This window comes from Mustelus asterias, chromosome 5 (assembly GCF_964213995.1).
Source record: "Mustelus asterias chromosome 5, sMusAst1.hap1.1, whole genome shotgun sequence".
Lineage (NCBI taxonomy): Eukaryota > Metazoa > Chordata > Chondrichthyes > Carcharhiniformes > Triakidae > Mustelus > Mustelus asterias.
In genome coordinates, this window is record NC_135805.1 from 79,365,318 (window position 1) to 79,509,496 (window position 144,179).

General features: G+C 43.1%; 1 protein-coding gene, 1 non-coding gene and 1 pseudogene across 2 annotated transcripts; all 3 read right to left on the reverse strand.

Moving 5' to 3' along the window:
- Positions 1-20,915: 20,915 nt before the first annotated feature.
- tnfrsf21 (tumor necrosis factor receptor superfamily, member 21) lies at positions 20,916-109,738 on the reverse strand. Its single transcript, XM_078212878.1, has 6 exons — positions 109,237-109,738; positions 90,871-91,516; positions 87,661-88,092; positions 69,998-70,263; positions 24,088-24,295; positions 20,916-22,340 (listed from the first exon to the last, which is right to left on the reverse strand). Exons 1-6 carry the CDS (start codon positions 109,318-109,320, stop codon positions 22,111-22,113), a joined length of 1,866 nt encoding a protein of 621 aa, XP_078069004.1. The 5' UTR covers positions 109,321-109,738; the 3' UTR covers positions 20,916-22,110.
- Positions 53,938-54,143, reverse strand: LOC144494523 (U2 spliceosomal RNA; annotated as a pseudogene).
- Positions 109,739-119,773: 10,035 nt separating the features above from the next.
- Positions 119,774-119,878, reverse strand: LOC144494583 (U6 spliceosomal RNA). Its single transcript, XR_013498112.1, has one exon. It is a non-coding gene; the product is annotated as a U6 spliceosomal RNA (small nuclear RNA).
- Positions 119,879-144,179: the final 24,301 nt, after the last annotated feature.

Sequence of the window (144,179 nt, forward strand, 5' to 3'; positions counted from 1 at the left end):
ATAACAGAGGGTGGGGGCAAGGGTTCTAGAACCAAGAGACACAGTCTCATACTTAGAGGTAGGCCATTAAGGACTGAGGCGAGGGGAAATTCCTTCAGTTAATGGGTGGTGAATCTTTGGATTCTCTACCTCAGAGGGCTTTGGAGGCCTAGAATTGAGTGTGTTCAAATCAGAGGTTGATAGATTTTTATATCCCAATACCAAGGGACACAGAGATAATGCGGGAAAATGGTGTTCAGGTGGAGAATCAGCTGTGATCAAGTTGAATGGTTGAGCAAGCTCAAGAGGCTGAATGGCCTACTCCTATGTTTCTGTGTTCCTAAATTGCAAAGGACCTGGGGTCAGTGGTAGAGTGGTAATGTTCATTGACCCACACGGGACCGGGGAAACTAATTCTAACTAAGTACTTTGATTTGATTTGATTTATTATTGTCACATAAGAACATAAGAAATAGGAGCAGGAGTAGGCCATCTAGCCCCTCGAGCCTGCCCCGCCATTCAATAAGATCATGGCTGATCTGACGTGGATCAGTACCACTTACCCGCCTGATCCCCATAACCCTTAATTCCCTTACCGATCAGGAATCCATCCATCCGCGCTTTAAACATATTCAGCGAGGTAGCCTCCACCACCTCAGTGGGCAGAGAATTCCAGAGATTCACCACCCTCTGGGAGAAGAAGTTCCTCCTCAACTCTGTCTTAAACCGACCCCCCTTTATTTTGAGGCTGTGTCCTCTAGTTTTAACTTCCTTACTAAGTGGAAAGAATCTCTCCGCCTCCACCCTATCCAGCCCCCGCATTATCTTATAAGTCTCCATAAGATCCCCCCTCATTCCTGTATTAACATACAGTGAAAAGTATTGTTTCTTGCGCGCTAAACAGACAAAGCATACCGTTCATAGAGAAGGAAACGAGAGAGTGCAGAATGTAGTTTTACAGTCATGCAGCTAGCATAATTAAGGACCCCACGCACCCTGGACATTCTCTCTTCCACTTTCTTCCGTTGGGGAAAAGATACAAAAGTCTGAGGTCACGAACTTGTTAGTGATTCCAATCTGCATGTGCGTGACTTCTGCTTTTTGCATCTCATAACGATGTTTCCCCATCCTGCCTTACGCAAGCAAATGCTCTTGTAATGCTTCTTTATATCCTGCTGGTGGTGCCCTACGTACAGTGTCAATGCTATTAAAGGCAGCATCGCTGCAGAAGCATCTTACAGCAGCAGCGATACGTTCTGGAATCATTTACACAAACGTGCTGCAACATGTTTTCACAAAAGACATTAAACTGTCTCCAAATCTCTCTGAAAGAGCTGAAGGAGTTCCCCTCTACACCCAGATGTTGTTCAAGTTTATTTTTGTCACAGTTGGTCACATTTTTCTCCAACCGTTACTATTTTAGAAATTTCATGTGTGCGCATGACAACAGCTGGTGATAGTTTTAATTTATAAAATTTTCTTGAGTTGGGGCAAAGTGAGCTGAGGGTTGGTATCTCGTCACAGGAAACAATTGGCTACAAGGAATTAACTCCAACCAACTTTTCTTTAATTCAATTTTCCCACTTGTTTTTCTTCTGAATAATTTTATTTAACTAATGCTGCTGATCTCATCAAGGCGATTCAACTTAACAGAGCTACTGGATTGGCCATTGTGATGAACAAGAGGATACACTCTGAAGAATCCTGCACTAGTCGCTACATGCCCTGATAAATTGGCTGGCAGAGAATTTAACAGCACTATAGCCCATGTGCTGCAGAATCATAAGAACTGGGATAAACTAATGTTCAGCTTATTCTTGGGAAGTAACACAAGAATCTGGGGGTTTGTGGTGAACCATCGTTGGTTACCACTGTGGGGTTATTCTAATGTTGTTGTTGGGCTAGGGTGTTCACACTGTGGGGTTGTTATAATGTTGTTGTTGGGCTAGGGTGTTTACACTGTGGGATTAATATACCTGTGGTGGTTGCTGTTGTGGCACATCCCAGTCGGGCCCCGCCTCCTGGGAGAGGTATAAGACCCTCTGCTCGGGCGGGACCCCTCCAGTCTGGAATGGTGTACTCGTGTTTAAATAGTTCCATTGTTAGACAATAAAAGCCTTCAATTACTGAAGCCTTGTGTCTCGTGCTCGATTGTCGTGCATCAATTTTATTGTCTAACACGAAACTCTCGACAGAAAGGAGAGTATGGAACAAATGCTAAAGCCAGAGCGTCTGACGCTGGATCCACGTGCGGTCGGCGCCTCTAACACCTTCGACCACTGGCTGAAGTGTTTCGAGGACTACCTGGCAGCCTCTGCAGCAGTCACCACGGATAACGACAGACTCCAGGTCCTCCATGCGAGGGTAAGTGACACTGTCTACCTCGCGATTCGTGCGGCCACCACTTACCCGAGGGCCCTCGAGCTTTTGAAAAAGCGATACACGAGACCTCCCAACGAGATCCACGCTCGTTACCTCCTCGCTACACGACGTCGGCAGTCGGGCGAAACCATGGAGGATTACGCCAATGAGCTCTTGCAGCTTGCCAGGGGCTGCGACTGCAAAGCTGTGTCGGCTGAGCAGTACATGTACGACCTCGCCCGAGATGCGTTTGTGGCAGGGGTAGGGTCTTCATACATCCGGCTCAAGCTGTTGGAGAAGGGGAATCTCAACCTGACCCAAGCTATGGAGATGGCTGAAATGCTGGAGGCGGCGTCAAAGAGCTTGGCCCTGTATCCGGAGGACCACGTGGAGACAACGTGGCAGGAGCAGTCACAAATCCCTCCTCGCCCCACGGGCTCGCGCTCCCATATCGACCCGACGACGGCGGCAGCCCCAGGCGGCCCGCGGTGCTATTTCTGCGGAGGAGCCAAGCATCCACGGCAACAGTGTCCTGCTAAAACGGTGGTCTGCAATCAATGCGGTAAAAAGGGGCACTACGCGAAAGTCTGCAGATCGAAGCCCAAGAACAGCAGTGCAGCCTGTGACCCTCCAGAACGGAGATCATCTCCATCGACGTCGCAGTACCCAAGAGGTCCGTCCACGTGCGAGCCCAGGACGACGCCATTGTGGCTGGCGGAGTCGGAGGAGGATGACCACCAGGAGTCGCTACGCTTGGCGCCCTCAACCATGTGCGATTAATGGGGGCGGCCATCTTGGTCGACGACGACCAGGAGCGACCAGCAGGGGTCCTCAGCATCAACCTCGGCTGCCTGCAGTGACGTCCAAGGGCCAACGGTGGCGTCGATCACCCTGGACCAGGCTAAGCACCACAGGCTTGACTGTTCAATGATGAACATTAAGGTAAATGGTCGTACTGTTTATTGTCTGTTTGACAGCGGGAGCACTGAGAGCTTTATTCACCCTGACACTGCAAAGAGGTGTGGACTCCGGGTTCTACCTGCCAAACAGACAATTTCTATGGCATCACGGTCCCGGTCTGTACCGATCCAAGGACGTTGTGTGGTAACTCTGAAAGTGCAGGGCACAATTTACGAGCGATACAGGCTCCTTGTGTTGCCGCATCTTTGCGCGCCAATTCTCCTCGGACTAAACTTTATGGTCCACATGAAGAGTGTGATCCTACAGTACGGTGGGCCACTCCCTTCGCTGACAGTAGGGGATCAGCCGCAGCCTCCAAATTGTCCAAAGCGCCCCGCATGCAATCTTTCCACACTAAAGATCACCACACCCTCTTTATTTAAGAATCTGGTACCAGGCTGCAAGCCCATCGCTACTAAAAGTAGGCGTTACAGTGCTGAAGACCGGATCTTCATCAGATCTGAGGTTCAGCGGCTCCTCAAAGAAGGGATCATACAGTCCAGCGTTAGTCCATGGAGAGCACAGGTCGTGGTGGTTAAGAGCGGGAACAAACCCCGGATGGTCATCGACTACAGTCATACCATTAATCGATATACGCAGCTGGATGCGTATCCTCTCCCGCGCATATCTGATATGGTCAATCAGATTGCGCAGTACCGGGTGTTCTCCACCATAGACCTTAAGTCCGCCTACCACCAACTCCCCATCCGCCCAGAGGACCGACATTACACGGCTTTTGAGGCGGATGGTCGTCTGTATCAGTTTCTTAGGGTTCCATTTGGTGTCACCAATGGGGTCTCGGTCTTCCAGCGTGCTATGGACCGAATGGTGGACCAGAACGGGCTGCGGGCTACCTTCCCGTACCTGGATAATGTCACCATCTGCGGCCATGATCAGCAGGACCATGACACAAATCTCCAGAACTTTTTGCGCATTGCATCTCGCCTGAATCTGACCTACAACAGGGAGAAGTGTGTATTCCGTACGCGCCGGTTAGCTATCCTGGGATACGTGGTGGAAAACGGGGTCATTGGCCCCGATCCCGACCGTATGCGCCCCCTTGCTGAACTTCCTTTGCCCGCTAGCGCAAAAGCACTGAGGAGATGCCTAGGCTTCTTCTCCTATTATGCGCAGTGGGTCCCCAACTACGCGGACAAAGCCCGTCCGCTTATTAAGTCCATGACTTTTCCACTCACGCCAGAGGCCCAATTGGCCTTCAAGGCATTGAAAAGCGACATTGCGAAAGCCACGATGCACGCGGTGGATGAATCCATCCCTTTTCAGGTGGAAAGTGATGCATCTGATTTCGCCCTGGCCGCCACACTAAACCAGGCAGGCAGGCCCGTCGCGTTTTTTTCCCGCACCCTTCAAGGTCCCGAAATTCGGCATTCAGCGGTGGAAAAGGAGGCCCAGGCTATTGTGGAGGCCGTCAGACACTGGCGCCATTACCTGGCGGGGAAGCGGTTCACCCTGATCACGGACCAGCGGTCCGTGGCGTTTATGTTCAATAATACGCAGAGGGGCAAGATCAAGAATGACAAGATCTTGCGGTGGAGAATTGAGCTCTCCACCTATAATTACAATATTATGTATCGTCCAGGGAAACTCAATGAGCCCTCGGATGCCTTCTCGCGCGGAACATGCGCTACTATGCAGGAGGACCGCTTGAACGCCCTCCATAATGACCTGTGCCATCCTGGGGTCACTCGGCTCTACCACTTCATCAAAGCCCGCAACCTGCCCTACTCGGTGGAGGATGTCAGGTCAGTAACACGGAGCTGTCGGATTTGCGCGGAATGCAAACCGCACTTTTACCGACCTGACCGGGCACAATTGGTCAAGGCCACTCGCCCCTTCGAGAGACTGAGTGTGGATTTTAAGGGCCCCCTTCCCTCAACAGACCGGAACGTGTACTTTCTTAACATCATAGACGAGTACTCCCGGTTCCCGTTTGTTGTCCCCTGTGCGGACACGTCGACTGCCACGGTGATCAAGGCATTCCGTGATCTTTTTACCCTGTTCGGGTACCCCTGCTATATACATAGCGACAGGGGCTCGTCGTTCATGAGTAACGACTTGAGGCAATTCCTGCTCTCATACGGGATTGCCTCTAGTAGAACCACGAGTTACAACCCTAGGGGCAACGGACAGGTGGAGAGAGAGCATGCTACAGTCTGGAAGGCTGTCCTATTGGCGCTGAAGTCCAAAGGCCTTCCAGTCTCCCATTGGCAGGAGGTCCTCCCAAATGCGCTTCACTCCATTCGCTCCCTCCTGTGTACGGCAACCAATGCTACTCCCCACGAGAGGATGTTCTCATTCCCTCGGAAGTCGTCCTCGGGGATATCTTTACCAGCCTGGTTGACGTACCCAGGACCCGTCCTTCTGCGGCGACATGTAAGGGCCCGCAAGTCCGACCCCTTGGTCGAACCGGTCCACCTCCTCCACGCCAACCCTCAGTATGCCTATGTGGCATATCCTGACGGGCGAGAGGACACAGTCTCGATCCGAGACCTGGCGCCCGCAGGGGACGTAGCAACTCCTGTCGCTCCCATACCCCCAGTCACGAATCCCCTATCGCTTATTTCTCCCCCGGACGTGGCGCGGTCAGCACCGGGACCAGTGCATAACAGTTATACTCCACTGTACAGCTTGCCTGAGACTCGGAGATCGGCGCCATTGCAGAAGGTACCGGGATCCCCTGTACTACCGCTTCATCAGGGTCAACCGGCCCGTGAGTCCTCGAGGGGACAGCCGGACGCTGTTTTGGAGAGAACGCCACCGCAAGCACCTGCTCCGGTGTCACAGCCGGTATTGAGGAGGTCACAACGACGGTGCGGTCCTCCAGACCGTCAGGACTTGTAGATTTTTTTGTATATATATAGTCTGTTTTCGCACCCCGCCGGCCTTTGTTCTCAAAGGAGGGGTGAATGTGGTGAACCATCGTTGGTTACCACTGTGGGGTTATTCTAATGTTGTTGTTGGGCTAGGGTGTTCACACTGTGGGGTTGTTATAATGTTGTTGTTGGGCTAGGGTGTTTACACTGTGGGATTAATATACCTGTGGTGGTTGCTGTTGTGGCACATCCCGGTCGGGCCCCGCCTCCTGGGAGAGGTATAAGACCCTCTGCTCGGGCGGGACCCCTCCAGTCTGGAATGGTGTACTCGTGTTTAAATAGTTCCATTGTTAGACAATAAAAGCCTTCAATTACTGAAGCCTTGTGTCTCGTGCTCGATTGTCGTGCATCAGGGCTTCTCACCATTTCAGTTACTACAATGATGCCAAGGTCGCAGTCACAGTAATTCATCAGAGATCCACAGTAAGGAAAGAGCAGGAAGTATAACACGGATGTAGCTAAGCTGCTGCTGATGCCTCAGGATGGTCTCATTGGCCTGGCCAAGGGTTTATGGGAGAATCACAAATAGGATATGAGGGTGTTCAGAATATGGAACTGTCAATCACCAACACTTGGTAAAAAGCATGGTCCGTAAATTCTCTTGAAATTGAACTACATTTTGATTGAAAATAGGAATATTATTGACTATGGGAAATGATCATGAGAATAGGATTAGGTTGTTTATGTGATGAAAGTGATGTGGAGATGCCGGCGTTGGACTGGGGTGAGCACAGTAGAGAAGTCTCACAACACCAGGTTAAAGTTCAACAGGTTTATTTGGAATCACAAGCTTTGGACTCCAAGCACTTGATGAAGGAGCAACGCTCCGAAAGTTCGTGATTCCAAATAAACCTGTTGGACTTTAACCTGGTGTTGTGAGACTTCTTACTATGTGTTGAATAACACAAGGGCAGACCTGACGGATATATTAATTCAGTTTGCTCAGGTTCAGTAAGTGTGAAAAACATTGCTGTTAAAACGATGCATGATCCAATCGTAAGGGGTTTCAACAGAATTCATTGAATATGTAAAAATATATACTTTTAAAATAAAAATAAACCATTTGAAGACCAGTACAAAAGACATCAATGCTGTCTTGTAACACTTATATGGACCTAATGATCACAGCCTTGATTCTCAGCCTGTGCTGAGTTAGTTGATTTTCATGATGTGGAGATATCTGTTGGACTTTAACCTGGTGTTGTTAAAACTCTTAGTTGATTTTGACAGGCAACGATTGGCATCTTACAGCTGGTCTCAGAATTCTTGGGTAAGAGGGAGGGGAAAGGACAGAAAGCAAGTTTGCTTTTCATGTTAACCTGGGATCTTTGTTGGAAAGTTTGTGCCAAGTGGATATCAGATGAGAATCTGCCTCTACAGTATTGCACTCAGCAGTTTACACACTATCTAGAATATAATCAAATACAACAATTTGGACAAAGCGCAGAGTTGTCCCTGATGAACTGTAGTCCAGTCGCAGTCCGTGCTTTATGGAAATAGTGGTTTGTGTGGAAGAAGTTTTCTCCAGAAAAGACACTAAAATTAGTGCTGGAATCATATGTGAACTTTCAGAAGTTTTATGCTTGAGGTGAGAGAAACAAAATTGGAAATGGGAACTCTTTTCTGTTCTATAATCACCACTTCCTTGTCTCTATCTTCCTGTCCAGAATATCTTATAACTACAATTCACAAACCTCAGGAACTAGTGGTATCTCACCCAGCGATCAATTTTCATATAAGATTAAAAACTGAATGTCGGCAGACTGTTTTAATCATGGGAGGCATCATAGAAAGTCAAATTCTGTTCTCAGCAGTCAGCAACAATATCTTTTCAGAAGTGATCAGGAACAGAAGTTAGACCAATGGTCTTCTCTAATTCAAATATGCAGTGGCCATTTGTGGTGCGTAACTCCTCTCTGACTACCTTGGTAACCTGTGGGTTCAGTTGTTTGAACCCAGGCACTGTGGTCAGCTGACTGCCAGGAGACTGGGGCAATTCCGGCCCTGTATAGGGATTCCAGTTCAGTGTCCAGTGGGGAGCGAGTACAACTGGGGTGCTGCAGTTATTGTTGTTGGGGAGTATGACACGTGTTGGCAACAGGCAGTAACATTCTCCCGAACCTGGGTTTATCTTTCTGGACCACTATGATAAGGAGCTTGCCTGAGGACAGGCATCTCTCCCGCATCCATGCCAGGTTGAGCTGCAGTGATGCAGCTGGTGTGTTTTTACAGGTTGCTTTAAATTCAGCGGTTAGGTTACCTCACAATTCTGCATTAAGGTGGGCAACTCTGGGGTTTAGCCTTGTTGAATTTTCTCTATTGGTCAGTTAGATTTTAGGGGGGTTCAAAGTAGGCTTCGCCTGGGCCTCTGCAACTCTTCTTTACTATGCCTCGCTTGCCCTTTTGCTTTGGAAATGGGTTTTCCCCTGAGCTGTTCCAAGTCCTTAGAGAAAAACCCTGCAACCACTCCTGTCAATCACTAGCTGTACATTCTCAGCCATCTTATTGATGTGTCCATTTAAAGTATAAAATTTTATAAAACTTTTAAAATATAAAACTCAGGTCTTTTTAAAATCCAATTTTTCTGTGTATAATTCCATGTTTTTTTTTCATTGGATCGTGCGAGAGTCAGAATCAGAAAGTCAGAGTCCAATGTGGAAGGCTTTCATGTCGGCATTTGATGTTCTGCTGGCTGGAGACCACTGTTGTAAGATTCACTTTTTTCAGGTAGCTTTGATGTCGTAAGGTGAATTAGGTTCGCAGAGATTGCATCAGTTCTGTAGGCGATTATATGATATCTTCCAGTAGTGTCAGAGTAAATGGGCAGTGGTCCAACCTGCGCAGAACTTGCTTCTATGTGTCCTTACAGTTAGATATTAAATAACATTGTGACTCAAAAAGGTAATAGCTTTGAGTTATCTGACTGTCTTTCTCCGTAGGGACTTTAACAAAGGATGTTTATCCAGCATTTAGAATTTGGCTTTCTTTTCAGGACTTTACATCAAAAACAGAAAATGCTGGAAAAGCTCAGCAGATCTGACAGCATCTGTGGAGAGAGAATAGAACAAATGCTTTGAGTCTGGACGACCCTTTGTCAGAGCTAAAGAAAATCAGAAAAGATGTCTTGGAGCAGCTGCAGGGCATACTGGAGGGGGAAGGTGAACAGCCAGCTGTGGTGGTGCACATAGGCACCAATGATATAGGTAAAAAATGGGTAAAAATTAAGTCCTACACGTTGAATTTAGGGAGTTGGGAGTTAAACTAAAAAGTAGGATCTCAAAGGTTGTAATCTCAGGATTGCGGCCAGTGCTAGTCAGAATAGGAATGACAGGTTAGCTAAGGTGAATACGTGGCTTGAGAGATGGTGGAAGTGGGCGGGGTTCAAATTCCTGGGACATTAAAACCGATTCTGGGGAAGGTGAGACCAGTACAAATCGGATGGTCTGCACCTGGGCAGGACTGGAACCAATGTCCTAGAGAGAGTGATTGCTAGTGCTGTTGGGGAGGTTTTAAATTAATGTGGCGGGGGGATGGGAACCAATGCAGGAAGTCAGAGGGAAGTAAAATGGGGACAGAAACAAAAGGCAGTAAGGGGAAAACTGGAAGGCAGAGAAACCAAAGACAAAAATCAAAAAGAGCCACGGTACAGAGCACAGAGACTGTAGAGAACTCGATAAATGGGTCCAGTAAGGCTAAGAGAATAAAACGCAGAGTGTACAAAACATGACATGACAGATGGTCTGAAGTGTGTTTAATGCAAGGAGTATGACAGGTAAGGCGGATGAACTTAAAGCTTGGATTATTACAAGGAACTTTGATGTTGTGGCAATACAGAGACTTGGATGAAAGAAGGGCAGGACTGGCATCTTAGCATTCTAGGATTTAGATGTTTCAGGTGAGATACAAAGGGTGACAAAAGAGGTGGGGGTGTTGCTTTACTGATTAGGGAGAATGTCACAGCTATACAGAGGAAGGACACCTTGGTGGGATCCTGCAGTGAGGCCATATGGGTAGAACTCAGGAACAGAAGCGGTGCAATCATACTTTTGGGGTTGTACTACAGACCTCCCAACAGCCAACGTGAAGTGGAGGAACTGATATGTCAGCAGATTATGGGAAGATGTAAAAACAACAGGGTTGTTGTGATGGGCAATTTTAACTTCACCAACATAGGCTGGAATTCCATTAGTGCCAGGGGCTTGGACAAGGCAGAGTTTGTTCAGTGTGTCCAAGAGTGCTTCTTGAGGCAATATGTAGATAGTCCAATTCAGGAAGAGACCTGGTTCTGGGAAATGAGCCTAGATAGATGACTGATGTCTCAGTGGGGGACCATTTTGGGAACAGTGATCACAATTCTATAAGTTTTAAGATACTTGTAGAAAAGGATAGAAGTAGTCCCAGAGTGACTAACTACGACAGTATTAGGCAGAAGCTTGGGAATGCAGACTGGGGGGGCAGCTGTTTGAAGGTAAATCCACATCCAATATGTGGGAGTCTTTTAAAAGTCAGTTGTTAACAATTCAATAAGAAGTCTCAACATCAGGTTAAAGTCCAACAGGTTTATTTGGAATCACGAGCTTTCGAAGTACTGCTCCTTCAACAGGTGAGCGGAGAGGTGGGTTCACAAAGCTGGGATGCCACGCGACAATCACCAGGCAGGAGTGTTCTCTTCCAGTCAGGGAACACTTCAGTAGTCAAGGGCATTCTGCCTCCGATCTTTGGGAAGTGTTCTGCAAGGTGGCTTTCAAGACACACGACAACACAGAGTCGCCGAGCAGAGACTGAGCCAAATTCCGCACATGAGGACGGCCTCAACAGGGATCTTGGGTTCATGTCACACTACGTATAACCCCCACCATTTGACCTGGGCTTGCAAATTCCTACTAACTGTCCTGGCTTGAGACAACTCACACCTCTTTACCTGTGATTATCCCTCTCTTTATTCACACTGTCTGTACCTCTAAAGACTTGATTACCTGTGAAGACTCGGATTCCAACCATTATCTTGGAATTGTGTCTCTGTCTATATATGCCGTGTTTGTGAACCCAATTCTCAACTCACCCGATGAAGGAGCAGCGCTCTGAAAGCTCGTGATTCCAAATAAACCTGTTGGACTGTAACCTGGTGTTGTGAGACATCTTATTGTGCCCACCCGTCCAACGCCAGCATCTCCACATCATGGTTAACAATTCAGGACAAGTATGTCCATGTAAAAATGAAGGATAACTATGGCAAGATTTGGGAACCCTGGATGACAAGAGAGATTGTGAGCTTAGTGAATAAGAAGAAGGAGGCATATATAAATTTCAGGAAATTGAAAACGGATAAGGCTCTTGAGGAATATAAAGTTAGCAGGAAAGAGCTTAAACAGGGACTCGGGAGGGCTAAAAGGGGCCATTGTATATCCTTGACAGGCAGGATTAAGGAAAATCCCAAGGCTTTTTAAGGAGGAAAATGGTAGCTAAGGAAAAGTCCACTCAAGGAATGTGTGTGGGGAGTCGGATGAGTTGGGCGAGGTCCTTAACGAGTAATTGGTATCAGTATTCCCAAAGGAGGAGGATGTGGTTGATGGTGAGTATAGCAAGGAGGATGTTGACATTCTAGGACATGTTGCGATAAAAAGGGAGGTAGTATTGGAGGTTTTGAAAAACATTAAGTTGAACAGGTCCCCAGGGTCAGATGGGGTCTATCCCAGAATACTGAGAGGGGCGTGGAAAGAAATTGCTGAGGCCTTGGCCAAAATCTTTGTATCCTCTTTTGCCATGGGCAAGGTATCAGAGGATTGGACAGTAGTTAACATTGCCTCTTCTGCCCTTCTTAAACAGAGTATAATCTGTGAAACTACAGGCCTGTGAGCCTTACATCAGTGGTGGGGAAATTATTGGAGAAGCTTTTTAGGGACATGATGTATTCACATCTGGAAAAGAATAGGCTTATTAGCGATAGGCAGCATGGTTTTGTGAAGGGGAGGTCATGTCTCACAAACTTGATTGAGTTCTTTGAGGAAGTGAGAAAAATTGACCAGGTCAGGGCAGTGGATGTTGTACACATGGACTTTAGTAAAGCCTTCGATAAGGTTCCTCATGGCAGGCTGATTCAGAATGTGAAGTAATATGGAATCTGAGGTGAGCTGGTAAGATGGATACAAAACTGTCTTGGGCATAGAAAGTAGAGAGTAGCAGTGGAAAGGTACTTTTCTAACCGGAAGTCTGTGACAAACTTTAGGTGACCTGATCAGTAAATTTGCAGATGATACAAAAATTGGGGGAGCAGCAGATAGTGAGGAGGATTGTCAGAGGATACAGCAGGATATAAATCAGCTGGAGACCTGCGTCGAAAGATGGCAGATGGAATTTAACCCAGATAAATGTGAGGTGATGTGATTTGAAGGTCTCCTGCAGAAGGAAAGTATACAGTATATGGTACAGCCCTTAGAAATATTAGCATACAGAGGGATCTAGGTGTGCAGATCCACTGTTCCCTGAAGGTGGCAACTCAGGTGGACAAGCTGGTCAAGAAGGCATATGGCCTGCTGGCCTTCATTGGTCAGGACGTTGAGTATAGGAATTGGAAAATCATGTTGTTGCTGTATAAGACTTAGATTAGGCCGCATTTGGAGTATTGTCTACAATTCTGGTCGCCACACGACTGGAAGGATGTTGATGCATTAGAAAGGGTGCAGAAGAGATTTACCAAGATGTTGCCTGGTTTGGAGGATATGGACTATGAAGAAAGGCTGAACAAACTTGAATTGTTTTCATTGAAGTATCGGAGGATGAGGGGAGACCTGCTAGAGGTTTACAAGATTATGACAGGCTTGGGTAGAATGGATAATCAGAGTCTTTTTCCCAGGGTCGAAGGGTCAATTATCCAGGAGCATAGATTGAAAGTGAGGTGGGGGAGGGGGGGGGGTGGAGTTTAAGAGAGATGCAAGGGGCAAGTTTTTCACACACAGGGTGGTGAATGCCTGGAACATGCTGATGGAGGAAGTGGTGGAAGCAGATTCTATAACAACGTTCAAGAGGCATCTGGATAAATACATGAATAGGCAAGGAATAGAGGGATATGGACCACAGAGGCAAGAAAATATTAGATTGGAGAAGCACCTTTGTCGACACAGACTTGGTGAGCTGAAGGGCCTGTTCTATGCTGTACTGTTCTTTATTCTATTTAGGTATTGCATTTCTGGTGATGGTGTAACCATTCTGACAACTTTCCAGGACGCCTTCCTATAAACGCTTCTGCATCTCAAGCCAGTGGCTGGTCCCTATTCTCAAAGTCAACGTTTATTTCTTAGTCACAAGTAGGCTTACATTAACACTGCAACGAAGTTACTGTGAAAATACCCTAGTCGCCACACTCCAGCGCCTTTCGGATACACAAAGGAAGAATTTAGCATGGCCAATGTGTCTAACCAGCACGTCTTTCGGACTGTGGGAGGAAACTGGAGCACCCGGAGGAAACCCACGCAGGCACGGGGAGAACGTGCAGTCTCCGCACAGACAGTGACCCAAGCCAGGAATCGAATCTGGGTCCCTGGCGCTGAGAGGCAGTAGTGCTAACTCTCAGCAGAGTTGTGCCACCCTCTCATAGTGCACTTGGCCTCAAGCATCTTCCTCAGGGTGAATTCCTTCTTCTTCCATTCTCCCACCATATTTTCACCAACATCAAATTTCCTCACTGCAGCACAGTTATTTGATGAGTTAGCAAATGTTACCATTTTTAGCTCAATACCAGCTTCGTACTTAATTCTTTTGGCCAAAGAATGTATCTCTGTTCACCATTCATCATACGTAGTCTATTTTGTATGGTGTCTTAAACTCCCACACATCACCTTGGTAACAGCCTGCATCGCCTGCTTGATCGCATGCATTAACTAATATTGTGAGTAAAGCATACATTTGAGGTGAAAATTTTGGGTTGTCTCCTAATGCAATTATAAAATTTCTAAGCAGAAAAGAGCTCAACTCATATGTTGAATGTAGTCCTAAACAAAATATTTAGCATGAAAAATACTGGGTCGTCTTACACATCAGGTCAATTTATATGCCACAATCTATGGTGTGCTTTAAGATATTAAGGGAAAAAGGTGTAAGTAGGTTGTGGTCCACATGGGTACCAATGACATAGGTTAGACTAAGAGAGAGATTTCTGCTGAGGGATCAGTAGCCAAGCACTAAATTGAAAACAAGAACCACAAAAGTAATAATCTCTGGATTATGACCTGAACAACAAGAAAATAATAGTGTAGATAAAATCAAAGAGTTGAATGTGTGCCTCCCTGATTGGCGTTGGATAATCATAGAATTCCTAATGTGCAGAAAGAAGCCATTTGGCCCATTGAGTCTGCACCGACAGAAACCCCACCCAGGACCTATCCCCACAACCCCATGTATTAACCCCACTAATCCCCCTGCCGCTATGAGTAAATTTAACATGGCCAATCAACCTCATCTACACATTCTTGGAAGGTGGGAGGAAGCTGGAGCACCTGGAGGAAACCCACGCAGACACAGGCAGAATGTACAAACTCCGCACAGACCGTCACCCAAAGCCGGAATTGAACCTGGGACCCTGGCACTGTGAGGCAGGAGTGTGAACCACTGTTCCACCCTAAATGGTTCCAAATCATGGGGCACTGGTACCAATATTGCAGAAAGAGGCTGGGCTTTCGGGATAGCTTCAGCTGATCTGTACTGGGATCACTGCCCTGGTGAATTGTATAAAGAGGGTTTGATTTGATTCAATTTATTATTGTCACATGTATTAATATACAGTGAAAAGTATTGTTTCTGGTATGCTATACAAAGCATATCGTACATAGAGAAGAAGAGTGCAGAATGTAGTGTTATAGTCATAAGCATAGAACGAGAGTAAAAGATAGAGGATATGCTGGGCTCAACTTGCAAGAAGTTGCCATGCTCTGGCACCATCTTGGATTTCTTGTAGAGGGGGCTTAAATTAAATCGTATGAGTGGGGGTTTACATAAAGGGAGACTTGGGAAGCTAATGTGAAAGGAAAAGGCAATAGTGCATGGTAGCGATACAGGTAATGATAACCAGAGTTGACAGGAAGGGGGCAGAGTGTACCAACATGATAGTGCACCAGCTAATAAGTTTAGAGTAGGGTAAATGGTAAAAAGACAAACTTAAAGGCTCGTTATCAGAATGCACACAGCATTCGAAACACGGTGAACTGTTAGCACAAATAGAAGTAAATTACTTTGTTATGATAGCCATTACAGAGACATGGCAATGTAACAATGGCTAGGATATTGCATTCAATGTTCAAGGGTACTTGACATTTTGGGAGTACAAGAGAGGAAAGTTAATTGGTTACGAAGGATGAGATCAAGACAGTACTGAGAAATGATCCTGGTTCAGAAGATTAAAATGTAGATCAGTCAAGTAGAACTAAGAAATAGCAAAGGAATAACTGGTAGAAATAGTTTATAGGCTCCCTGACTGTAGTAACTACACTGTGGGACAGTATAAATCGAGAAATAATGGGGACTTCGTAGAAAGGTACAGCAAGAGGGGACTAATGGAAGCAGTTCTGAGATGCAAAATTAATCTGAATTTGGAAAAGCAGGGATTAATCAAGAATAGTCAGCATGTTAAGGAGAGGTCATGTTTGACCAAATTCATTGAATTTTTTAAGAGGTGACCAGGTGTGTCAATGAGGGCAATGCATTTGACAAAGTCTACTTGGACTTCAGCAAGGCTTTTGCAGATTTAAAAACTGCCAATGTAACATTACTTTTCAAGGAATGAAAGAGACAAAAAGCTGGAAATTATGGGTGAGTTAGGCTAACATCTGTCATTGGGAAAATATAGGATTCCTTATTAAGAAGGTGCTAACAGGACATTTAGAAAATTATAATACAATCAGACAGAGTGAACATGGTTGCATGAGAGGGAAATTGTATTTAAATTGATTAGCATTCCTTACAGATGTAACAAAGGAGTGGATAAAGGATGCCAGAGATATATTGTAATTGGATTTGCAAATGGCATTCAATAAGGTGCCACATAAAAGGTTACTGCACAGGATACGAGTTTGTGGTATTATCAAAAGAGAACCATTGAAGGCACTACCTCAGCCTTCTACAAAACTATGACATCAAGAGTTTGACAACAAATATCTCTGCACATCAACTGAAGTCTAGAGCAGGTCTCGTCACCACACTCCTGGGCTGCAGCGAGACCTGAATTGTGTATTAGCGACAGGTAAGTGCATTAGAGAGACTAGAAAAATGAATCCCTGTGCCAATAGTAGGGCTGTCAATCAAATGCGAAGTGTCTTACTTGAAGCCAGCTCCACAAGTATTCAAGAAAAACTTCAGAAAAACAATTTTGATGAACTGGACCATTGTGTTTGGATGGCCAAAAACTATCTCCCCCACCAGATCCTATTTAGTCAACACTCAAATGGCCAATATTCCCGAGGAAGACACAGAAAATGCTTCAAAGACACTTTGAAATTCATCTTAAAAAAACGCAGCATTGACCTTAATGATAGAGCAGAGCTTGCTGTCAATCAAAGTGGAGACAACTTGTCCATCAATCTACATCACAATGTGTCACAAAGACTTAATGAGACAGAGCGGTGGTGGAGAATGAAAGAAAAGGAAGCAAATCCTGTGTTCTAGATCCAGCTCCTTCATGGATGTCCTGCCCCACATGTCCAAATGTGTGTGCTGGAATTGGCCTGTTCAGTCACACAGGGATGAAGAGTGGCCAAACACACACGTCCAAAATGTTTTTGTGACAAGAAGTCATATAATTACAGCACTTTATTATCTGTAATGAATGCAAATACTTCTCGGCCACGTCAAATGGGTGAAATTATTAAGATTCCAAATAGGTAGAATCTTCCATTACCATCAAGACTATAGACCACTGCATTTGTATCAACTCACCAAAATGGCCCCAGCATTTCAGTATTCAATTCAGTTTGTGCAGGTAATACAGGATGAAGTTCATACTATCAGAACATGACCTTGCTAGATTACGTATGTGCAAAGTGAAGCAAATGACTTTGGCACTCTTTTTCCAAAGTGAGCCCATTTGAACTCATCACTATCTTCTCAAGAGCAATTGGGGATGGGCAGCAAATGATGGTCTTTCCAGCGATGCTCACATCACATGAAGGAATATGTGAAGAAACTCCTGAAAATTAATAACTGCAGACCCCAGCAAAAACAGCCATAAAGGAGCACAGTAACAGAGTATATATAACTCAAGTTCAAGTGTTATAGATCATAAAAGTATCAAAATCTGTTTTAAAATACTTGTCCAAATATTATTTTACATATTCATGTAGGTTCCAGGCACAGCAAGCATCATTTTAACTCTCCTGGAAAAGCTACTTTAATGCCACTGATTCCCATTGAGATGCTCCTGTTAATAAAATTGGACACAACTTAAATTGGCTTGCATATAATTGGCAGCCTACATGATTTTACCATTTAGGTTTTCTGTAATATAGGGACTGTTGAGATGCTAAACTAAGGGGCAAACTTTAAAATAATAAAAACTGGAAAACATTGCTTGAAATTCTAATCATAGTTTGAAAAATAAAAATAATTGTTGTGATATTATGGATCTTCCTCCTTTAATCCTCTTCTAACGGCACTGGCTCATATAGAGTATTGTTCCACACCACCAGCAATCCTCTAGTTTTTGGGCCAAATGGACATCTATTTTTGCATGTAAGCTTAGACAACAAATCTCAGCAGGTTATTTAGTCACAGGGGTCATCACAGCCTAGGCCGTTATCAGCCTAATTTCATATTAATCGGTCACCAATATTCTCACCTGTGTCTGAAGTGCAACTTGCCCACCTCCAGTGTCCATGTTCAACTCCAAACCACAATGTCTGTGGCCCAATTCCCCACCTCCCAATTTCTTATGTCCCGCCCTTCTTTATTTCTGATGTCCAACCCATTCCCAAATGTCATAGTCCAATTTCCGTAGCCCTTCCAACAATGTCCAACTCCCCTCCAATTTGTTCCCCAGCTGCCTACCTGCCAGCCACTCTTGGCTGAAACTGGGAAATTCACTTGTAAAATATCAAATCCAGCTCTGCTATTAAATTCTGCAGAACCTCCAGGAAGCCCATACTTCTTAAATCGTGCAACCTGCCTCACAGTTATCACCTGTGCCATTGCCCACTCTGCACTAGTTAGCAATCCAAGGTAAAATTAGAATGGCGTGTGCTTTGGGAAGGCAGCCAGATTGACTCTGCCATATCTTACTTGGGAGAAGCAACAAATTTAATTGCTTCTTACCTCTTACTTTCCACAGAGTAGTTTATGAAGCAGAGTGGCACAATGGGGTGGCACAGTGGCACTGTGGTTAGCACTGCTGCCTCACAGCTCCAGGGACCCAGGTTCGATTCCGGGCTTGGGTCACTCTGAATGGAGTTTGCAAGTTCTTCCTGTGTCTGCGTGGGTTTCCTCTGGGTGATCCAGTTTCCTCCCGCAGTCCAAAGATGCGCGGATTAGGTTAATTGTCCGTGATAAATTGCCCCATAGTGTCAGCTAAGGTAAATGGATGAGGTTATGGGGATAGGGCCTGGGTGGGATTGTGGTTGGTGCAGACTCGATGGGCCGAATGGCCTCCTTCTGCACTGTAGAATTCTATATGTTCTATTCTCTAGTTGGGAACAAACAAGTCCTCTCCCTCCACACCTCCCTCAAAATCACTGATTACACCTCTTCCCCCACCCCATCCCTCTATAAAATGCTGCAATTGGCCCACACATTAACACAATACTCACCCCATTCAAGATAACTCACCTGTTGCTTAACACAGAATCACTTGAAGCAAAGGGGGCCAAATAAGTGCCTTCCAGTTCCCCAGCAGAGGCTTGTGCTGTAGCCACAGAATGCAGTGAGGTATAGTCTGGCACAAGGCCGAGTGATAGTTCTCCCGGCCTGCTCCACGCTTATTACTGGTGGAGATTCCCTCCACTTCTTCCATTTTCTGCTTCTCCTTCTTGGAGGATGTCGAATGATTGCTAACAGCACAGCTGAAAGCTTCAATTGTCAGCAAGCAGTCCCATTCCTGACCTTACTTGGGGTAAGGACTGTGCATCACAATGAAAAGATGTACTTCTGTTGTACCTAACCAAACCAGGGAAATCTGTATTTTATTTTAGGAACAGGAGTAGGCTATTAAGCCCCTCAAGCCTGCTCCGCCATTCATCATCATGGCTGATCTTATTCTTACCATTAAGATATTAGGATTTTAAAAATTAATCTATCATGCATGTGGTGGTGTTATCTTTTAAATAAAGCATTGAAAACTTCCCTATTTTTATTATTTATTTTTTCAGAGGATGTGGGTGTCTCTGGCAAGGCCAGAATTTGTTATCCATCCCTAATTGCCCATGAACTGAGTGACTCGCTGGACCATTTCAGAGAGCAGTTAAGAGTTAACCACATTGCTATGTATCTGGAGTCACATGTGGTTCAGACCAAGTAAGGATGGCAGATTTCCTTCCCAGACGGGGAGGTTTTTACAACAATCGATGAGGGTTTCATGGCCACCATTACTGAGACTGGCTTTTCTTTCCAGATTTAATGAATTGAACTTAAAATTTCACCAGCTGCCATGTTGGCATTTGAACCTGTGTCCTCAGAGCACGGTAGCAGAGTGGTTAGCACTGCTGTTTCACAGCTCCAGGGACCTGGGTTCGATTCCCAGCTTGGGTCACTGTCTGTGTGGAGTTTGCACATTCTCCCCGTGTCTGCGTGGGTTTCCTCCGGGTGCTCCGGTTTCCTCCCACAGTCCAAAGATGTGCGGGTTAGGTTGATTGGCCATGCTAAAAAATTGCCCCTTAGTGTCCTGAGATGCGTAGGTTAGAGGGATTAGTGGGTAAATATGTAGGGATATGGGGGTAGGGCCTGGGTGGGATTGTGGTTGGTGCAGACTCGATGGGTTAAATGGCCTCTTTCTGTACTGTAGGGTTTCTATGATTCATTAACTTGGGCCACCAAATTACTAGGCCAGTGACATTATCACTTTACCACCATCTCCCCAATATATGTTTTCTCAGAATCCAAACAACCCTTCATATTAATATCAATGAAGGACTGTTTAACTACCTGTTTTTAACCTCCTGTATTGTCTATCTATTTTAACCACCTATTAAACATATTCTTCAATTTGACAGACACTGCTTCAATCAGAAATGCTGGTTGCACATTTCAAAGGCTCAATGTAAAATACATTTTTATTGCTCCTTGCATTATATTTCTTATATTTAATCTTCTATCTATGTGATCTTAACCTCAGGATCTTGTCTGATTCTTATTGCTCTGCCTCATCCCTTCATCATTCCAAATACTTTAATTAAATTAACCCCAATCTCGTCTGTTCTAACAAAAATACAATCTCATTTTTTTCAGGAAAAAATTTGGTTCCAGTCATCTAAAAGGGTAGGGATTCCACGACAAGGCGGAGAGGAAGCCTCCCAAGCACATCTGTTGTTCACCCACCACTGGGGCAAAAGTACAGAAGAAATAAGATCAATGTGACAGCCACAAGTGCCCATATCTGGAGGAGACAGCCCAAGGAGAAAAACAGCAAGCTCAAGCTTTCGTTTGGATTCTTTTGTACACATCAAGATGGTAACGGAACATTCAGTATAAGATAAACTGAACTAAAATCAGAGCATTAACCTTCAGCCCAAGGACAAATCACACTCCTCATTGTGGAAAAAAAGCAGTTTGAACTTTTATTAGGATGCATCTTGTTAATTGTTTACATTGCTGATATATTGAGTGGAATTAAATGCAGCATGATTTTACCAGATAATAGTAATAAACACTCAATTATTTGTACCCTGAATAAATTAGTATCATCCTAGACCGGTAACAAACTTGTTCCGAGTAGTTTTTAAAAAAATACCAAAACAAGCACATCCTTTCCCACCTATGCTGAGCAGATTGCTAAAAATAGTTTTGTTCTCTTTCACATACAGCAAGTAGTAGGTGACAGTATTAGTACCACTAAAGTTGTCAAAAGATCCGCATTCGAGTACCTGTTTTGCTCGATACGTAACCAGCTATATCATCCCAAGAGGTGAAGCAACTTGTCAACATTTCCTCTTTTGGAAATAGAACCACAAAATAGTTCCTCTCATGAACAGTAATCCACCAGCTTTGACAATTCAATACAATATCCGAGAATCATTTTATAGTATTCTATATAGCAGTTTTAGTCGGTTTCCATTTTACCCCCTTTTTAGACAGCCATTGAAAATACGTGTAAAAGTTAACTAGTACGACAGCTTGCTTCAAGTACTATGTTGATTATTAAAGCTCAGATTTTATGTATCATTTTGTGAATCAGAGCTACTTCTGCAGCCATTTCAACAGCAAAAAGTAAAACAAGTCAGTAAAAGACCTATGTGGAAAAACAAAGTAAAAATGATTTTTTGCATTAAAAAGCGGAAAGTGAACATTTAGCAACCAGACTTCAGCGCACTTGAGAAAAAAAATCGAATCAAAGCAGGCTCCATAGAAGACATCACTATTCCAAATTTACTTCAGGAATTGTTTAAAAGTTAGTGCATGAGTACACAGATTAACCCATATCAGTTAAATACAGTAAATATAAAAAGTGCACACAATTTGCCTCGGAATGATATTTCAGTTAATGAAAAGAAACAATGAAAGGAAGAGCAAATTACTGGCTTCTACATGCCAGATGGATGCCATGCTTCTAATCGTGGAAGCAAAACTTCCAACTCCAGAGTACAAAGTGAATGACCCAAGAATACCACCACTTCCATTGGCTAAATACCACATACAGCCTGAGCACGTTCAAGCTTTAATTACTGGCACTGATCAGCCATAACTGCCATCAATAAGTATGGTCAATTACATACAATGCTGCACAAGATTAAAGGAGGTCAGGCAAGTGGCTATAAACAGAGTCCAGGAGTTTCTGGCTGGCATCCTGACTCTTCCCTCCAGCAATTTCGAAGAGCTTGTCCAGTTTGTCCTCTGCATGTGGAATTTCTTCTATCACCTTGAGCTCCTCTTGGTTAAGAATATGAAACGTGTCGTCAAATATAGGCTGCAGGTCACAAGGATCCAAACGTACCTGTCGTAAAATGGTGTCTTTCTTCTCTGCAGTTTAGAAAAAGTAGATTTTTAAGTTCACTCGAATGTTTTAAACAGTTTCATTCAAATATGTTTGCAAATGGGAATATAAGGGATTTTGGAGTTTCCACTTAAACCACAAATTCTCTCACGTTTGCCCCCATCATTGAAAAAGTATTAACTCCTGCAATTTCACAGATGCTCTCCCACACCTCACTCCACAGGAGCCATACTACATGGAGAAGCAGAATGGGCAAGGCTAAACATGCGAGTACTACTAGGCTGTCCAAACCTGAGGGCTTCACAATTAAACATGAACTGACATGACTGTCCAGAGGAGACACTGGATAGTCAGTGGATTGAGCCAATTCCTTTTGCTGATTTTTTTCTCGAGCCCAGAGTCAATTATAGTTCACCTCCTGACACCTTAGTCACGATCAGTTCATGTACCAGAGATCAGTGGTTATTTCAAACCAAGCAGTTTCTTTACTAAGTAGGCTATCAGGTGACGCTTTTAAGTTTTTAAAACTTATTTCACTTTCCATCTTCAGTCTTTACCCAGGAAATGAAGGCAATTCCAATTTTTATTTTAAACTAAGGATTGCTGATTGAATCAATTATTTTGCTGAACCAAGAACAAAAAGCCCAAGTGGCAAATTCCTAAGCAGTGTAAGAAGATATTGTCACCAGAATCACACCGTGTCTACTGATGGTTTGCCAGAGATATTGAATATCACTGAGGTAATAGTTTTAAAGCTGTTCCGACCATTGGAACAGCTTTAAGCATTTGTGGAGAAAGGTTGCTACTAGCTTCTGTTGGCATTGGAGGGATAGGTGAAATAATCATTGCACAAATATCTTGGAGAAATGGAATAGACTGGGAACTAGGTGGCAACTAATTTTTAAGTCACCATCATTTCTGATGGATTCACTTGCAGTTTTAATTGTGAATTTAAGACCACAAGATGTAAGAGCAGAAGTAGACCATTTAGCCCACCGAGTCTGCTCGGCCATTCAATGAGATCATGACGGATCGGATGTGATAATCCTCAACTCCAATTTTCCATCTTATTCCCATAAACCTTGATTCCCTTACTGAGTAAAAATCTGTATCCCAGCCTTTAAACATATTTAATGACCCAATCTCTGCAGCAAAGAATTCCACAGATTTGCTACCCTCAAGAGAAGCTGTTCCTTCTCTCATGTATGTCTTAAATGGATGACCCCTTATCTGAGATCATGCCCTCTGATCCTCGACTCTCCCATAAGGAGAAACAACCTCTCAGCATCCATCCTGTCAAGCCCTGAGAATCCTATGTGTCTCAATAAGGCTGCTTCTCATTCTTCTAAACTCCAATGAGTGCAGGCCCAGCCTACTCAACCTCTCCTCCCAAGAAAATCCCTCCATACCCGGGATCAACCTGATGAACCTTCTCTGGACTGCCTCCAATGCCAGTATATCTTTCTTTAGATGAGGGGACCAAAATTGTTCACAGTATTCCAGGTGTGGTCCAACTAGTGTCTTGTACAGTTTTAGCAAGGCTTGCCTATATTGTTTTTAATTGGTCATTCCTAAAACTGTCTTTACAAATAAAATGTTATCAAGTGAAATGGACAGCTCTAAATAAAATAGGAAAGCATATTATACAGTAGATACCATTCTCCACTTTAAAATGAGGTTTCAGGACTGTATCCACAAAATTGAAATGCAAGCTACGCAGCTTAAATAATAGATGAACTTTTAGAAACCATTCTAAATAAAATGCAATTTTACCTTTGGAAATGAAAGATCCAGTTCTGCTGAGAACTGAAGATGAAGTACTGGAAGTTGAGTCACAGCGAAGGAGGGGCTCTGATTCATCAACAAAAAACACTTTTGTTTTGTCAGCTGAAGATGGTTCAACAGTTGTGCTGGGAACAGCAGGATTTGGAGGAACGCCATTTTTGCTGCTGAGAACAGGAACAAGCTTCTCAAGATCCAGCTGTAGGGGAGAATAAAAAAATCATTTCAGATTTTAAAATGGTGGCTAAATAAAGTAGTTTAAATCAAAATGAATCTGAGCATGTGCGCGTTGGAGACAAACAGAATTTAACTAGTCAGAACTCTTTCCTCAGCTCAAAAGATTAGAGCAGTTCCTAAACCTGTTTTACATTACTCAAGATTACAAAGTGATTACGAAATGGGGATCTGTTTTTCAAACAAAGACAACAAAAATGGTGACATTTCTGCTTTTTATCAGATTAGCACCCCATTTTTAGGTGGAGCTACAACACAGGGTTACATACATGGGACAGATGGTGGTATTGGTCACTGGACTAGTAATCTAGAAATCCAGGGTACTGCTCTGGGGACCCAGGTTCGGATCCCACCATGGCTGATGGTGAAATTTGAATTCAATAAAAATCTGAAATTAAAAGTCTAATGATGAGCATGAAACCATTTGTCAATTGTTGCAAAAACCCATCTGGTTCACTAATGTTCTTTAGGGGAGGAAATCTGCTGTCCTCACCTGGTCTGGCCTACATGCGACTCCAGAACCACAGTAATGTGGTTGATTCTTAAAATGCCACTCAGTTCATGGGCAAATAGGGATTGGCAACAAATGCTGGTCTTGCCAGTGACGCCCACATCCCCATTAAAGAATAAAAAATAGCTGAATAACAGAAGCAGCATGCTGTAGCTCCGACAAAAGGTCATCCAGACTCGAAACATTGGCTCTATTCTCTCCCCACAGATGCTGTCCGACTGGCTGAGATTTAAGCATTTTCTGTTTGTGTTTCAGATTCCAGCATCTGCAGTATTTTGCTTTTATGCTGTAGAGAGAGCTGAGCAATCCTATAACCAACAGATAAAACAATGTACTTACTGCTACATTCAGTCATGAATGGCAGTGGACAATTAGACAACCAATTGAGGAAGGTTCCAAAAACATTACCATTCTGAATGAAGGTGAAACATGACATGTCGGGCAAAACTGAAGCACTTGCAGTCATTTAATTTTAAGTTTGTTTATTAGTGTCGCAAGCAGGCTTACATCAACAATGCAATGAAGTTAATGTGAAAATCCCCTAATTGCCACACTCTGGTGCCTGTTCAGGTACACAGAGGCAGAATTTAGCATGGCCAATGCACCTAACCAGCATGTCCTTTGGACTGTGGAGGAAGCCAGAGCACCCAGAGGAAACCCACGCAGACACGGGGAGAACGTGCAGACTTCGCACAGATAGTGACCCAAAGTGGGAATCAAACCCAGGTCCCTGTTGCTGTGAGGCAGCAGTGCTAACTGCTGCGCCATTTTAGCCAGAAGTGTCAAACAGACAATCCACTTTGGTCACCTCCTGTGGTCAGCAGCATCATAGATGCCAGTGTTCGACTGGCTAAATTCACTCCATGCAATATCACAAAACAGCTGAACGCACTGGATACAGCAAAGGCGATGGGCCCCCAACAACATCCTGGCTGCAATACTGAACCTGTTGGATAAATAAACCTGTTGGACTTGAACCTGGTGTTGTTAGACTTCTTACTGTGTTTACCCCAGTCCAACGCCGGCATCTCCACATACTGAACAAGAACCAGTCATGTTCCCAGTGATGCTGTTCCAGCAACAACACTGACATCAATCAGACAATGTGGAAAATTGCCCAGGCATATCCTGTCTCACAAAGTTTATGACAAATCCACCCTGATGAATTAGCCACTCTTTTGGTGTATTAACAAACACCAGCAAAGTGACAGTGCTATTAAGCAGCACACAGAAATAACCTGTTCACTGATGCTCAGTTTGGGTTCTGCCAGGGCCACTCAGCTCTAAACCTCACAGCCTTGGTCCAAACATGAGCAAAAGAGATGCGTTTGTGACAAACTCGCATCAGATTATCTGTAGTCTGGAAATTGTAATTTTTAAATAATGAAAGAATGCCTGGTGTGAGGAGCTTATCAGACAGAACCGGGCGATTACAGATCAAGGGGAAAGTCCCATTGTGTTGCTGGAATGGTGGTCTCTCAGGATCTCACTTGTGGAGACAGTTTGTCTAACGGCATCTCAGAAAAAGCTTTGAAGTTACAGAATAAAACAGGAAGATTTAAATTATTCATGTTATTTCCCCAGATCAAAGGAGGTTTGAAAGCACTTGTAAACAAGGGAAGGCTTTAAAGTGTTCAGGTACTTTTCAAAAAGGTTTAAAATTAAACCTAATTAGTTCATATTTCTATCTGGGGAGAGGACGTGTGTGTCAAATTGCCATGGAGATGGGCTGTGAAGGCGAAGGTATTTATTTTGTTCGGTAATGTCTGTGCTGCTTTCACAGTTTGTGAGGCAGTTATTGCGAGGAGATTGTCATCGACTTCGGGAAGTGTAGTGGAGAACATGTGTCTCCCCCCCCCCCCCCCCCATGCCAACACTGTAGTTAGGAAAGCCCACCATCACATCTACTTTCTCAGAAGACTAAGGAAATTTGGCATGTCAGCTACGACTCACGCCAACTTTTACAGATGCACCATAGAGAAAGCATTCTTTCTGGTTGTATCACAGCTTGGTATGGCTCCTGCTCTGCCCAAGACCACAAGAAACTACAAAAGGTTGTGAATGTAGCCCAATCCATGACACAAACCAACCTCCCATCCATTGACTCAGTCTACACTTCCTGCTGCCTCGGCAAAGCAGCCAGCATAATTAAGGACCCCACACATCCTGGACATAATCTCTTCCACCTTCTTCCATCGGGAAAAAGATACAAAATTCTGACATCACGTACCAACCGACACAAGAACAGCTTCTTCCCTGCTGCCTTCAGACTTTTGAATGGATCTACCTCACATTAAGTTGATTTTTCTCCACACCCTAGCTATGACTGTGACACTACATTCTGCACCCTCTCGTTACCTTCTCTATGAATGGTATACTTTGACTGTATAGCACGCAAGAAATAATACTTTTCACTGTATACTTATACATGTGACAATATTAAATCAAATCAAAGTTAAGCCTGGGAGAAAGCAGTATGTGACTGGAAGAAGGCAGGACAAGGAACAAAGGTTATCGAGAACCTGGGATATTCTGGATTTCGAGTTACTGCGCTGGGCATATGCAGCAAGACTGGGACAATATTTAAGCTTGGGTTCAAGTAGCAAGAAGCATTCATGCCACAAGAGGCAACGATCATCTCCAAAAAGAGAGAATCCAATCATCTCCTTTTGACCGTCATTGGTATTACCATCACTGAATATCCCGTCATCAACACCCTGGGACCAAACATTGATCAGAAATAGAACGGGATGATATAAATGCTGTGGCTACAGGTCAGAGACTGGGAATTCTATGGCAGGTAATGTCTCTTAAGCCCCAAAAGTCCTTCCACCACTGGCAAGGCACAAGTCAGGAGTGTTACAGAATACTCTCCATTTGTTTTGATTAGTGCAACTCCAATAGTACTGAAGAGGCTTACTATGAATAAGGCCTAACAAACCACACCCAACACCTTACAACAAACACCATCCAGAACAAAGCAGGCAATTTGATCAGCACCCCACCTATCACTTAAAGCATTCAATTCCTTTACCACCAAATGCAGCGGCAACAGAAGTAGCATCTACAGTTGCAGTGCAGCAACTTGCCACAAGGCTCCTTTGACAGAACCTACCTGACCTCTACTATCTAGAAGCACAAGAACAACAGAAACATAGCAACATCACCACATGCAAGTTCCCCTCCAAGTCAGAAACCATCGTGACTCAGGACTACACCGTTGTTCCTTCCATATCACTAGGTCAAAATCCTGAAACAGCCTCCCCCAACAACTATTTGAGTGTACCTACACCACATGGATTGCAGTGGTTCAAGATAGTTCACCACCACTTTCTCAAGGGAAACTGTGGATAGGCAGTAGATGCTGGCCTTACCATTGGCAGTCACAAACTGTGACCGAATAAATTAAAATCGATAGACTCAGTAAATATGCAAAATACATACACAACATTACAATGGAAGCAGTATGACTGTGAAACAAATGGCATAATAATAATACTCCTCTGATCATTTATTACCACAGCAGTCTGACACAATAAATAAAGACAACCAAATAAACTATTTTCACGTCTCTATCATCTTGTCACTCTGCTCAATTCGAACTATTTTTAATGATATATCCGATTTTAATTATTTTCTTTAACAATTTTAAATACTGTATTTTCTCCAGAATCACACTGTCCACTGTCATTTAATGGTCAAAATTAATTTCTAATCAGTTAAAAATTGCCAAAAGAGATTCAGCCAATTAAACCTTTGGGTTTGTAAAGATGAGCTGGTTGCTTCAAAAGACAGTAAGAAGTTTAACAACACCAGGTTAAAGTCCAACAGGTTTATTTGGTAGCAAAAGCCACACAAGCTTTCGGAGCTGCAAGCCCCTTCTTCAGGTGAGTGGGAATTCTGTTCACAAACAGAGCATATAAAGACACAAACTCAATTTACATGAATAATGGTTGGAATGCGAATACTTACAACTAATCAAGTCTTTAAGAAACAAAACAACATGTTGTTTGTGAACAGAATTCCCACTCACCTGAAGAAGGGGCTTGCAGCTCCGAAAGCTTGTGTGGCTTTTGCTACCAAATAAACCTGTTGGACTTTAACCTGGTGTTGTTAAACTTCTTACTGTGTTTACCCCAGTCCAACGCTGGCATCTCCACATCGTGCTTCAAAAGAACCAGGCAATGGTTTGATTTTTCCCCCAGCTCGACAGCAAGCTTCCAATTGCCCTGAGACGTGATGAAAAGTTTTCAGGGAAGAGAAATTTTTGAATGTGGTCCAGGTATTTAAAACAAACAATGTTGACCAGATACTGAAACCCCAGGGAAAGTCGGTGAATCAGTTTTTTATTCTATTTTTGCTGCTGGTGTTTGCATTTGAGGTGATAAATGAGGAATCTAAAAGGCAATCATAAATTGTTTGCCCTGAGGATGATGTGCCTCTGACAAACTAGGGATTTTCATTTAGTGACAAATCAGCCAAGTATTCACTTCCTGTCAGAAATGTGATTCCCTAGCTCTCTGAAGCAGCATTTATCCAGAAGGAAGCTGGAATGATTCAACTTTACTCAAGGATTATGATGTAACTTTTCCCAAAACTAGGCTGAGCGCTCCTTCATCTTGGGTATTCAAAAAATACATGCAAATATGGTCATTAAGAATCTAATTTCAACTTATAAAAAACAGTCGGACTATATCAGGCAAACATTAACCTTGTGTCCTTGCACTATCCAATATCAGTTCATTTATTTTAAATATAGACTTCTAAACAGTTGGACTAAGCAACTAATTGATTGAATGCTTAACTACATCACTGTTGTTGCTCAGAAATTTAGATTTTCCAGCTTTTTCAAGGGCACAACGTTTCTTTCTGATACGTGATGCCAATTTTTCCTAGATACTGGTTTCAACTGGCACATTATCAGAGTACTCAGTAGTTTCACTATACAACAGAGCCAGCACACAATGTATTATAATGGATCCAGCATTATACCTGGTGCACAAAGGATGTTTATCAGAGGTAGTGTTGGAAGTTACATACAGTTCATTCACATGTGAAATATATTACTTTTGAAACAAGGCCAAAGCTGTGTTCCAACAAGCTACATTATTGACGGGGCAGAAAAGGATTACATCCTTTACCTTGAACAACAACACTTTAAAATAAATTAAATCATGAATATGATTGAATTCATATGGATCATGGATATTAAGTTGAATTTTGAGAAACAGCATACACCTAAACTTCATCTCGAGGTGGAGGCGGGTGTGCCTGTAATTCCTCGTTACCAGATGGCATGCTGCTCTGTCTACATCTTCCTGCTGCTCTGGTCTGTTTCCAGGGGGGATTTGGGTGGGAGGGAAGAAGCAGGCAGGAGATTGGAGTTAGGGTCACAATCAGATCAGTCATGATTTTGTTTAATGGTGGAGCAGGCTCAAGAGACCAGATGGCCTATTCCTGCTTCTATAGCTTATGTGCAGGTATGGAGAGATGTAGAGATCTTGGAGAGTTGTGAAACTGCTGGGTATTAAAGATGGACAAGGCTACGAGAATTTTAAAACGAGGGGTGTATAGAAGATCTGGAGACACGTTAATCAGCAAAAACAGAAGTCAGATAGTAAGGTTTGGAGGTGCTGAAGGTTTGAAGGTGAGATTTGGAAGCATTGAAGCAGTTCAGTCTGACCATGAGAGAAGACAATTGAATGGAGGCTTTGGGAGCAGTTCAAAGGAGGCAGACAACATTACACGTATGGGATCCGAAGCTTAGCTTGGAATCAGGTAGGTTACCAATAGTCAACTTCAATCCAAGACAACTGCCAAGTGGCAGTTGAGATGGATGGAAAGTTGGAGTTTGTGGTAGGGGCCAAAGATTGGAACTCAAGACTTGGGAACAGCAGCAGGAGGTTTTTCAGCCCTTCACGTCTGCTCTGTCATTTGATAGGATCATGGCTGATCTGGTTGCAGGTTCAACTCCTTTCTGCCCCACATAACCCTTGAATCTATCCAACTCAGCCTTGAATAAATTCAATGATCCAGCCTCCACTGCTCTCTGGGGAAGAGAATTCCACAAACTAATGATTCTCGGAGAAGGAAATTCTCCCCATCTCCATCTTTAAAAGGAAATCTCTTATTCTTAAACTGTGTCCCCTGGTTCTAGTCTCCTCAACAGGAGGAAGCACCTATGCAGTACCTACTCTGTCAAGTCCGCTAAAGATCTTATATGATTCAGTAAGATCACATCTCATTCTCCTAAATGCTAATGGGTTTAGGCTCAGACTGTTCAACTTTTCTTAACAAGGTAAGCCCTTCACCCCAAGAATGAGTATAGTAAACCTTCTAATAGAAGTCTCTCGTTTCCAAATAAGAAAACTAAAACTGTACACAAGTATTCCAGATATGGTCATATTAAAGCCCTGCACAGCTGCAGTAAAACTTTGCCACTTTTATATTCCAGTCCACTTGTAATAAACACCAACATTCCATGGACACAACACATTCCACTCAACTTCCTAAGCACATTTCCCCAAATTTTAACTTGGCTGGATATTAGACAAAGTGTGTAGACAAGATTTCAACTCAGTCAAAAACTGACTCACTTGTGTGAGGAAGGGAAAATTTTAAATGTCCAATCGCTATTGCAAATTTTCATTAGCAAGCGTACTGACAGAAGGGAAGTTTAGCTTATTTATTAGTGTCACAAGTAGGCTTACATTAACACTGCAATGAAGCCATTGTGAAAACCACCTAGTCGCCACACTCTGGCGCCTGTTTCAGTACACTGAGGGAGAATTTAGCATGACCAACGTACCTAACCAGCACATCATTCAGACTGTTGGAGGAAACTGGAGCATCTGGAAGCCCACAGAGACACGGGGAGAATGTGTAAACTCCACACAGACAGTGCCTCAAACCGGGAATCAAATCCGGGTCCCTGGCGCTGAGACAGCAGTGCTAACCACTGTGCCACCGTGCCATCTGGAATGCGATAGCCTAGATTTTGCAGTTAGAAATGAAGGAACTGCACTTGCCATTTTCTGCATCAACAGCTGCCTAGAGTTTTCACGCACTTTTGCAGCAGGGAATTGTCATCATTCGGCATCTGCTCCAGAGCACTGTCCTCTACAGGGTGACCTGTGAGATATCTGTACTTCAATTGAAGTATTCCCACTAACATACAAAGGGCTCAATTTTAACTCAAGTGGGTGGGCCCACAGAGTCTAAACCAGGCAAGTCAATTTAAATTTATCACATACAGAAAGTAAAACACGGACTGGGAAAGAAAAATGGGATTGAGAAAGAAGAACTGGAGGAAGCGATAAAAGAGTAAGAAAAAGTTGTTTAAAAAGTCTTGAATTCTAACTAAATTCTGAAGGAATTAAACTCATTTGCAAAATCACGTTTTCAATGGCACAGAGGTTGATGGAAATTATGATTGCTCACATGGTTAAAAATTCACTTACACATGAATGTGTCAGCCCCAATGGGTTTAGTGGGCAACCACACAATTTCTCACGTTTACATGGATTTCAATGCCAAAGTACAATAGTAGTGCAACTGATGGGGCAGAGTAACTCAGACTGCAACTTCTAGGTTTGTGGTGAACTAAGCGGGTGTGGACCCTGAAAGTTGCAATGTGAATTGCTCTGAAATAAAAAAAAGCAACTGTACAAAGTTACAACTTGTCATTAGATCCATTTCCTCAATTTAACCCTGAACAAATTGTCAATTATGCCAACAATTAGATACATACACAAGTTTGGAGAAACTAAGCGATATTCTGCTCCAGAGAACTGTCCTCTACAGGGTGACCTGTGAGATATCTGTACTTCAATTGAAGTATTCCCACTAACATACAAAGGGTTCAATTTTAACTCAAGTGGGTGGGCCCACAGAGTCTAAACCAGGCAAGTCAATTTAAATTTATCACATACAGAAAGTAAAACAGGGACTGGGAAAGAAAAATGGGATTGAGAAAGAAGAACTGGAGGAAGTGATAAAAGAGTAAGAAAAAGTTGTTTAAAAAGTCTTGAATTCTAACTAACTTTCTGTACTGTAGGGTTTCTATGATTCTGTACCTGACATCAAATACGAAATGTATTTTCAATATACATTCAATTTATTTTTTCACCTTTTGCTCAAATGAGTGTGTGACTGGATATTTGTATAACCTGCAAACAGCTGCAATGCAGTTTAATAGCAATCAAACAAATGCTGGGAGAGAAACAGAAAGAATGGGAGGGACAGAGAGAGAAGATGGCTGAAAGGTAATGTCATTGGGCTAATGATCCCAGGCTAATACTCCAGGAATAGGGATTTAAATCCCGCCAGCAGTTGTGGAGGAACTTAAATTTAACTAACTCATCTGCAATATAAAGCTTGCGTCAGTAATGGTGATCATGACTGCCGTCATTGATTGTTGTTAAAACTCATCTGGTTTAATGATTTTGGAAGGTAATTGGTCAACCTTACCCGATCTGACCTACATGTGACTCCGGTCTCACAGCACTATGGTTGACTCTTAACTGTCCTTTGAAATGGCCGAGCAATACCCATATTTCATGAAAGAAAAATAATTTCAATACACAGCACATTGCCACAAAGTGCTCTACCGAAGGGCTGCACCAAATCAAATCCTAAACAGTACAAAGAAAATTTGCTTTGGGCAAATCTTATTACCATCAGTTAGTCCAAAAACACTAGTAAAATGACGACTGTATAACCGGTAAAGATAAATGCTCAAAATCAAGCTGAAATGTTGCGACATACAGTTTTGAGTTGTATGTTTGGTCTCCGGCAATCTGGAGACTGGGAGATCTAGGCCAATATATTTTGAACAACTCTGCAATAACTGGATACATCACTATTTTCTGTAACAAGAGTTACTCACAAAGAAGATAATCACTATTTACTGAGCAAGTGATATAATTTATTTCCACTAAAGACAGCCACAACCATGCACATTTCACAGTCGGAAAATGAACAAGGAAACACACAATTTACTTGATGTAGTGCAGATATACAACTCATTGTAAATTTTGTACAGTGGTAAATTATGGTTTTGTGTTGTGAATTCCACACCACGAAGGTCTGATTGTAAAATAAAAGTGAGAAAAGGTATCTCTTACTGAGAATAAGTGGGGTAGGGGAGGTGGAAGAGAGAGAGAGAAGGGAGGAGGAGGAATTGGTCAAAGTCCATATCACTTGAGAAATCTCTTAATATCTAATCCAGAGCATCAGTGACAGTGATCTGGCAATAGGTCTGCCTCACTTTTGGCCACAACTGGTACAAAGTCTGATAGCTCATCAGGAAGCAGGGGGGGGGGGGGGGGGTCGGTGCAGACTCGATGGGCCGAATGGCCTGTTTCTGCATTGGTTTCTATGATGAAATGGGATAACACGTTCCCTTTGCTGGCAAGGTTCTGAAATCCACCCATCTTACTCAAAAACAGCAAGAGCCCCTAGTCAAAACATCGGCACTTATTTTAATATTTTGAAATGTTATTTACAAGGAAAAATATAAATCAAATAGGAAATTATGTTCTTGGTACATACATAATAAGCTGATAATTAACACTAGACAAGTACAAAATAAATTCTTACAACTTCCCCACAGCAAGAAAATGGCAATCAGTAACAAGCTGGCTTTAGATCAAACTAGGACAACTTGAATTAGCCTATATATAGGGTGCAAAGTAGCAATTAAAATACTTTTTAATTCATTCATGGGACATGGATAGCATTGGCTAGACCAACATCTATTGCCCATTCTTGACTGCCCTTAAGGTGGTGGTGAGCTGCCTTCTTGAACCGCTGCAGTCCCCGTGCTGTATGTGTTGCTATGGAGGGGAGTTCCAGGATTTTGATCCAGTGACAGTGAAAGAACAGCGATATATTTCTAACTCACGAAGGTGTGGGGCTTGTAGGGGAACTTGCAGATGGTGGAGTTCCTATGTATTTGCTGTCTTTGTCCTTCCGGGTTTGGAAGGTGCCTTGGTGAGTTGTTGCAGTGTGTCTTCTCGGTGGTACACACTCCTGCCGCTGTGCATTGGCGGTGGAGTGGGTGAATGGGCATCAAGTGGGATACTTAGTTCCGAATGGTGATGAAGCTCTTCATTGTTATTGGAGTTGCACTTATCCAGGTAAATAGAGAGGAGTCCTTTATATCCTGACTTGTGCTTTGTAGGTGGGCAAGCTTTGGGGAGTCAGGAAGTGAGTTACACTTCAGGGAATTCCAAGCCCCTGATCTGATCTTGTAGGCATAGTATTTATATGGCTTGTCCAGTTCAGTTTCTGGTCAATGGTAACCTCCAGGATATTGATAGTTGGGGATTCAAGGATGATATTGCCAGTCAAGCTGGATCTTCTCTTGTTGGAGATCATCATTGCCTGGCACATGTGGTGCAAATGTTACTTGCCATTTAAAAACCAAAGCCTGAATGTTGTCCAGGTCTTCCTGGTTATGGACATGGACTACTTCAGTATCTGATCATTGTGCAATCATCAGGAACATTCCCACTTCGGAATCTGAATCTGACTGGTCACAGCATAGGAGGCAGCCATTTGGCCTGTCATGTCTGTGCTGGCTCTCAAAGTGCACTTCACCTAGTGTCACTCTCCTGCCTTCTTTCCATATCCCTGCACGTTTTTCCTTCACAGATCATAATCCAGTTCCCTACTAAATTCCTCAATTGAATCTGCCTCCACCACACTCCCAGGCAGCACATACCAGATCCCAACTACTCATTGCAGGAGAAGGTTTTTGCTCTCAAAACCATTGCTTCTTTTGCCAATTACCTTAAAAATGTGCCCTCTGGTTCTTAATCCTCCCGCCAATAGGAAGCAGCCCCCACACCACCCCCAATCTACTCTCTCCAGACGCCTCATGATTTTGAGTAACTCTTCAATTATTTCAGAATCAGATAAATAGACAGTTGTATTATGATTAGAGATCAGAACTTCGGGTCTAAAAATCCTCCATATAGTATCAGGCATCATGAAAGAACATGGTTTCATCGAAAAGTCTTGTGTTGCTCATCAGACTGTAAAATCATATTCTGAAGAGGCCATTATAACCCTTTTGAAGAGATTCATTGTTCTTCAAAGTGCCTTACGCCAGTTCAGAACCTTGTTGCGTCTGCTAAGTTATTACATTTGACATCGACTTGTGACTCAAATCAGCATTTCCACACATTCAAAGACGACGGGATGAAGTGAAATGTTGCACATCTAAAGCAGCCAAGTCACATTGTAATTAGGAGCTAGTAGTTAATCGGGTATACTATTTTATAAATGGCATTTACCGCGAGACAAGTTTCAGGTTGGTCCATTTATGGAAAATGACCTTTCGGTCATGAACACAAACCTATTGCAAGCCAAAATGCAATATAGATCACCTTTCAAAGTGCAAGTGCCCAAGAAAGAAATTATATACCACTGCATGCAAATTTAGCCATACTATTATAGGCAGGTTGTTCAGGTCAGACAGAGTGCACAATTACCAAACAGATGGCAGGGGATGGAGAAATGCATTTCAGAGATTCAAAAATGTATTTTAAGTTGCAGCAGAGACTAAGAAGTGTTACTGATCCACAAGTTGCTTCAAAGTAACAGAGGCTTGTAGCTTGAGCAGAAATACTACAGAAACTTCAAGTGAGAGCCAGTGCATGGTTAAACACAGAAATCCAGAACTAGCTGCCCAAGAAGCACTGCTCCACCATTAGCTTTGTGGATTGGCATCTCATTATCTGCCTCACCACCAAGATAAATTGAAAGGTATGTAGTTCCTGCATTTGCAAGACCTAAACTAACTGACCTCAAAGTTGTCTGCCATTTCATTCCAATAAACATTTGAACAAATTGAAAAATGTTAGATATTGGCAGCTGACCTCTCTGGCACTGAAAATTAACTACTTCAACTATTGTGGAGCCTCATTCCCTCGAGTATTAATTTCAGAGGTCTTGAAAGTGTTCCATTTTGATCACATGGAAGTGTGTGAATTAACTGTAATCTGTAAAAGTGTGCGTGCGTGTGTCTGTGTTAATTCAGGGTAACTGTGTAAAGATAAATAATATTTTTAAACACATTCCAAGGGTAAGAAAAAACACATCTTTCCATTTGAAACACAGGTTGTAGGTAGCAAGGTGGCAAACCCATTCTATGACATTTTTGGCATACTACATCTGCCATTTTCTTGCTCAATCTACTAATCTTTGCATCCTCCTCAACTGACTTTCCCACTTATCATTGTATCATAAGCACACTTGATCGTATTACATTTGGTCCCCTCACTGATAGAGATGATGAAGTAACTGAAGCTCTAGCACCAATCCTTGCAGCATTTAACTAGTTACAATCTGTATCCTAAAAATGACCCATTCATTCCTACTTTTGTGTCCAAAGTGCTACATCAAAGGTTACTGCACAAAATAAGAGTTTATGGCATGGGGGGGACGGGACATTTTAGCATAAATAGAAGGTTCTATCTTTCAGTTCATGGGGGCCATGCTAGAATCTAAGGAATCTGGTTAGACAATTGATTGCCTTGTTCGTTCAAATCCCATTGCACTGTTTCACTAGTTGAGACCTTATCAACTTGGAATTTCAGTTTTGCTCCATAAAAATGTGTCAAGTCTAAGGATACAAAGGAAAGCCTGACCAACTGCAGACACTTATATTTTCCACCACATATAGGTCAATTTGTTTTGATTAAAAGCAAATCATGAAGGGCTTGGGTGAACAGTAAAGAAACTATTTCCGCTCATTTCAAAGTTGTTGACGAGAAATTCCGAATTTAAAATCACAGGTATTAGTTGAAATTCCTTTACCCAATGAGTCATTACATGGAATCTTGTACTATCAAGAACAGTTGACACAAAAACCTGTGCATTCTAAAAGGGAGAACAGACATTTGAAACAAAGGTAGATGCAGGACTTTGGGGACGAGACAGGAAAGGGCAAATGAGACTTGTTTGGGTTGCTCTAGCAAAGAGTCAGCATAGAGCTGAATGACAACCTTTTGTTCTGTATATTTCTAATAGTGCAAACTATTGAACAATGTGTACTCACTGATATTCTCAGTTTCTCTTTCACGTTTTCTATGTTACATCTGATCGCCACAATGCTGCTTGTTCACTCCTTCATAAATGATGGTTGCTTTCTCAATGCAATTATAACTTGTGCAGCCACTTCACACAGGGAACTTGAAACTTAGTATAGTGTGACATTGACATCTTTCCTTTATTTGAAATGTGGATTATGTCCTTGTTCCCACCTTCCTGTCAGGTATCAGCAGTGGTAGTTCTTTGTGAAACTCGTTAGTTATAGTATCTCCAGCCCAGGTGACACCTTCTGAATTTCATCCCCATTGTTGATGTAATTAGATGTTGCAGATTTGTGCTTGTGAACCTAACAGTAGTGCCACTCTCCATTTTGTCCCATACCAGATGCTGTTCCAGTTTGAGCCAAAGGTGCAGAGCAAATCCAGTTACCATGCATTGCAACATGCTGTGTTTAAGGTTTGGTTGCATCGTGATTAATTCAACATAATTCTTTTTAAAAACGGCATCGGAATAAAAAGGCTGCCTGTTTTGTTGGTCATTGTTGTCCTTATCCCTTTGGTTCAGTAGCAGTGTTACAACCTTTGAGTCAAAGTGCAAGGTTCAAACCTCCCATCAGATAGTCTCATTTAATAGAATCCCTACAGTGCAGAAGGGAGCAATTCAAGCCCACACCAACTCTGACAGAGCACCTAACCCAGGCCTTATCCCCGTAACCCCACATAGTTACCCTGCTAATCGCCCTAACCAACCGATCTTGGAATGTTAAGGGATAACTTAACATGGCTGATCAATCTAACCACACATTTTTGAAGTCCAGGCACAGGGAGAAAGTGCAAACTCCAGACAGACAGTCACCCAAGGCTAGGATTGAAGCCAGGTCCCTGGCGTTGAGAGACAGCAGTGCTAACTACTGTGCCACCGAGCTGCTTTTGGAGACCAGTAGGTTTGAACGTCCTGCACCCATAGACCTCACCATATGGGATGTGGGGAGATCATAAACTCTTTCTGCTCTATAGGACTATTCACCCTATCACCTGGTATATAGTTATAGACGGAGCATTAACACCAGCCTGTTAATGAGCCTTTAAATAGTTCACATGACAGTATTCAGGAAGAATAGAAGCGTTCAAGAAAATTGCATCCTTCAAGTTAGGTTATTCTGTGCTTTAACACAAGGATTCAATCGCTGAGGCAGAGATGAATTTAATGTAGTTCAGAAGAAAAACTGGATCTGTACTTTATTGTTCCACATTCAGAAACTCAAGAATCAAAGCAGACACTATCACTAATTTCCTTTATGAAGCAACGTCTAGGCCGGTTTATCTGGTTAAAACTAGAACTTGTTTTTCTTGTTACTTTTGTGTCAAGAATCCAATCAGATCCTTCCAGACTAATCCACTTGCTCACTTAAGTGAAAATCCTATCCTGTACAGTTAATCTAATACGAACTTAATTCTATAATCAAATTAGTACAAAAAGTCGAAATATTGAGAAAGTACAATCTCCTAAAAGGTCAATTACCCAGTAAATAAAATTCTAATGCATTGCAAGCCTTTTCAAAGGCAAAGCAGTATGTGGATTTCTCTCATTAAAAAGTTGGCTTAACCAAGTTCTAAAGGTCTGTGCGTAAACAACATTCTTGTGTATATGTCTCTCGTTAAAAAGCTGGCGTAACCATCTTCAAAAGGCCATGTGTGCAATCAACATTCTTTGCATCATAAATATAGTGACGGAAAGCTCTTCTCAGCACCTTCAAAATGTCATCAGCTTATACTAAACAACAAAATGGCCCTGTAAGAATTTTGAAATGCATTTATCCCCTCAGAAGAAAAACACTAATAGTTTTGAAACTAAACTCAGACAACACCAACTGCATCATAATTCTACAGAGCGTCAAACAATTCTGTCTCCATAAAGTAACTGGCGTGGACTCCTCATCTAAGCTCTGCAACTAGTGACCACATTTTGGTCAGAGCAAACACATATGGAAGCAGGAAAGTTTCCGCAAAACCAACAGATTTTACATGCAGACGGTCACCTCAAAATGAAACCAACCACCAATTGACAGCGAGACTACTTCTGTTAAATGGATCTAATCCAGATGAAGTATAAGGCAATTCTTTTCCTTGACGGTAGCTTTATTCACAGCCTTCTACTCCTGTCCTAACTGACTCTCGGCATATGTAATCCCAGTCCTTAAACAATGCCCATCACCTGTGTATTTTTAATAGTAACAACAAACCACTAACTACTTCGATCCAGTTTTCATATCCAAAATTACTAGGTGACCACCCTTGAATTTGAATAGTTGGGAGTTACGCTATCCACAACAATGCTGCAGGCTGCGAATCTGAAGTATAGTTTTATTACCTTCATCGTCTTCCATCAGGAAAAAGGTACAAAAGTCTGAGGTCATGTACCAACCGACTCAAGAACAGCTTCTTCCCTGCTGCCATCAGACTTTTGAATGGACCTACCTTACATGAAGCTGATCTTTCTCTACACCCTAGCTGTGACTGTAAGACTACATTCTGCATCCTCTCCTTTCCTTCTCTATGAATGGTATGCTTTGTATGCATTGCGTGCAAGAAACAATATTTTTCACTGTATAAGAACTAGGAGCAGGAGTAGGCCATCCGGCCCCTCAAGCCTGCTCTGCCATTTAATAAGATCATGGCTGATCTTTTCATGGACTCCGCTCGACTTACCCGCCCGATCACCATAACCCTTAATTCCTTTACTGTTCAAAATCTATCTTTGCCTTAAAAACATTCAACGAGGCAGCCTCAAATGCTTTACTAGGCAGGGAGTTCCTCCAATTCCCAACCCTCTGGGTGAAGAGGTTCCTCCTCAACTCAGTCCTAAATCTGCTCCTGCTTATTTTGAGGCCATGTCCCTTAGTTCTAGTTTTACCTGCCAGTGGAAACAACCTCCTTGCTTCTATCTCATCTATTCCCTTCATAATTTTATGTTTCTACAAGATCCCTTCTCATTCTTCTAAATTCTAATGAGTAACACCAGTCTATTCAGTCTCTCCTCAGAAGCGAACCCTCTCAATTCTGGAATCAACTTAGTGAATCTCCTCTGCACCCCTCCAATACCAGGGCATCCTTTCTCAAGTAAGGAAATCAAAACTGTATACAATACTCTAGGTGTGGCCTCACCAGCACCTTATACAGCTTCAACATAACCTCACTGTTTTTAAACTCCATCCCTCCAGCAATGAAGGGCAAAATTCCATTTGCCTTCTTAATTACCTGCTGCATCTGCAAACCAACTTTTTGCAATTCATGCACAAGGACACCCAGGTCCCTCTGCACAGCAGCATGCTGCAATTTTTTACCATTTAAATAATACTCCATTATGCTGTTATTCCTATCAAAAAGGATGACCTCACATTTACCAACATTGTAATCCACTCGCTAGACCCTTGTCCACTCAAACTATCTATATCCCTTTGCAGACTTTGTGTCCTCCGCACACTTTGCTTTATCACTCACCTTAGTGTCATCTGCGAACTTTAACACACTACAAATCGCCTATGTAAATTATAAACAATTGCAGCCCCAATACTGATCCCTAAGGCACACCACTCGTCACTGGTCACCAACCAGAAAAACACCCATCTACCCCCACTCTTTGCGTTGTTAACAAATCCTCTATGCTAATACATTACCTGTAACACCGTGCACCTTTATGTTATGAAGCAGCCTTTTGTGCGGCACCTTGTTGAATGCCTTCTGGAAATCCAATACATGTGACAATAATAAATCAGATCAAAAGCACTTTACTGAAAGTGCTAGCCAATTTTCCTGGAGACACCCCGACTGAAACAGCTTTCCGAAACAGAAGACTTCCCTTGCTGCCGGCTCAGTTAGTTGCACTCTCGCCTTTCAGTCACAAAGCTTGCGGTTCAAGACCACTCAGGCTCTTGAGCACAAAAACCTAAGCTGATCTACCAGAGAAGTGGAAATGCCGGCGTTGGACTGGGGTAAACACAGTAAGGAGTCTAACAACACCAGGTTAAAGTCCAACAGGTTTATTTGGTAGCATTTCCACTCCATCTGACAAAGGAGCAGCGCTCTGAAAGCTAGTGGCGTTTGCTACCAAATAAACCTGTTGGACTTTAACCTGGTGTTGTTAGACTCCTTACTGTGTCTACCAGAGAAGAACAGAGGGTGGGATGGCTGTATTCCACCATCAGAAGTGGCATCTTTCAGACAATACATAAATCCAGGACCCTTCTGCTCTCTCATGGGGATGCTAGGAATCCCATGGCACTATTTCAAGAGATGGAGAGCTACCCCCAGTGTCCTGGCCAATAATTGTCCCCCTATCAACATGACAAGAAAACAGATGAATGGCTATTGCTTCACTGTGTGGGAGCTTGCTGTGCACAAACTGGCTGCCATTTTGTGAAGTTCTTGGGGACATCCCTAAGTAGTGAAAGGTGCCATGTAAATGCAAGACCTTTCCTTTTTGATTTGTCACACATATTAGCATAGTGAAAAATATTGTTTCTTGCGCACTATACAGACAAAGCATACCCGTTCATAGAGGAGGAAACGAGAGAGTGCAGAATGTAGTGTTACAATCATAGCTAGGGTGTGTGTGGGGGGACCAGGACACCTAAAAACTTGAAGCTCTCGACACTTTCTACTTTGTCCCCTTGATGTAGACAGGGGCATGTTCTCCTCTATGCTTCCCGAAGTCGATGACAATTTCCTTCATTTTGTTGACATCAAGGGAGTGATTACTGTTGCCGCACCAGTTCACCAGATTCTCTATCTCATTCCTGTACTCTGTCTCGTCATTGTTGGAGATCCAACCCACTACGGTGGTGTCGTCAGCAAACTTGAAAATCGAGTTGGAGGGGAATTTGGCCGCACAATCATAGGTGTACAAGGAGTATAGTAGGGGGCTGAAAACAGCCTTGTGGGGCACTGGTGTTGAGGATGATCGTGGAGAAGGTGTTGTTGCCCATCCTTACTGATTGTGGCGAGTGGGTTAGGAAGTTCAGGATCCAGTCGCAGAGGGAGCAGCCGAGGCCCAGAGCAGGGAGTTTGGAGATCAGTTTTGTAGGAATAATAGTGTTGAAGGCTGAGCTGTAGTCAATAAATAGGAGTCTGACATAGGTGCCTTTGTTATCTAGGTGTTCCAGAGTTGAGTGCAGGGCTAGGGAGATGGCGTCTGCTGTGGACCTGTTGTGGCGGTACGCAAACTATAGTGGATCCAGGTAGTCCGGGAGGCTGGAATTGATTCGTGCCATGACTAGCTTTTCGCAGCACTCCATAATGATGGATGTCAGAGCCACCGGACAGTAGTCATTAAGGCACGCTGCTTGGCTTTTCTTAGGTACTGGGATGATGGTCGTCTTCTTGAAGCAGATAGGGGCCTCAGATTGTTGTAAATTGCTGTCAAATTGTTCCTTTTTTCTCTAATTCCTGAAGGTGATGACTTGTGTTGATGTACTAATTCCTTAGCACCAGCAGCACACCCGGTATCTGTTCTGTTTTTATGAGCCAGTCTGCATAATCTAACAAGCCAGTCATGTTCTCATTTTCCAGAAAGAGTCCCTGGATATATCAGTGGAACCCTGGAGGCTAAATGTACTTTCAGCACCTGAGATCAGCTAACTCAACACCAGGGACCTTGCCATGTAAAAACAATTCTACAGAAAAATAAAGATTACAACATGGAAATAGGGCATTGATCCCAAATACTTGTCAGTGTTTACTCTCCACGCAAGCAAATAATTCTAATCACATTTACGAAGCCTACTCCAAGATCCTTTCGCCCACACACATTCCAATCTCCAGTGCGCACACACTTCCTGCCTCAGGTACTAATGACAGAAGTGAATTCCCCTTTGGCCACTTATTTGTGACAACTCGACCACTGCTTTGATCTGTCCATCCAGGCATGTGAAAATACAGTTAAAATGGGGCATTTCATTTATCTGTTCTTGGGGTGCAGACATTGCTGGCAAAGCCAGTATTTATTGCCATCCCAAACTTCCCTTGAGAAGGTGGCAGTGAGGTGCCTTCTTAAACTACTATCGCCCATCAGGTGTAAGCACACCCATCGTGCTGTTAAGGGGCAAGTCCAGGATTTTGATCCAGAGACAGTGAAGGAATGGTAATATAGTTCGAAGTCAGGACATTGAGTTACTTGGAGGGGCTCTTGTAGGGAATGGTGTTCACTGGATGCTGGTATTGTGAATTGGTTACACCTGTTCTCTAATCTTCACAAAGTTGACATTATTTGTCCCTCAATTCAAAGATGACATCTATTTAGGATTGAGAGTTTCTGCCATGGGTCTTCACGTGATTGAATAGGCTCATTCTGGACCCACAGAACTTTGGGCACTGGGGCAGTGCGTCTCACAATCCACAATGCAGCATTTGCTTCCTTTTCTTTCTCTGCAGTTGCATTGTATCATCATTAAGACATTTTGACTGAAAGTATGCTGCAGCTTGATGGACAAGTTGTCACTATTCTGAATGATTGGCAGCAAGCTCCTCCCAGCTGTTAACGCTACAATGCTTCAAGCAGAACTTCAGAGTGTCTTTGAAGTATTTTCTTTGTCCTCCCCTGGAATACAGACCATTGGAGAGTTGAGAAAACAGCACCTGCTGGAGTGCGGGGTGTGTGCGTATGATGCTTTACATCCATTCAGATGTCTAGTCCAGCAAAGTTGGTTTTTCAAGAGTTTTGCCTGAATGTTTAGAGTTTGCTAAATGAAATTTTTTCATGCTCTTATATTTCACTGATCCACAGTCCAGGTGTCACCGCAGTACAGGAGTGTAGTGTGGACAACTGCACTGTACAATAGGACTTTTGTTCACTTGGAGGTTTTTGTTGTCAAGAATACAAACCTACGATTTAGGAGCAGAAATAGGCCATTAGGCCCCTCAAGCTTGCTCCACCATTTAATAAAATGACTAATTGCTTTGATCTGAATTCCACATTCCCAGGTATCCACAGTACCTTCCCTTGCCCAAGAACCTATGCTCCTGTAGGTGCCAGGTGAGCTAAAACAGATGGTCCACTATCTCCCCATGAAGGCAGTGTCTTCAGTGGCACATACTGTCTGACATGTTAGAAACATAGAAAACTACAGCACAAAACAGGCCCTTCGGCCCCAAAAGTTGTGCCGAACATATCCCTATCTTTTAGGCCTACCTATAACCCTCCATCCTATTAAGTCCCATGTACTCATCCAGGAGTCTCTTAAAAGACCCGATTGAGTTTGCCTCCACCACCACTGACGGCAGCCGATTCCACTCGTCCACCACCGTGTGTGTTAAAAACTTCCCCCTAACATTTCCCCTGTACCTCCCCCCCCAGCACCTTAAACCTGTGTCCTCTCGTAGCAGCCATTTCCACCCTGGGAAAAAGCCTCGGAGAGTCCACCCGATCTATGCCTCACAACATCTTATACACCTCTATTAGGTCTCCTCTCATCCTACGTCTCTCCAAGGAGAAAAGACCGAGCTCCCTCAGCCTATCCTCATAAGGCATGCCACTCAATCCAGGCAACATCCTTGTAAATCTCCTCTGCACCCTTTCAATCTTTTCCACATCCTTCCTGTAATGAGGCGACCAGAACTGAGCACAGTACTCCAAGTGGGGTCTGACGAGGGTCTTATATAGCTGCATCATTATCCCCGGACTCCTAAACTCAATCCCTCGATTGATAAAGGCTAGCACACCATACGCCTTCTTAACCACCTCCTCCACCTGCCGGGCCGATTTTAGAGTCCTATGGACCCGGACCCCAAGGTCCTTCTGACCCTCTGCTGTACTAAGAGTCTTTCCCTTTATATTGTACTCCTGCATCCCATTCGACCTGCCAAAATGGACCACGACGCATTTATCTGGGTTGAAGTCCATCTGCCACTTCTCCGCCCAGTCTTGCATCCTATCGATGTCCCTCTGTAACTTCTGACATCCCTCCAGACTATCCACAACACCACCAACCTTCGTGTCGTCAGCAAACTTACCAACCCATCCCTCCACTTCCTCATCCAGGTCATTTATGAAAATGACAAACAGCAAGGGTCCCAGAACAGATCCCTGGGGCACACCACTGGTCACTGACCTCCAATTAGAAAAAGACCCATCTATACACACTCTCTGCCTCCTTTGGGCAAGCCAGTTCTGGATCCACAGGGCAGCAGCCCCTTGCCCTCTCACTTTTTCTAGAAGCCTTGCATGGGGGACCTTATCGAACGCCTTGCTAAAATTTATATATGTTGTTAAAAGAACAGTGCCTCCTGTGCAGCCGTGGCCTACAGAAGGGCTGTCTTTGCTCCCCCTCTACTGCCTGATGGGCAGCCAGCACCAGAGCCTCTGAATTGGCTCCCTGATGATCAGGGTCTAGGCCAGGCATGGGCTGGCCCTGGTGTCGTTGCCAATACCTATTTGCCTCGGCAGCAGACAATGTCATGAAGGCTAGCTGGCCTATCCACAAGCCAGAAATTCATCTTTTCTGTGGGGAAGATGGAGAGTGAGAGTGAGAGCGCGAGCGTGACTCAGTTGCCCCTTATCCAGAGTCATATAGCGTTAGAAGACCAGAGCAGCTTGCAGGAGCTGCGTCCTCCAAGAGAGATGACAGGGTCAGACACTGGCCCCTGCTCCCTCAGACCTGACTGTAGCCTCTGGATTGGGTGACCCCTAACCTCACTGGACATCAAACTTCAAACTGCAGTGTGGCCATATAAGAATCAAGTCTTAAAGGTGCAGACAATGTGAGTGGAGAGAGGGTTAAGCACAGGTTAAAGAGATGTGTATTGTCCAGCCAGGACAGTTAGAGAGATTTTGCAAGTCCAGGCAAGTCGTGAGGGTTACAGATAGTGTGACATGAACCCAAGATCCCGGTTTAGGCCGTCCTCATGTGTGCGGAACTTGGCTATCAGTTTCTCCTCAGCAATTCTGCTTTGTCATGAGTCGTGAAGGCCGCCTTGGAGAACGCTTACCTGAAGGTCAGAGGCTGAATGCCCATGACCGCTGAAGTGTTCCCCAACAGGAAGAGAACACTCCTGCCTGGTGATTGCCGAGCGGTGTTCATTCATTCGTTGTCGTAGCATCTGCATGGTTTCCCCAATGCACCACGCCGCGGGACATCCTTTCCTGCAGCGTATCAGGTAGACAACCTTTAAGACTTGATTACCTGTAAAGACTCACATTCCAACCATTATCTTGTAAATTGACTTTGCGTCTATATATGACCTGTTTGAGAACAAAAGTCCTCACCTCACATGATGAAGGAGCTTGAGAAAGCTAGTGCTGCCAAATAAACCTGTTGGACTTTAACCTGGTGTTGAGACTTCTTACTGTGCCCACCCCAGTCCAACGCTGGCATCTCCACATCATGGCTGCAGATGTGGCCAGATTGAGCAGTTGCGGGGCCGAGACAGAAAAGTGAGATCCTTAATGGAGCCTTGAGTGATTGACTCAACAAGCAATTCCTCTTTGTCACATGAGCTGACTGGCAGAACACCCATTCAGCGGATACTGGTTGCTGTGTCCCTTCACTTAACTCTGCTTGGCTGGCCCCCTCCATCAGGTCTGCAGCTGTGACAGAGGTATTGAGGGGGCTTTTTATATGGGCCACAGTCAGTCTTGAAAGGGCAAAATCTCAACTGTGCTTGACAACTGGGGAGTAGGAGCCAACAGGTCAGGGTTGCTGACTGAGTCCAGTGTAACCATGGATTCCTGAGTGTAATTCCTTTGAGACTCACAGATTGACAGAGCACATGACATCATCATTGGGGAAGGAGACATCACAGGTGAGACATGCAACCAACACCAAGCTACATAATGACAGGTTGCAGAGTGATTTCTCTGAGCTCTATCCCCTCTGCATAAGGACATCCAACTAGACCAATCCCATGTCTCAGAGGGGTGGAAGGGAGGGGGACCCCAGAAGTTACCTCCTCATCACCAGGATGGGCACTACTACCCCACAGGTGCTATGCAAGGCACTTCCATACACCCCAGTATAACTTTCAACTGGCGATTTACCCCCTTGCTCCCCCTGGGTGCTCAGTGCACCAGGTCCCCACTTTTCAGGACCTGTACCGATTCCTGACTGCATGACTTCCGGCTGGAGGGGTGGGGACATGTCAGGTGGCCGTTGAATCAACCTCCGTGCCTGCTAATGAGATGCCAAGGAGGCCATTTGAATAGTTATTGGGTTTCCACCCACACTGCCAGGAACCCAATCGGGGCCAGGCGGCGGTGCGACCTGGGAAGTTCAGAACAAGTTCAGCAACGAGTGCAGTGCCTGGTTTTCAGCCGGCACCTGATTCGCAGGGCCATCGCAATACTCGCCAGGAGCCTGCGGACCCAGAGAATCCCCCCAACCCTTCTCTGTCCTAAAAGGATGACCATTCATTTTAAAAACACTGATTCTAATTCTGGACTCTCCCACAAGTGGAAACATACTTGCATTATGTTTATTGTTTTCTTAAGATGAGAGTAGCTGTCATTAATATCAATAGTGTTAATACCCCCTGTAGTGGAAAAGCTTCTAGTGGCTGCAATTATGTCTGGAGCATAAAAAACTGTTCATGGCTATTGGAAGCCAATCACACAGTCCCAGGTCATCATTGCAGGTGCTCTCCAGGTAAGCATTCTCAATCCAACCGCCCATATCTATTTATCAATGGTGTTCCTTTAATTGCAAAACCAGGAAGGAAACTGCTTATTATTCCAGCGTATGGTTCCATGCTGATAACAAAGCAGCCTATATCGATGTACAGCGGGATCGGAATAATACCCACCCTTTAGCTGGCAAGTAGCTGGTAACATTCCTGCCACTTCAATGTATAAAGAAGTAAACCGCTTAAACCAGATAATGACTACCCTAACCTTGAATGACATTGCTACCATTAATTTCCCCACCTTGAATATCTTAAAACAATATAGTATTGCTTTGTGTCTTAATGATTCATATATTGAATTGTATGATTCATGACAAATGAAACCACAAAAATATGCAATTGATTCTCACTTAATTTTGCACAGTACTGATAAATAAAACTAGAAGTGCAGATTGAGTCTTTGAAGTCTCTGTTCAAAAGTGAGAGTAGTGCTTAAAAAGATGCTGAATTTTCCATTTAATGAAAGTATTGCAGGTGAGTACTCATTTAAATATTGCAACATGTGCTGGACTTTGCTTTATGCCCAAGGACCTTATAAGAATCCATTCCAACACATGAACATTAGCTCCTCATCACAAACATTCATCATGGCAATTCTCCAAAACTTGAATAGTGCAAAAGAACTTAACATTACAGGTGGGCAGGTCAAGGATTGTGGATTTAAATCATCTTGCCAAGAAGCGCATTCATAAATTAAGACTTTAGACAGAAGAATTACAAACATCAAACAGAACAAAATCTCCTTGTACCAAGAAAATAATACATTTATGCAATGCTCTGTATGCAATCCTTACCTTTGCACCTGCTGTGCAATCAACAGAGACGAGGGGACATGTTCCAGACTAATTACAACACGTACACTGCAGATTTTAAAAATGCTTAATTTTATTTAAATTTCCTGGACTTTGTTGTTAAAAAGTATATGGTAATTCTGTGCTATTTATCAATTTGAACGGCACAGTGTTTAGCACTGCTGCCCTCACAGCACCAGGGACCCGGGTTCAAATCCGGCCTTGGGTCACTGTCTGTGCACAGGTTGCATGTTCTCGCCGTGACTGCGTGGGTTTCCTTTGGGTGCTCTGGTTTCCTCCCACACCTGAAAGATGTGCTGGTTCGGTACATTGACCATGCTAAATTCTCTCTGTGTACCTGAGGAGACGCCAGAGTGTAGCGACTAGAGGATTTTCACAGTAACTTTATTGCAGTGTTAATGTAAGCCCACTTGTGATACTAATAAACTTTAAAAATTAGCATTCTTTCGCCATAAAATCCAAATCTGCATTACCTTGTTGTTAGAAGTAATTTTACGTGATATTGGAAATGTGACAACCAATTTTCCAACAGCATGGCCCCACAAATAGTGGAGTAAAGTAAAATGAGCAGACCAACTGTTTTGGGATTTCACTGTATGATAAACATTGGTCAGAACACCAGATTACCTTCCCCCTCTTCACATAATTAGACAGGATCTTTTACATCACTTGAGAGAGCTGATAGGGCTCTTTCCAATGTCTCACCCGACAGTCTAGTTACAAGGAAATGTTACACCATGTGCCTAAGTCATGGGCATGGTGCTTGATTGAACTCAGAATCTTCTGACTCAACAGGAAAGAGAACAAGAGCCTGACACTTGTTTCAAGCAGAACAAATATAGAACCATGTCATGAAAGCACGATTGTGGAGTGATCCAGAAGTTGTCCTCAAACAGTAAACCAAATGGGTCAAATTGTGTTATGTCTACGTCTGTAAAGATCTGGGGACAGAAATTCAGACAGGGTGAAGATGTACACCTAAACATGAAATGCAAAGATCCTGATCTCCATCAGCCAAGTGAAATGCAGTTTAGAGGGAAGCAGACAAGGATTGACTGTAAAGTTACTCTTGTATAAATAACTAGAGAAAGCAGCAACAGATGACATATACAGTTTACATTTAATTATATCGGAAAAGTGCATAAAGACTGTAAAGCAAGTGAAAATAGGCTTAGGAGTGGAGAAAAAGAATTTCCTAACGGAAGTTTATCAAATTATGACAATTATAAAATGGGGGGGCAGCAAGTCCAATGCAAAAGTAAGTGGCAATCATTCAACACTAATCAAGGGGAAATTATACCAGTCTGTCCATTTCTGCAAAATCCAGTTTTGGCCAATTATCACCCCATTAGTTTAAACTCAATTATCAGTAAAGTGATGGATGGCGTCATTAGAACATAGAACAGTACAGCACAGAGCAGGCCCTTCGGCCCACAATGTTGTGCCGAGCTTTATCTGAAACCAAGATCTAGCTATCCCACTCCCTATCATCCTGGTGTGCTCCATGTGCCCATCCAATAACCGCTTAAATGTTCCTAAAATGTCTGACTCCACTATCACTGCAGGCAGTCCATTCCACACCCCAACCACCCTCTGCGTAAAGAACCTACCTCTGATATCCTTCCTATATCTCCCACCATGAACCCTATAGTTATGCCCCCTTGTAATAGCTCCATCCACCTGAGGAAATAGTCTTTGAACATTCACTCTATCTATCCCCTTCATCATTTTATAAACCTCTATTAAGTCTCCCCTCAACCTCCTCCGCTCCAGAGAGAACAGCCCTAGCTCCCTCAACCTTTCCTCATAAGACCTACTCTCCAAACCAGGCAACATCCTGGTAAATCTCCTTTGCACTCTTTCCAGCACTTCCACATCCTTCTTATAGTGAGGTGACCAGAACTGCACACAATATTCCAAATGTGGTCTCACCAAGGTCCTGTACAGTTGCAGCATAACCCCACGGCTCTTAAACTACAACCCCCTGTTAACAAAAGCTAACACACTATAGGCCTTCTTCACAGCTCTATCCACTTGAGTGGCAACCTTCAGAGATCTGTGGATATGGACCCCAAGATCTCTCTGTTCCTCCAGTCTTCAGAACCCTACCTTTGACCCTGTAATCCACATTTAAATTTGTCCTACCAAAATGAATCACCTCACATTTATCAGGGTTAAACTCCATCTGCCATTTTTCAGCCCAGCTTTGCATCCTATCTCTGTCTCTTTGCAGCCTACAACAGCCCTCCACCTCATCAACAACACTTGCCAATAATTTGCTCACTGATGTTCACTGACACCAGGCTTTTGAAAGGTATAGGGTAGAACCTTACGGCCATTCACGCCAGTGGGATTTTCTGGTCCCGCTGCAGTGAAGGGGGATTTGGCTGGGTGCCAAATTCTCCATCCTCACTACAATGGCAGTAGGGCTTGAATGGCCGGTATGATAATTTTTCTTTAGTATTTAGGTGGCTGGTCTAATTACATTTCTGGGCAATGCTGTCTCCCCATGGGTCACGGTCCAGGGAGTGGTGGGAAGCGTCTGAGAGTTGGCATCAGCCTCTGTGAGATAGAAGTCAGTACGCCAGACCACAACATCCCCATCCTTGTCGGTGGGTTAGACCTGAGAGAGTGAAGGAAGGAGACAGGTTTGAGTGGGTGAGAAGAGAAATTGAGGCGACCGATGTCATGTCTGACAGTTCAATAAAAAGATCAAGAGCAGGTAACATACTGGAGGGTGGAGTCCAGGTGGGCGAAGAAAGTTGGAGACAGGTGATGGGGACGTGCGGGTATGAAGCCTCGTACTTTGCTGAGTGCCGCATGTTCAGCCTCAGAGGCGGGAATCATATCATAGAATCCCTACTGTGCAGAAGGTAGTCATTCAGCCCATTGTGTCTGCACCAACCACAATCCCACCCAGGCCCTAATGAGGGAAGGTTAAACACAGGGCAAAGGCTGGAATTAGGAGGGATGGAGTCTGAGGAACAGGAAGGGAGGAGGGTCTTGGATGGGTGTTGGTATAGGTGAATCCTTGGAGCTTACATTCCTCAACACCTGAAAGAAAGAGAAAAGGTTTTTTAAGGTGTCAGATGAGAAGAAGAATGAAACGAAACGGAGGACGAGGACAGTTCTGAGACAGGGTGAATCAGTGTTGCTAGGGAGAGATATCGAGAACACAACAACATAAGCAGGAGTAGGCCATCTGGCCCCTCGAACCTGCTCCGCCATTCAATAAGATCATGGCTGATCTTTTTGTGGACTCAGCTCCACTTACCCACCCGCTCACCATAACCCCTAATTCCTTTACTGTTCAAAAATGTATCTATCCTTGCCTTAAAAACATTCAATGAGGTAGCCTCAACTGCATCACTGGGCAGGGAATTCCACAGATTCACAACCCTTTGCGTGAAGAAGTTCCTCCTCAACTCAGTCCTAAATCTGATTCCCCTTATTTTGAGGCTATGCCCCCTAGTTCTAGTTTCACCTGCCAGTGGAAACAACTTCCCTGCTTCTAACTTATCTATTCCCTTCTTAATCTTATATGTTTCTATAAGATCTCCCCTCATTCTTCTGAATTCCAACGAGTATAGCCCCAGTCTACTCAGTCTCTCCTCATAAGCCAACCCTCTCAACTCCGGAATCAACCTAGTGAATCTCCTCTGCACCACCTCCAGTGTCAGTATATCCTTTCTCAAGTAAGGAGACCAAAACTGTACACAATACACCAGGTGTGGCCTCACCAGCACCTTATGCAGCTGCAACATAATCTCACTGTTTTTAAACTCCATCCCTCGAGCAATGAAGGACAAAATTCCATTTGCCTTCTTAATTACCTGCTGCACCTGCAAATCAACTCCTTGAGATTCCTGCACAAGGACACCCTCTGCACAGCAGCATGCTACAATTTTTTACCATTTACATAATAGTCCATTTTGCTGTTATTCCTACCAAAATGGATGACCTCACATTTACCAACATTGTACTCCATCTGCCAGACCCTCGCCCACTCATTTAGATTATCTATATTCCTTTGCAGACTTTCAGCGTCCTCTGCACACTTCGCTCTTCCACCCATCTTAGTGCGGCGCATGACACCGAGTGTGGATCTCAGGATGCAACGAGAACAGCACCCAAGAAACATTGTATGTCCTGGAGATACCTGTAAACCTGGGTGGAGTGAAACACGAGGGGTGGAACTTGCGTTAGAATTCACATTGGGTGGTTGGAGACGGAGACAGTCACTGAGGAAGGAAATATGGCTGTGAAAGCAAATTTGGTAAACACATTGTCAAACACCAGGAGGTAAATGGAAAGCAATGAAGGTGGATAGGCTGAAAGAGACAAATGGAAATCCTGCCAGACAGAAAAGCAGCACTGTCAGAGTAAGCAGAAAGTGGCAGTGAGTTAAACACCAAGATAAAAGCAAATTATTATTTTTTTTATACTTTTCCAATTCAATCAAATCAAATCCAATTCAGAGTCTCAACAAGTTGAGACATTTCAGATCCAGGCTGACAAGACAGGACGAGCAACCAAACCACCCTGTCCTGGGCCTGATCTACATGAGCCAAGCTGATTGGAGAATGGGAAGGTTCCTCCTCCAAGACTTGAGCTCATTTGCATCTTAGCCAAAAGGCCGAGATGCCGCTTTTAAAAATTGCTTCATATGAAACATATGAAGCCTCAGCGTAACCTAATGACCTCGAACAAGTGCGGCCGACCATACTACACTTGATCTTAGCCAAAAGGCCGAGAAGCGATAAAAGCAAATTACTGTGGATGCTAGAATCTGAAACCAAACAGATAATGCTGGAAAATCTCAGCCGGTCTGACAGTATCTGGAGAGAGAACAGAGCTAACGTTTTAAGTCAGGATGACGCTTTGTCAGAGCTGAAGGCAACAGAATATGGGATGATATTTATACTGTTACGGTGGGGTGGAATTGACAAAGATGTAATCTACAAAAAGACAAAGGGAATGTAAATGGTGGTGATCGTGGCTATGAAGGGTGCTGATAGCGACCATTAAGTGATTAGAATATGTAAATAGCAGAACAAAGATAAGCAGAATGTCAATGGACAACCTGCGACATGTAACAGAGGTCCCTAGTGGAGTGTGTGTGTGTGTGTGTGTGTGTGTGTGTGTGTGTGGGTGTGTGTGTGTGTGTGTGGGGGGGGGGGGGCGGGGGGGAGAGAAAGATGGAAAGCGACATTTTCAAAAGGTGGAACAATGAACCGATGGATGAAAAAAATAAGCAAGATGAAGCAAAATTAAATAAAACAAACAAATGAAATAAATGGAAATGGTGAAGGTGGGAGAACAAAGAACAAAGAACAGTACAGCACAGGAAACAGGCCCTTCGGCCCTCCAAGCCTGTGCCGCTCCTTGGTCCAACTAGACCAATCGTTTGTATCCCTCCATTCCCAGGCTGCTCATGTGACTATCCAGGTAAGTCTTAAACGATGTCAGCGTGCCTGCCTCCACCACCTTACTTGGCAGCGCATTCCAGGCCCCCACCACCCTCTGTGTAAAAAACGTCCCTCTGATGTCTGAGTTATACTTCGCCCCTCTCAGCTTGAGCCCGTGACCCCTCGTGATCGTCACCTCCGACCTGGGAAAAAGCTTCCCACTGTTCACCCTATCTATACCCTTCATAATCTTGTATACCTCTATTAGATCTCCCCTCATTCTCCGTCTTTCCAAGGAGAACAACCCCAGTCTACCCAATCTCTCCTCATAGCTAAGACCCTCCATACCAGGCAACATCCTGGTAAACCTTCTCTGCACTCGCTCCAATGCCTCCACGTCCTTCTGGTAGTGCGGCGACCAGAACTGGACGCAGTACTCCAAATGCGGCCTAACCAGCGTTCTATACAGCTGCATCATCAGACTCCAGCTTTTATACTCTATACCCCGTCCTATAAAGGCAAGCATACCATATGCCTTCTTCACCACCTTCTCCACCTGTGTTGCCACCTTCAAGGATTTGTGGACTTGCACACCTAGGTCCCTCTGTGTTTCTATACTCCTGATGACTCTGCCATTTATTGCATAACTCCTCCCTACATTATTTCTTCCAAAATGCATCACTTCGCATTTATCCGGATTAAATTCCATCTGCCACCTCTCCGCCCAATTTTCCAGCCTATCTATATCCTGCTGTATTGCCCGACAATGCTCTTCGCTATCCGCAATTCCAGCCATCTTTGTGTCATCCGCAAACTTGCTGATTACACCAGTTACACCTTCTTCCAAATCATTTATATATATCACAAATAGCAGAGGTCCCAGTACAGAGCCCTGCGGAACACCACTGGTCACAGACCTCCAGCCGGAAAAAGACCCTTCGACCACTACCCTCTGTCTCCTATGGCCAAGCCAGTTCTCCACCCATCGAGCCACTTCTCCTTGTATCCCATGAGCCTTAACCTTCTTAACCAACCTGCCATGTGGGACTTTGTCAAATGCCTTACTGAAATCCATATAGACGACATCCACGGCCCTTCCTTCATCAACCGTTTTTGTCACTTCCTCAAAAAACTCCACCAAATTTGTAAGGCACGACCTCCCTCTTACAAAACCATGCTGTCTGTCACTAATGAGATTGTTCCGTTCTAAATGCACATACATCCTGTCTCTAAGAATCCTCTCCAACAACTTCCCTACCACGGACGTCAAGCTCACCGGCCTATAATTTCCTGGGTTATCCCTGCTACCCTTCTTAAACAACGGGACCACATTCGCTATCCTCCAATCCTCAGGGACCTCACCCGTGTCCAAAGAAGCGACAAAGATTTCCGTCAGAGGCCCAGCAATTTCCTCTCTCGTCTCCCTGAGCAGTCGAGGATAGATGCCATCAGGCCCTGGGGCTTTGTCAGTTTTAATGTTCCCTAAAAAACCTAACACTTCCTCTCTCGTAATGGAGATTTTCTCTAACGGGTCAACACCAGAGTTCATGCTCTGAAGTTGCTGAACTCAATATTCAGTCCAGAAGGCTGTAAAGTGCCTAATTGGAAGATAAACTCATTGGTACATTTGTCCTACGGTCAACTATTGGTAAAAGGCGGTGGTGGAGAGCAAGGTACAAGCAAGTGAACAAGAGAGAGCGATATCACAGAGATTTGTGTTTATTTCGCACTTTGTGAACTCAAGGGCATTTCAAGGAGCTTTGCAGCCAAAGAATTTTGAACTGTAGTCACCATTGTAATATCAACGCAAAACCAATCTGTACATGGCTAAATCCCACAAAGAGCAAGGTGATAATGACCAGATGGGAATCAAAGAATCATAGAAACCCTACAGTGCAGAAAGTCATTCAGCCCATCGAGTCTGCACCAACAACAATCCCACCCAGGCCCTATCCCAGTGCTAACCACTGTGCTGCCCAATCTACTTTAGTGATGTAACCAAGGGATTGTGTCAGAAATGAGTACCTTCTTGTACTTTTTGTACTGTTTAAACCTTCTGTTATGAAGTATTTTTATATACAAGATGGAGGGTTAATTTTAAATGCATGGTTGATGGAGGCCATATTGCTTGTGTGACTCACGTTAAATTGGAATAACACTAATGTGGATTATTGGTATGATGCAATTAGGAAAGGGAGTGGAGAACTGATACCCAAACTAAGTTACCAGCTGTGCCAAGGATATGGGTGGAACAGTGGCACTGTTGCCTCAAGGTGCCAGGGACCCTGATTCGCTTGCAGCCTTTGCATGAATGTGTGTGGAGTTTGTACGTTCTCCCTCTGACTCCATGGGTTAGGTGGATTGGCCATGCTAATTTTTATTTATTTATAATGTAGGCTTACATTAACACTACAATGAAGTTACTGTGAAAATACCTTAGTCACCATATTCCAGCGCCTGTTCAGGTACACTGGGGGAGAATTTAGCATGGCCAATGCACCTAACCAGCATGTCCTTTGGACAGCAGGAGAAAAGCAGAGCAGCCAGAGGAAACCCACGCAGACACGGGGAGAACATATAGACTCCACACAGACAGCGACCCAAGCCAGGAATCGAACCCAGGTCCCTGAAGCTGTGAGGCAGCAGTGCTAACCACTGTCACTACGCAGCCCCTTGTCCTTTGGTGTCCAAAGATAAAATAAAAGTAAAATTTATTTATTAGTCACAAGTAAGGCTTACATTAACATTGCAATGAAATTACTGTGAAGTTACTGTGAAATGTGTAGGTTAGGTGGATTAGCATGGTAAATAGGCCAGGCTATGGGGATTAGGCAGAGGCTAGGGCCTTTGTGGGATGCTCTGGAGAGTCGGTGAAGCCATGATGGACTGAATGGCCTCCTTCGGCACTGGTTCTATGTTCTATGCTTAGAAATATATAAATCAATGGGCTTTGGAACTAACTAAATGAGGGTAGAGGTTATCATGTTTGACAAATGGTTATCCAGTAAAAAAGTTAATAATGGGTTATTTAGGTGTTAAGAATATCCTGTTCAGATTGCGACCTTGGGTCTGGAGAGGTGAAGTAGCAAGATTAAAGAACAATGGCAACATAACTCACGAAAAGCCCTAGCTGCAGAGGATACAAAATGCTTTTACTTGGCGAATAGATTCATTATGTGGAGATGCCGGCGTTGGACTGGGGTAAACACAGTAAGAGTTTTAACAACACCAGGTTAAAGTCCAACAGGTTTATTTGGTAGCAAATACCATTAGCTTTTGATTCATTGCCAGATTTGAAGATGACAAAGGGAGAGAAAAGGGAGAAGTTGTCATGAACTGTCTGTGCCCCTAGTGTCAGTGGAAAGCAAAAACAATTTGAACTAGTGTGCCAATTGTCTTTGTTGATACAAATTTTACTGCTCAATAAATTATCCTGAATCACTGCATCAAATGTCTCCTAATTTGAAATGTATTATCTATTACAATAGTGACTGGCCAGGACACCAGAGATAACGGTTCTTCCTTATAAAGAAACAACAGCAGCAGAAAGGAAAAAGAAAGATGGGTCACAGGAAGAGGGGGTAAAACAATAGAATTACGAAGCTTGCAAGTAAATCAGAAGTGAAGAAAAGACACAAGTTAAACAATGTGGAAACCTTTGAGTGGATTGAGTAGCAGAACCAATAGATGGGAGATCAGGTAGACTGGCGTGCAGCATAATGTTTGTGGCAATAAATAGGGACCAAGTAAAAAAAAAACAGGGTCATGGATTAGAGGGACTAGCAGAGAACCCACTGACAGAAAATGTTGGATTTTTCTTAAAAAAAACACTTGGGGAAAGATAGGAAAAAAACAACAGAATTTTAGGATCAGGGGATGACAGAGAATAAGTGGGAAACTTCAAACCAGACTGATTACCTGTCTTTCTTTTACTCTCTATCTCTATGCTTCCCTTGTGCTCAATGAGCTAGAAACACGTACAGAAAATCAGACAAGAAACAGAAAAGGACAAAATGTTTAGACCGGTTAAACTGGATGTGCGCACAGGTAGGGAAGGTGGAGAAACAAAACACACACCCGGAAAATGGACAGTATATTACAAACAGCCTGAACAGCTGGGCGGGAGGGTTGGATGAGAGCAAGTGCAAGATCACAAGCAGGCCCAAGTGTGCACATACACATCATGCAAGAGAGAAAGAGACCAAATCAGGTTGAGTGGGTTACAATGCAAGACATAGAACTAAGATTCATGGAATAAACAAATTGAAATAATTTTAGATTTTAAAAATTCATAGAAGAACATGAAGATAATTTTGATCATCTTTACTCAACTGGGCCAATGTGAACTCAACTAGGCTCTGGCCATACTGCTTTGCTCTCGCCTGAAAAAGCTAAGGCACTCCGTCACCGATTTTGCAAAAGCTATGCTGCCCATCTTTTTCTGCAACAATGCAGCTGTCTCACCACTCCCAAAAAACACATAAGTGTCTTGCTCCGAGCCGATACCAACTTCCCTGCACCTGTCACTTCCTGATGTAAGAAGCAGAGTTTCTATTTCAACAGTGAACACAAATCAACATAAAACTCAGCCCTGTTGACATCAAAACACAAGCACTCTCAGACAGGCAGAGTCTGCAACACTTAACACGAAGGAGGGTAAATTACTCTTATCTTTAGAACAAAGAGATTCTACTCAGACATTCCTTAATGAATTTTTAAAAACGGGTTAAACTAGTTTAACCAACAAGCTTTGAACTGCAATCAAATGTAACCTCATATAATCATGTTTTTGATTACATGAATGGATACAAAATTGTTTGACTGGGGGCTGCAATGAGTCAACACAGTATCCTTCTGGTTGAATAGAAGGATAAGATCCATGCTGCATTAAACACAGTATCTACTGGAAATAAGACTCACAACTGTCATGACTACCAGAGCAAGTCAGAAGTTGGGTAAAAGTTGACAGATTGCTCATCTGACTTCCCAAAGCCTCTCCATCTCCATGACAAGGCACAAGACCTGAGTGCAATGGAAGGCTTTGCACTTTTCTGGATGAGTGTAGCTGCACTAATACTCAAGAAGCTCGACATCATCCAGGGAGAAGCAGTCTGCTTGATTCGCAACCCATCCACCACCTTTCAAATCTATTACCTCCAACACTGGTGCACTGTGACTGCAAATGGTACTATCTACAGAATGCACTGCAGCACCTTGCTAAACCTTTTGTCAGTAATACCTCACAAACTACCACCTAACCTTGAGGTTAGAGGGCAGTAAGCAATGAAACAGAATGACCTCCAAGTATCCCACCAAGTCTAATTCTTTCCTGACTTGGAGACATACTGCCATTGCTTCATTGTCACTAAAATAAAATCCTCGGGACTTCAAATCTAACAACACTAAGAAGTACTTTCATCACATGGACTTCAGCGATTCATGAAAGTGGCTGATCATAACCTACATAGGCACAATTAGGGATGAGCAATAAATGTCAGCTTTGTTCACAATGTCCAGAGGCCAAAAAAGAAATTAATTATAATTGAAGTTAAAAATTCAAGCCATGAAATGGGGAACTTCCCCGTGAGGAGAGATGTATGGACAAGATGAGGGAGCTTCATGCTGAATCAGGCACAGCACCAGCCAGATGCTGGGGTCACAATGTTCAAAATGGAACTAAGCCCAATTTTCTCAGTACTGGTATCCTTTACCTTGCAGAGAATAAATTTCAGAATGCAGGATTACTGGTGGATGTTGATATACGAGCAATTATTTTCATTAAGAATGGCCGGATATGCAGATTAGTTAATGTTGGCAACCATTTAAAATGTGTTCAGAAGATCAAGTAGCTTTTTTTAATTCATTCATTCATGGGACATGGGCATCACTGGCTGGCCAGCATTTATTGCCCATCCCTAGTTGCCCTTGGAGGGCAGTTGAGAGTCAACCACATTGCTGTGGCTCTGGAGTCACATTACACCAGACCAGGTAAGAACAGCAGATTTCCTTCCCTGAAGGACATTAGTGAACCAAATGGGTTTTTCCAACAATCGACAATGGCTTCATGGTTATTAGGACATTCTTAATTCCGGATATTTTCTATTGAATTCAAATTCCACCATCTGCCATGGGAGGATTCAAACCCGGGTCCCCAGAACATTAGCTAAATATCTGGATTAACAGTCTAGCAATAATACCACTAGGCCATTGTCTCCCCAAGTACCAGAGTCACAGTACCAATACCATAAAATCAGCAGAACGTTTGGCAGCAGAGGGGGGACAACTTCTGTCTGCTAATCTGTCCCCATCACAGCCTCATCTGAAAATCCCAGGGAGGGGGCAAGATAACAACAGGTGCTAACACCAGCAATATTTGTACAAGCAGCTCATAAGCCGAAATTTAATTATCCCAAATAGAATATAATGATTTGCATCATTTTCCTAATCTAACTAGACAGACATCAATTGGGGTGGCACAGTAGTTAGCATTGCTGCCCCAGCGTTAGGGACCCGGGTTCAATTCCGGCTCGTACGACTGTGTGGCGTTTGCACTTTCTCCCTGTGACTGTGTGGGTTTCTTCTGGGAGTTCCAGTTTCCTCCCACAGTCCAAAGATGTGCAGGTTAGGTTGATTGGCCAGGCTAAATTGTCCCTTAGCATCAGGATAAATTAGCAGGGTAAATAAATGGGGTTGTAGGGATAGGGCCTGGGAAGGATTGTTGTGGGTGCAGGCTCGATGGGCCAGATGGCCTTCTTCTGCACTGTAGGGATTCCATGAAGTCTGCATTCAACATTCAGTCCAACAAAGTACATTGGTCATAGGCCAGTGAATGGAATGGCAATTTATTTGAGTACAAATAAGGTGACTGGAAGAAAAGACAGATTTTGAAAACTACCTTCACTCAGTAATTAATTTGTCATTTCCAGTCTCACCCATCTCAAATTTCCTGTGGGTGTGCATTTCATTAGCTTTTTCAATAGTACAGTATGTGCTACTTTCACTGGGATTCTGTAGTTCCAAAAGGGAAAAACGTTTGCAGAAAGAATTCTGACATTACGTTATGGTAAATTAGGCTGCTTTCCTCAGAAGCAAATATGCATTCTTAATGAAAATATATTCAGATATTTGCATGCATAAAACCCACCCACTGCAAGCAATCACTAGTCCCCTTGTTAGAGATGCAAACATTTCAAACAATTGTGAATTAATCAGACGATCCTTGCATTCGTCACTTCCATTCATGATGGCCAGTGAGATAACATTTTATTCTCAGCTTGGCATTCTTCATTCTTTGAACATTGTTCAGAGGCCACATACAAACATTTAATGCCACCATTCACTCTTATTGAGTGTTGTGGACAGAAGATGATAAATGAGGCAAAGGAGGAGAAAAACTACCAGGAAAGCTATCTTCTACAATTGATTTTGGGTCAGGTAACCTTTGCCTGCTCATGCGTGGAGTACACTTAATTTGGCAGCAATCAACAAGCAGCATAAATCACATACATGTACTTGCTCTGAGAAGTACTAGATCAGGGAAAAATAAAGGTAGTTAATAAATTCTGAAGATTTAGTACAGTGCATTTTTGAATCAGTATTAGAATTATTATTGCTGACTTGTCCAAATTTCACAAACAACTAGAATATAAAGTAGCACAGAAATGGATAGAGGGACCTGATTGAATTGTTCAAGTCAGCTTAGAACACCCCATTGCAGAACCACCTATTGGGTCTGACATATCAAACAACGAGACCTATCCCCTCTTCCATACTGACCTACTTTTAGACTGCAGCAAAATCCTTCAGTCTAAAAGGAAGCCTACTTCGTTTCGGAAATGGTAACGTGGATGGTTAAGTGGATAGGCAATAGTTTCAGATGCCATGGCTGTTTTAGTTTTCAAAGTGAATGTGTTTTTCAACATTTGCATCATTCCCCCAACTTTCCCAGAAGGATCATTAATTGCAGAAGTTTGGACCAATGTCTGCTGGGAACACTCCAATTGTGAGTCCTACACAACAAAATGGATCAGTGTCATCTTCTAATTTGTGTCAAGGACATCAATGGTGGACTGACTGCTTGGACAATGTTATTGACATCAGTGTGATCCACACCCAATGGCCATTAAAGATTGCTCTATAACTGCATTGATTTTGATTTGTTCATTTTTTCACTTCGGTCAACCTGGATTAAAAAAACAATGCTGCATATACCTAGAAATTTCTGCAAACTCAGGTTTGTTGTCACCATGAAGCACTACAGGAAGTTAAACCCATCAGAAAATCTGCAATAGACAATGATGCTTCAATGGAATGCAGGTGAACTATTCAAGTTTTATTGATTGCAAAGACGAAGCTCCAGTTTTTGGCACGGCAAAAACATCCCACTCACCTGAAGAAGGGGCTTAGAGCTTCGAAAGCTTGTGTGGCTTTTGCTACCAAATAAACCTGTTGGACTTTAACCTGGTGTTGTTAAACTTCTTACTGTGTTTACCCCAGTCCAACGCCGGCATCTCCACATCAAAAACATTTGGAACAGCCTTCCAATTTCGATATCACTGCAACTCGCAAAAGCAGAAAGAATATCCTGTCATAGAATATCAGAGTTCAGGAGAACTGTGATCATGTTTCAAAAGTTCTGCTAGTTCCTTTGATGTAACAAATATCAAAACAAAACCATCCAAACTACAAATGCACAATTCACAATGGAGAACAGATGTGCCAAATACCACGGCGCATAAAATATCTTTAATATAGGCTTGACATACAAATTCAAAGAACTGCTTTACACATCAAAAGCCTTTGATGGTACACTGGTAATCTGGTGAGGGATGCAAATCAACTTGAATTTTGGTTTAGAAAAGAGATTTTTATGCTATGAAAGAAATTCAAATTCTACAACATCAAGGCTGTGGTCGCATGGAACACAAAAGGACTGTGTAGTCCTGAACAAGGCTGAAGCCACTGAAATGAGGGACGGAGCGGGAGAAGATCAATGTGGAAATGGCAGCAGGAAACGTCCAAGTTACTTCTCAGAATGCATGGCAGCAGTTCAGCAAATAACAACATACATCAGACTCAAGTACAAATTTTAACAGGACCCTAACATGTCTATTCTATTTATCGGTGAGATATTCACTAAAATTTAGAAGAATGAAGGGGGATCCAATTGTAACGTATAAAATTCTGACAGAGCTGGACAGACAGGACACAGGGATTTTGTTTCCTCTGACGGGGATGGGAGAGGGTCTAGAACAAGGGGTCACAATCTCAGGATATGTGGTAGGTCATTTAGGACCGAGATGCGGAGAACCTTCTTCACTCAGGACGGTGGTGAAGCTTTGGAATTCTCTAGCACAGAAGGCTGTGGGATTTTTCCAGAATTTAAGGACTCTTGGAAGATTACTACCAGTGCATCCACTTTCTCGGCAGCTATTTCCTTCACTCTCCGAGGATGCAACCCATCAGATTCAGGGGAGTCAACGTCTAGTCTTCTTTGTTTCCCTGGTACTTTTTCCCTAGTGATAATTATTGTATTTATTTCCCCCCCCCCCCCACCCCACACCTTTTCCCCTGGGTTATTTAGTATTTTTGGAATGTTATTAGTGTCTCCCACCGTGAAGACTGACAGTATTCAACTCCTTTGCCATTTGCTCGTTCCCCATTATTATTTGCCCAGTCTCATTCTCCAAGGGGCCGACGTCCACTTTGGCCTCATTTATCCCCTTCCTGGAATTGTTCATTCTCACTGAGGTGTATCTTTGTTATGAATCATGAACTATTTTCATATATGTCTGCACTGCTGATCAACCATCTTTTCTGCTCAACTCCGTTCATAGTTCACTCCAGCCAACTCTGCCCTCATTCCTTTCCAATTACTCTATTTAAGTTTAGTGCAGTTGTTGCTGATCCAAATTTCCCACTCCCAAATTGAATGCTAATTTTTATCATGTGATGGTCACGGTTTCAGAGGGGATTTTTTTTTTCTGAGGTTGTTTATTAAACCTGATTTATTACATATTACCAGACCCAAATTAGCCTGATCCCTGGTTGGAACCACAATATACTGTTCTAGGAAACTGTCCTGAATACACTATGAATTAAAAGCAGCCAGCATAATCAAGGGCCCCACATACCCCAGACATACTCTCTCCCACTTTCTTCCATTGGGAAAAGATACGGAAGTCTGAGGACATGTACCAACTGACTCAAGAACAGCTTCTTCCCTGCTGCCATCAGACTTTTGAATGGACCTACCTTGCATTAAGTTAATCTTTCTCCACACTCTAGCTATGGCTGTAACACTACATTCTGCACCCTCTCAGCTTCCTTATGCACAGTATGCTTTGTCTGTATAGCGCGCAATAATAATACATGTGACAATAATAAATCAAATCAAATCAAATCATGGCTATCTCTGCCAATTTGATTTTCCCAATCCACATGAAGATTAAAGTCAACCATGACATTTTCCGATTTATTCTCCTTCCCGCAGTGTAATTATTCGTAGGGCCTATAGACTTATTTCCATCCCCTTGTTATTTCTTATCTCCACCCATATGGATTCTACATCTTCCAATCCAAGAACATTTCTTGCTATCGTATTTATTCCATCTTGCATGAACAAAGTTACCCCACCACTCTTTCCTATTGCCTGTCCTTACCAAAGGTCACATGTCCCTGTATATTCAGTTCCAGTTTTGATATCCTTGCAACATCTCCACAATGGCTACAAGATCATACCTATTAACCTCAATTTGTGCTGTTATTTCTTTTATTAGTGCGTAAAGAGCCATCAATTTTCATTTTTACCATTTCTCCCCCTTTCACCCTATTTTCTGGGTATCATTACACTCTGGGTATCATTATCTAAATAGCAGCATTACAACGCTGCCAGGTCTTTTTGCTTTGTAAGCCTACGTATCCCCACTCTGGAACTATCCCCCCTCTATGTTTATTTTAAAGCTCTCTCTACTTTCCTAGTTTTGCAGTTTGCAAGAACACTGGTCCAGCATGGTTCAGATACAGGCTGTCCCAATAGTATAGCCCTCACATTCCCAAGTACCAATTCCAGTGCCCCATGAACAAAAATGTACTTCTCACATTTTTAAATTTCAAATGATTAACAAATGCCCTCTTGAATGCCTCAATTGAACCTGCCTCCACCACATTCCCAGGCAGTGCATTCCAGACCCGAGCACTCACTGTCTGACAATGTTTTTTCTCACATTTCATTTGCTTCTTTTGCAAATTGCTTTAAATCTGTGCCCTCTAATTCTGGATTCTATTACGAGCGGAAACAGTTTCTTCCCATCTAGTGTGATTTAATTTGTCACATGTATGAGTATACAGTGAAAAATATTGTTTCTTGCGCACTATACAGACAAAACATACTGTACATAGAGAAGGAGAGAGTGCAGAATGTAGTATTACAGTCATAGGTAGTGTGTAGAGAAAGATCAACTTAATACAAGATGGGCCCATTCAAATGTCGGATGGCAGCAAGGAAGAAGCTGTTCTTGAGTCAGGCTTTTGTATCTTTTTCCCGATGGAAGAGAGTATGTCCGAGGTGTATGGGGTCCTCGATTATGCTGGCTGCTTTTCTGAGGCAGCGGGAAATGCAGACAATGTCAATGGATGGGAGGCTGGTTTGCGTGAGGGACTGGGATTCACAACCCTTCGTAGTTCCTTGCAGTCTTGGACAGGACAGGAGCCATACCAAGCTGTGATGAAACCAGAAAGAATGCTTTCTATGATGCATCTGTAAAAGTTGGAGAGAGTCATAGCAGATTTCAAATTTCCTTAGCCTCCTGAGAAAGTAGAGACGTTGGTGGACTTTAACTATAGCGTCAGCATGGAGGGACCAGGACAGGTTATTGGTGGTCTGGACACCTAGAAACTTGACACACTCAACCATTTCCACTTCATTCCCGTTGATGTAGACAGGGGTATGTCCACCATTATTATGCTTGCTGAAGTTGATGACTATCTCCTTCGTTTTGTTGACATTGATGCCATTGTATCCAACCCCTCATGATTTGATCACCTCTATCAAGTCTCCTCTTCGTCTTTCTCCTCTCCGCGGAGGACAGACCCAATGTCTCCAACCTATCCTCATAACTGAAACTCGTCATCCCTCAAACCATTACTGCAATCATCATCTGCACTCCAATGCATTCACATCTTTCCTTTGGCATGATTTCCAGAACTGTACACAATACACCAGCTGAAGTCTAACTAATTTTCCTTACAAGTTCAGCATAATCTCCTTGTTCTTGTATTCTATGCCCCTATTAGGATTCTCTATGCTTTATTAACTGCTCTCTTCACCTGTCCTGCCACCTTCAATTATCCATGCACCATACACCCAGGTTCCTCTGCTCCTGCACCCTCTTCAGTTCAGTACCCCTTATTTTGTATTGTCCATCTATGTTCTTCCGACCAAAATGAATCACCTCACATTCTCCACATTAAACTTCATCTGCCACTGATCTGTTCACTCCCTACAACATGTTTGTCCTTTTGAAGTTCTACATTGTCCTCCTCAATTTACAATGTTTCAAAGTTTCTCGTCATTTAAAACTTTGCAATTGTCCTCTGCACACCAAGACATAGATCTCAGAACAAGCATGGGTGCCAATACTGACCTCTGGGGAATCCATTACAAACCTTCCTCCAATCCGAAAAACACCCATTAACCAGTGCTGCCAGCTTCCTATTACTCAGTCAATTCAGTATCCACGTTGCTGCTCTCCATTTTATTCCATGGTTGTCACTTTTCTCACAAATCGATTGTGTGGCATTGTATCAAATGCCTTTTGAAAGTCCATGTATACCACATCAACTGCATTACCCTCATGGACCCATTCTGCTAGTTCTTCAAAAAACCTCAAGCTAGTTAAGCACAATTTTCTCTTTCAAAATTTATGCTATCAACTCACCTTTTTCTATGTGGCCACTAATTCTATCTCAGATAATTGTTTCCAGAAGCTTCCCAACCACTCAAGTTAAACTGACTGGTCTTAATTGCTGGGTTTATCCGTACAATCTTTTTTGAACAATGGCATAACGTCTGAAATTCTCCAGTCCTTGGCACCTCTCCTGAATCTCGGGAAGTGTCATTGCAATTTCTCACTTGCTTCCTGATCCTTGGATGCATTGATTCCAGTACCTTGCCAACTTTAAATACTGACAGTCAATCCAAAACTTCCTCCTCATCAATTTTGAACTCTCTCGTGGCAGTTTCCTCCTCTGTCACCATGACCTGGATAGCATTTATCTCCTTGGCAAAGATGAATGCTAAGTATTTATTTAATACTTCAACCATTTCCCCTGCCTCCATGTAAAATTTGCGTTTAGGTCCCCAATCCGCCCCACTCCTTTTACCACACTTTCACTATTTATATGTCCATAGAAAATTTTGGGATTCCCCAGTATTTTGGTTGCCAGTCTTTTCTCATAACTCCCATTTGCTTCTCTAACAGTCAATACTTAGAAGATCCCCTTGCTCTACTGGGCAAATTGGCTCAGCATCTTAAAAATGTAAAACTTTGCCAGGCTGTCAAGAGAGCACATAAATCACAGGCTGAATCTTTCTGTAAAGTAAGATACTATGATTGAGGCTTGTTAAGAATGGCCTATTCTTATACTAAAATTGGTTTAGCTCAGTTGGCTGAACAGCTCGTTAGTGATGCAGAGTGATGCCAACCGCATGGGTTCAATTCCTGTACTGGCTGAAGTTATTCATGAAGGGCCACCTTCTCAACCTTGCCCATTGCCTGAGGTGTGGTGACCTCAGGTTAAATCACCTCAGTCACAGCCTATTGTCATCTGGGACTATAGCGATTTTACCTTTAACTGTAAAGTGACCATAAGCACAAAAAGAAATTGTGACATTTGGAAAGGATAGGACATTAAGAAATGGTGGATTGCTGGCTCTATTAATTTGTTTTGGTATTTGCACAGCAATCCTTCATGATCTTCACAACTCCAATTTTGGCCTCTTGCACATCCCCGATTTAAATCTTAGTATCACTGGTGACCATGCCCTCAGCCACCTCAACAATGACACACTGGAATTCTCTCTATAATCCTTTCCATGTCTCCCTCCTCCTTTAAAATGTTCCTTAAAACCTGCCTCTTTGATCAAGAGTTTGATCATGTCCTAATATTTCCATATGTGGCTTGGTATCTCATTTTGTTTGATTGCGGTCCTTGGAAGCATTTCAACATGTCTTACTATGTTAAAGTCACTACATTAATACAAGTTATTCCTGTTATGTTTACTTAGCATTGAGATTGTTTACGGATTCCAAGGCCTAACTTTCATATTGGGGGGCTCTTAAACAGTGAAGACAACAATAGTAGGTAATAAAATACAGACAAGTGTTGAATACTTTCTCTTCTCTCTCTCTGAATAATGGTACCAGCTAGAGCATTATGGAAAAGCTCAAACGTAATCTTTTTCCCATCTAGAACACGGTGCGAGACAGCAAAAGAAAGCACAGCTGTGACACGCAATCAATTGTACTGCAGATGTTGTCTCACATATTGTTCAAAATTTTACAAGCCGGATTAGTTCTTTCACAAAAACATTCCTGCTTTCATAACTGAAACATATCCCAGGGCAATCAGTAAACATACTTTCAGCTGAATGCCAAGAAAACAACTAAAGCAGCAGCGGAAGCTTACGCAATTTTTTTTTTTACAGAGGACATTTTAAATTCAGTACACAAACACGCAGTTTCAAACGCAAAGCAGGATAGGATTTGGTTCAGCTGTCCTCAAAATAGCTGAATGTATGCATGCAAGACTAGGAAAGCTCTCAGCACCTTTGGAACAGTAACACAAATGTACAGAGAAACTAAGGATTCGGGGGAAGTGGGTGGGCACAAATTCAGGACCAACAAGTCCACTGCGTGGATCTGAATCATGCTGCGATAATCTTGCTTATATCCCCCAAATCTTTCTCTCTTTCGAAAGGTACCTAGTTACCACGTAACAACCTGTTTCACCTTTTTTGCCCCTGCCAGAAGTCCATAATTATCACATTGTGTGTCAGGCAACTTAACACCAAATCAGTAAAAAGTGACTTGGCTAAAGCTTGACAAAATTCACTTCAAAATTTAAAAAGCATTCCTTTGGAAACTTTTCCTTGCTCACATACTATGGAGGTCTGGTTTTACTCAGTTGCTGTGAGTAGACACATACCTGGGAAGTATCTTCCATAAGTCCCCTGATGTTTTCCACCACGTCAATGCGCTTGTAGCGACGAAGAGCACTAATGAGCTTTGCCAGATTGGCTTCAGGATCCCGAATCGTCCAGTGTTGTAAGGCTGCATACGCTCGTTCATGATCTCCCGAATACCCATTGGAGAAAGCTGCTACTTCTCGTTCAGTTGCGTTGGCGAGAAACTGATATATGTCCTTCCACTGGCTGCCGATCTGAGCTGCCACGAGTTTCAGAATGTCAACACCTAATCCAAAGAACACAAATGCATTAGTAATAGCTTCGAATATTAGCTCAATGCGCTGTTAGTGAAAGAATTGTCAGATAGTTCAATATGTGCAAATAAGCTTAAACTCGAACAGGCAAAAAAAAATTGGCAGCCACACAAGCCTCTTTGCAGTAATCTAAATACGTGACATATGGAGAAACCCATCAGCTTAATGAGTTTAAGAACATAAGAACATAAGAAATAGGAGGAGTAGTAGGCCATCTAGCCCCTCGAGCCTGCCCCGCCATTCAAGAAGATCATGGCTGATCTGATAGTGGTTTAGTTCCACTTACCTGCCCGCTCCCCATAACCCTTAATTCCCTTATTGATCAGAAATCTATCTACCTGTGACTTAAACATATTTAACAAGGTAGCCTCCACTGCTTCAATGGGCAGAGAATTCCAGAGATTCACTACCCTCTGAGGGAAGAAGTTCCTCCTCAACTCTGTCCTAAACTGACTCCCCCTTATTTTGAGGCTGTGTCCTCTAGTTCTTGTTTCCTTTCTAAGTGGAAAGAATCTCTCTGCCTCTACCCTGTCGAGCCCCTTCATTATCTTATATGTCTCCAAGATCTCCGCTCAGCCTTCTAAACTCCAACGAGTACAGGCCCAATCTACTCAATCTCTCCTCATAAGCTAACCCCCCTCATCTCCGGTATCAACCTGGTGAACCTTCTCTGTACTCCCTCCAAGGCCAATATATCCTTCCGCAAATAAGGGGACCAAAATTGCACACAGTACTCTGGTTGCGGCCTCACCAGTACCTTGTACAGTTGCAGCATGACCTCCCTGCTTTTATACTCCATCCCCTTCGCGATAAAGGCCAACATTCCATTTGCCTTCTTGATCACCTGCTGCACCTGCAAACTGAGTTTTTGCGATTCATACACAAGGACCCCCAGGTCCCTCTGCACAGTAGCATGTTGTAATTTTTCAGCATTTAAATAATTGTCCATTTTACTATTATTCCTTCCAAAGTGGATAACCTCACACTTCTCAACGTTATACTCCATCTGCCAGATCCTCGCCCACTCACTTAGCCTATCCAAATCTCTCTGCAGACTTTCCGCATCCTCCATGCAATTTGCTTTCCCACTCATCTTTGTGTCACCCGCAAACTTTGTTACCCTACACTCGGTCCCCTCAGGACCAACAAGTTTCTACGGCTAATTCTTGTGAAATCCAGATCGGTAGTTTCAACTTGATACGAAGTTTACACTCTCATTCTGTAGATATATCCCAAGTTCCTAGAAAGCCTAAATGCAGGTCAACAAAACACAAGCCTCATAACTTGAGCTATGAGCACAACTGAAAATTAACCAACTGAAACCATATTGTTTATTGGTTTAGAATCCCAACTAGCAGTTGTGACAAAATTGCTAACAGCATTAAATGTGACTAAATGGAATGAACTTCAGTCTTATTGCCAACTCTTACCATGCCCCATTCCCAGTCCCATCTAAGAATCAGGCTGAACAACAAACACAAATAGTGCCTTGGTTAGCCCAATAATAACCCACAGTTATTAGATTAATCAACCTGCCGCAAACAAAGTACTCCTCAATTTTTCCTCATCACGTGTACAATCTATTTCAGCCCAAAGACTGAATGATAGTACCCCTCTTCATCCTCAACTTCCAGCAGGAGGATACCCAATGGTACATAGTCAACTGTCAAATGAGAGCTAAAGCTCTCACCAGCAAAGAGACTGAGAACCCTTCATGAACAAAATTGTGAACAGGACGACTCACCATAAAAAATTGGTTCACGGTGCAACCTTCAATGCAATCATAATAGATGTCAAACCTTGAATATGCAAGCATACCCAACTATAAGGCCAAGACCCCATTTCCTCGAGCTATTTAATGAAAATTTATTTCCCTTTAATATGACACAAATATACATGCAGGAAAGCTTATGATGTGACACTGACCTTTCTAGAAATTCAAATGCATTGCTATGCTTCAGAATTAGCACCAACCAAGTAACCTACATTGCAAATAGAGGGGCTTTGGGTCTGTCTCGAGATCAAATTCCTTCCCAGGTTTAGGTTGAGCATTCCCATCCTGAAGATGTTATGACTTTTGTCAGAACTCTATTTCCAGATCTTGCACTGATGTATGATGGGAAAAATCTCATTTAATTGTACCCCACTTTTGATAAGACAGCCTTTAGTCACCAAGGTCTCATATCCTGGAATCGCTTACAATCACTCTTCTCCCAACTCCTTTCCATTATCTTTTAAACCTGCCTCCTCAAATCTCTAATTGGCTCATTATTCACTTATTTCTGATTATGCTTCAATGAAGTGTCTTGAGATGTTTTGCAAGCTTAGTAAATGCAGGTTGTTTATGTAGCACAGCATATTTACAGCAGAGAAGTAGCAGGTGAATGATGATTACAATGAGGAATGATTCATGCTCAATGTGTGCCCAACGCTCCCTCTAGAATCAGAAGTCACTAAGTGAAAGGGCAAGGTGGGTTAGTGACCAATTTCTCTGTTGGAGCTATTAAACTTGTACTTCGAAAATTACTTTCAAAAAATATTTTGAGACAATTAAGATCCATGTTATTTCGCACCAGGGGTGTCGGTGCTGGAGAAAGATGAGGAACTACTGCTGACTGTATGGGATGGAGCAGAGCAAGTGCAGTTCCACCCAGCCACAAAACTGGAGAGGTACTGGAGTAGGGTGCTGTGGACAACCACGTGAAAGACTACAGACAGATCAAGAAGAATGAGGAGAGGCAATTTACTGCCATCACATTCAAACCAGATGCCATTTGTAATGTTGATACAGAATGTCGCAATACTGTGACCAAGCACAAAACTAACTGGAGGAGGTTCAAATATGAAGTTGCGGGAAAGAGACACATAAATTCAGGAAGCAACAACACTTCCAATGATACTGCAGTGGAAACATAGAAACATAGAAGATAGGAGCAGGAGGAGGCCATCTGGCCCTTCAAGCCTGCTCCGTCATTCATTACGATCATGGCTGACCGTAAGTGGCGTGAGAGATCATTTGAAGGAACATATGGGGAGGAGGCTGGTAGATCTAAATAACAGGACAGCTCCTGAGGAGGGGGAACCTGCAACAATATCTGCAAACATGGGATCCAGGAAGGGAAGCTGGAAATAGATTTGAGGAAACTAGTGGTGGGTCTCACAGAGAAGTTGAACCTGGAAAACAATTTGAGGAAAGCAGATCAATAAGATCCTGGATACATTTACACATCTGTCTAAATGTTAAGACTTTATTAGTCAGGCAACCTCATCTCTATGTACATTTGCGCAGAGAGGATCATATATTACCCAAAACAAGTATGAGGGATCTCTTCGTACAATGAAATGCTTCAATCCAGACAAATAGGTATTAACTTGGACTTTGAAAAATTGTTTACCATCCTAATACTTCATATTATTGTTCATTCACACGCACTATTGACCAGCAGCTAAATACACAGCTGCATTGTCTAATTAAACTGTCCCCCCCCCCCCCCCCCCCCCCCCCAAGCCATCCAATCATAACAGCTGTCACAAATTGTACTCAATGGCCAGCAGAAACTCTGGTTTCTTTGAATTTCAGAAGACAGTGTCTGTTGTTGAAGCCGCGAGGCAGCCAGGTTGTATAATGTTCTTGTTGCTGGGCTTTACAAGAAGAAAACTATTTCCGTGCCACATCACAGAACTGGAGCTTCTCGGCAACCAAAGAAATTTGGTTTCAATCTTAGTCACTTCCCTGTATATCAAAATAACGTGGTAGTGTTCTTACTGTTATATTTTTTCTGGGGGAAATACATGGGTATAATTTATTGCAGAAAAGAGAAATGATTATCCAGGGATACATGCAATTGCAAAGGTGAGTATGGAAAAGGCACTGTCACAAAAAATCACAAAGATTTGCGAGAAGAGCCATATTAATGATTTTGTTGAACATTTTAAGTATTTGGTGGATTGTTGCTCACAGAACACTATTTGGAGAATTAAAAATTGTGCACAATCAGAAGATTCAAAAATACAAAAGCCAAATTCAGAGATGTCAGAGATAATAAATCTTAAGGCAACATTAACAACGTTGCGTGTCAAAAGGCAGGTGTAGTCTTCATCAGGTAATCGTGCTTGTGTCTCTTAATTACATTCTGCAGAAACTAAACCACTGCTGCTTCATACTGCATTACTGCAGAACCCCACATACTTTTCTGATCCTCGCTAGACATTTCATTTTAATGGTTATTCACCTGCTTTGGCCAATTTTCTACTTATTCAGGAGGGATTTCTTTGCTCTGGAACTCTTCAGCAACTGAAGAAATTTGGTTTCAACTGTAGCCACATCCCCTTTAAATCTAAATTACTCAGTACTGTTTTGACTGTCAAGATTTTCTGATAAAAGTGGATATAATTTGCTGAAGGAATGATCAATGAGTAACCACCCTCCATTGCAATCAGTGCAAATTCTACTTAAATCCACAGTAGCTGGTTATTTGGTGGTTGCTGCTCTGCTCCAGCTAATACATTGAGTACTCTCACTTCCTGCTGCTTACAAATGAAGAACACAGAAGTGATCCTGGCAGAGGCAAAACAAAGAAAATGGCACTGCTGGCATAGACAAAAAGACTCAATCTGCGAAAGAGTTAAGTGAACAATTCATGTGGAAACAATCAACAACCTATTACAAAAGCAAATTCCTGCGGATGCTGGAATCTGAGACAAAAACAGAAAATGCTGGAAAATCTGACAGGTCTCTACAGCACCTGTGGAGAGAGAACAGAGTTAGTGTGTTGAATCTGGATGACTTTTCATCAGAGGTGAAGACAATTGGAAATAGGATGAGATTTATAATGTTTTCTCAAGGGGGATGGCTGATGGAGCTGGATGGAGGACCAGTGGTAGGTGGAGGCAAGGGAGAAATTGACAAATATTACAGCAACACCCCACCACAACAGTATAAATCTCATCAATTTCCAATTGTCTTGAGCTCTGAAAGAATCATCCAGACTGGACTCGTTAACTCTGTTCTCATCTTTCCTCAAGACGACCACTACTGCATATAGTACTACAGATATGGCCTCATCAATGGCATGCATACATGATGTGAAGATGCCGGTGTTGGACTGGGGTGGACACAATAAGAAGTCTCACAACACCACGTTAAAGTCCAACAGGTTTATTTTGAATCACGAGCTTTCAGAATGCTGCTCCTTCATCAGGTGAAGGAGCAGCACTCCAAAAGCTCAAGATTTCAAATAAGCCTGTTGGACTTTAACCTGGCGTTGTGAGACTTGTTAATGTATACTGAAGCATAACCTCCCTATTGTTGGAGGTTATTCACTTTGCAATAAACAATAATATTTTATTTGCTTTGTAAATTGTTTGCTCGACCTGCCTATTTACTTTTTGTGGATTCATGCACTGGGATGTCCAGATCCTGCTGCATTCCAGAGCTCTGCAATCTCTCACCATTTAAATAATAAGCTTCTTTCTTACTCTTCCTGCCAAAATGGAAAATTTCACATTTACACCCATTATACTCAATTTGCCAAATCTTTGCCCACTCACTAACCTAGCTGTATCCTTTTGTAGCCTCATGTTCTTTTCACAACTTATCTTTCTACCTATCTTTGTGTCATCAGCAAATTTAACAACCATACCATCTGTCCTTTCATCCAAATCATTTATGTTAATGTTAAACAGTTGAGGCCCCAGCACTGATCCCTATGGCACATCACTTGGCATTTCCAAATCTGTTTCCTGTTGTTAGCCCATCTTCTATCCATGCCAATATGTCACCCCCTACATAAATTAGTTTTTATTTCTGCAATAAACTTTGACATGGCACATCATCAAATGTTTTCAGAAAATCTAAGTACATCCAAGGTTTCCTTTTATCCACAGCGTGTTACTCCTTCAAAGAACTCCAATAAGTGGGTTAAACAAGATTTTCCTTTCACAAAACCATGTTGACTCTATCTGATTCATGCTGCGTTTAACCAACTGTCCTGGCTACTAACATTTTCTTTACGAGAGATGTTATGCCAACTGGCCTGTAGTTTCCTGCTTTCTGCCTCCCTCCTTTTTTTTCAATAAATGAGTTACATTCACTATTTTACAATCTAATGGAACTTTCCAGAATCTAAAGAACATAGAACAGTACAGCACAGAACAGGCCCTTCGGCCCACGATGTTGTGCCGAGCTTTATCTGAAACCAAGATCAAGCTATCCCACTCCCTATCATCCTGGTGTGCTCCATGTGCCTATCCAATAACCGCTTAAATGTTCCTAAAGTGTCTGACTCCACTATCACTGCAGGCAGTCCATTCCACACCCCAACCACTCTGCGTAAAGAACCTACCTCTGATATCCTTCCTATATCTCCCACCATGAACCCTATAGTTATGCCCCCTTGTAATAGCTCCATCCACCCGAGGAAATAGTCTTTGAACCTTCACTTTATCTATCCCCTTCATCATTTTATAAACCTCTATTAAGTCTCCCCTCAGCCTCCTCCGCTCCAGAGAGAACAGCCCTAGCTCCCTCAACCTTTCCTCACAAGACCTACCCTCCAAACCAGGCAGCATCCTGGTAAATCTCCGCTGCACTCTTTCCAGCGCTCCACTTCCTTCTTATAGTGAGGTGACCAGAACTGCACACAATATTCCAAATGTGGTCTCTCCAAGGTCCTGTACAGTTGCAGCATAACCCCACAGCTCTTAAACTCCAACCCCCTGTTAATAAAAGCTAACACACTATAGGCCTTCTTCACAGCTCTATCCACTTGAGTGGCAACCTTTAGAGATCTGTGGATATGGACCCCAAGATCTCTCTGTTCCTCCACAGTCTTCAGAACCCTACCTTTGACCCTGTAATCCACAATTATGCAAGCAGGTTAAATGATGGCCAATGGATTCCAATTGCGTAATTCAAAGAGTTTTGAAAAATTAAAACTAACACATTAACTATCTCAGGAGCCATTTGTTCCAAACCCCGAGGATGAAATCCATCAGGAACTGAGGACTTGTCAACCTGCGATTCCAACAATTTGCTATGTACCATTTATCTTGTGCTTTTAATTCTCCTCAGTTCCTCCCTCTCAATTCCTGATTTACAGCTATTTCTGGGATGTTACTTATATCCACTATAGTCAAGACCAGTACAAAATATCAATTTAATTCATCTGTCATCTCCTTATTTTCCATTATTAATTCCCCAGATTCACTTTCTTTGGATCAGTGCTCACTTTATTAACTATTTTCATTTTATTTAATCTGACTTGTAAAACAAACAATTGATCTAGCATCAATTGTCATTTGCAGGAGTGTTTCAAACTTCTACCACCCTATACGTGAAGAGTTATCTAACTTCACTCCTAAAATGTCCAGCTCTAATTTTCAGTGCATGTCCTCTAGTCCTAGACTCCCCAACCAATGGTAATAGCATCTCAAAATCTACCCTATTGGTCCCCCTTAATATCTTGCAAAATTCAATCAAATTACTTCTTAAACTTATAAATTCCTGGGAATACAATGCTAGTTTGTCTAACCACATCTCAATTTTGGCCTTGAAGTCTCAGTACTGACTCTAGTAAATCCAGCTGCACTTGCTCCAAGATGAATACATCCTTCTTAAGGTGTGGCGCCCCGAACTGTTCATAATTCTCCAGGTGTGATAGACCAGGGCTATGTGTAGCCAAAGCATCCACACCCTTGTATGTCCTTTAGATATAAAGATACAATTGCATTAACAATTTTGACTATTTTCTGTACCTGTTCATGATGGCTCACCGATCTATGAAACTGCCACCCTAAATCACTTTGGTCCTCCACGATTTCTAGCTTTTCATCATTTAGAAAGGACCCTGTGGGTCCAAAGTGGATGACCTCACATTTGCTTACATTGGAATCTATTGGCCACAGTTTAACCTGCTTGCATAATCCATCAATAACTCTGATTCAATTTGTTTCCTTGGGATTTTTAGCATGCTTACCTCTCGATTGCAAACACCACATCTGCCATTTCCTTATTTTCACTGACAATATTGTTACCAGTTTTTAAGGGTCACATTGCTCCTGAACAGTCCTTTTCAAAATGCAATAATGTATTTTAGAATAAGCTGTTGATTTTGATATTGTTTGCAAGTTTCTTATTCCCTTTACAGCTCTTACTACCTTTTTGTAACCTTTTGCTGTTGCTTACCTCTTCAGTTGTTTGTGACTCATTCTTTGGGCAATTAGAGCTCTTTCAACCTAAACTAGTTTTGTATCAGTTTAAATTCTTTTTGAACATTTCCCAAGTATCTTTTTGCAATTGTACCCATTAACAAATTGGCCCAGAGAGTTTCACCGAGCGCTTTTGTCTCGTTGATTTGTGATCAGAGTTCATCTTTTCATGACTACTGTGATTCAAATGGCTTCTTTTTCCTTTTTTGGAAGTTTTATTCAGCAAGCTGAAGTTTACAGCCTAAAGTGATGGAAACAAGTACTGATAGTTTCCTCAAACTATTTCTGGCTACCACTCATTTAGAATACCAGGCAGATTTGCCCACGAAACTGGGATTAGTTTCAACAAGAGTTTTCAGAAAAAGGAGGATTCTTTCCATTCTCCCCTTGCAGCTCTTACTACCTTTTTGTAACCTTTTGCTGTTGCATTAACAATATCTAAGAAACATTCCCAGACACACGAGAAACTCATCATCCAGGCTACCTTTGCGGATTTGATTTGTCCAATCCATGAGAAGATTTAAATCACCTGCTATTATTGCATCACTGTAACACATCTATATCAAGTCTATATTTATATTCTCTCCTAGAGTAGCTCCTACGAAAGGGTCTATAACCCACTCTACCAGTGAATTCTTTCCCTTGCAAATTCTTATCTCCATACAACCTGGTGCTACATCTTGAGCTTGAGTAGGGACCTTTTTGCACTTTTCCCATCTCTTTCTCAGAAGGATAGGAAGAAAGGAAATGTCAAGTATACGCAGTATTCAGTTCCCAGCCTTGGTCACCTTGCAACACATTTCTTCAATGGCGTACATTAGGTCCAGGCAGCTAAAAACGGAGGGAGCTCTGGAGGAATACAAAGAAAGTAGGAAAGAACTCAAACGAGGAATTAGAAGGGCAAAAAGAGGTCACGAAATGTCCTTGACAGAGAGGATTAAGGAGAATCCCAAGGCATTTTATTCATACGTTAGGAACAAAAGGGTTGTCAGGGAAAAAAATCGGACCTCTCAGGGACAAAAGTGGGGAATTATGCTTAGAGCCCAAAGAAGTAGGGGAGATCCTAAATGAATACTTTGCGTCGGTATTCACAAAGGAGAGGAACGTGGTGACTGGGAGTGTCTCGGAGGGGAGTGTTGACCCATTAGAGAAAATCTCCATTACAAGGGAGGAAGTGTTAGGTTTTTTAGGGAATATAAAGACTGACAAATCCCCAGGGCCTGATGGAATCTATCCAAGGCTGCTCAGGGAGACGAGAGATGAAATCGCTGGGCCTCTGACGCAAATCATTGTCTCGTCACTGGACACAGGTGAGGTCCCAGAGGATTGGAGGATAGCTAATGTGGTCCCATTATTTAAGAAGGGTAGGAAGGATAACCCGGGAAATTATAGGCCGGTGAGCTTGACGTCTGTGATAGGGAAGTTGTTGGAGAGGATTCTTAGAGATGGGATGTATGCGCATTTAGAAAGGAATAAACTCATTAACGATAGTCAGCATGATTTTGAGAGAGGGAGGTCATGCCTCACTAACCTGGAGGAGTTTTTTGAAGAAGTGACTGGAATGGTTGACGAGGGAAGGGCCGTGGATGCCATCTATATGGACTTTAGTAAAGCGTTTGACAAAGTCCCTCATGGTAGGTTGGTGCAAAAGGTTGGATCTCATGGGATAAAGGGGGAGGTGGCTAGATGGGTGGAGAACTGGCTTGGTCACAGAAGACAGAGGGTGGTAGCGGAAGGGTCTTTTTCCAGCTGGATGCCTGTGACTAGTGGTGACTCGGTTGATACCGGAGATGGGGGGTGTAGCTTATGAGGAGAGATTGAACAGATTGGGTTTGTACTCGTTGGAGTTTAGAAGGCCGAGGGGTGATCTTATAGAGACATACAAGATAATGAAGGGGCTGGAGAGGGTAGAGGTGGAGAGATTCTTTCCACTTAGAAGGGAAACCAGGACTAGAGGGCACAGCCTCAAAATAATTGGGGGCCAATTCAAAACAGAGTTGAGGGGGAACTTCTTCTCTCAGAGGGTAGTGAGTCTCTGGAATTCTCTGCCCATTGAAGTGGTGGAGGCTACCTCGTTGAATATGTTTAAATCACGGGTAGATAGATTTCTGATCGTTAAGGCAATTAAGGGATATGGGGAGCACGCGGGTAAGTGGAACTGATTCGCTTCAGATCAGCCATGATCTTGTCGAATGGTGGGGCAGACTCGAGGGGCCAGATGGCCTACTCCTGCTCCTATTTCTTATGTTCTTATGTCCCGCAGGGCTCTGTATTGGGACCTCTGCTGTTTGTGATTTATATAAATGATCTGGAAGGAGGTGTAACTGGGGTGATCAGTAAGTTTGCGGATGACACGAAAATGGCTGAACTTGCAGATAGTGAGGAACATTGTCAGAGGCTACAGAAGGATATAGATAGGCTGGAAATTTGGGCAAAGAAATGGCAGATGGAGTTCAATCCAGATAAATGCGAAGTGATGCATTTTGGTAGAACTAACGTAGGGGGGAGCTATACGATAAATGGCAGAACCATAAAGGGTGTAGATACGCAGAGGGACCTGGGCGTGCAAGTCCACAGAACCTTGAAGGTGACATCACAGGTGGAGAAGGTAGTGAATAAGGCATATGGCATGTTTGCCTTTATAGGACGGGGCATAGAGTATAAAAGTTGGGGTCTGATGTTACAATTGTATAGAACGTTGGTTCGGCCGCATTTGGAATACTGCGCCCAGTTCTGGTCGCCACTCTACCAGAAGGACGTGGAGGCTTTAGAAAGAGTGCAGAGGAGGTTTACCAGGATGTTGCCTGGTATGGAAGGGTTTAGCTATGAGGAGAGATTGGGTAAACTGGGGTTGTTCTCACTGGAAAGACGGAGGATGAGGGGTGACCTAATAGAGATGTATAAAATTATGAAAGGCATAGATAGGGTGAACGGTGGGAAGCTTTTTCCCAGGTCGTTAACGAGGGGTCATAGGTTCAAAGTGAGGGGGGGGGGGGGGGAAGGAAGTTTTAACACGGATATCAGAAGGACGTATTTTACACAGAGGGTGCTGGGGGCCTGGAATGCGCTGCCGGGCAAGGTGATGGAGGCAGACACACTGGGAACATTTAAGACTTATCTAGATAGCCACATGAACGGAGTGGGAATGGAGGGATACAAAAGAATGGTCTAGTTTGGACCAGGGAGCGGCACAGGCTTGGAGGGCCGAAGGGCCTGTTCCTGTGCTGTATTGTTCTTTGTTTTAATACCATGCCTGTTTACTTCTAATTGTGCCATCAATTAAGACCATAAGACCATAAGACATAGGAGCGGAAGTAAGGCCATTCGGCCCATCGAGTCCACTCCACCATTCAATCATGGTTGATTTCAACTCCATTTACCCGCTCTCTCCCCATAGCCCTTAATTCCTCGAGAAATCAAGAATTTATCAATTTCTGTCTTGAAGACGCTCAACGTCTCGGCCTCCACAGCCCTCTGTGGCAATGAATTCCACAGACCCACCACTCTCTGGCTGAAGAAATTTCTCCTCATCTCTGTTCTAAAGTGACTCCCTTTTATTCTAAGGCTGTGCCCCCGCGTCCTAGTCTCCCCTGTTAATGGAAACAACTTCCCTACGTCCATCCTATCTAAGCCGTTCATTATCTTGTAAGTTTCTATCAGATCTCCCCTCAACCTCCTAAACTCCAATGAATATAATCCCACGATCCTCAGACGTTCATCGTATGTCAGGCCTACCATTCCTGGGATCATCCGTGTGAATCTCCGCTGGACCCGCTCCAGTGCCAGTATGTCCTTCCTGAGGTGTGGGGCCCAAAATTGCTCACAGTACTCCAAATGGGGCCTAACCAGTGCTTTATAAAGCCTCAGAAGTACATCCCTGCTTTTGTATTCCAAGCCTCTTGAGATAAATGACAACATTACATTTGCTTTCTTAATTACGGACTCAACCTGCAAGTTTACCTTTAGAGAATCCTGGACTAGGACTCCCAAGTCCCTTTGCACTTTAGCATTATGAATTTTGTCACCGTTTAGAAAATAGTCCATGCCTCTATTCTTTTTTCCAAAGTGTACGACCTCGCACTTGCCCACGTTGAATTTCATCAGCCACTTCTTGGACCACTCTCCTAAACTGTCTAAATCTTTCTGCAGCCTCCCCACCTCCTCAATACTACCTGTCCCTCCACCTATCTTTGTATCATCGGCAAACTTGGCCAGAATGCTCCCAGTCCCGTCATCTAGATCGTTAATATATAAAGAGAACAGCTGTGGCCCCAACACTGAACCCTGCGGGACACCACTTGTCACCGGTTGCCATTCTGAGAAAGAACCTTTTATCCCAACTCTCTGCCTTCTGTCTGACAGCCAATCGTCAATCCATGTTAGTACCTTGCCTCGAATACCATGGGCCCTTATTTTACTCAGCAGTCTCCCGTGAGGCACCTTGTCAAAGGCCTTTTGGAAGTCAAGATAGATAACATCCATTGGCTCTCCTTGGTCTAACCTATTTGTTATCTCTTCAAAGAACTCTAACAGGTTTGTCAGGCACGACCTCCCCTTACTAAATCCATGCTGACTTGTCTTAATCCGACCCTGCACTTCCAAGAATTTAGAAATCTCATCCTTAACGATGGATTCTAGAATTTTGCCAACAACTGAGGTTAGGCTAATTGGCCTATAATTTTCCATCTTTTTTCTTGTTCCCTTCTTGAACAGTGGGGTTACAACAGCGATTTTCCAATCCTCTGGGACTTTCCCTGACTCCAGTGACTTTTGAAAGATCATAACTAACGCCTCCACTATTTCTTCATCTATCTGGATACAGATATAATCATTAGAAGCAGGAGGTCACTCAGCCCCTCGAGCCTGCTCTACCATTCAATAAGATCATGGCTGATCTATTTTAACCTCAACTTCACATTCCTACCTACCTGCTATATTCAAAAACTCTGCCTCAACCAAATTTTAAGAGAATTCAAAAGTCTCTCTCAAAATGTTTTTCCTCATCTCGATCTTAACTGGGTGACCCCATAATTTTAAACAGTCGTCATGCCCAGTGATTCTCCTACAAGAGGAAACATCCACCCTGTCAAATCCCCCAGTGCCTTGTAATTTGCAATCATGTGGATGCATTCATAGCAAGATAAAGGGCATTTATTCAATACCTTCTTAACAATCACACCCCACCTTGATCCTATTTACCGTGTATTTTTATGTGTGCCCATTCTGTATTTTCCTGCAGCTTTCTTCACAAGATCAGTGTAAGATCTTTACGTGCCAGACTGACATATTTCAGCACCTCCTGAAGATGCCAGAAAAGCTAAAAACATTGCACTGAAGAGAAGGGAGGGGTGAAGGTTCTGCATTCGATTCAAAAAGAACTAACTCTCATGATAAATACTTGCTGAATTGACCCAATCAATACTTTTGGACCCTACATTCTGCCATTTGCTTATCTTCCTTTTGTCTAATAATGTAGAGGTTTTGTGCATTGGTGTGAAATAGCACTTTCCTCAGCACCCAGGGAAATGTATTTCCATGGGCAAAAGGTCAGAGAAAGTGTTGGGAGACCCACTGTCACTCATCCTTCATGTCACTCCCAACTGACATGAGGAGCATGGAAAGCAAAGAGGTCACAAAAACAATACAAATGAGAAGGGAGGGGGATGGAGGACAGTATTCTTGACCTCCCACTTCAGAACATGGCATCCCAGTGAAACATTTCACTGTAACTTTCCCCTGAATCCTGTGAACTATTGAGTATGAAGTGAGGGCCTGTCTTGTGGATAGATCAACAACACAGAAAACCAGAATGTCAAGTCCATAGGATTTTCTGGCTTCTTATCCCCATCAACTTTTAAATGAGAGATGTACTAAAGCAATAGAAACCATGCAAAATATGGCAAATAGGGATGGTGGTTGAGCAATGGAAAGTGTTTACGTCTTTTTAGCTCTGCAGCTGATATTGTAAACAAAATGTACTCTGAACAAAACACACGCAAACCGATGCAGCCGACATCAGGAAACCATTGTGGTTAACAAACAAAATGTACAACTGCAAGCTGCATCTCCTTTCATTGAGCTGTCAATACTTCCTCTGCGGCTTCAAACTGCAGGGCGTTGGTTGACCAAATCTGATGTATCAAAGGAAGTTTCAAATAGACACTGGGCAAGGAAGGTAGAAATGTTGCTGAAGTTTAAAGTAAATTGAGACAGAAAACAATGAGAACAGCATACTCTCCCATCTGCGCTGACAATGAATCACCACTTGGGTGATCAAAAAAAAAAATCATCTTGTTTCAAAAGGTCAGAAATTCACAGAATAAAAATTTATGTTAATTTACAGCAACTGAGTACTTGGACAAATATCAGCCATCAGAGACAGCCAGCATGAAACTGTAAAAAGCCACCTGACATTTAATGAACCTACTCGAATTGGTTGAGGTGGTACCAAATGTCGAAGATAAGAATGTCTATGGATGGCAATAACGGGCCATTAACAAAAATGAGAACACATGGGCCAGAATTTTATGCTTCCGTTGGGAGAGGAGCATGAAATTGCAGGAACCCGATTTCCTCCTGGTTCCCATCAGACCCTACCTCGCAGCAATATTATGGCCAATTTTCCAGCCTCAATTTTTAGGCTGTCAGGTGGATTGAAGCTCCGCGGAGGGAAACCTGAAAATAAAGAAAGTTTATCTGGGATGGGAAGTTCAGAAGGCTCCATCAGAAGCCCCGAGTGGGATGCCCACCCCTTAAAGCTAAATAATCTATGGATCTTCCACTATACCACTCTCTCCTCCTCCTCTCCTCCCCCCTGTCTATCCCCAAGACCCTTATCACCCACCTCACAATCTTTCAGGCTAACCCTACCCTTCCCATCCTGACACTTACCTGGTTCTCCGGCTCCTGGGATTTAAGTCTCGGGCATCTCCATGTAGTTCCTCTTCTGCCCACTGCAACACTGTTGCTGCAGGGAATGGAGAGTTGCCAGCCAATCAGATTGGCTGGCAGTTCTCCGAGATGTGACTTCCTTCCAGGTGAGGGGTGGAAGATCTGCCTAATGACAGTCAGTGCCCATTTATGCATAAATTGGCTGTGGGGCAGCCAGAGAGGGCGGGGATGTGTTCCCCGCTGACTAGTCTGAAAAATTCAGATCGTGAATTTGGAGGCAACCTGTTGGCATGGCTTGGAGTCAGAAGAAAGACTCTAGGAGTTATTGGTATATATTCAAATTGGCACTGAGTGACTAGCTATGTCCTCCTGGGATCACAACCTTTCACTGTATTTATAACAACCTCAGATAAAGAAATGCAGCCTGATGAAATTAGCTGGCGCAGTAAAAAGGAAGCAGAAAGTTGCAATAGAACATCGACAGAGTTAGTAAGTTGACAAAACGCTGGTTGGTGGTATTCAAAGTAGGAAAGTGTGAGTTCATCCAGTTTGGACCTCCAAAATGGATCAGTGTATGTTCTACATGGTGAGAAGCTAGGAACTATGTATAAGCCCCAATTGAGGGGCTCCACAAAAAGCTAGTGGGCAGGTACAAAAATATAATTAAACTACTAAAATCATTAGCCTTTACCTCAAGACTATTGGAATGTAATCAAAGTTACATTAGTTGTGTGCACACTGCACATCAAGGACATACTGAACTTGGAGGTGGTGCAGTCAGAATGGCAGCCAAATAATAAAGGTTAAATTAAGAAAACAGGTTCCATAGACTAGGTTTGTATTTTCTTGAATACAGAAGAGTGACCTCATTGAGGTGTTTATGCTCAAAATACTTAATCACAAGAGAGGGAAATTAACTGGTCTGCTGGGAGGAGCCCAAAACAAAGGGACATAACCTTAAATTTACAGTTAGGTTTTTCCACAGGTGATGTTAGGAAGTATTTTGGCACAGTGGAAATTTGGAATGATCTCCCCAAAAAATGAAAACAGTGATTCTGGTTAGACAAGACTATCAAGGGTTATGGAACCAAGGTGGTTAGGTAGAGTTAAGATACAGATCAAGCTACAATCTAACTGAACAGCATAAAAAGGCTCCAAAAGCTCAATTCCTGGTCCAATATTCTCCAGTCTTGCAGCCACTCCCTGGTGATATGTTTAACAACATGAACAATCATTTCATACCTACTTTTTGCCACCATAATCGGAGAGCAATTATAGATGTTTAGGACACTTGATCCATTAACTTGTAATGACACGCTAACTAGAGGACTATAATTTGTAATAACTAAAAGTGGATCATGTGATCAACAAAAAAGAGTCAGCATGAATCATCAGGAACTCATAAGGAAGACAGGGCATGGACAGAACTTACAACAACACTGCACATGACACTGCTGGACTTAGAATCCCTACAATGCAGAAGGAGGCCATTTGGCCCATTGAATCTGCACCAACTCTCTGAAGGAGCATCTTACCCAGACCCACCACCACCCCCCTATCTCTGTAACCATGGCAAATCCACCGAACCTCCACATCTTCGGACTCTAAGAGACAATTTAGCATGGCCAATCCTTTCAACCTGCACACCTTTGGAATGTGGGAGGAAACTGGAGTACCCAGATGAAATCCACGCAGACAGGGAGAACTTGCCACCGCCAGTCACCCAAGGTCGGAATCGAACTCGAATCCCTGGCACTGAGGCAGCAATGCTAACCACTGTATCACCATGCCACAGATGCCAATGAAATGCAAACTAACAGAATGGCATGGTATAATATGGTTACGTGTGCTCTGTTCAAAGACAGAACCTTAGCTCATTCTCTGCTGATGCTTCAACCCGAGCCATTTTCGCGAATGGTGGTTTGCCATTGCCTTCCATTCTCAGGGGCTGGGCAAAGACGCAGGTCCCTGGTTTGCCTCAGCTACAACAGGAACTGAAAACCCACACTGTAGGCAATGTTTGGAACCACACTCTTGCCATCCAGACAATTGAGGTATCCAGTACCCGGAAGCTGTTCAATTCTTCACCAGTAACAGAGTTAATATCAGAAATTCAGCAGAGTGGGTGGTGAAAATTAAAATTAAAACCAGAGACTCAAAAGCATTCCATTTCAATGCTGGTGCAACAGGAACATGAATTTATTTGCTTTTCTAAGTTAAAAGGTGGCTGCAGTTTATTACATCGAAGCTTTAAATCTTTGTTTGCTTACCTTGTCCATTAGAATAGTAAATCCACTTTTCTTTATTTGGAGTAGGGGAAATAGGCTTCTTGAGGCCAGCTTTTTCAACAATGCTGCTGGGGTCTTGCTTGGGGCCCTTCTTTAGCACATGGGAGCTTTTCTTGATGCTGCAGACTACCGTCACCACCAGCACCAACAGCAGAAAGAGAACAATCATCCATGGCAAATGCTCATTTATGTCAAAGTGCTTATGTGCGCTTGGCCTTGGCGGGCCTCTCCTGGGAGCTCTGGAATCAGCACCAGCTCTCGAGGATTCCATGACAGGCTGAAAATTCATCGAAGCGGAAAGAGCTGAATTTGGGCGTAACTGGGAAGAATGCCAAAGCTGTGCTTCTTTGGTCACTCCGCTGATTAAAGTTGTGGTTGCAGATGTAGTGGTGGTGCTCAATTTTTTAGGAATACCTGCAAAACGTTAAAAAGAAAGTGGTTCCCTTTACCTCGGAAGAAGCAAGGATTAAAGCTCATTAGTCAGAAAAAAAGCAATCTTCCAAAAGGTTCATACTGTTCTCTCAACATGTGGGTGAACATCATTAACAACTGAGCTAATTCACGAGGTTAATGTATCACTGCAGCATACCCAGTATTTTATGCTCCAGTAACATGGAAGGATGTTTAAGAACATGCACTTAAAAGGTGCTCAGTCAGCGGATTTCAGCCAGGGTGACTGCTGCAGTTCTACAACTGGCTTCAGCACCTTCAACAAATAGAGGCAAATTAGAATCATAGAATGGTTTCAGACACAGGGCCATTTGGCCAGCTGAGTATTATCGCCTGCCCAAGTGGTCAGCAGTCAAAAAAAATTGAAACTCAGTCCATGAGAGCTGCAAGATATTCCCAAGGCACTTCACAGCAGTGTTAGCAAAGCCATATAAGGATGTATTTGGAAATGTTAGCCAAAGATTTAATAGAATATCTTAATAAGGAGAGGAGTAGGAAGTCAAAGAAATTCAGGGAATGGATACCAAAGCCTCGAGTCCAGGGAGCTGAATGCACAGCAGCCAATGATAAGACAGAGAAAATTGGAGCTGCACAAGAGATCAGAATTGGAGCAATGCGGAGGCTGAAGGTTGCAAAGTTGGAATTCAGAAGAGGGATGACTTGGTTAAAGTACAGAAGATACTGAATCACCTCGACAAGCTGGACGTGGAAAGAACGTTTGCTTTTGTGGGTGAGTCCAGAAATACTGGGCATTCTTTTAAAATTAGGGGTCACTCTTCTAGGACAGAGATGAGAATTTCTTTTCTCTCAAGAGTTGTACGGCTTCAGCACTATCTACCTTAGAAGGCAATGAGGCGAAGTCATTGAGTATTTCGAAGATGGAGGTAACGAGATTTTTGTTAGGCAAGAGAATCAACGGTTATCAGGGTAGATGGGAATGTAGAAATTAAAACAGCCATGATCTTACTGAATGGCAAATCAGGTTCGAAGGGCCAGGTGACCTATTACTGCCGCTATTTTGTATGTTCGCATGCTGGTCACAAATATAGAGGGATAAAGGCAACAAAAGGATTTGAATACAAGGGCGGCAATTTTAAATACAAATCATTGTTAGTCAAGAAACCAGTGCAATGAGCACAGGTGTTATGTATAACAAAGACTTGGAGCAAGTTAGGATACACATAGCAGTGATTTACAAGGGTGGAAATTGGGAGGCTGGACAGGAGACTATTAGAAGAGCTTGTAGGTAACAAAAGAACAATTGAGGGTTTCAGCAGCAGGTGGGCTGAGGCTCAAGCAGAGGCAGGTAATATCACAAAAGTGAAACAAGGGTTTTTTTTGTGATGGAGAATATAATAGGGTTGGAAGCACAGTTCAGGTTGCAAAGTCTTTTTCAACCTCTGACAGCAGCAAGACAGGGAAGCAAATTTAGGTACGAACTATATTGTAAATGGCAGAACCCTTAGGAACACTAACATAGAGGGATCTAGGTGTTCAAGTCCACAGGTGCCTGCAAGTGGCAACACAGGTGGCCAAGGCGATTAAGAAAGCACATGGAATGCTTGCCTTCATCAGCCAGGGCATGGAGTACAAGAGTTGGGAAATCACGTTGCAACTATATAAAACCTTGGTTAGGCCGCATTTGGAGTACTGCATGCAGTTCTGGTCGCTACACTACCAGAAAGATGTGGAAGCTTTGGACAGAACGCAAAGAAGGTTCACAAGGGCGTTGGCCATCAGGAGAGGTGGAATAAGCGAGGATTGTTTTCATTGGAAAGACAGAGGCTGAGGGGAGACCTGATGGAGGTCTACAAAATTATGAGAGGCATAGACAGGGTGGATAGTCAGAGGCTTTTTGCAAGGGTGGAAGTGTCAATTACAAGGGGGCAGAGGTTCAAGGTGAGAGGGGGAAAGTTTAAGGGATTTGCGCAGTGGACGTTTTTCAGGCAGAGAATGGTGGGTGCCTGGAACGTGCTGCCAAGGGAGGTGGTGGAAGCAGACACATTAGTAACATTTAAGAGGCATCTGGATGGGTACATGAATAGGGAGAGAATAGAGGGATACAGACTGAGTCAGGGCAGAAGGGTTTTCTTTTACTTTAGGGCATCATGATTGGCACAGGCGAGGAGGGCCGAAGGGTCTGTCCCTGTGCTGTGCTTTTCTTTGTATATAGAATTTCTGTGACATTGAGTGTTTCAGTGTTGTGGCACGGGTAGAAACATGATTGGAGAAGTCCACAAATGTGTCATTACCACTACTGTCAATGAGAAAGTTGCCATTACAGCATATTAAACATGTTCAGTATTTCAGGGGAGAGACAGGTGTTCAACAAGCAGTTCACGTCTCACCAAAGTGCAGTTATTTTACTTGATCGTCTTGATGGTATTTGGTGGCTTTGGTTAAGAGTTCAAATACATGAATTGGCAAATGTATCTGATTCAAAGTAAATAGGTCCGAATATTTCAATACTAAAATCCACTGTTTCCAATCCGCTACAACTTTGAAGAAAATAAATTGTAGGATTCAAATACGGGTTTCAAAAAGAACTGACTGAATTTCTAGGCATCTTGGATCAGAGTCAGATTTCAGTAATTATGCTGCTGAACACAACATGCTCTACGTACACAATTCATTGGTTCATCAGGCAGACAAATCAAGTTAATGTGTACTATAAAAGTGATGGGGGACTGTACTTGAATTTTAATGCATTAGCCTAGGTGTATTTGAATCATAAATAATTACCTGATGGAGTGGAGGCATCAGGCAGTACTCCATTGTGGTGTTGAGCTGACTCTGTGCTTGATGAGTTGGCAGCTGTGCTCCGAGTTGTGCTTGGTAAGCCACAGATATTATCCCTTTTCCGGTTTCCTGGTTCTGAGATCTCCAGACCCTGTTCTGAACAATTGGTGAGTGTTTTGCACCTCGGACTGGAAGGCACATCAGAGAAAGTGCCACGAGGGCAAGGTTTACACTTGACATCTTCTGTCTCACTTCCCTTCTTCTTCACACGCCAACCAATTGCGCAGACTGCATACACGACACAGATGTTGTTGGACAGAAAAGTACCAGGTCGGCAAGTGCACTCACGGTCAGAATAGTTAGTACAGGGGAATTTCTCAATCATTGGAGCCACACAGCGCCTGCAGGTGTGACACTGATCAATGCCATTCTCATGTTTCGTGAAAGTGCCGTTTTTACAGTGGCTGCAGACACGCAGTGATGTTGATGTGCAATGTTGTGCCACATGGGTGCCTGCAGGGCACTTATCACAGTCAATTTCTATCCCTGTTGCACGATCACGGTGCCGGTATTTACCAGAAAGAGATAGAGCAGCCTTTGGAGTGGTTTCTACTTGAGCTGTAATGTCACCAAGCAACACAAACAGCAGCTGAAACAAAACAAGAGAGAAAGCAAATCAGTCAGACATTTTGTAGCACGCAAAATATTTATCAGAGTCTCCCTGCCTAAGCGGATACATTAAATAGTAGCAGATTTTTCATGTGATCTGCCCAACATACATCCAAAAACAAATAACAAAAGAACACATCAATTAACCGGTTATACATCTCAATGCACATGGAATTATTCCTCACAAGCAGTGTATAAAATGCAAAATTACCCTCAATTTGATTGTGACTGGCAAGAAGTTACTTGTATAAGCCTAAAGATGTTTGGTGTGGGGGAAAAGGGGAAAAGCTTTCTCAAGCAGAGTAAAGGGTGTTCTTCTGAATTTGCAGCTAAAGGTCTAAATAAAGGGTGCATGATTAGCTATGCTGTGTCTGTCCTCAGAACACTCAATGCTAACAACTGTTGCCTTAATTATAAAGCATCTGATTACCGACACCATCATCCTCTTAGTTTGCTAAGCAGAAAGAAAATGTTCACATTACAGCAAAATTGCATTACCCCACCCAGTATAAGATTCCATCTATTCAGCAACAATGAAACATTACCAGAGCGGATCTGGGAAATTGAAATCATCCATTAGCCCTCTTTGACAAATGTCGAAAAGTGGAATACTAGACGCATCGCCAACCCATCTAAAGTGAATAGATATCTCCAGCAAGAGCATTAATCAGATCGAAAGAGGCAAAAAAAATTGCCTACTGTTCTGTTGCCAACAGCCTCAACTTCAAGTCCGCCCTAAAGGTTAACATTCAGGGGTTTACTAATTATCAAAATATGATGGGAAGGAAAAAAGGCTTTTAAGTTTAAGTGTCACAAGTACGCTTACATTAACACTGCAATGAAATTACTGTGAAAATCCCCTAGTCGCCACACTCCAGCACCTGTTTGGGTATACAGGGAGAATGGCCAATGCACCTAACCAGCATGTCTTTCACGCTGTGGGAGGTAACCAGAGCACCCAGAGGAAACCTATGCAGACACAGGTCCGCACAGTGACCCAAGCCAGGAATTGAACCCAGATCCCCAATGCTGAGAGGCAGCAGTGCTAACCACTGTGCCACCAGTAGGTACAAGGGGAACAAATCAGTGGAGACATTAGTGGAGTACAGAAAGTGCAGGATGGAGCTTCAGAAAGCAAAGAGAGGATATGAGAAAGCTCTGGCTAGCAAATGTAGGAAAATCCCAAAATATTCTATAAGTATATCAATGATGACCAGGGAAAGAGAAGGGCCCATTAGGGTCCAATTTGTAGGTGGAGCCAGAGGACATTGGTAGTGTATTGAACAAATACTTCACATCCATCTTCATCCAAGAGAATGAGGATTAAGGTATGGAATTCAAGGAGAGAGACTGTGGGGTTCTTGAGCAAATTGACATAGTGAGTGATGAGGTATTGGAGGTGTTGGCAGGTATAAATGTGGACAAATCTCCAGGTCTGGACGAAGTGCATTCTGGGCTGCTGTGGGAGGCAAGGGAGGAGATTGCAGGGGCTCTGACCCCAAGATTTAATTCCCCTCAGGCCACGGGGGAGGTGCCAGACAACTGCAGAACAACTAATGTGGTCCTGCTATTTAAGAAGGGTTGTGGGGATAAGCCAGGGAACTACAGACTAGCAAGTCTCACGTCAGTGGTAGGGAAACTATTGGAGAAAATTCTGAAGGAGAGCATCTATCTTCACTTGGCGAGGCAAGATTTGATCAGGGATAGTCAGCATGGCTTTGTCAGAAGGTCATGTCGAAGAAAGTTGATAGAATTCTTTGAGGGGGTGACCAGGTGTGTATATGAGGGTAGTGCAGTCGATATAGTTTATATGGATTTCAGCAAAGCCTTCGACAAGGTCCCACATGGGAGACTTATAAAGAAGGAAAATGCACATGGGATACTGGGTAATTTGATAAAGTGGATTCAAAATTGACTTTGTTGTCGGAGACAGAGGACAGAAGGCTGCTTTAATGATTGGAAGCCAGCGTCCAGTGGCATACCACAGAATCTGAAGGCAAAGGTCATGTTAACAGGGGTGGTGAAAAAGACATCTGGGTCACTTGCCTTTATCAATTGAGGTACAGATTACAAAAGCAGGGAGGTAGTGTTGGAGTTGGATAGAATTTTGGTATGGCCACAACTCGAGTACTGTGCGCAATTCTGGTTGCCATATTGTAGGAAGGATGTGATTGCACTGGAAGGAGGGCAGAAAAGATTCGCCAGGATTCTGCTTGGGGTGGAACATAAGTTATGAGGAGAGATTGGATAGAATCATAGAATCCCTACAGTGCAGAAGGAGGCTATTTGGCCCATTGAGCCTGTGCAAACAACAATCCCACCCAGGCCGTATTCCCATACCCCATGTATTTACCATGCTCGTCCCTCTGACACTAAGGGGCAATTTAGCATGGTCAATCAACCTAACCCACCCATTTTTGAAGTGTGGGAGGAAACCAGGGCACCCAGAGGACATGAGCTGTTTTTGCTGGAGCAGAGAAGACTGAAGGGAGACCTCATCAAGTGGCGCAAGATTATGAGGGGCATGGACAGGGTGAATTGCAAGCAGCTGTTCCCCTCAGTCACGAGTGCGCACAAGTTCAAGGTGAAGGGTGGGAAGTTTAGAAGGGGATGTGAGGGTGCTGACAGTCTGGAATGTGCTGCCTGAGGGTGTTAGAGGCAAATTGCTTCACATTATTTAAAAGTAACTGGATGAGCACTTGGCACATCATAACAATCAAGCGCTGGTAAATGAGCTTAGGTAGGCAGATTAGGCTCATCTCATGTGTTGGTGCAGACTTGACTGGCTGAAGGGCTTCTTCTGAACTGTGAGATTCTATGACCTCCAATAACCATCAAATAATAATTTCTATGGCACACAAAAGTAAAGACTGAGATATCAAATACTTATGCAAAACCCAAAATGTGTGCACAAACAACCACCATCCTGATGATACTCCACATAACTTGAGACAAACTTCTACTGCAGGGCATGGATGTTTCCTTGGTGATTTATGCCTAATCTTTTGATTTTAAAATTGTCCAATAGTGCAGTGCACATAACGGAACTTTCCTGAATTCCGGAGCAATGCTGTGCTATACCAACAGAAGCAGAATTCATGGAATTTTTGATTTGCATTAAAACCGAGAGGGAGCTCTTTTCATTATGATAGATAATGGAAGACTCCAGTATGAAATTATGCTTTTGAGTAATAATAAAGTTTTGACTAGCTGGCTCTTTGCACCTCTGGAACTCAGCTTTTAATTGCAGCCAGATTGACTGAACACCCCCAAGTTAAAAAAAAAATCACAGTCTCACATTTATGAAGCACTTTATCTCAAAATCCTTTGCACAGATTAACTTATTTTAATGCACTGACTTGTATGTACAACTCTACAAAAATAATGCTGACATGGTGGTGTTTGAGAAAGGGATAATGGCTGGGACAATGCCCAGCAGAAAAAAAACTCATGGTATATAAAATTGAAGAGTGAAGGGTATGGATATAAACTGTAATCGGTTTATAAACAAAGCCACACTGTTGAGAGAATAGAGGGAATATATTTATGCTTTTAAGCAACAAACCTGGCAAACCTTTCTGAATAGAATCAAGAAAGGTTTTATTTCTTACATCAAAACTGTGTTGTTTAGCAGAACCATACAACATGTAGTATTGAGTTTGTGTGTATACATACACACACACACGTGCATCATCAATTTTCAGGTGCAATACAGATTTCTGTAGTTCATATGCAGATTAAGGTAATGGAACATTGTACAATTTTCTTCATAACCAGGCAAGAACTGAAACAACTGTTGGGTCATTTGCATGCATCTAAAAATAGCCAACAGGTCTGCACGTGAAATGTTCATCTCAGTTTCATATAATGAACTTGTTGTGTATTTCTGTTGTTATTTCAGATTTTTTTTTAAAAAAAGGCTAAGAGGCTCTGGGTTAGTAAAGTAACCACTATTTCTTGAAATACGGACAAAGTCATTCAAATAGAAGATTACAGATTCTTCACTCTTTGCAGTCAGACTTGAATTTAACGTCAATATGAAAAAATGTGTTACAGCTTTGTACACTTGTGAGCATTAGTGAAGGCAACAGTTCAACTGACATACACCATGTGCATTGGCTAGGAAGCTGAATTTACAAAAGAAGCGCTGATGAGCTGGTCCAGAGCCAAAATGCAGCTGATGCACCAAATCATGCATTAGATAGATATGTACTAAATCAACAGTGGAATAACACAGACTGATAGTAACTATCCCACGACAGACTGGAATAAATGTTAAGCATGTGGCCAAAGTAGGAATTAGATTTTAAAATTCACCCAGGGTTACTGCTTGGTCCAGCAAGTATAAGAGCATTGCTGGATTTAAATCTCAGAAATGAAGGGTGGCAATAACTGATGTGCATGTGATAGAATAATTGGGAAGTAATGATCACTATACAGTCAGGCTCAACATGATTATATGAAAGGATAATGATGGGTGTACAATAAGGGTGCTGGAATCGGGAAAGGCAATGAGGGACTTGCTAAAATTAACTTGGTTGCAAAGTGATTATATAAATTAGCTGTGGGTAAGCTTAAAATAGATGCAGTACAGACAACAAATACAAGTGTCCTCAGACACAGATTAAAATTACATCAACTGAGATGATTTATTTTCAATAACCACAACCATCTTCCTTTGGTAGAGTTCTTTCTTTCCTTCCTTCCTTTCCTCCTCTCTCCCCCCCCCCCCCCTCCCCCCTCCCTTATTCCTCGACGTCACACTCGAGTCAAATGCTGCCTTGATGTCAAGGGCAGCCACTCTCACCTCAAGGTTACAAGGTACTATAACTTGGAAATCACTTGGAGAGTAGGGAATGGTTTGGAGAAATTTCTTCATAGGATTGTGGGAGCATAAATCCATTCCCGTTGGATGGTTGTGGCAAAGACCACAGCATCATTGAAGGGAAAGGTGGATGAAAAATTAAAATAGAAACTGCAAGACTGAGGAAGAATAATGTAGTGGGAATAGGTTTGGCTCTAGCAAGAAGCCAGCACAATTGTAAAGGGCTGTATGGCCTCCTGTATTGTCAACATGAATGGGTTACTCAGTTCATTGAACCAATATAGAATTTGTTTTCAGTTCTGCAGTGATTTGGAACACAAAATGTGTTTCATGCAAAAGCTCTATCCCCAATGCTATTTATAATTCACAGTGTGCAAATGTATGCATAAGATTGCTACTAATATCGGCAAGCTAAATTAACAGTTGAATTATGAAACTGACCAAAATGGGACTTCCCCAAACAAATGGGTGCAACCATACACGATTGTAATATCACAAATATTCTATTAAAAAGGAATACTGTAACTTGCTACATTATAGTGACTTCTCTTCAAAATTAATTAATTGGCTGTAAAACATTGAGAGGTGTGGTGATCACGAAAGGTTTTCTTTCTTTTAAAATACAAATCAGCTTGTTTTTAACTGTTTTGAAAACTTGTGCTATTGGAAATGCAGTCCATTAACATTTACAACTTATTAAAAACCAAGTTTACACTGGCACTGAAGAATTTTAGCTTATAGATATTTAACCCCTCTTTAGGTCACTCACCCACCAATCCCCAACCACCCCAACTCTCTCCCCATTAACTGAGCATGTTCTAAGTTAGAATGCACAGACCTATTTTTGGATTGAAGTAAAGTAAACTGAACTACAGAAAACTGAGTCAGCAGTTTCAGAACCATCTGTTCTTGCATCAAGGTCCATTGTTCAAGTAATATGGAAGGTAGTGTTACCCAAAATTTAAATTGGTACTTTATCTAATCTGGGAACTCCTGCTGTACACACTGGGTATCTTCCTCAAAAAAGTAATAACCCCCACAGATGACTGTGTTTCAGTGCAGAATGCTCCCACAATCTAGATCTACCATTATAATTTAAATTGTATTCCGAAAAGAAAAGAAATAACTGGTCTAAACTAATTAAAATTTCTCCATCCTTAGCACTTAGAGAAAATGGCCATACGTACATGGCGAACTGCATTCATTACCAAAGACAACAGAAATTCCAAGGGCCAAATATTGTTGAAAAAAAACAGTTCCAACTTGAAAAAAGTATGAGAAAAATTATTGGGGCTAAATGCTGACATATACCCTGAATTCGATCGCCTACATCCTCAGATCTTGAAAAGGAAGTGGCTATAGAGATAGTGGAAGTATTAGTTGTTAGGATTCAAAAATCCAGAAATTCTGGAAAGATCTCAGCAAATTGGAAAACTTCAAATGCACAGGAGAGAGAAAGAAAGCAGGAAACTAAAGACTAGTTTAGCCTAACAACTGTCATTAAAAAAATGCTGGAATCCATTATGAAGGAAGGAGCAGCAAGATATGTAGAAAATGTTTTACAACAAGCAAGCAGAATCAACATGGTTTTATGAAAATAAAAATAAAATCACATTTGACCAATTTATTGTAATTCTTTAGGATGTGGATTAAAGGGAAATGAAAAATGAAAGGATGGTGGCACATAAAAAGTTCCTATACAAAATAATATGTCAGGGTGCGGAGGGCAAATTATTAGCACAGAGGGGATTGGCCAACTAACAGAGTCAGGATGAATGGCCTGTTTTCAGGTTGACAAACTGTAACAGGGATCAATCCTGGGCCCCCCATTATTTACAATCTATATTAACAACTTGAGTGAAGGGACAGAGTGGATTATAGTCAAATTTGCCGATGATACAAAGAAAAATCAGAAAGCAAGTTGTGAAGAGGGCACATCAAATGTTGCAAAAGGGATATAGATTAGTTAAGTGAATGGACAAAAAAAAATTGGCAAATGGGCAGCGACTGACAGATTGTGTACAATGTGGGAAAGGGGGAGGTTGTCCACTTTGTCAAAGCAAAATATTATTTAAATCGAGAGACTGCAGAATTCTGAAGAACAGCAAGATTCTGAATATCCCCATCCATGAAACAAAAATTAAGCATGTAGGTAGAGCAAGTAACGAGGAAAGGAAATGCAATGTTGGCCTTTATTACAATGGTGATGGCGTATACAAGTAATGAAGCCCTTCTACAACTGTACAGGGCATTAGTGAGACCACACAGAGTCCTGTGTACAGTTTTGGTCTTCTTATTGAAGGAGAGTTTATCAGGCTGATTCCTGGAATGAAGTGGTTGGCCTGTAAGGAAACATTGAGCAGGTTGGACCTACACTCAGGAGTTCAAAAGATCGAGAAGCGATCGTATCGAAACATACGGGATTCTGAAAAGGCCTGTCAAGATAGATGCTGAGCGGATATTTCCAAGAAGCGATATGGAACTCAGGAACAGGGGTCTTCCATTTGAAGACAAAAGATGAGGAGGAATTTCTTCTTTCAAGAGAACAATGAATATTTGGAATTCTCTACTTGAGAAGCTGTGGAGGCTGGGTTACTGAATATATTCAAGGCTGAGATAGACAGATCTGGAGCTGGCAAGAGTTATAGAGACAGGAAAGTGGAGTGGAGGCCAAGGTCGGATCAGGCATGATCTTATGGAATGGTGGAGTAGGCTAGAGAGGCCACCTGGCCTATTCCTGCTCCTAGCTTCTATGTTCAAATTCACCATCCTCCTCAATCCTTTAAACTCGTCGGTTGAGATATACTGTTTGTCCCATTATTCATCAAAGCACCAGATGTCCTTTTACCCTCGCTGTACCATTATCAACTTGCATTTGCAGCACCTTGGGAGGAAAAATCTCCAATCCAAATTAAAATAAATAAAACTTGCCTGCTGCAAGATGCATTTTCCCCACCCCCTCACCTCCGTCAGATTCAGTCCCTATAATGTTTACACTGCTCAATAATGCAGGAAAAAGCTGTCTGCAAGACATGAAATCATCGGTCTCTGCAATCAGATATTTACAGAGACAGCAGCGATCACTCCATAAATATTTCTTCTGCCAACACTAAACAGATTACAGCATTTTTCAACTGTTTTTGAGCAATAGTGAAATATTGAAAACATCAAACATCAGAAAACTTTACAACATGGTGCAGACAATCTAAATTTACAGGATAAAGATTCCTTCCCCGTGCATAGTTTTAATATGATGGGATACTATGAGTACTTAATTTCACAATCATCCATTTAGCAGTGACATTGTGGTACTGTCACTGGATTAGTAATCCAGAGACTCAGGGTCTCTGGACCCTGGGGGTTTGAATCCCAACACAGCAGATGGTGGGATTTGAAGTCAGTAAAAATCTGGAATTAAAAAATTCCAGTGACCCTGAAACCTCTCGACTGTCATTAAAAAAAAACATCTGCTTCACTAGTGTCCTTTAGGGAAGGAAATCTGCCACTTCACCTGGTCTGGCCTACATGTGCCTTCAGACCCACAGCAATGTGGTTGACTCTTCAATGCCCTCTGAAATGCCCCATCAAGTTCAAGGGCAATTAGGAATGGGCAATAAATGCTAGCCCAGCCAGTGACGCCCACATTCCCTGCATGAATTTTTAAAATTAACACGTTGACCCATGCAACAGTTTATACAAATGTCAATTTAGATCATTAAGATGGAAATCTCTGACTTTTACTTAATTCCCACTCCAGAAACTAGAGCACAAAACTCTAGGCTTACTTTTCAGGAAGCACATACTGTCATTGAGGGCTTTTGTATGCTGCAGCGTGCCTGACAGCAGATTTTCTCTCTCAAATCCTAACCAGCTAGGACACTGACGCAAAGAGGGAACACGTGCACACCCTGAAGGAATGGAAATGCAAATAACAAAATGGGTATTTTGCACATCCAATTCCGCAATTCCTACCACGACAAACTAAACTAAACGACATACATAGCCCATCATGACACAAACATGGGACAAGTAAAAACAAACTTTTGATCCACTGGAATTATGTAACTATGTGGAAACAAAGACACGAGATAAATAGAGAGAAGTTAAGATTTTGAACTGAAACAGTAACAAATGCTATTAAAATAAACTGAGGCTATCAAAGAAAGTTAAAGTTAACTTTTATCCTGCAGTAACAAAGTGTTGCCACTCCTGAGACCAAATATAAGTAATGTTGTAGCCAAGACAGATAAACTTGGAGCAATACAACAATGCTCTGAATCTTCCTTCATGTTATCATTGATAAGAACTGCACAAGTGCTCTTATTTTCCAATGTTTCGAATTTCAGATTCATGACTATTGAACGCAAGTAGGCAAGGCAGAGCCTTGTACAAGCGCACTTAAATAGAACTGCAGATATTTGCTCACCATCATCTGAACACCAAATGAAGTTTTTTATCACCATGAACATCCCAAAGTGTTTCACATGGGCACCCAAACGTGACACCAAAGGAGATATTCGGTCAGATGACCAAAAGCTTGGTCAAAGAGACCTGCTTTAAGGGGTGTCTTAAATGTACAAAGTGAGGTAGAGAGTTGGAGAGGAATCCCAGAGCTTAGGGCTAAGGCAATGGAAGATACTGCCACTAATGGAGGAGAGATTAAAATTGGAGATGCTCAAGAGGCCAGAATTAAAGGAGCATTGCTATCTCTAAGGGATGTGGGGATGGAGGACATTAGGAGAGCTGGAGCAGTGAGGCCATGGGGTTTAAAAGCAAAGATGAGAATTTAAAAACTAACACGTGGCTTAACCAGGAGTCTGAACAGTGATAATCGGTGAACAGAACTTGCTAAGAGTTTTGAATGCCCTCAACTTTACAGCAGAATGTGGGAGACCAGCCAGGAACACAATGGAATAATAAAAATGAGAAATAACAAGGGCACAAGGGTTTCAGCGGCAGATGAGCGGAGACGGGTGACGTTGAACGATGTTACAGAGGTGGAGATAGGCAGTCTTAGCAATGGTGCAAATGTAAAATTGGAAGTTCATCTTGGGGCCAAATGTGACAACAAAAGTTGTGAACAGACTAGTTTAATCTTGGACAGTTGTCAAGGAAACGGATGGAGACAGCAGCTAAGGAACAGAGTTTGGAGCCAAAACCAAAAATAACGGCTTTAGCCATGAATATTGCAGATGAGTCATGTTGATAGAGCTTTTCGTCTTGCACTCAGGACAAACTCAAGAATGCCAAATTTCAAACACTCATGACAATTTATATTACAGGAGAAAAGGGTAATGATTGGCAAGTCAACTCCTATTGACCAACACATTACCACAGAGAAAGCAATGGGGAAACTATAGGTTCCCCAAGCCTCCATGTAATTCAAAAAGTATGCACGGCTTGAACATATACCTTTTGCTTGCAGAGAACAGGCCCTTGTGTTATGAATTAATGTTACCTCTAGCAAGTGTAAATGAACCTCATTAAACACTTCAATTGGAGAAAAGTTCTGCTCATTCACTACTGGGTGTAGGATAAGCAGTCAGGATATTTTGCAACAGAGGAGGAGTCAACATGGGCAAGAGTTTGGATGTCTGTCCAATCACTAAATCCACACTAAATCTTTTTTCTTCAGCTGCATACAGTCGAAGAAAAAACACATTATGATGATCTAAAATGTTGCAGTTTGTAAGTCTAAACATGTACTCATCTCAGTCATGATCCTGGTACTGTATTTGCCTTGTAACGTTTACATTTAAAATTAATGAGGGAGAAAGGGATGATACAATGGACTTCTGTAGCTGAATATACCTTGTCAACATCTATGGATGGAAATTTGCTTCACAACTGTCAGTGTTAGCAATAATTGTAAGAATAGCACCAGCACCAAAGGTTATGGGGAGAAGGCAGGATGAGGCTATTGAGTTGGACGATCAACCATGATCATGATGAATGGTGGAGCAGGCTCGAAGGGCCAAATGGCCTCCTCCTGCTCCTACCTTCTATGTTTCTATGTCTCTTAAATTGTAAATTTACTGGAGATTGTGGTATGGATCCTTAACGTTTCTGAAACAAATTTGCAACGTATCAATCTTGTGAATGCATCTTGGGATGTAACTGAATATAACCCCAATGGAACCACAAAGTGGAATGGACACTTAATCACAGAGATCACCCCCCAACAAGACGACAGTACCCCCGGCTCACCAGCAGTCAACCAAGGCAGTTAGAGAGGGGCTAATTTGTTCCCCCTGCAAAAAAAGCACTCGGCCACAACTTCATCTGAAAGCCCAAAGAATCATGAAAGAGGACCCCATCCAGGCCTGAATCATGAGAGGATTCCATCTGGGCCTGCAATTATTTCATCTAAAAGGATTAATTTGAACACATGATTTGTTTCCTTGTTATTTCATTAATAATCTAAGTGCATACATCACCTATAAAACTCATTTTCTCGTGTATTGTGTGTCTGTGTTTGAGGAAGATTCTCTGCATTTACATGTAAATCCTTTCTTTAGATTTAAACTTAGATTTTGTTGTGAACAACCGAGAGGTGAATAAAAGGGGATTTCCACCCATCTGTAACACCTTGACTTTACTCTTGGCATTAATATTTCCCAGTTCACAATGTTAAAATAAATGTGCAATATATCTGATGGTATTTTGACCAAAATTGTCAGGTCGGCGGTTGGGTTTAACTGCTGGGCCAAAATGCTGTATGCAGCTTGAAAAAAATGAAAAATACTCATCATTCACAGCACTCAGAGACTCGTGCTTATGATGCCAACTCAACGTGCAGGTAATTTGCAACTGACTGCAACTCAGAGTACAATCATCAGGATTTGCTGTGGTTGGCTCATAAAATGGCCCTTTTTTTTAAAAAAAAATTGATTTTCCCGAATGGCAGACATCAAGTATACTTGCATTGTATGGATGGCTGTAACATTAGGCACCATTAATATATGACTTAGCACAAATCAAAAGAGGCTACACTAAACAAATTAGATTTATATATTTACATTGCACTATATGGTGTTTCAGAGCAATTAAAATGCAATGGCATTATGTAGGCAAATTTGATGGCAGCTTTAAGCTTCTTAACAAGCTATGTTCTCACCCAAATTTAAGATGTTGCAAATATTACCCTGTTCAATATTTTGGCTGTCAATTGAAAATGGCTTAGAGAAATACTGATCTGAACAGGTTTAAACACATCAAGTTTAGCAGGGGTATTGTACTCAATAAAAACTCGAGATCCCCTCATGAGTCAAAACACGTGGCAGAATCATTTGCAATAAATTAGACACTGCATAAGCAGCCCAATTGTATCCTCACACAACTAAACAGGGAATGGCTCGTTGAATTCTGGACAGGGAACTGACCCACTCTCGGTGAAGTTGAAAGATTTGTATATTCTAACACATTCAGTATATCTAATCACAACAGGACAATCATCAACAAAAGAACAATGTCATGACGCGTTATTATCTCTCATGCTTGAATGGCATAGATCACAAACATTATGACCACAGATAAATAATTCTTCGAAGTACATAAACGTACTCGGCATCAGAGAGTAAACCTTGAAAGTTCTCAGATTTTTGGACAATGAGGTGACTAAGGTAAAAGACACAGAATTAATAAATTCTGGACCTCTGGTTATAAAGCCATGAAGCAGAAATTTGAGAAATGAAGCAGAGATGATATGGCCAAAAAATAAAGGTTTCTGTAATTATAAGAATAAAGATTGAGATCTCGTGCCATATTGGGCAGTGTCTCTGCCTCTGAGCCAGAAATGCTAGGTTCAAATCCCATCGCATGACTGGATGGGCCTGGAAGGTGTTCACAACAGCCAAACAAGTTCATTATCAACATGCAAATCCATCCAACATGCCTACAGCAGGTGGCAAGAGCGGAAGAGTCTCCTGCAGAGTTGTCTCCTTCAAGCTATACATAGCCTCTGACTTCAGGCTAGCAGCCCATTCCAGTAAAAAACAAAAACAGATGCAAGCATGAGTTTTGTCTGCCTCAGGAGTCTCTAGTTAGGAAATCCTAAGAGAATGAGGTTGGGCTGAAGGTGAGCAACATCTTGTCAGAAGGTGACAGTTTTGACGATGTGCAAATGTTGTGTTCGAAGGTCAAAACAGTACATAGTGATCACACTTTGCTGGGTTTAACCCAGAAGAGAAGCCAAATAGTGACTGGAATGAATGCCCAAACCACAAAACCTCTGGCAGATGTTCAATATAAAGACTTACATTTTGAGCTGGAAATCTTGTTTATGCAGGGAACGAAGTTGACTTTGAAGCGCCCACTGTTAATTAAAGTATTTGTAACCTGTATCAGTCTTGATGCTTTATAATTGGTCTTGTTTCACTAAAGGGTTCAGCAGTAATCTTGATCCAGGATTGGAGAATGTGCAAGATCACAGTCTCTAGTCACATACAAGGGATTTCATTATACTGACCCTTCCAGCAAATACCTAAATCATTAGAGGCGGGAGATCTACTTAAAAGAGAGTGGTAACTCCATCAGAATATCCAGTGCAGACCTCATATTTATATTCTGAATGTGCACAAATAATCACATTGTTTTGTAGCAGTGACTACATTTTAAATTAAGTACTTAACGGGTTGTATGTTACATAAGAACATAGGAGCAGGAGTAAGCCATCTGGCCCCTCGTGCCTGCTCCGCCATTCAGTAAGATCATGGCTGATCTTTTTGTGGACTCAGCTCCACTTACCCACCCGCTCACCATAACCCTTAATTCTGTTACTGTTTAAAAATGTATCTATCCTTGCTTTAAAAACATTCAATGGGGAAGCCTCAACTGCTTCACTGGGCAGGGATTTCTACAGATTCACAACCCTTTGTGTGAAGAAGTTATTCCTCAACTCAGTCCTAAATCTGATTCCCCTTATTTTGAGGCTATGCCTCCTAAGTTCTAGTTTCACCCAGTGGAAGCAACTTCCCTGCTTCTATCTTATATGTTTCTATAAGATCTCCCCTCATTCTTCTGAATTCCAATGAGTATAGCCCCAATCTACTCAGTCTCTCTTCATAAGCCAACCCTCTCAACTCCGAGATCAACCTAGTGAATCTCCTCTGCACCCCGTCCAGTGCCAGTATATCCTTTCTCAAGTAAGGAGACCAAAACTGTAAACAGTACTCCAGGTGTGGCCTCACCAGCACCTTATACAGCTGCAACATAATTTTGCTGTTTTTAAACTCCATCCCTCTAGCAATGAAGGACAAAATTCCATTTGCCTTCTTAATTACCTGCTGCACCTGCAAACCAACTCCTTGAGATTCCTGCTCAAGGACACCCAGGTCCCTCTGCACAGCAGCATGCTGCAATTTTTTACCATTTAAATAATACTCCATTTTGCTGTTATTCCTACCAAAATGGATGACCTCACATTTACCAACATTGTACTCCATCTGCCAGACCCTCGCCAACTCACTTAGATTATCTATGTCCCTTTGCAGACTTTCAGTGTCTTCTGCACACTTTGCTCTGCCACTCATCTTGGTGTCATCCGTGAATTTTGACATACTACACTTGGTCCCCAACTCCAAATCATCTGTGTAAACAGTTACATTTGGGAGATCTTGGGGAAATTGGAAAGGTTGCATAAATGTAATTCTTTAAATGTTGCAGATGAATTTTTAAAGGGAATTATTTTTATGAAAACTGCATGATTGGTATTATTTGATATAAAACTGGTTAAAACTACTAGTTGTTATTCTGGCTGCATTATTAGTAAAATTACTGGTTGAAAAGTTAACATTGAAATACTTTGAATTAAAGTTGTCCAATTGCAAGCTTTAAAAATTTCTCTCCTGAGAATGATCCTAACAAAGCAACTGCTCAGATTTCTTGCATAACAAAAAAATCCAGTGATTTAGACTTTTAGGCAAATAAGAAGAAACAAGGACAGTTGGTAGGATATAGTTAAGTGAATCTAAAACCATCTAACTTTCAGGTCAGCTACATTTTTGCACGAGTAAATTTCTATGTAATTCAGAAATTGAGTTTCACCAATCAAATATACCTGGGAATGGATGTAGGAACGACAGCAAATTAGTCCTTTTACAAGGAATAATAAACAAAACTAACAATATAGAGTATTCATGCCACAATAACTGACAATGGTATTGTGCTTCTATGTTTTTGAGGTTTCAGAACACCCAAGCATGGATTGGAAAAACCATAAATGAACACATTTTAGCCCACAATTGAAATTGTGGTGATCTCCTGAACTTTTACTGTATCATTTTCTTGACATGCCAGTGCTGTATGGTCTGCATTGTAAATGCATTTTACTTCAAACATACCAGGTAACTGCTGTAATTTTTAATTGTTTAATTATAGCTAACCTCTTCCAGGTACTTTCATATTTGAAAGAACTTCCCAGCTGATACACTTTAAAGACCAAAGTAACTCAATCTGGATTTCATACCTCCTTCCTTCCCCCTTCATTCTACCTTCAAAACGGTCATGGATTAGGGTAGAAGATAATGTACAATATGTTCACCTAAAGAAACTCACTTGATCAGTCAGTAATTGCAAGGGCTTCTCTGTGGCAAAAATGTAGCTGACCTGAAAGACTCAAATAACAATGGCCAACACCCCCATTTGGAAAAGCCAGAGTTCAGACATCACCACAGACTACTTGAAAGTCCAGCCGACTTTCATTGTTGCCACAAGGGCAGCACTGCAATAAATCATGTCTGAATTTATCCACTGATAATATTTCAATTTCAAATTGTAGATTAATTGGGCTGCATAATGGATCTAAAGGGGAAAAATAGCAGGTCATATTTGGCAAATCTGACTGAATGATGATAGGTGTAGTGAAAAAGGAAAATGCAATGAATGCAGCATATGGTACATGGATTGAGGGAAAGTCTTGGACAAGGTACCACACAGACAATATTTGAGTTGATTGAGTACGGAATTAAAAAGATCAAAGTGGATTGAAAACTTGTTTTACAAAAAAAAATGCAGAATGCTTGGAGTGGAAAGTGGTAGAGGTAGAGAAAGCAGGATCCAGATCTGTAATTAGGAAGCATGGTAAATGATTCTAGGACTAAAAGGAAGCTACAACGGGATATGGATAAGGAGGAATCAGCAAAAACGGCAAACAGATTTCAATGTCTGTAATTGTGGAGGGGGACGTGGTTCAGTATTAAATGTGATTCACCATGTCTCAAGAAAATAAATTAATGGAATAATTGCCATTAATGGAATAATGGGCACTAATGGATAATGTAAAAAGACAAAATATAATGGATTTCATGTTGCAAAGCAAGTGAGGCATAGAATATAAAAGGCAAACTCCAATGGTGAATCCACATGAAACCTCAGTTTGAATGCTGTGCATGGCTTTGCAATCCCCACAAAACATACTACAGGAAGGATGTAAAAATAAGAAGGTTTAGTGTATTAGGGATCATTAGCATGCTGCCTGGCACGAGGAAATATATATAGAAAGACAAAGTAGATTACAGAGTGTTTCGGTAGAGGTGTATAACGTTGAGGATAGGGAGATTGGAAAAAATCAGTTTCTGGTAATAAGGGGTCAACATTGAAACTTAGGTCAGGGAAGAAATATTAACAGTTGTGGAGTGAGCAATTGAGGCAGAGATCATTCTAAAAGGTAATAGGATAGACAATGGGAGAAGCTTCAAGTGACATGGAGACCAGACAGGTAACATGGACTGAGTGTGGACAATAAGAATCAACATGGACAGATTGGGCCAAATGGCCTAGTGTGTAATAATTGTATGAAATATAAATATGGTTAAAAGACATGAAATTATCCAAACATAAAATAAGATTATGGTAACAAATCTTACAGTTCCCAAAATTCTGCTGTGTTGCCACTTTAAAACAGAACGTTGAACTTAAGAATTGATCTCACTCCACTGTCACTCAATAATCGAAAATTAAAGTTGAAACAGGGAAAATATTGCTGAAATATAGTACAATTCTGTGCCTCTTAAAGTAGAGGATTCACAATGACTATGTTTAGCCTTGTTCAAAAAAAATTGAATATTTAACAAGTTTGGTTATTAACTGTGTTCGTGTCAGCATGAATGAAAGCCTGTCCAGAACCCAAAGGAGAGAGATTGTGTCTAGTGAACAGGTTAAAAAATAAAATGTCATCTCTGTCTGATACCCATATACAGAAAACAGCCATCACAAGGCAAGTTAAAAGGATTTCAAATTATTTTGAAGCATAAAGAATATAACATGATGTCCAATGCTGCGAAATTTCACATCATTGTAACTGTGACCAACAAGGGCATGCTATTAGTTTAAACATCAATAACTTGATGCAGCAATTTGCATCCCTGACATATTGATGGGGCCAAACATAACCATGTTACTTCAAATGAAATGCTTTACAATTTAATTTACAGGGTTAGTTTTTCAGCACCATTGCTTTGCTGGTTTACATTTCACTTTGCAATGATACTTTTTCCTTAAAAAATAAAGCGAAGTTAAGAAACAAAGAAAAAAATCGTGCCGAAAATATCCATTATCAGTCCTAACAAAGTGTACTATCTGCTGCAGTACATGGGTACCAGCGCATGAATTCAACACTGATGTTGAGGTGGAACTAGTGTGCCATCCTTTGTAAAGAAAATTGCCATGCACCTAATGCCCTGCCCAGACGCATTCCAGCATCGACATTCAACAGAAAAACCACGAAGCCCCCCAACACCTCTCGCTTTCACAATCTGTATGAACCTTCAAAAAAAAGGTAACACTGTGAAACTGAAATGCATATTTGTTTTGCGAACACCAAGACAAACACAGGGCTTGTAGTAAACAACCCATCGCTAACATCCATATGCACTTACCGTCAGAATGCTCCAATGCATCGTCGCTGCGGACCAAGCTACGAGAGAGGGAAGAAAGCACCACAACAAGCTAAAAGCTCCCATTGCTAAGCAGGGCTAGGCGGTTAAGAGTTTGCTGGTGGCCGCTGCTGGAGCTGCCAGGCGTCCATAGCTCGCACACTGGTTCATTTTACAGTGTTTTTGTGGCGAGCCGCCTCACTCCGCATTGTGCCACTGCCCCCCACTCGACGCACTTCTACTGCGCTAGGATCGGCAACCACCCCCCCATACGGACGGCCGCCGATGGATTTTACTGGCACCACCGGCTCCACCACTGCAGGAACCTGGCGGCCACTTTCACCAAGTCGACTGGCTTCAAGTAGTAAGGAAGAAGCGACTGGTCGTCAATGTCGGCTGCATTTATTCCCATAGCTCCAGCGAGGCTGCTTTGTTAGGACCGGGGCGGGCTGGGGCTGAGACTGAATGGAAATCAACAAGCGCTCTCTGGCTCCGCTGTCGCAGTGAAGGGGGAAGGGGCGGGGCCGGGGGCTCCGCGTCATCCTCAGAACGCTCCGGGCAACGTTCCATTGCCAATCAGACACCCCAGGCTGAGTCCCCGCCTCCGCACTGACACTGCCCTCACTCCCCGGCAGCACCGAGCCGGCTTCATACCGGCTGCAGAGTCAAATGTCCCGCAGGAACCCAGAGAGTCACCCTTTCATTACTTTCCGCATGCTCTTCATCTCTGTAACACTGTCATCCCGCATCCTCTCCTTTCCTTCCCTATGTGACAGTAATAAATCAAATCAATTCAAATGTTGAGGTGGACGTTGTGTGTGGGGCATTTTCCCGCTCAGTTAGGACAGGAGAACTTTATAAATTTAAACTGCACGCCGGATTATTTTGTTGCTCCGGTGAAACTGGATGGAAGTGAAGTTTAATTTGGGGAAATAACTTTAAGCAATTTTAAGGGGATAAGGAGAGACAGGATCATGCTCATGGCAGGGACAGATCCCAGATCAACATGGCAACGTGAGAAAGCCGCGTGCATACACCTATGCCGTAATTCAATTAGGTCATGGATAATCTATCCCCACTTAATGTTACCACCTTATCTCCATATCCCTTAATACCCTTACGTAAAAAAAATCTATCTCAACCTTGAGAGCCCCAAATAACACTGTATTCACATCCTCTTGGAGGGAGAGATTCCTACAACCCCCATCAAAGAAAATGGTTTCTCTATTTATAGTAAGAAGTCTCACAACACCAGGTTAAAATCCAACAGGTTTATTTGGTAGCAAATACCATAAGCTTTCGGAGCGCTGCCCCTTCGTCAGATGGAGTGGTTATCTGTCCTCAACAGTGCAACCAGTTCTCAACCAGTCTTCTCTATTTATACCAGCAACATTGCTCTCAAATCACCCACCCGCAAAATCTTGTACCTGAGAGCCAAGATTATGCTCCTCAAGTTTAACCCTCTAAACCCCACTATTATTCTGTTGAACCTGTTGTTGCCCCCCCCCCCCCCTCTTTCCCCATTGCCAATTTTTCTTTCCATAGATGAGATGCTAAAAATGGAATGGAGCAAATTAGTTGCAATCTGACCAAGTCTTGAATAGGCCAAGTATGGCTCATGCCTCTGAGAACAGGCGTAGGCTCCTGTTTTTTTTGCCTTGTAGGTTTATCTTTAGGGGACTCCAGAGGTAAGGGTGTGGGAGCAGAAAGAGAAGCCAGAACTAATAATTATCTGGTTATGATTAGATGGAGAAGAATGAAACCAGGCATGTGCAGTCCTACTTAACTGGGTGACGGTGCTGGAGGAGGATGGTGTGGTGAACTGTTTCAAAGATTGTAGATACATTGTGAAGAAGGAGATGGGACAGTTCAATATGGTCACAATTACATAGGATTACATAGGATATTATTTGTGATGCTGATAACCAGTCAATACTGGAGCAGAGGTAGAAACCTGATTGGAGGGTTTCAAACATGGAGCTCTGGAAAAGAAGGGGACAGATTTTAGAAGCAACACCACTTACAAGGACTTTGGAGAGGAAAGGAAGTTGGAGATAGGCCAATAGTTTGTGAAGATGGTGAGATCAACATTTGAAAGAGTGATGCATGGAAAGTTACATCACACTTGCACCCTAATGACTCACAACTGAGTCAGATAAAGCAAAGGTCATATTTGAGTGGGTGTTGAGTTTAAAATGTATTTATTAGTGTCACAAGTCAGCTTATATTAATACTGCAACAAAGTTACTGTGAAAATCCCCCAGTCACCACACCCCAGGGCCTGTTCAGATACACTGAGGAAGAATTTAGCAGGACCAATGCACCTAAACTTCACACCTTTCAGACTATGGGAGGAAACCGGAACACCAGGTGGAAACCCACACAGGGAGAACATGCAGACTCCACACAGACAGTGACCCAAGCCAGGAATCGAACCCAGGTCCCTGGCACTGTGAGGCAGCAGTGCCACTGTGCCACCCATTTAATCTACAAACAAGAAACAAATACAAGGGGCAGCACAGTGGTTAGCACTGCAGCTTCACAATGCCAATGACCCAGATTCTATTCCCGGCTGGGGTCACTGTCTGTGTGGAGTTTGCACATTCTCCCCATGTCTGCGTGAGTTTCCTCCAGGTACTCCAGTTTCCTCCCACAGTCCAAAGATGTACGGTTTAGGTGGATTGGCCTTCTTAAATTGTCCCTTAGTGTCAGGGGGACTAACTAATGTAAATGCATGGGGTTACGGGGATAGGGCCTCGGTGGGATTGTGGTCGGTGCAGTCTTGATGGGCCAAATGGCCTCCGTCTGCACTGTAGGGATTCTATGTGTATGTGTGTACTAAGTAGGTACAAAGAAAGACTTGCATCTTTATAGCTCTTTTCACAACCACTGGATATCTCAAAGTGCTTTACAACCAATGAAGTACATTTGAAGTGCGATCACTGTTGTAATGTAAGCAATGTAGTGCCTTATTCTACACACAACGTCGCCTCACAAACATCAACATGATAATGACCAGATTCTCTGTTTTTTGTGATGTTGATTGAGAGAGACATATTGGCCAGGACACTGGGAATAACTTTTCTTCTTCATAATAGTGCCATGGAGTCTTTTACATCCACCAGAGAAGGTACATCCATCATCTTCTTCAAACTCAAAGGATAACCATCATCATCACTTCATTGTAATCTTGTTTATCTATTCCTCCTGGTAAATGGATGGAAGAATGCGGGTAAAAATCATGTGAGGGAGTGGGGATAGTTAGGGGAGAATAAAAGGGAGGATCTGTAAACGAGCGAAGGACAAAAGAAATTAAATGACAAACTGGATCATGGCGCAAAGCTAAAGGAGGTAATAATGGCAAAAGAAACAAAATATGTGTCTAAATTGGGGTTAATGTAATAAAGAGAATCATCACCATCAGCAGTCATCCAAAAACAGGTAAGGACAGAGATTATGATCTGAAATTGTTGAAGTCAGCTGTGAGTCTGGAAGACTGTAAAGTGCTTAATCCAAAAATAAGGTTCTGCTCCTTGAGTTTACATTGTTCTCCACTGGAATTGTGTAGGAGGCTGAGACTGGAATGGTCAAAGTGGAAGTGAACCCAAGAATTGAAATCACAGTTGACTGGAAGATTGGTAACACACTTATGATCATAAAAAGATAACAAATAGGATCAGGAGTAGTTCTTTTCAGCCTTTCTAGCCTGCTCTGCATTCAGGAAGATCATGTCTGATTACTGAACTGTACTCTACCTTCGCACATTGTCACAATACTCCTTGCTTCCCTTAATATTAAAAAGTTGATCCAGCCCTGTCTTGAATATACTCAGTGATTGAGCATGAACAGTTCTCTGGGAGAGAGAATTCCCACATATTCATACCCCTAGAGCAAAGAGGTTTCTCCTCATATCAGTCCTAAATATCCAATCCCTTATTCTCAGGCTAAGATTTCTAGTTCTGGCCTCGCTAGCCAGGGAAAACATCCTCTTCGAATCTACCCTGTCAACCCCTTAAAAATGTTGTTTCACAAGAACAGGATTTGGAGCAGGAATAGACCATATGGCCCTTCAAGCCTGCTCCACCATTCACTTACTAACATGACTGATCTTAGGCTTCGACTCCTCTCCCAGCCCGCCCTCCTTCCATATCCCTTGATTCCCTGAAGGACCAAAAATCTGTCTAATCCAGGCTTAAAAATATTCAATGATGAAGCATCCACAACCCTCTGGGGTACAGCATTCCAAAAATTCACAACTCTTTGAGTGAAGTAATTTCTCCTCACCCCAATCTCTCAGTGGTCTACTCTATCAAGCCCCTTCAAAATCTTTGGAGAGAGAGACAGAGTTTCTTTATAGTCATATGGAGTCAGAATGTTTACTCTGTTTTCCTCTTCACAGATGCTGCCAGACCTGCTGAGTTTTTCCAGCATTTTCTGTTTTCATTTCAGGTTTTCAGAATCTACAGTATTTCACCTTTATTCATTCAGAATCATGTATAAAACAATTAGATCAGCTCTCATTCTGCTAAATTTGAGGTTATATAGACTGAGTTTATTCAATGTCTTCTGAATTATCAATCCCCCCATTTTAGGAATCAGTCTTGTGAACATTTGTTGAAATCCGTTCTATGGCAAGCATATCTTTCCTTGGGTGAGGAGACCAAAACTGCACACATGCAGATTGAGTGGAGGTGTTCTGCAAAGTGGACACCCAGTCTGCATGGTCAGTCTGGAGACCACAAATACAGAATACTAAATTGAAAGTAGCACAGGTAAATCTCTGTTTGACCTGGAAGGAGCATTTGGAACCAGTGGGAAGGGAGGAGATAAAAGGACTGGTATAGCGTCTCCTGCATTTACATAGGAAGGTGCTGTGGGAAAAGGAGAGTGGTTGGCAGTGGCTAAGGAGTTGACCACAGTGTCAGTGCAGGAATGGGAATGCAAAAGGTTGATGGAAGAGGAAAGTGTGTTTCATGGTGGTATCAAGGCTGGAGATAGTGGAAATGGCAGAGGATGATACTTTATATGTGGGATGAAAGGTGAGGACAGGAGGAATCCTGTCATGATTTTGAAATGGCAGAGAAGACATGAGAGTAGAAATCTGGAAAATGGAACTGATACAGTTGAGGGTTGTGTCAATCAGAGAGGACGGCAATTGTCAGTTGAGAAACAAGCAAAACATCAGATGCACGAGTTCAGAAGTTGGCATCACCAGAACAGATGGAGATAGAAAAATTTGAAGAATGGAACAGAGTCTTGACAGGAAGGAGGGTGTGAGGAAATGTAGTCAAGGTGACCATGGGAGTCATTGGGTTGATAGTGGACATTGGTTGATAGCCTACACAAATGAATACAGGCAGAGAGATCTAGGCAAGGAAGGGGCAGAGATAGACCATCTAAAGGTGAGAAAAGGGTGAAAATTGGAAGAAAAACGGCACAAATTTCCAAATTTTTGGGATGAGAGCAGGAAACATTGTTCAACAATATACTGCATAAAAGTAAGAGGACCTGAGTAGGACTGGAACAATGGATGTTTCACATCCTGAGAAAATGCAAGCATAGCTTGGATCCACATTGTTTCCTATAGCAACATCTTTCATTTGGAAGAAGTGAGTGGGGTCAAATAAGAAGTTGTTCAATGTGAGAAACAGACAGGGGCGGCATGGTGGCATAGTGGTTAGCACTGCTGCCTCACAGCACCAGGGACCTGGGTTCAATTCTCGGCTCAGGTCACAGTCTGTGTTGAGTTTGCATGTTCTCCCCTTGTCTGCATGAGTTTCCTCCGAGTGCTCCAGTTTCCTCCCACAGTACAAAAGACATGCTGATTAGGTGCATTGGCCATGCTAAATTCTCCTTCAGGTGCAATGAGTGTGGTGACTAGGGGATTTTCACAGTAACTTCATTGCAGTGTTAATGTAAACCTACTTGTGACCAATAAACTTTAAAATTTTTACTTTAGAGGAGAATAATGATGAATGAGGCCTGGTTGGGAATCTGTTCAACAATGAAATAGACTACCCTTAGGCTCAGTGCCTACATGGTGGGGGCTGAAGATGTAGAGAGATTGATCATCCATGGCGAAAAGGAGACAGTTTGGGCTAAGAAACAGAAAACTTCTAAAGTGACAGAGGGCAATTGAAGAATTACGGATGTAGGTGGAAAAAGACTGGACAAAACTGGGTGGCATGTTGGCACAGTGGTTAGCACTGCTGCCTCACAGTTCCAGGGACCCGGGTTCGATTCCTGGCTTGGGTCACTGTTTGTGTTCTCTTTGCATGTTCTCCCCGTGTCTGCGTGGGTTTCCTCCGGGTGCTCCGGTTTCCTCTCACAGTCTGAAAGACGTGCTGGTTAGGTGCGTTGACCCGAACGGGTGCTGGAGTGTGGCGACTCGGGGAATTTCACTGTATTTCATTGCAGCGTTAATGTAAGCCTTACTTGTGACTAATAAATAAACTCTACTTTACAAGAGGTAAAAAAAGACTTAGAATAGTAAGAAATCAATCCTGTGGGCCACGAACAGGGTTACAGGTGTGTGTGGATCTTGAGAAGATTTCGGAAATGTGTTGTGTGAGGTTAGGGGATTATGAATTTGGAGGCTGTGAAGACAAGACCTGCAGAGGAGATGAGGTCTCTGGCACACTTGGAAACAATAGTTTGACGTTTGATGGTGGGATATGGTCCGGTGTTTGGTAGGAGGATATACTAATCAGTTACTCTTCAACACCTGCTAGGTAGAGGTAGCTTCACCAGACGACAGCAGCCACACTTGTCAGTGGGTTTAATAACAATATTACAGCTAGATCTGGGAGAACCGAGTGCTGCAGGTTTAGTGGGATTGTTAAGAGTCTAATAGAACACCATTAAACCTACAGCACTCCATTTTCCCAGGTCCAGAGAGAGTGTGCGAAACAGAAAGATTTGTGGAATTTTACAGTGCTCTGCTGACAGGTTTGAAGGTGGGACAACTCATAAAATGTAACTCATGGCATGCCCGCCTTCTCTCCCACTCCTGACCTGTCTCCCATTTTACATAGGAGCAGTGGAGGCATCAGACAGCTGCACATTCTTGGCTTATTGGGGGTTTTAAGTGACCAATTAATGCCAGTTAAATACTTCAGCCCATCCTCACCATTATTTTATCCAGGACAGAGGGAGGTCCACACCAAGAGGATAGCCTAATAGCTTTATCTGCATGGACTTGGATAAATCAGCAATGTACCTCTTTTTGGGGTCCCCTTTGTCCATCAGAGGCAACCCCCAAGATCATACTGCCCTATCAGCTAACCTCACGCCCCCCCCACCATCACATCGGCCTCTCAAAACTGGCTCTCTAACCCCCTGACTTGCCGTCTGGGCTCTGCCAACATCCTGGACGTGCCTTCAGTCCAGCCTCCATTATCTCTTCTTTGGGGACGGTTGTACTCCCAGCTGTGGGTACTGCTCAAACCTGGCACTGCTAGATTTACAGAGCTGCCAGCCATCTGACTGGATGTAGCACAAATCTCACTCTTAGCCAATTAACGCACTACTGAACATTAAATGAATGTACGGTAGCTGATATGAGTGAGGATGTGTCCCCCTGCTGATATTTGAGGTAAACACAGTAAGAAGTCTAACAACACCAGATTAAAGTCCAACAGGTTTATTTGGTAGCAAAAGCCACTAGCTTTCGGAACAGGCTGTCCCTTCGTCAGGTGGGTGGGAGTTCTGATCACAAACTTTGCCGACGACACAAAGGTTGGTGGGGTTGTGGATAGTCTGGAGGGATGTCAGAAGTTACAGAGGGACATAGATAGGATGCAAGACTGGGCGGACAAGTGGCAGATGGACTTCAACGCAGATAAATGCGTCGTGGTCCATTTTGGTAGGTCAAATGGGATGAAGGAGTACAATATAAAGGGAAAGACTCTTAGTACTGTAGAGGATCAGAAGGACCTTGGGGTCCGGGTCCATAGGACTCTGAAATCGGTCCCGCAGGTGGAGGAGGTGGTTAAGAAGGCGTATGGTGTGCTGGCCTTTATCAATCGAGGGATTGAGTTTAGGAGTCCGGGGATAATGATGCAGCTATATTAGACCCTCGTCAGACCCCACTTGGAGTACTGTGCTCAGTTCTGGTCGCCTCACTATAGGAAGGATGTGGAAAAGATTGAAAGGGTGCAGAAGTGATTGACAAGGATGTTGCCTGGATTGAGTGGCATGCCTTATGAGGATAGGCTGAGGGAGCTCGGTCTTTTCTCCTTGGAGAGACGAAGGATGAGAGGAGACCTAATAGAGGTGTATAAGATGTTGAGAGGCATAGATCGGGTGGACTCTCAGAGGCTTTTTCCCAGGGTGAAAATGTCTGCTACGAGAGGACACAGGTTTAGGGTGCTGGGGGGTAGGTACAGGGGAGATGTTGGGGGTAAGTTTTTCACACAGAGGGTGGTGGGCGAGTGGAATCGGCTGCCGTCAGTGGTGGTGGAGGCGAACTCAATAGGGTCTTTTAAGAGACTCCTGGATGAGTACATGGAGCGTAATAGGATGGAGGTTATATGTAGGCCTAGAAGGTAGGGATGTGTTCGGCACAGCTTGTGGGCCGAAGGGCCTGTTTGTGCTGTAGTTTTTCTATGTTTCTATGTTTCTAAACAGGGCACAAAGACACAAACTCAATTTACATGAATAATGATTGGAATGTTAGTCTTTACAGCTAATCAAGTCACAATGTGAGTGGAGGGAGCATTAAGCACAGGTTAAAGAGATGTGTATTGTCTCCAGACAGGACAGCTAGTGAGATTTTGCACATCCAGGCAGGTTGTGGGGGTTACAGATAGTGTGACATGAACCCAATATCCCGGTTGAGGCTATCAGTCTCTGCTCAGCGACTCTGCGCTGTCGTGTGTCGTGAAGGCCGCCTTGGAGAACGCGTACCTGGAGATCAGAGCTGAATGCCCGTGACCGCTGAAATGTTCCCCAACAGGAAGAGAACAGTCTTGCCTGGTGATTGTCGAGCGGTGTTCATTCATCCGTTGTCGTAGCGTCTGCATGGTTTCCCCAATGTACCATGCCTCGGGACATCCTTTTCTGCAGCGTAACAGGTAGACAACATTGGCCGAGTTGCAAGAGTAGGTACCGTGTACCGTGATGTTTGAGGTGACAGCATTGGAAATCCCAGCAACTGAAAAATCCTGCCCTTTGCGATGGCCAATGTCATGCTGGCAATTCTCAATGAAATGATTTACAGAGGGTAAGAGGCCAGAGGGATGGGTCAAGTGGATGATAAAACTCTTGGTTAAAGTCGTGAGCTGGGTGGTGGGAGGGGGAGGAGTGGCGGGCAGAGAAGGTCACAAGTTCATTGAGTTGGGGATGTGAGGCATTTGCTGAGGACTGATTGTTTGGGGTCAAAGTCAAAGCTTACTTTGAGTTCAAGTAAGCCTTTTTTTGCAGTGTATACATAGTTTAATGCAAAATTAATCTAAACGAAGTCGACATGTTTAACTTGTTAGGAAGCAGCGTTAAACGTTTAAAGACAGTGATGAGCAAAACATCAAGAATAATGCCAAACTGTTACACAAGTTTAATATCAAAAATATGTGTTAAAAATCAAAAGGAAAAACTTACAAATTTAAGTGCAATCATCACATTTACAATTTAGACAAAATGGCCTAATTCATCTGTATTTGGAAAGACTGCTTGCCCTAATAATGCCTTCACATAATTTCTTCATTAATTAATAATTGCGAAGTTCACAGCGTTTTGAACTTTGTGGTATCGGCAGGGAGACTTGCCAGAAGGTTGTAATGCACGCAGAGGGAAATAATAAGCTCGCTACCCATGGTGTCCCAATATGTGTGGCCATCAGGCAAGGCTCTCTGCCAGCAGCTTAAATTTGGGAAACATGCCCATAATTTTGTCATAGATGCCTGTTTTCCCCCAGTGAAAGGAACACACTTGGCATAAGGGACAATCCTTGCATTTTTACTCGTTATTTCTCCTTATTAAAATTACTCGATTGATAATCACAGACAGTGCATTTGTGATTTCCCACCCTGCTGGATAGCAACATGGAATCAGTCCCATGGATTTACTTGAAGGGTTACTCATAGAATAGAATAGAATCCCTACAGTGCAGAAGGAGTCCATTCGGCCCATTTTGTCTGCACCAACTCTCCGGCAGAGCATCTTACCCCAGGCCCTGTCGCTGTGACCCCACAAAGTTATCATGGCTAATTCACCTAACCTACATATCTTGGGACACTAAGGGGCAACTTACCATGGCCAATTCCCCTAACCTGCACATCTTTGGACTGTGGGAAAAAACTGGAGCACCCGGAGGAAACCCACACAGACACAGCGAGAATGTGCAAACGCTACACAGTCACATGAGGTCGGATTTGAACCTGGGTCCCTGGCGCTGTGAGGCAGCAGTTATAACCACTGTGCCACCGTGCTAGAGTGTGCAAAAGTGCTCAAGTTTGACTTGAATATAATAATAGACATTAACATCTATTTATTTAAGATGGATCAATCTATCAGTGCTACAGCACTGTTTGGGTATTTTTAAAAAAATAAGGAACCCTTCAAGAATTTGCATGTCATCCTTGCGCAGAAGCCATGCTAATCTTCTCTGTTTCGTTCCAATTTTAGTATATGTGCTGCCATTTTGCCCTCTGTCCCACTTCCTGGCTTGGTAGCCTTCAGAGGTAGGCCAATCTAAGTGAGGCACTTGCTGTGTACATCTCCAATGAGGACCAACCAATAAAAGTTTGCAGCATACCCACTCCAGCAGCTTTAGTGCATCTGCTGCAAAGTGATTAAAACAATCTAACACTATAACAAGTGTGATGCTGCCTGTTGCTTAAAATAGTTAAAGGAACTTTACAAACAATAAAATTCCAGTCTTCAGTATGCTTTTCAAAGCTTGAACCACTGAATTTTAGTAAAAATTATATATTCAATGTGTCATAACTAAAAATAAATGTTTTTGCAAGTGAAATCTCAAAGACATTGTGAACTCAGTCAGTTACCTTTCTGAGCAGTTGACAGGAACCATCAGGCAACTTAACTTGCACTTTTATTATTCTAAAGTTAACAAATCAAGGCCAAGAAATTCCATAGATTCCAGTTTTAGGCATCTTCTATAGAGAGTGCTAATAACTCACACTCAAATGGTGAAGTCTGGGCAAGCTTGGAGTTTTGGTCATTAACTTCTTTATCGTGTACAGTGGATGATACAAAGGTAAAGACCTGTCAAGGTAATCACCTTCAATGTGCCAGTTCAGCCTTTGGTCAACTGAGGAAAGTAATATTTGGGCCAGAGTCTCAAGCCCAAGTCTAAGTTCATGGTTTACTCGGAAGCAATGATCCCCTCACTCCTATATGCTTTGGAAATTTGGACAGCCTATAATACCTCACAGTACTGGAGACAAACTACCAGCGGCGCCTTCACAAGATCTCCCAAATCTGGTGGCAGGAAAGAGAGTCAGTCCAACAGCAGTGTCCTCTCCCAAGCCAATATGCCCAGCATCCAGGTGCTAATCACTTAAAACCAGCTCCACTGGGCAGGACATGTTGTTCCTAAGTCTGACACCAGACTCCCAAAGCTACTGCTCTACTCAGATAAAAGCAAATTACTGCAGATGCTGGAATCTGAAGCAAAAACAGAAAATGCAGGAAAACACCTGCAGGTCTAACAGCATTTGTGGGGAGAGAACAGAGCTAAAGTATTGAGTCTGGATGGCTCTTTGTCAGAGTTTTGTCATGGCAGGAGACTCCCAGGAGGACAGCAAAATAATTTAGGGATGTCCTTGAAGTGTGCGATGAGATCAAACACCCCACTGACACATAGGAGACCCTGGATTGTGACTGACTAAAATGGTGAATGTTTATTCAGGAAGGCATCAAACACAACCGGAGACTTTATCAGATAGTGCAGAGGCAAAGTTGAGGCATCAAAGGGAGTGCACAAATATCCAAGCAACCCATCTATCTGACCATTCAAGCACCATCTGCCCTACATGTGGCAGAATCTGCAGATCGTGCATTGAACTCATCAATCATCTAAGAACCCTTGAACTAGTGTGAAGCAAATCATCCTTGATCCTGAACGCTGCTTAAGAAGAGGAAGGGCTTGTAGAGATGCATGTGCCACCGTTCAAATAAGTCATTGGGTAAGACCGAGGGAACTAGAGGATGAACAGCTGGGCTATGAAGTACAATCAGAAGGCTATTAGGGGTCAGAAGAAAGATCATGCTGGGCCTCCATCCTTGGAGAGCGATTGGAAGTGGTATGGGGTTAGGGCTAGAGGAAGATTGGAAGATACTGGGGGTCAGCATTAGGACTGAGGTAAGAGGCCTTGGAACCAGGAGTGACAGAGATTATATTTAGTATTTATCATTTTTTAAAATTCTGTGCTGTTTAGTGTTGTCTTTCCCTGAGGGAATTAGCACTGATGGTAGCTGCCTCAAGCACAGTCCACAATAATAAGAGAGAACAGAAGCAGGTATCAGCCTCTTATTGGCATATCTTAATTGCCTAACAGTCGCTTCAGATAAAGGAGCCTCTTACTGGGCCATCACCATATCGTTTGGCATAATGCACACCAGAATTGTTTGCATGTGGCAAAGATGTCATTTTGAATATAAAACAGCAATAAAAAAAATACGGCTACCAAGGAGCCAAATTTCTAGCTTCAGCAGGTTGAACTTATGATTTTTGGAAAAGAACTACAAATTGTCTCGCCACTACACGGTTTAGTTTCCAATGTTATTTGTGATGGTATCTATTTAGCAAGTACTGGCTTAGCTGACACCTTTTCTTACCAAAGAAATAATGTAAATTCTGTACAAATTACATTATTGGCATTGTAAATCTAAATGTAGTGTAACCACTACACTGATGACCCACAACTGAACCCAATCGTTCACTAGCCAATCCATTAAGTGTAATTGAAAATCTCAGAGCTGGCTTCCCTACTTTGGAAATAATCAAATCAACAAAATTCTTTGAAACTATGACCTTGGTGTGTTATTACTCCACTTCCTCTTCTAGATCATTGAGGCCTTTGTCATGGTTATCCACACCATCCACTTCTGATGTTTCCTTTTTACTGTGCGACTGAGCTACGATGGCTCCCAGTCCCCCAGTGCTTCTAGTTCAAAATGATTCGTCTTTATTTCCCTTCATGATCTTGCCCCTCCAGATTTCTGTTACCTGCATGAGTGCTATGTGCCCCCCCCCCCATCGAGTCCCCCCGCCCCTTGTCACTTGTACTCAGCCATCTCTGGATTTCCCCATCTAAAATCTTCATCATTTCTACCTGCTCCTCTTTTAAGGCCATCCTAAAAACACATTCTTTGACAAAGCTTTTACACACCCCTTTTAATCGCCCATTGTTTAGCTTTGAGCCCAATTCACGGAATCACAGAATTGTTACAGTGCAGGAGGCCATTCGGCCCATCATTTGTGCACCTACTCTCCAAATGAGTAATTCACCTAGTTCCATTCCCCTGCCTTCTCCCCATAACACTGCAAATTCTTCCTTTTCAGATAACAGGTTTATTTCTCATTGAATGCTGCAATTGAACCTGCCTCCACCACACTCACAGGTAATGCATTCTACACTTTAACCACTCATTTTGTGAAACAGTTTTTTCTCATGTCAGTTTTGCTTCTTTTGCTAATTATTTTAAATTGTGCCTTTTGAATGTTCTCAATCCTTTCAAGAGTGGGCACACTTTATCCCTGCCTACACTTCCCTGATGCCTTAAAGATTTTGAATACCTCTATCATATCTCCTCTCAGTCTTCTCTGCTCCAAGGAACACAATCCCATCACATCCAATCTATCTTGTTAACTGAAGTTGCTCATCCCTGTAATCATTCTCATGAATCGTTTCTGCCCTCTCCCCAGTGTCTTCATATCTTTCCTAATATGAGGTGCCCAGAACTGAGCCCAATACTGCAGTTCAGATGGAACTAGTGTCTTATGTAAATTCAACATGACCTCCTTGCTCTTGTGCTCTCTGGCCTTGCTAATAAAGATGTGGAGATGCCGGTGTTGGACTGGGGTCCTGCTAATAAAGCCTAGGGCAGAGTATGCTTTTTTAACCATGCTCTCAAACTATCCTACCACTATCAATAACTAATGTACATACACTGCCAGGTCCCTCTGCTCCTGCACCCCCTTTAGAGTTGTACCCTTTATTTGGTATATTACATATTATTTTCGTCAACGTGACAATTTGTCCTCCTGTTTGACATTCCTCTTTAATTGTTTGTTTCTCTCCAAGTTTGACATGCAGACAATATCCCTCTTCCCTAGATTCTAGCATGTATATCAGTTGCTGTGTATAATTATGCAAAGGAGTTCAGACCAGAGAATTGTTGACTATTTTGTACTTAACCCGATGAACAGAATTTGTATCAGGTCTAAACTATTTAGAAGTAACTTAGGCCAGAAGAAAACAATCCATCCCATTAAATACAAATAACAAGACAGCAGCCTTTTATCTTGTAAGACAATGGTTTGCCCAAGGTGTTAGACATCATCTGGTGTGGTTTAGGAGCCCACTCTGGCCATGGCAGTTTCTGTCGCACTTGCTGCAGAGGCAGATGGTGGGCTGAGAAGGTGCACAATTTGCTGGTCTCTGTTTTCTGTGGGCCTCTTCTCAGCCAGCTGAACTTTTTGTTACTGCTCACCCCTTCCAATCAGTCAGCCTTCAGACATCACAGCCAATGGCAACTGTATCCCAGTTTTCTCTGCTGATGTAAGTACAAATATACGCACAAATTATAGAATTTATTTCTGAAAATATTACCAACATCCCATAATAAGCTGGCATTGATAACATATTGCACATAAAACAGGATAAAACAGCACATTCTCTGACGTAATATGACCAATACTGTGGGATATTTTCTATTAATACGATATGGAGATGCTGGCGTTGGACTGGGGTGGACACAGTAAGAAGTCTCACAACACCAGGTTAAAGTCCAACAGGTTTATTTGGAATCACAAGCTTTTGGAGCGCTGCTCCTTCATCAGGTGAGTGGAGAGTTGGGTTCACCAACAGGGCATATATAGACACAGACTCAATTGCAAGCTAATGGTTGGAATGCAGTTCTTTACAGGTAATCAGGTCTTTACAGATACAGACAATGCAAGTGGAGAGAGATTTAATCACAGGTTCAAGAGGTGTGAATTGTCTCAAGACAGGACACTTTGTAGGATTTTGCAAGCCCAAGCCAAATGGTGGGGGTGACAGGTAGTGTGACATGAACCCAAGACCCCGGTTGAGGCCGTCCTCATGCGTGCGGAACTTGGCTATCAGTTTCTGCTTAGTGATTCTGCGTTGTGTGTTTTGAAGGCTGCCTTGGAGAACACTTACCCAAAGATCGGAGGCTAAATGCCCTTGACTGCTGAAGTGTTCCCCGACAGGTCAGGAACACTCCTGCCTGATGATTGTCGAGTGGTGTCCGTTCATCCGTTGTCGTAGCGTCTGCATGGTCTCGCTGATGTATCATGCCTCGGGACATCCTTTTCTGCAGCGTATGAGGTAGACAATGTTGGCCGAGTCACATGAGTGTGTACTGTGTACCTGGTGGATGGTGTTCTTACGTGTGATGATGGCATCTGTGTCAATGATCTGGCACGTCTTACAGAGGTTGCTGTGGCAGGGTTGGGTGGTGTCGTGGTCACTGTTTTCCTGAAGGCTGGGTAGTTTGCTGTGAACAATGGTCTGTTTGAGGTTGCGTATTTGTTTGAAGGCAAGTCGTGAGGGTGTGGAGATGGCCTTGACGAGATGTCTTCATCAATGACATGTTGAGGACTCCGAAGAAGATGTTGTAACTTCTCTGCTCCGGGGAAATACTGGATGACGAAGGGTACTCTGTCGTCTTCTGAGGAGGTAGGTGCAGTTTTCCGCTGTGGCACGTCGGAACTGTCAATCGATGAGTCGAGTGCCATATCCTGTCCTTACAAGGGCCTCTTTCAGTGTCTGTAGGTGTCTGTTGCATTCCTCCTCATCTGAGCAGATCCTGTGTATACAGCTCCAATAGATGATCGCCATTTTCCAATAAGGAAATGTTGTGAGGGCAGCAGAATAATTGACTAATAACGCTCCAAAGGCACATCAGAGACACTAGGACCTGCTGATGCTGAAGAATTTGATAGTCTAATTCATGGGTATAAGAAAATGAGGTGGCCTATTTGGAGCTGATAGCCTGACACCAATAGAAGAAGAAGAATAATCAGCATTAAAAAGATGGATTGTGAGAGCCACTCAGCTCCCAGCAGGCTCCAAATTAAGAACAAGGTTTCTGTGATTGATAAAGGTAAAGACATGTTACACCACTCAGTTTTGAATATATCTTAGAGGAGGTCCATCATAGAAACTAGAAACAGGAGTAGGCAATTCGGACCTCCGAGCTTGCTCCGCCATTCATTTTCTTCATTGCTGATCACCAAATTCAATATCCTGATCCCCCTTCCTCCCATATCCCTTGATTCCTCTAGCCCCAAGAGCGATATCTAATTTCTTCTTGAAATCAGACAATGTTTGACCTCAACTACATTCTGTGGTAGTGAATTCCCCACATTCACCACCCTCCAGGTGAAGAAAATTCTCTTCAGCTCAGTTCTAAAAGGTTTACCCCTTATCCTAAACTATGACCCCTAGTTCTGGATTCCTCCACCACTGGAAACATTCTTTCTGAATCAACCCTGTCTAATCCTGTTAGAAGTTTGTAAGTTTCTATGAGATCCCCTCTCACTCTTCTAAACTCCAGTGAATATAATCATAACCAACTCATTCTCTCCTCATATGACAGACCTTTGCTGTACTCTCTCTCTCGCAAGGATATCCTTCCTCAGGTAAGGACAACAAAACTGCACACAATATTCCAGATGTGGCCTCATCAACGCCCTATACAATTGCAGCAAAACATTCCTATCCCTATACTCAAATCCTCTCTCTATGAAGGCCAACATACCATTTGTCTTCTTTACTGTCTGCTGTACCTGCGTGCTTACTTTCAACGACTGATGCACAAGGTTTCCAAGGTCTCGTTGAGTATCCACCTCTCTCAATTTACACCCATTCAAGTAATAATCTGTCTTCCTATTATTGCTACCAAAGCGGAAAACCTCACATTTATTCACATTATACTGCATCTTCCATGCTGATGCCCCACACTCAGCCTATCCAAATTACACAGACATATCCCTGCATCCTCCTCACAGCTCACCTTCCCACCCAACTTTGTATCATCTGCAAATTTGTAGATAATATATTCAGTTCCCTCTTCCAAATCATTCATATATAACGTGAACAGTTGGGGTCCAAGCACAGATCCCTGAAGAACCCCACTAGTCACTGACTGCCAATCAAAAAAACACCCATTTATGCCAACTCTTTGCTACCTATCTGCTAACTAACTTTCTATCCATCTCAAGACATTACCAAGACAATCCCATGTGTTTTAACTTTACATAGTAGTCTGTTATGTGAGACCTTGCTGGAAGCCTTCTGAAAGTCTAAATAAACCACATCCACTGGTTCTCCTCAGTCAACTCTACTAGATACATCCTCAAAAAATTCCAATAGATTTGTCAATAATCACACACGTCACAGTGTGTGCAGCAGGGTTTCCTGACACAAAATGTGGATAGGCCGGCAAGACATGGGGCCACATTGGACTTGGTACTGGGTAATGAACCAGGCCAAGTATTAGATTTGGTTGTGGGAGAGCACTTTGGAGATAGTGATCACAATTCGGTGTCTTTCATTATTGCAATGGAGTGGGATAGGGCCTTACGGCAGGGCAAGGTTTATAATTGGGGGAGGGGTAATTATGATGCGGTGAGGCAAGAATTAGGGAGCATAAGATGGGAACAGAAACTGTCAGGGAAAGGCACAAATGAAAAGTGGAGCTTGTTCAAGGAACAAATACTGTGTGTCCTTGATAGGCATGTCCCTGTCAGGCAGGGAGGAAATGGCCGAGTGAGGGAACCATGGTTCACAAAAGAGGTTGAATGTCTTGTCAAGAGGAAAAAGGAAGCGTATGTAAGGATGAGAAAACAATGTTCAGTTGGGTTGCTTAAGGGTTACAAGGTAGCAAGGAATGAGCTAAAAAAAGGGCTTAGGAGAGCTAGGAGGGGGCATGAGAAGTCCTTGGCAGGTCGGATCAAGGAAAACCCCAAGGCTTTTTACTCTTATGTGAGAAATAAAAGAATGACCAGGGTGAGGTTAGGGCCGGTCAAGGATAGTAGTGGGAACTTGTGCATGGAGTCAGAAAAGATAGGAGGGGCGATGAATGAATACTTTTCTTCAGTGTTCACCAAGGAGAGGGACCATGTTTTTGAGGATGAGAGTGGGATACAGGCTGATAGGCTGGAGGAGGTAGATGTTCTAAGGGAAGGTGTATTAGCAATTTTGAAAAACCTGAGGGTCGATAAGTCCCCTGGGTCAGATGGTATATATCCTAGGATTCTTTGGGAGGCAAGGAATGAGATTGCAGAGCCTTTGGCTTTGATCTTTGGGTCCTCACTGTCCACGGGGATAGTAAGAAGTTTAACAACACCAGGTTAAAGTCCAACAGGTTTATTTGGTAGCAAAAGCCACACAAGCTTTCGGAGCTCTAAGCCCCTTCTTCAGGTGAGTGGGAATTCTGTTCACAATGTGTGCAGCAGGGTTTCCTGACACAAAATGTGGATAGGCCGGCAAGACATGGGGCCACATTGGACTTGGTACTGGGTAATGAACCAGGCCAAGTGTTAGATTTGGTTGTGGGAGAGCACTTTGGAGATAGTGATCACAATTCGGTGATCCGAAAGCTTGTGTGGCTTTTGCTACCAAATAAACCTGTTGGACTTTAACCTGGTGTTGTTAAACTTCTTACTGTGTTTACCCCAGTCCAACGCCGGCATCTCCACATCACGGGGATAGTGCCAGAGGACTGGAGAGTGGCGAATGTTGTTCCTCTGTTCAAGAAAGGAAATAGGAATGACCCTGGTAATTATAGGCCGGTTAGTCTTACTTCGGTGGTCAGTAAGTTAATGGAAAAGGTCCTGAGGGATAGGATTTATGACCATTTGGAAAGATGCAGCTTAATCCATGATAGTCAGCACGGATTCGTGAAGGGTAAGTCTTGCCTCACAAATTTGATTGAATTCTTTGAGGAGGTAACTAAGTGTGTAGATGAAGGTAGAGCAGTTGATGTCATATACATGGATTTTAGTAAGGCATTTGATAAGGTTCCCCATGGTAGGCTCATGAAGAAAGTAAGGAGGTGTGGGATAGAGGGAAATTTGGCCGATTGGATAAATAACTGGCTATCTCATAGAAGACAGAGGGTGGTGGTGGATGGAACATTTTCAGACTGGAGACCAGTTACCAGCGGTGTACCACAGGGATCAGTGCTGGGTCCTCTGCTATTTGTGATTTTTATCAATGACTTGGAGGAGGGGGCTGAAGGGTGGGTCAGTAAATTTGCTGATAACACCAAGATTGGTGGAGTAGTGGATGAGGTGGAGGGCTGTTGTAGGCTGCAAAGAGACATTGATAGGGTGCAGAGCTGGGCTGAAAAATGGCAGATGGAGTTTAACACTGATAAGTGCGTGGTGATTCATTTTGGTCGGACAAATTTGAATGCGGATTACAGGGTCAACGGCAGGGTTCTGAGGAAAGTGGAGGAACAGAGAGATCTTGGGGTTCATATCCACAGATCTCTGAAGGTTGCCACTCAAGTGGATAGAGCTGTGAAGAAGGCCTATAGTGTGTTAGCGTTTATTCACAGGGGGTTTGAGTTTAAGAGCCGTGGGGTTATGCTGCAACTATACAGGACCTTGGTGAGACCACATTTGGAGTATTGTGTGCAGTTCTGGTCACCTCACTATAAGAAGGATGTGGAAGCATTGGAGAGAGTGCAGAGGAGATTTACCGGGATGCTGCCTGGTTTGGAGGGTAGGTCTTATGAGGAAAGGTTGAGGGAGCTGGGGCTTTTCTCTTTGGAGCGGAGGTAGCACAGTGGTTAGCACTGCTGCTTCACAGCTCCAGGATCCCGGGTTCGATTCCCGGCTCGGGTCACTGTCTGTGTGGAGTTTGCACATTCTCCTCGTGTCTGCGTGGGTTTCCTCCGGGTGCTCCGGTTTCCTCCCACAGTCCAAAGATGTGCGGGTTAGGTTGATTGGCCATGCTAAAAATTGCCCCTTAGTGTCCTGAGATGCGTAGGTTAGAGGGATTAGTGGGTAAAATATGTAGGGATATGGGGGTAGGGCCTGGATGGGATCGTGGTCGGTGCAGACACGATGGGCCGAATGGCCTCCCTCTGCACTGTAGGGTTTCTATGATTTCTATGATTTCTAGGAGGATGAGGGGCAACTTAATAGAGGTTTATAAGATGATAAGGGGGATAGATAGAGTGGACGTTCAGAGACTATTTCCTCGGGTGAATGTAGCTGTTACTAGGGGGCATAACTATAAGGTTCATGGTGGGAGATATAGGAGGGATGTCTGAGGTAGGTTCTTTACTCAGAGAGTCGTTGGGGTGTGGAATGGACTGCCTGCTGTGATAGTGGAGTCGGATACTTTAGGAACTTTCAAGCGATTATTGGATAGGCACATGGAGCACACCAGGATGATAGGGAGTGGGATAGCTTGATCTTGATTTTGGACAAAGCTCGGCACAACATCGAGGGCCGAAGGGCCTGTACTGTGCTGTACTGTTCTATGTTCTATATGTTCTATGTCAAGCATGATTTCCCTTTTGTAAATCCCCCATGCTGACACTGCCTTCCAAATGCAGAGTTATGAAATCCTTGATAATAGACTCTAGAAACTTCCCCATTACCAACCTTAGGCTCACTGATCTATAGTTCCCTGTTTTCTTTCTACCGTCCTTTTTGAATAATGGACTTACATTAGCTACTCTCCAATCTGCAGTAATTATTCCAGAGTCCAAAGAATTTTGGAAAATAACCACCAATGGATCCACTATTTCCAGGGCCACTTCCTTAAGTACTCTGGGGTGAAGATTATCAGGATCTGGAGAGTTATCCACCTTCAATCCCATCAATTTCCCTGAAACCATTTCTCTACTAAAGCTGATTTCCTTCAGCTCCTCACCAAAACATGTTTCTCTCAGCACTTCTGGCACATTAGTCATGTCTTCCTTTGTGAAGACTGAAGCAAAGTACAAATTTAATTCCTTGGCCATTTCTTTTTTCCCTGTTATGAATTCTCCTGTTTCTGACTGTAAGGGGCCTACATTTGTTTTTGTCCATCTTTTTCTCTTTACATATCTATAGAAACTTTTACAGTCAGCTTATATGTTCCACGCTAGCCCACTTTCATACTCTAGTTTTCCCTTCTGAATCAATCACTCAGTCCCTCCTTTGCTGAATTTTAAACTGCTCCCAATCCTCAGGCCTATTGCTTTTTCTTGCCAATTTATATGCTTCTTCTTTGATTCTGATGCTACCTCTAATTTCCCCTGTAAGCCATGGTTTGGCCACAATTCCCTTATAACTCTTGCACCAAACAGGAATAAACAACTTCTGGAGTTCACCTATTCATTCTTTAAATGCCTGCCATTGCCTGTCCACTGTCTTTCCTTTCAGTAATATTTCCCAACCCATCATGGCTAATTCATGCCTCATATTAACATAGTTACCTTTATTGGTCTCAGAATCAACTGCATCACTATCCACCTTGACAAAGAATTCTACCATATTATGGTCACTCGTCCCCAAGGGTTCTCTCACAACTAGATTGCCAACTAATCCTTTCTCATTGCACAACACCCAGTCCAAGATGGCCTGCTCTCTTGTTGGTTCCTCAATGTATTGGTCCAGAAAACCATCCCGTATGCACTCCAGAAGTTCCTCCTCTATTGTACTGTGGCTAACGTGACTCTCCCAATCTATATGCAGATTAAAGTCGCCCATAATCACAGATCTTCCTTTATCACATGCATCTCTGATTTCCTGTCTAATACTTATCCCAACATTACCACTACAGTTTGGTGGTCTGTATACCATGACCACCAATGTTTTTTGCCCCTTGTTGTTTCTTAACTCGACCCATACAGATTCCACATCATTGATGCTAATATTTTTCCTCAATATTGTATCAATATCATCTTTAATCAACAATGAACTCCACCACCTTTTCCTTTCTGTCTGTCCTTCCTAAACTTTGAATAGCCCTCAATGTTTAGCTCCCATCCTTGTTCACCTTGGAGTCAAGTCTCCATAATGCCATCTATGTCATACCCCTTTACATCTATCTGTGCAACTAATTCATCCATTTTGTTTTGAATGCTCTGAGCATTCAGGTACATAACCTGAAGGTGGGCACTTTCAACATTTCTTTTTCCTTTCCCACTATTTTTTACTCGATCCTTATCTGACTCTGGACATTGATTTCTCTGCCAATCACTGTCCTTATTCTCCTTACTGTCTCCATCCGTCTTGGCCCATATCCAAACTGGGAATTAACGCATGCAACAGAGTCTACCATTGAAAGCATTATATGCCCCTGCTGTGTGAATTAGCTGCTGCTATGTTCCACACCATAACACTGAATACACTTCAAAAGTACATGGAACACTTGAGGATGTCTGAGGATACAAGTCATTTCTTTCTTGTATTGTGCATAATTATTTCCTTGTTCGCAAGCACTGGAGAAGTTTTTCCTGTTCCTGTGTGAATTGGATCACTTGGACACAGCACAAAGAGAAAGGCTGAGTGAAATGAATTGCACGAATAAAAGGAACCAACACTGACATTAGAGCAGGAAAATCCGCATTAGATTCTGTTGCAATAAATTGCAAAAGAACTGGGCTATAAACATTTCCTGCTTTTGGAAATTGCAGCTAAGAACAATTGACAGCTTTTAACTGTTAGGGGGATTGTTAGTGGTATCAGCAATTATAATTTCAGAGGTTGGCCCTGGCGGCTTCCTCAATAATTACCATCAACATGCATAATGATGTTACTGTGATCTAATACGATATGAACATTAATTTGGTGCCCTTCTTTCCTGTTCAATAGGCTATTGACATGAGGAGCTCTGAGGACATGAATGCAACATTTGATACCTTGCACTTGAGAGATCCTGATGCACCGTCCAGCTGATGCCACCTTTCCATTGAGAAAATGTTGAAGAAAAATCGTAGCATTTATTTGCTTGACATGTGCGTGCACTGCAGACTACCTGATGTGGCAGGGATTTCCTGTTGTGGTTTGGAAGGAGTCAGTGTGTATGAAAGTTTCATGTTGTGGTTATCTTCACTTCTACAAAGATTCTCTTGTTCAGATGTTATAGGCACGTCATTATGCAGCAGGAGGCACAACAACATCTTCTGTTGTGAAGTGGAGGTGATGATGTCAGATCTATTGAGCTACAACTAGTAGGCCCCACAAAACATGTGAGCAAAAGTGAGCAGCATTTACCTTTGCCTTCCTCCTGATACCGACAAACTTGTTTCCTACTTGGAGCTAGGTATGCAGGGAATGGGTTATTGCATTGAGTCAGCCTGCATCTGCCCTCAGTGCAATTTGCACCTTATGAGCTGTGGGGGAAGGGATGCCTTCTGGCTGGGCATGCTTATGCCCAGCAGAACCGCACCCCATAGTCTGAACTGCTCCTTTGACCTGTCAGCCCATGCCCCCCACATCACCACCCTTGAGCCTGCCAACCTGTCCACTGCAAGACCACAGACTCAGTTCACATTCCAGGGTCCCATCATTGAACGCCTTTCCTGGAGGCTGTGCAGTCCCAGCAGTGACCATCGTTCTGGTGGCACTGCTGGGACAAGAGATTGAACAGCTATTTGGTTGGCCACCGACTCGCTGAGGCGGGACTTCCTCTTGGAAGGAGGCACAAGACCCACCTAAAGGCAAAAATAGACTTGAAGGCTGTTAAATGCCTGTGGGGTGAGCCAACCTCGCAAGCTTATCTCAGACTTACGGGGGGGAGGGGAGCAGGGGCAGGGACCTGGTTCCCAGCATGGTCAGTGTATTACTGCACTGCCTTTGAAACCAGCTCTGCCTTCAGATCCAGCGGTATAATATCATTGAACACACACCCTGGCCAACTCTTGATGTGGCTTTCCATGTCTGCTCTGGAGGCAAAATACTACCACAAGTAAAGATAACTCTTTTCTCCCAGCACCCATGGAGACCAGCAAGCCTCTGTCATTAGGGTGGTTCACTCATGAGATTTTCACTTCAGTCTTCCGTGTCGAACAAATGCAGCAAGAAACCTCGAAACCACAATTGGTTCAATGTTAACGCCTATAATCTCAATCTACTTGCTTTCTATGCATTGCAAAACATTTTGTAATATAAGCCTGCCTGCCTTTTGTTTGGGAAGAGAGATATCATTCCATTAGGGTGTGCACACAACCTTTATTATTTTATTTCCAATTTCTGTATCAATATTGATCTGGTATGTCCACAGTAGATTTAACAGATGATGTGGCATTCTAGCGGTGTGCAACGTGGCAGTTGGTTCAGGCAATTGGTTTATCTTTAGTTCAGAGTCTGTATCCTTCTGTAAAGGCTGCCTCCATGTGGACATCTGTTGCCACATACCACTTTTTCCAAGTTGTCTAATGTGATTCCCATTTACTTTAATAAGCTGTTCATCAATGTTTTAATTCCTTTCCAAACATTCTGGGCTCAAGTTCTAAGTTATTTTAAATAGCTAGTAAAGCTAGTTGCAGATGTTCCCAAAACGTTCTGTCAGTTTGAGCTTTTGAGAATATTTGCAGAGGAGGTTCTAAATATATCTGTGTTCAACAGGAAATGTTACCCAATGTCCTAAACTAAACAGAGATTCCGCTGACATAATATGTTCTCTTCAGAATAGAAACATCTGTATGTGGCTGGGCAACACAATTGCCCCAGTTTTAACTGTGGACCAGGTTTGGATGAGTGACTCATGGTGTGAGTTGGTAACTGAAATAAGGCCTGGGGTATGTTAACTCATTTACAACCTGCCGAGGGAGAATAACAGAAGATTGTGCCGACCAAAGATTGCCTGCCAACAGTTGATAAGTGAAGAAAGAGCCATTCTGTGGGGGTTCCGCAACTAAGCAGGATGTCCAAGATGGGGTGAGGGGATACGGTGGGGTACGTCTGCAGCAGAGGAGATTTCAACTTTCCTGTTGGGCCTGGCAAAGCTTGCTCCTCTTGGGCCAACAAAGACAGTTTTTTTAAGTTACCTCTTTATCCTCTTTGGTATTGAACTTTTTGAGTGTTGTTAGATCTGCACTCATCCAAGCAAGTGGGGAGTATTCTATCACATGCCTGACTTGTGACTTGAAGATGGTGGACAGGTTTTGGGGAGTCAGGAGGTGAATTACTCACTGTAGAATTCCCAGCCTCTCACCAGCTCTTGTAGTCACAGTATTTGTCTGGCTGGTCCAGTTCAGTTTCTGGCCAGTGGTATGATGTTGATCGTAGGGGCTTCAGTGATGGTAATAACACTGAATGTCAAGGTCAGATGGTTTGATTCTCGCATGTTGAAGATAGCCATTGGATGAGTGCAGTTCGAACAACACTCAAAAAGCTCAGTACCAAAGAGGATAAAGCAGCCTGCTTGATCGGCATCTCACTTTGCACCCTAAAAATACTCTCCCTCGAAAGTCCACGCACAATGTCAGCAGTGTGTATCATCGACACAATGCACAGCAGCAACTCACATTGGACTTCTACTGGCCCCAATTTTCTTCCTCCTTGGATTGACTCGGTAAGTTAATGTGCACTTTCCACTCGAGGCCAATTGCTGAAAATTGTAATTAGATCCCAATAATGGGTATCCTTGCTGACTGCTCAACTGAAGAGGTTAAAGTTGTGGCTTGATGGCTGGTGACATCAGAGCCATTAAGAGGCCAAGAGTGATTTTAACTGCCCACCCACCAAATTTCTGTCAGATGAGTAAGGGTTAAAATCAGACCCAACGACTGAACATCTTGATAGTCCAATCAATCGTACTACAGTTGGCAAATACATTTTATAATTGCTTAGTATCCTTCAAAATGGAAAGAATCAGTCAGCTGGTGAAGAGTAACAGGAAGCCTCGGAGAGGCACAGAGTATAAAGGAGGTGAAAAGGCTGGTGACAAGTGACTTTATACACCTGGGAGCTTTGGGCTGAGGAGGAAGATTGAATTTGTAAAGAGTTAGCTTTCAGAGAGGCAATAGGCACAAACAGGATTCAGACTGGGGGGACTGAGGTGAGGAAGGATGTGATAACATCAGAAAGGGGAGGCTAGGAAAAGAAATTCGGGTAGTTAGCTGAGGAGTGGACAATGCTAGCCAGAGCTCATAGACCAAACTGATGGGGCAAAATTACATCGACCATTTGAAATTAAATTTAAATTGTAAAATATTACAGAGGACAACGGCGCCTGAAGGTGGCATATAGAGGCACAACAACACCACCTAATGGTTGAATGTCTACAAACTAAATAATAATGTAGGTATACCCAATTCACAATAATCCATTATACAATTTCAAAACAATAAATGAATTATAATTTCCTAGTACAACCATGTGATCTGAAGTATGTTGATTGTGAGACTCAGTTCAAAATGTTCCTTTATGGTGATGACTGATTTTGATTTATAGGCAGCATCTTATTGCTACACATATGCCAGGAAATGACTATCTTCAACAAGAGAGAATCAAACCAGTTGACCTTGACATTCAATGTCATTACCACCACTGAAGCTCCCACTATCATCAACGTCATACCACTGTCCAGAAACTGAACCAGACCAGCCATACAAATACCAAAAATCTCAGCAGGTCTGGCAGCATCTGTAAGGAGAGAAAAGTGCTGACGTTTTGAGTCCAAATGTGTGGACAATTTGTCAAACCACATGTGAACCTGTCAGTGCTTGAAATGCTGTGGTACATTTCAAACTCGATCATGCCTACGTGGTGCCTCAGAGGAGGTGGGGGCAGCCTACTCACCCCACAATAAGGCATTAAGGAGCAGTATGGCCAGCCTCTTCATGCAGGTACCCATTGGGGACCAACCTGAGACTGCAGGCCCTGCAATTCTACAGGGGCCACCATTGTCACTGGGGATGAGAGCTCAGGGTGAAGGGGCTGGGGAAGCTGTTTAAAGTTTAAAGTTAAAGTTTAAAGTTCATTTATTAGTGTACCAAGTAGGCTGACATTAACACTGCAATTAAGTTACTGTGAAAATCTCCCAGTCATCACACTCCGGCGCCTGTTCGTGTACACTGAGGGAGAATTTAGCATGGCCAGTTCACCGAACCAGCACATCTTTGGACTGTGGGAGGAAACCGGAGCACCCGGAGGAAATCCGCACAGACATAGGGAGAATATTCAGACTCCACACAGAAAGCTGGGAATTGAACCCGGTCCCTGGCACTGTGAGGCAGTAGTGCTAACCACTGTGCCGCTATGGAAGATGAGTATGGAGAACCGTTCACAGGACACTCATGCTCCCACCCCAGGATTGGTTTTCTGGATGGTTGGATGGGATGGGTGGCCAGGAAACCGCAGTCATCCATTCAAACATCCATTATGCCACCAATGAGAACATCCTGTTATGAGTACATAGCTCCTTATGTATTCCATGGATGACAGTGATCAGACTCTGAAGTGACTGCCCCAGGCTACTGAGTGAGCCTTATTTCTCTTGGAAGAATTCATGCTTCTCATGCAGTTATTCCGAGTGATGCTGCCTCTGATCTCTAACAGATTTGGAGTGTATGCGGTTGAGCCCATGAGACAATGTTGAGCTCATCACCACTGTGCCAGCATGCCGCCATCTGCTGATCCAAATACTGTGCCCCATAAGGTGACTGCGGAGATCCTATCTCAATGCCAGCTAGAACATCATCGTCACCATCCTCCCTCCTCCAAGCGGGGCTGTACACAAATGTTTCTAACTCTGATAGCTCCTCCTGCACTCAGGCGCGGTCACCTTCCCCACGTGCAACTTACTCACAAACAGGAGCTACCTCCCTCTGCAGTGCTGGTATCTGTGCTGGTAGAATGTGGGCTGGTCAGCTGGGGTGGTGCATTCTTGGACATCTCTGTACACCCTTCCTGATGCCTGAGGAAAGTTTCAGCTCTGGACTGTAGGCATGTGGCAGTGAGATCTGTGTGAGACAAAACGTGAGATAATTAGTGAAATCCTTGTTCAGTGTGAGTCCACATGTAGTTACAGGTCATTATCAAAAACCATAATGCCCAGAATCCTTCCATCAAACTATATCATGTGCCACATGCCAATTATGCCTGCTCCACCTCATCTGCGTTGGACAACCATCACCGCCACCAGTAAAGCCATGATTAAAGATGCCTTTCACACCGCCTTTGCCACTTGCATTGGATGACTCACCATTTCCTGCAATGGTCTGGGAATGCACGTGTACTATCTGCACAGCCCTCTTCTCCATTGGACCAATCATCCTGAGGTTCACAAGTCCATCCCCTTGTCCAGGCCATCGCCTTAGCATTTTGAGCTCTCTTGTCCTGCAAGTAACAATAATCCTGAATCCTGCATCCATGTATGAACATGATCTATGTGGCTAGTTGTCAAAGTGGGCAATCAGATAACCCCTCATTTTTACTTGGACATATGAGAGTGTCATTTCAGTTTGGTCAACCATGTTGATGGTGACATATGTGGCAGTTGTGTCCAACTTACATCTCAGTCACTTGAGGCCCAAACCAGAGACAAATGTGTGCTTCAGTCAAACAGTTCACCTTACCAGGATGCAGCAGATTGTGGACCACTTGCAGCACTAAATCCTCATTCAGACATCTTCTCCTGATGGTCTCACCAATTCAGCAATTGTCTTCCATGCTCACTTTGTGACTGCAGGAAGGTTTCTTCTATCTGCCTTATACAGGACTTCAACCTTCTGCACCAGGATCTCCAGGTACTGGTCTCAGAACCTGGGAGCAGTTCATTCATGAGATTCAGACACATTGCTCCTCTGGGACATGATGTTAATGAATGAAACACATGGCTAAGTTATGATTCTCTCTTTATGCTGTGCTATTTAATACCCATGTGCAACCACCTACTGGAACTTGCTTCTTGAGTGACGCACATACTTATATTGTGGGTTGTGTGTACTGTACTTATGTGTGAGCCCCCCAGGATGTCATGGTGTAGTCTGGATCTTATAGGACCCTTCTGGAATACACCGTGCAATGCGAAGACAGTGGGCTGATGTCATTTGGTTATGAGTGAGGCACTTATTGGTTCCCACACTTGAAAATGCGACAGATGAAATGGCATGTGGTTGGACGTGAAGGATCTGCATGCCAACCCCTGAGGTGCCAAACTTATTTCACTTGCAGGACAGTGTTGTGACCAACTATAGCTGCAAAGGCGCTGACATCAACATGGCTGGGTGTGGCGGATCTTTGCAAACAGTAAATGCCAGCTGTGTGGACACTCCTTACACATTCAAAATAAGCATCTAAAGTTTCCTGTGGAAGGCTCTTAATGGACCAACTCTTACATCAAAAATAACCAGTTCCCCAACATTGAAAACTTATACTCACATGACAGCATAATTGAGTTTCCTCCCGCTCACTCTTTTGACCCCTTCACAAATGCCTTCCTGTCACTGAATGACTTCAAAGGCAACCTTTTTTTATAGGGACTGAGTTGTAAAACGCCCACCTCCTAAATCGGACCAGCCTCTGCCTCTGAGGTGTGTTTAGGATCTGTTGGCCCAACTTCAGACTGCACCCGCCTCTGGACAATGAAGTTCATATCTCCGGAGCCACTTCATCTCAAAGTGGACGCAATAAACCGGGAATGTTCCCATCTCCAGCGACTCACCCTGAGGATGAAACTTCAGCACATGATCTTCAAACAAATCTTGAAAGGATTAACAATTGCACCTGGAAAAGCATTTTTTTTAAATATTAGGAGTTCAAAGTAAATTTATAACATCCCCAAGTCTGTAATTAAGCTGCAATTTACATCTCTGTAAAACCAGAAGACACAAAAATAGCACTGCTGCCTTTCTTTGAGGATGATTATACTCCGTTGCCAGTTTATCTTAAGAGTCCTTAAAGAACTGGAACAGAGAAGATCAAAGGACGATCGTTCCAGAAGTACTTTTATTACAGTTACTGTCAGCTTTGTTTCATCACTATCTCTCTCTCATAAACTCCTCGCCAGCCCACCACAACACTTACTCAACAAGATGTCTCTCTTTCTCTGCCTCCCCTCATTCAGCCCTCTCTCTGAAAATCAAATAAAAATGGTCATTAGTGGCACAATTTAAAAGAGGACACAAAGAAAATATACCATGTCCATTTTAATCTAATTGTTATGATGGCCATGGAGAGATTGTTAATAGATCTCTCCATGGGTTTTGTAGAACAGAAGCTTCCCTATTAGGCAAGGGAAGGCTCGCCCCATAGGGAAGAAACAGCGGGGTTTTAAAACCAATTTGCTCCACTCAGGCCAGCTGTCGAAAGACTTTGGGCCTGACTTGCACTCTGTAGCCGCTGAGGTGTACTTAGAGCACATTATAAATAAAGGGTGGTGGTGATGGAAGACTGGCTTCAGTAAAATTATTACATTGGCGACGAGGAGTAAAGTAATTTTTTTTCCCTCCAGACATCTTTTCTGTCGAGACAAGAAATCTTCCACGAAGAAAAATCTCATTTTTTGGTAAACCTGAAGCCTACGATGCAAGCATAGAAGACTGGGCGCAATATGCAGAATGCATACGTTACCTTTTTTGAGTCAACAATATTGAGGGGAACAAGAAACAGAAAGTCTTCCTATTGATGGCAAGTGAGGTCCCCACCTTCAGTGTAATAAAAAGTCTGGCCTACCCGATGTCCCTGACTCCAAAACCTTTATTGAATTGGTGGACTTGGTTAAAGCCTGTTATGATCCAAATCCCTCCGTAATACTCCAATACCACTTTAACACGGCAGGGTGAACCCCTGGGGAATGTGTGACAGCATTGTGATTTCAGGCCACCCCTGAATGACATATTGCGAGATAGACTGGCCTGTAGAATTATCAATGTGATAGTCCAAGAAAGTTTATGGCAGAACCCAGTTTAGATCTAAAGAAGGCCTTTGAGATCGCTCCATCATTGGAGAATGTAGCAAAAGGAACTCAGGAACTACACAGGACATGAGATAGTAGTGTCCTCCAATTGGGGGGGAAGGGCCTCATGCAACGCCATCCCTCAACTGAGAGTGATGGTATTGGTAAAATATCACAGAATCCCTTACAACGGTGGAGTCTGAGTCATATCACTAGGCAGTCAAGGAAGGTCAGGGACAGCCTTCAGATTTCTAGGGAGCATATTCCAGAAGGTTATAGATGCCTGATGGTGGACTCTTGCAAGTGCTGTGGAAGACCACAACCGAGGCAAAGGAAAAGTGACAGTCAAAATGCATGCGATTTCAAAAAAAGGCCAAGGCCAGTACCGGACCATAACTTGCAGATATGGTCACAACCAGGAATCGAGACAATGCAATTAAATTTCATTTCCATGACTAAAGGTTGCCCCTGCTAATGGTGGAGTTGTTAGTAAATGGCCACCCATTAAAAATGGAAGTGGATAGGGGGGCTCCATTCTCCATTATCAGGGAGCAGACTTATGATCACCTTCAGGCTGGTATTCAGTCCCTGAACTTAGAAAGCACAAAGGCCAGGCTGGCCACCTGCACAGGAGAACCATTGCAGATCATCACAGAGACCCGAGTGACTTACAGGCAGCAGGCAGCTCGACTTACACTCATCATTGTATGGGGACAAGGACCTAACCTTCTAGAGAAGAGATTGGCTCCAGCACATACGACTGAACCAGCTGGAGATCAAACATTTTCGAAGTTGGAAATGAGCAATGCGTATCTCCAACTTGAATTAGACGAGCCTTCCCGAAAGTACGTGACAATGAATACGCACAAAGGTCTATACATTTGCCTGCCATTCGAGGTCTTGTCTGCATGCGCCATTTTTCAACAGGTTATGGAGAAGATACTCCAAGGATTACCTCAGGTAGTATTGCCCCTAAACTATCTCTTGGTCACAGGAACTTCAGACGCGAACATCTAGCAAACCTGGAAGAGATCTTATGGCAATTTTCGGAGGTCTGGGTATGCCTGAAAAGGCAAAAATGTGCCTTCTCAGCAAGTGCCATGACATATTTGGGCTATTGGGTGGATGGCAAGGGCTTTCATCTGGTGGAGGACAAGGTGAGAGCCATTAAGGAGATGCCAACTCCAAGGAACCCCATGGAATTGAAGACCTTCCTGGGGTTAGTGAATTATTATGGGAAATTTATTCAGAATTTAACTTCTTTACAGGGCGCCTTGCATACTCTACAATAGAAACATTAAAGGTGGTCTTGGGGGGTGCCGCAGATGGAGGTTTTCAACAGCATTAATCAGAACATTTTGTCCTCTAATTTTATGGCCAATTTTGACCCCACATAGGACTTTATCTTGACATGCAATGCCTCCCCTTATGGGGTTGGGGCGCTGCTGGCACACCACTGGAGAGATGAAACAGAGAAGCCTATTGCATACATCTCCAGGATCCTCTCGAACGCTGAGTGGAGGTATTCCCAGATCGAGAGAGGGGTTGGCAGTTATCTTCGGTGTTAAAAAATTCCATCAAAATGTCTACAGTAGACACGTCATCATAGTAACTGATCATAAACCATTGCTGGTGCTTTTTAAAGAAGATTAGGGAGCTTATGAATACCTCCTAGAAAACTGCACCGGGACCCAGAAAGCTAATGCCAATGCACTGAGTTGTTTGCCATTGCCCAGAAGGCCAGCTTTGCTACCAGCTGTGGAAGAAGTCGCAATGACCCTCAATTTTTTGAACACTTTACTGGTGTTTGTGAGACAAATCAAGGCCTGGATGCAAAAGGACCCAGCCTTATCTAAATTAAAACATATAATATCACATGAGGGATTGAGAGGACAGCCGACAGATTAACTGAAACATCATTGGATGAAGATAGACAAACTCCGTGTTGAGAATGGTATCTGTAATGACACAGGAAGCCAGACTGACTTTATTACATTATTACAGAATGCAAAGTAAAACCACTATCATGGTGTACACACACTTGTCCCTGCCTAGGACTACAGTTCAGCAGGCCCAGTCCTGGACCTGCCTTATAAAAGGCTCAAGTAATGAATTCCAGTTGGGCAGGCCACTGCCTGTTACCAGGTGAAATCATATTCGACAAGTTCCACAGGAAGATTGATCAGTGATTCCCCACGGCTTTGTGGGGGTTATCACAGCATCATCCTCTGGAGTTCCTGCGTAGTTGACCCTTGTCAATTTATTACACCATAGCCCCCCTGGGATTTCATAGATGATAATGCTAGCCAGGAGCTACATATGGTGGCCCAGCCTTGACGCAGACATCCTGTGGACTTTGCCAATAATGTTTTGGATCCCATGTTCTTAATTACGGTCAGAAATCAATTATGGTCATAGTGTCCATAGAGACTAAACTGGCACAACTTTTATTTGACAATAGGATTACCCCTCACACAACGACAGGAATCACCCCAACGGAATTGTTAATGGGATGGAGGCTTCAGACAAAATTTAACTTACTGTTGCCAAACCTGGCAAGGAGGGTGGAGTCCCAAACAAAAAACAGAAGAAGAACTATGATTCTGCAAGGATAGAATGAATGTTCAAAACCGGCAATCGAGTCCACGTGAAGTACTTCAAGGTTGGATTCAGTTGGGTCCCTGGGATTATAATGAAAAAAAAAGGAGCCTGTGTCTTATAAGGTTCAAGGCCAGGGCAAAATTGTTAGGAAACACCTGGACCATCTCCGGCCAAAGTCATCCTAGACCTTAGGACGGTCGTGCTCGGCCCCGAAACTGCACGCAAACTCGAGGCGGCGCAGGCGTGCGGTGGGATCCCGCCCGAGCGTTCCCCTGTTCGGACGGAATTCCACATTGGCCCAAAACCTCAACCCCCCCTTCCTGGGTGAGGTGCCCCACAGCCTGAGCCGCCTCGTGGAAATGTCCTCCGTGCCTTTTTCTACCGCGCGGAGGCGTTTCCTGTGCGGGCTGCTGCTGCTGCACACCTTCCACTACCGCCTCCTCGCCTGTCGCCCGGATACACCTTGGCGGGCCTTGTTGCCGCCGGGTGGCGGAGGTCCCCGCTGGAGGTCCCTCTACGGAGGGATCTCCCCCAATTACGTCGGGGACCTGGGGTGGAGGGTGATTCATGCAGCAGTGCCGCACAACCGTAGGATTCACTGGTTCACGGGCTCCGAAGAGTGCCCTTTCTGTGGCCTTGTTAGGAAACACCTGGACCATCTCAGGAGTAGGGAGTTTGTGCCAGTGCAGGCCTCATTGCCAGCCATGGGGATGATCACTGCCAGCACCGAGTCACGCCTGGAAGCTGACCTTACACCTGCCCCTCTGGGTGATGTGGACACAGATTCCTAGATGCCTGGGTGACACGGTAGCACAGTGGTTAGCACTACTGCCTCACAGTGCCAGGGACCTGGGTTCAATTCCCAGCTTGGGTCACTGTCTGTGTGGAGTCTGCACATTCTCCCCGTGTCTCCATGGGTTTCCTCTGGGTGCTCAGGTTTCCTCCCACAGTCCGTAGGAAGTGCTGGTTAGGTGCATTGGCCATGCTAAATTCTCCCTCAGTGTACCCAAACAAGCGCCGGAGTGTGGCGACTAGGGGATTTTCACAGTAACTTTACTGCAGTGTTAATGCAAGCCTATTTGAGACACTAATAAATAAACTTCAAACTTTAAACTAGATGGAAGCAGAAGGGACGGCATCTCAACTGAAGCAAGACGTCAGGAAGGACCAGTGTCAGTGGCTTTACTCCGCTTCCTTCGGAAGCAAAGGACTCCAGTCCGCTTCGCATCCCTGATCCATTCCAACCTCCCATTGACCTCAGACCAATCGCTGTTATGGGGT

Excerpts from the sequence above, each read along its gene's own strand:
- tnfrsf21 (XM_078212878.1), bottom strand. The coding sequence starts at position 109,320 with ATGGGAGCTTTTAGCTTGTTGTGGTGCTTTCTTCCCTCTCTCGTAGCT. Across the intron at positions 88,093-90,870 it reads TGATGCCTCCACTCCATCAG|GTATTCCTAAAAAATTGAGC; the intron begins GTAATTATTTAT and ends AACGTTTTGCAG. Across the intron at positions 70,264-87,660 it reads TTACTATTCTAATGGACAAG|GTGTTGACATTCTGAAACTC; the intron begins GTAAGCAAACAA and ends TCTTTGGATTAG.